Source organism: Bufo gargarizans, chromosome 6 (genome assembly GCF_014858855.1).
Source record: "Bufo gargarizans isolate SCDJY-AF-19 chromosome 6, ASM1485885v1, whole genome shotgun sequence".
Taxonomy (NCBI): Eukaryota; Metazoa; Chordata; class Amphibia; order Anura; family Bufonidae; genus Bufo; species Bufo gargarizans.
The window spans coordinates 79,557,723-79,701,901 of NC_058085.1; the positions used below are offsets into that span (position 1 = coordinate 79,557,723).

The 144,179-nt window shown below is 44.8% G+C and overlaps 1 protein-coding gene across 3 annotated transcripts; it reads right to left on the reverse strand.

Moving 5' to 3' along the window:
- Nucleotides 1-20,100: 20,100 nt before the first annotated feature.
- On the reverse strand, nt 20,101-104,029 carry LOC122940262. Of its 3 annotated transcripts, none has more exons than XM_044296809.1 (5): nt 98,982-104,029; nt 98,657-98,864; nt 67,601-67,767; nt 21,910-22,031; nt 20,101-21,368 (listed from the first exon to the last, which is right to left on the reverse strand). In XM_044296809.1, exon 1 carries the CDS (start codon nt 101,814-101,816, stop codon nt 100,455-100,457), a length of 1,362 nt encoding a protein of 453 aa, XP_044152744.1. In that variant the 5' UTR covers nt 101,817-104,029; the 3' UTR covers nt 20,101-21,368; nt 21,910-22,031; nt 67,601-67,767; nt 98,657-98,864; nt 98,982-100,454. The 3 variants fall into 3 exon arrangements, with proteins under 3 accessions (XP_044152744.1, XP_044152745.1, XP_044152743.1); XM_044296810.1 differs by lacking the exon at nt 20,101-21,368 and adding an exon at nt 95,048-95,297 and having other exon boundaries at nt 21,838-22,031; XM_044296808.1 differs by lacking the exon at nt 20,101-21,368 and having other exon boundaries at nt 21,838-22,031.
- Nucleotides 104,030-144,179: the final 40,150 nt, after the last annotated feature.

Genomic DNA, 144,179 nt, shown 5'->3' on the forward strand with positions numbered 1-144,179 from the left:
TGTTACTGCTGCAGCAGCATTATGCATAAAGCAGTCTTTAGTATCTTCACATGCCACTGTTTTCCTTAAGTTTTCACTTAGTTACGGCTGTTTAAATATTTACAATATGAGAATATTCTCAAGACGTCTCCTCTGCCAGTTCTCTGAGGCCAAAACTGCTTTCCCTCTCTTCCCATACACACTTGCTATAGCCAGCAGCTCCCTGCCAGCCAATCAGATTGGATTACTGAGAGACACCCCTCCTCACTCTGAAGCCTAATGTAGGCATGCAGTGTGAAGGACTGGCCCTCTGTCTTCTGTTTATACTAACAGGAAGACAGACAAGCCCTAGCAACGGTCTTTTAAGGGAGCAGTGGACAGGGACGGCGGACATTAATGAAATCTGTTGTTATAAGGTAATTACAGATCTTTTCACAATCATTGACAGACTAACTCAGGTATACATGCCTAGCTCTAATAAACTAGCAAATAAAATAAAAATATGACAGTTAACTTTTAAGACAGAGCTGTAATCCGTGACTACAGTTTTACTCCAGTACCTACAGCGAAATGGAGGTAGTCTAAGATGCATCCTTGTCTCGTGATTGGTTCATGCTGCTGCTTAGTCCCTCCCCCAGCAGCTTTGCCTCCTCAAAAGTCTATCACAGTCTCAGCTGCATAAAGAGCTGATTTCTATTACTTTATAGGCAGAATGATTAGAAAATACAGTGAGAAAAAGAAGATTATGAGGCAATTGATGTACAAATACTGAGGAAAATAAGCCTTGGTAAAGTAGAGCTTGGAGTTCTTGTAGTACATTTTTTTGCTAAGTTTCTAAGCATAGTTATAAGGTATTAAGCTACCCTTGTTTGATTAGTCTAGGGGAAAAAAAATTAAGTTAAAAAAACTGCATATCTTCCATGCTAACATTTCTTATCCATTGCTGCCAGTGTATAGAAACCACTGGGAATATAATCAAGCAGCAGTGTGATAATCATGACTCTGTTACTTCAGCCCTATTTTATATTCCTGGAAAATCCCTTTAAGATCCTTGACGGTTCTTCTTTAATTTATCTGAAAGGCACAGCAGTCCTATAAATAGAGACGGTAAAATAAAGTAAGTGAATCCTGCTGACATGAACATAGTGGTTTTCTGCTAGCGGGTAAACAATCTACTAGCGATAGAATCCAAGAAGATGAAAGAAGCAACAGAGCTACTCATGTCACGGATGTACGAATCTGGCAGTATATATTGTAGGTAAAAGTGACTGTAACCATCTAGGTATGTGTATTTGTGGTATGAAGTTTAAGGGGTTCTATAGCATTATAAAAAAGAAGGGGGGCAGCACGTTTAATGTAAATGATGTATAATCACTGTATCACAAAATGTTGTCGAAATGACTGATATACACAGTTGAGTCCCTTTATTATGAACATTTCCTACTTTTGTTGGCAGCTTGTAACTTATGAATGTCACGTGTGCTGAGCTGGCTTGGTGGGTATATTAGATTTGTGATACTTTGTTTGCACACATATTCCTCATTGTTGTCACGGGTTAAGGGGGCGAATTATCAGAGTAGAAAAAAGATGATTGTTGGCTTTCAGACTGAGGGTGGCCTTATTTATGACACTGTGCAGTGTGAACTGCTCTCTGCTGCTGGGGTGAAAGTGTATGGTGAGTGGACAAATGGCAACATTGTCCCTCTCCTTGACTGGCAGGGCTAGACATCAGCATCCTAGCATGTACATTTCATATACATTACTTACTATAGCCTTACCATGTTGAGAATAGAGATTTTCTATGCTTAGAAAGCTAGTACATATTACTGGTTTATTCACAGGCATTTGCTGATCAGCCATTGTGAATAAGTGACGTGGAGACTGTGGAGCCCACGTGCCATTGATGTAAGAGGTGAATGTCGGCTACGAAGGTGCACGAGGGATGACTGACTGCTACAGTGGAGCAGCTCACCACCAAAATTAACCAGGGGCTACTAGATGTGTATCTAATACAACAATTCAGTGAACCCTACTATGTATGGGGCTCCAAAGCAGACAGATGGTCACTGCACCTGCTAACAAAGTTGCATTGGCAGAAAAGGCTTCAACTTAAAAAATTATCAGAATTGGCCCACCACTGATTGTCAAAAGGTTGTCTTCTCCAATCAGTCACATTTTCTGCTTTATGGAACGGGTGGATGCTGGCGTGTCAGGTGAGAAACATCAGAGAACAAGCACCCTGCAACCAATGTTGAAAGAACACAAGCTGGTAGGGGCAGCGTTATAATCTAGGGAAGGTTTTCAGGGCATTCTCTGGGCTATTCATCCATGTAGAAGGCACTCTTCGTATGAATCCACCTTTCAGATCATGTACACCCATACATGCTGATTGTCTTCCCTGGGGCAGATGGGATCTTTTAGCAAAACAATGTGATCTTTTTACTACAAAATCACAGTGAGAAAAAGTTGTCACTGTGATTTTGTAGCAAAAAGGTCACAGAGAAGCATGGAGCATTATCAATCATCTTAATGCTCCGTGTCTCTACTGTCCGGAGCGGGGCTTGGCTGTCTTTCACGCAGTGGATTCAATGCACGGCATCCGCTTGTGTGAAAGAGCCCCAAGACTTCTAAGTACTACCCTGGTCTCCTAATTCCCCAGACTTGAACTCAATTGAGCATCTGTGGGACCACCTCAATGGTTGTGTTCGCTCTCTCTCACTCCCCCTCCAGCAGCTGTTGGATGCACCTCGGCCTTATGGAGTAAGTCTCCGCCCACCTAGCTGCTGTCAGTGACTCGACTGTGCATTATATGGGTAAATTCAACATTATTTTACCCTTTTTACATTAAGACATCTTCTTACAGTCAGTGAACAGAAATTTCAGCAAACTCAGAGGCGAACATTTCACCTAGGACCTGTCAATTTCTGAGCTTTCACAGGCTGCTGGATTAGTTACATTATTAACGGAGGAAAATAAAATATACTCAGAATTTGTAACCCAGATTCATAGCCAAGCATGTAATATTCAGTTTTTATAACACACTATTATTTTTATATACTATTATTTAACCCCATAAGGACTCGCGCCGTACATGTACGGCGCTGGTGGACGTGACCATGTACGGTGGGCTGATCGGGCGGGTGCAGGAGCTGCACACGCCCGATCAACAGCAGGGGTCCGGCAGTCACTGATAGCCGGACCCCTCTGTATACTCCAACATAGGTGAAAACACAGATGCCGGCAAATTTAACACCCACACTGCCGAGGTCAGTGCTGACTGAGGCATGTGCGGGATCCTTCCTGGTGCGGGCTGGCCATTGGGTACCCACGCTACTGTGACAGGGACCCAATGGCAGGGAAGGCAGCCCGATGCCTTCCTTAGGCATCATGGCTGACTTCCTTGACAGCCTTTGAGATCCAGCCCCCTGGATCTCACAGGCAGGAAGGTTGCAAGTGCATTACAGTGTGTAATACACTTACAGCCAATACATTACAATACAGAAGTATTGTAATGCATTGTAAAGGGGATCAGACCCCCAAAAGTCCCAGAGTGTGACCAAAAATTAAGTGAAAAAAGAAGTTAAAAAAATAAAGTTTTACAAAGATATTAAGTTTCAAGTAAAAAAAAAGCATCCTTTTCTGAAAATAAAGTAACATTTTTTTTTTTAAATAGGGAAAAAAAAGAAAAGTAGACATAATAGGTATCGCAATAATCAAACCGTCATCTCATCCTGCAAGAAATGAGACCCTACCTATGACAACAATTGGTCAAAAAATATAAAAACTATGGCTCTCAGAATATGGAGACACTAAAACATGATTTTTTTTGTTTCAAAAATGCTGTTATTGTGTAAAATTTTAATAATTTAAAAAAGTATAAATTTTAGGAATCCCCGCGTCCGTAAGAGCCTGCTGTATAAAAATATCTCATGACCTAACCCCTCAGATGAACACAGTAAAAAAATAAAAATAAAAAGTGTGTCAAAAAAGCAATTTTTTTGTCACCTTACATCACAAAAAGTGTAATACCAAGCGATCAAAAAGTCAGGTGTACCCTAAAATAGGCCCAATAAAATGAGACTCTACATAAGACAGTCGCCCAAAAAATAAAAACAACTATTGCTTTCAGAATATGGAGACACTAAAAAGTTGTCATATTTGGTATTGTCGCGTTCGTAACAACCTGCTCTATAAAATTACCACATGATCTGTCAGATGAACATTGTAAATAACAAAAAATAAAAACGGTGCCAAAGCTATTTTTTGTAACCTTGCTTCACAAAAGTGCAATATAGAGCAACCAAAAATCATATGTACCCTAAAATAGTATGAACAAAAGTGCCACCTTATCCCATAGTTTCCAAAATGGGGTCACTTTTTTGGAGTTTCTACTCTAGGGGTGCATCAGGGGGTCTTCAAATGTGACGTGGCAACTTAAAATGATCCCAGTGAAATCTGCCTTCCAAAAACCATATGGCGTTCCTTTCCTTCTGCACCCTGCCGTGTGCCCATACAGCACAGTAAAGTACAGAATCAGGGTAATAAATACTGAATTTTGTTTGGCTGTTAACCCTTGCTTTGTTAGCAGAAAAAAAAAGAATTGAAATGGAAAATCTGCCAAAAAGTGAAATTCTGAAATTTCATTTTCCTTTATTTCTTGTGGAACACCTAAAGGGTTACCAAAGTTTTTAAAATCAGTTTTGAATACCTTGAGGGGTGTATTTTCCAAATTTTTTTACTGTAGCGGTGCATCAGGGTGTCTTCAAATGTGACATGGCAACTTAAAATTATCCCAGTGAAATCTGCCTTCCAAAAACCATATAGCGTTCCTTTCCTTCTGCGCCCTGCCGTGTGCCCGTACAGCAATTTACCACCACATATGGGGTGTTTCTGTAAACTACAAAATCAGGGTAATAAATATTGAGTTTTGTTTGGCTGTTAACCCTTGCTTTGTTACTGGATAAAATGTATTAAAATGAAAAAGCTGTCAAAAAAGTGAAATTCAGAAATTTCATCTACATTTTCCTTTAATTCTTGTGGAACACCTAAAGGGTTAAGAAAGTTTGTAATACCTCGTGCGGTGTAGTTTTTGAAATGGGGCCATTTATGGGTGGTTTCTATTATGTAAGCCTCACAAAGTGACTTCAGACCTGAACTGGTCCTTAAAAAGTGGGTTTTGGAAATTTTCGGAAAAATTTCAAGATTTGCTTCTAAACGTCTAAGCCTTCTAACAGCCTAAAAAAAGAAAATGTCATTTAAAAAATGATTCAAACATGAAGTAGACATATGGGAAATGTAAAGTAATAACTATTTTAGGAGGTATCTCTATCTGTTTGAAGCAGGGAAATTGACATTTTGTAAATTTGCAATTTTTCCAATTTTTGGGTAAATTTGGTATTTTTTATAAATAAAAATAAAATATTTGGACTCAAATTTACCATTGTCATGAAGTACAATATGTGACAAGAAAATATTCTCAGAATGGCTTGGATAAGTAAAAGCGTTTTAAAGTTATCACCACATAAAATGACACTGGTCCTGAAGGGGTTAATGTAAATCATATTTATCTTAATTGAGTGTTACTGCTAAATAAGGTTACACTAATTACTTTGCATTCTGTGACACTGAATTAAAATAAGTAGTGTAATTTCTCTGCACTGTGTTTGCAGCATTCTTTTTTTCCATCTGTGACATATTGCATTGTACTCATTTTGGGCTAAAAATTATTTTTTTAATTTGTCTTTATTAAAAATCTGGCGTACTTTTTTTTCTGTACAGAGCTGTGATGCTCTAGTAGCACCCTTTTCAGTCTTTTCTGCTCTCTGACCTCCTAAACACTCATTGTAGTTCACTTCTTATCTTACTGATAAGAATGAAGCTTAAATAAGTGTTTATGACCTCTCTAACCCTTTGTAACAGAACGGCTCAATATTTTTTAATAAGGGCCAATAGAACAATTTTTTTTAGCCATAAATGAATAAAATGCTTATTTCACCTTAAGGACTAGGCAATTTTTTGCAAATCTGACCAGTGTCACTTTGTGTATGAATAACTTTAAAACGCTTTTACTTATCCAGGCCATTCTGAGATTGTTTTTTCGTTACATATTTTACTTCATGACACTGGTAAAATGGAGTAAAAAAACCCCCAATCATTTTTATTTATAAAAAAATACCAAATTTACAAAAAATTGGGAAAAATTTGCAAATTTTAATTTATCTACTTCTATAATACATAGTAATACCTCCAAAAATAGTTATTACTTTACATTCCCCATATGTCTACTTCATGTTTGGATAATTTTGGGAATGTTTTTTTTGGGGGGGGGGGGGGGGGATGTTACAAGGCTTAGAAATTTAGAAGCAAATCTTGAAATTTTTCTGAAATTTTCAAAAACCCACTTTTTAAGGGGTTCAGATCTGAAGTCACTTTGTGAAGCTTACATAATAGAAACTGTGGCAAAACTAACCTCGCCACTGGGTTTTGGAGGGGTCTGTTTGCGAGCCTCTTGCCTCAGGATTATGGCCCATATACTAACTTTGAAGGAGAAGACAGACCGGCCGCACAGCCTAAATCTGTGGAACTGTTTTGGGCAGGAAAGCCATGCTTGCTGTCGGCCAAATGTGACTTCCATGGAATTCGGGAACCCCTGCAGGGATCTGGGTGATTTTTCGATATGTTGTTCGCCCAGATCAGAGCTATCCATGGATGTATACATTATGGGGATATGTGGGATTTTGAGGTGTTTTCTGTGTATCACACCACCGATCGCCATCCTATTCCGGGTTATCGGATCACCAGAGGTCACAGGGCCCCCCTCGGCACTGTCACAGAGTGCCTGCCGAATAATTTCAGCAGGCACTCTGTTCCGATCACCGCACGGCGGTGATCGTAAATACACATGACGTACCGGTACGTCATGTGTCCTTAAGTACCAGGGCATCATGATGTACCGGTTAAAGCACTGTGGCCCAGGGGCTAGCAATGCTGGCTTCAAGCACTAAGGTTTAAAGAGCCTCTATCAGCATGATCAAGCCTATTGAACCAGGCATATTGCCTGGTCGGGTTGATCATGTTTATTAACACCATACCTTTCTTATTTCTGTATGTTAAACATCTGCAGCGATACCTGCATTTTATTCATATGCAAATGAGCACATTGGCGCACCAAGGGGTGGGACTAATTCTTTGGAGTACTGCTTTTATAACACCCCCTCATCCCTCTCCTTGTTTGCAAAGCTAGACATCATCATGTTGAGGTCAGATCTGTGTCTTAGCATGTACATTTCATATACATTACTTACTATAGCCTTACCATGTTGAGAATAGAGGTTTTCTATGCTTAGAAAGCTAGTACATATTACTGGTTTATTCATAGGCACAATATATGATTATATGATTGCTCAGCCTTGCATGTAGGTATTCTAGATTCAAATCCCAGAAGAGACTTCTGAATTTTTAATCCCTTATTTAACACATAATAAAAGGCTAAAAATTGCTGATCAGCCTCCTATTTAGACCTAGTTCACACTTCAGTGATTTGGTCAGTGATTTCCCTCAGTGATTGTGAACCAAAACAAGGAGAGGAGGCTAAAAAATAATGGAAATATTTGCATTTGTTCTGTATTTTGGACCTGTACCTGGTTCTACCTCACAATCATGGGTGGAAATCACTGACCAAATCACTGAAGTGTGAATTAAGTGTTCTGTCTTCATACACGTTCACACAGTGTGCAGTCTGACATTCAGTATAAACCATTCCTGTCTTCCAAATAAAAGGACTGTTTTCTGTAGTCTAACTTGTTTTTTGGTCAACAGGATTGTGAATTGGTAAAACTACAAGAATACAAATGGCTTGTGTAAGTAAAACATACAGAATAGCATGTACAGTAATACATTAACAAAGAAAGCAAAATGGCTGCCTTTACATAGAACTGCATGTCTAGCTAACAGAAATAACTCCCTGAGTGACACTTATACTTAGCTAAACAGCTCTGCATAACATAATGTCCCCTCACTCACCAGATATACTTGCACAAAGATGGTGGAGTTTAAGAAGGAGAACTGCAAGGGACAGCTCTGCTGATGTCCTGTAGTCTGTATGTAGACTGAAGACTGGGCTTCTCCTTCCCATAATGCCTTGCACTACCCACAATGCCTAGCACCTCTCACAAGCAATAATCTTTATTAACAAGAAAACAAGGTGCAATATATTTTTTACCTAACTAATAACCATAGGAATACAGAAATTGCAGCAGAGTTAATTAGAAATAAAATAGACATGAACTGAAATGAATCTCCGTCTGCTGGAGGCAGGACACTAAGCCTTATACTGGGCTGTTGGTTTCACCCATTTACCTGAGCTTTAGGCATTCTAGTGTTTTCTAGTCCAAGTGAAGGTATGTATTTTTCGTCCGTCTACCTGTGTACGAATTCTGACTCTGATCCTGCACTGCCTGCCCTGTCCTTGGATTTGTTTTATGTATATGCACAAAACTCTGCCTGCCCTGATTCTGGCCTGTCTCCTGGCTACGAGTGTTATCTGCTCCTTTTGTATTTTGCACCATTGTCTCTGATCCCTGTGGGTTAGCTGCCAACTACACCTGGACTATTCCAGGAGTTAGCGGACTAGTTGGTTTGCTGCAGCGAAGTCCAGATCCCTGTATAGAGGTTAGAGGGGGAATACCAGGGGACCGCTATGACAATGCCTTTATGTTTATCTCAAAGTCAAACTGATTACTTGGCACAGTGTGTACACATCCCGCCACTGGTTACAGTGCCCATCACCATAAACTACAAAAATAATATAATACACAGTTCCTTAATAATAATGCCACACTATGTCTAAGTAAATACCAGCATCATGTGTTCAAATAATATCAACATACATAGGTGCTGTGTCCCATAGCAAATTTGTGAATGGGCCCCTCTAAGCAACCTCACTGCACAGCCCCCTATCATGGCTAGTCAAGACTGGCCACTCTCACCATACAATCCCAACCCACTTAGGCCTCATGACCACAGCGGTTATGCGGCCATTCCATGCATTAGGGACCGCAATTTGCAGTCCTCAATGCACGGGCAACATCCATGCGGCGGCCGGGATGGATAAAGACTAGAGTTGAGCGAACACCTGGATGTTCGGGTTCGAGAAGTTCGGCCGAACATCCCGGAAATGTTCGGGTTCGGGATCCGAACCCGATCCGAACTTCGTCCCGAACCCGAACCCCATTGAAGTCAATGGGGACCCGAACTTTTCGGCACTAAAACGGCTGTAAAACAGCCCAGGAAAGGGCTAGAGGGCTGCAAAAGGCAGCAACATGTAGGTAAATCCCCTGCAAACAAATGTGGATAGGGAAATTAATTAAAATAAAAATTAAATAAATAAAAATTAACCAAAATCAATTGGAGAGAGGTTCCATAGCAGAGAATCTGGCTTCCCGTCACCCACCACTGGAACAGTCCATTCTCAGATATTTAGGCCCCGGCACCCAGGCAGAGGAGAGAGGTCCCGTAACAGACAATCTGGCTTCATGTCAGCAGAGAATCAGTCTTCATGTCATAGCAGAGAATCAGGCTTCACGTCACCCACCACTGTAAGAGTCCATTTTCATAAATTTAGGCCCAGCACCCAGGCAGAGGAGAGAGGTCCCGTAACAGACAATCTGGCTTCATGTCAGCAGAGAATCAGTCTTCATATCATAGCAGAGAATCTGGCTTCCCGTTACCCACCACTGGAACAGTCCATTCTCAGATATTTAGGCCCCGGCACCCAGGCAGAGGAGAGAGGTCCCGTAACAGACAATCTGGCTTCATGTCAGCAGAGAATCAGTCTTCATATCATAGCAGAGAATCAGGCTTCACGTCAGCCACCACTGCAACAGTCCATTGTCATAAATTCAGGCCCAGCACCCAGGCAGAGGAGAGAGGTCCCGTAACAGACAATCTGGCTTCATGTCAGCAGAGAATCAGTCTGCATGTCATAGCAGAGAATGAGGCTTCACGTCACCCACCACTGCAACAGTCCATTTTCATAAATTTAGGCCCAGCACCCAGGCAGAGGAGAGAGGTCCCGTAACAGAGGATCTGGCTTCATGTCACCAGAGAATCAGTCTGCATGTCATAGCAGAGAATCAGGCTTCACGTCACCCACCACTGCAACAGTCCATTTTCATAAATTTAGGCCCAGCACCCAGGCAGAGGAGAGAGGTCCCGTAACAGAGGATCTGGCTTCATGTCACCAGAGAATCAGTCTGCATGTCATAGCAGAGAATCAGGCTTCACGTCAGCCACCACTGCAACAATCCATTGGCATATATTTAGGCCTAGCACACAGGCAGAGGAGAGAGGTCCCGTAACAGACAATCTGGCTTCATGTCAGCAGAGAATCAGTCTTCATATCATAGCAGAGAATCAGGCTTCACGTCAGCCACCAATGCAACAGTCCATTGTCAGATATTTAGGCCCAGCACCCAGGCAGAGGAGAGAGGTCCCGTAACAGAGGATCTGGCTTCATGTCAGCAGAGAATCAGTCTTCATGTCATAGCAGAGAATCAGGCTTCACGTCACCCACCACTGTAAGAGTCCATTTTCATAAATTTAGGCCCAGCACCCAGGCAGAGGAGAGAGGTCCCGTAACAGACGATCTGGCTTCATGTCAGCAGAGAATCAGTCTGCATGTCATAGCAGAGAATGAGGCTTCACGTCACCCACCACTGCAACAGTCCATTTTCATAAATTTAGGCCCAGCACCCAGGCAGAGGAGAGAGGTCCCGTAACAGAGGATCTGGCTTCATGTCACCAGAGAATCAGTCTGCATGTCATAGCAGAGAATCAGGCTTCACGTCACCCACCACTGCAACAGTCCATTTTCATAAATTTAGGCCCAGCACCCAGGCAGAGGAGAGAGGTCCCGTAACAGAGGATCTGGCTTCATGTCACCAGAGAATCAGTCTGCATGTCATAGCAGAGAATCAGGCTTCACGTCAGCCACCACTGCAACAATCCATTGGCATATATTTAGGCCTAGCACACAGGCAGAGGAGAGAGGTCCCGTAACAGACAATCTGGCTTCATGTCAGCAGAGAATCAGTCTTCATATCATAGCAGAGAATCAGGCTTCACGTCAGCCACCAATGCAACAGTCCATTGTCAGATATTTAGGCCCAGCACCCAGGCAGAGGAGAGAGGTCCCGTAACAGACAATCTGGCTTCATGTCAGCAGAGAATCAGTCTGCATGTCATAGCAGAGAATGAGGCTTCACGTCACCCACCACTGCAACAGTCCATTTTCATAAATTTAGGCCCAGCACCCAGGCAGAGGAGAGAGGTCCCGTAACAGAGGATCTGGCTTCATGTCAGCAGAGAATCAGTCTGCATGTCATAGCAGAGAATCAGGCTTCACGTCAGCCACCACTGCAACAGTCCATTGTCATAAATTCAGGCCCAGCACCCAGGCAGAGGAGAGAGGTCCCGTAACAGACAATCTGGCTTCATGTCACCAGAGAATCAGTCTGCATGTCATAGCAGAGAATGAGGCTTCACGTCAGCCACCACTGCAACAATCCATTGGCATATATTTAGGCCTAGCACACAGGCAGAGGAGAGGTTCATTCAACTTTGGGTAGCCTTGCAATATAATGGTAAAATGAAAATAAAAATAGGATTGAATGAGGAAGTGCCCTGGAGTCCAATAATATATGGTTATGGGGAGGTAGTTAATGTCTAATCTGGACAAGGGACGGACAGGTCCTGTGGGATCCATGCCTGGTTCATTTTTATGAACGTCAGCTTGTCCACATTGGCTGTAGACAGGCGGCTGCGTTTGTCTGTAATGACGCCCCCTGCCGTGCTGAATACACGTTCAGACAAAACGCTGGCTGCCGGGCAGGCCAGCACCTCCAAGGCATAAAAGGCTAGCTCTGGCCACGTGGACAATTTAGAGACCCAGAAGTTGAATGGGGCCGAACCATCAGTCAGTACGTGGAGGGGTGTGCACACGTACTGTTCCACCATGTTAGTGAAATGTTGCCTCCTGCTAACACGTTGCGTATCAGGTGGTGGTGCAGTTAGCTGTGGCGTGTTGACAAAAGTTTTCCACATCTCTGCCATGCTAACCCTGCCCTCAGAGGAGCTGGCCGTGACACAGCTGCCTTGGCGACCTCTTGCTCCTCCTCTGCCTTGGCCTTGGGCTTCCACTTGTTCCCCTGTGACATTTGGGAATGCTCTCAGTAGCGCGTCTACCAACGTGCGCTTGTACTCGCGCATCTTCCTATCACGCTCCAGTGCAGGAAGTAAGGTGGGCACATTGTCTTTGTAGCGTGGATCCAGCAGGGTGGCAACCCAGTAGTCCGCACAGGTTAAAATGTGGGCAACTCTGCTGTCGTTGCGCAGGCACTGCAGCATGTAGTCGCTCATGTGTGCCAGGCTGCCCAGGGGTAAGGACAAGCTGTCCTCTGTGGGAGGCGTATCGTCATCGTCCTGCCTTTCCCCCCAGCCACGCACCAGTGATGGACCCGAGCTGCGTTGGGTGCCACCCCGCTGTGACCATGCTTCATCCTCATCCTCCTCCACCTCCTCCTCATCCTCGTCCTCCTCGTCCTCCAGTAGTGGGCCCTGGCTGGCCACATTTGTACCTGGCCTCTGCTGTTGCCAAAAACCTCCCTCTGAGTCACTTCGAAGAGACTGGCCTGAAAGTGCTAAAAATGACCCCTCTTCCTCCTCCTCCTCCTCCTCCTGGGCCACCTCCTCTTCCATCATCGCCCTAAGTGTTTTCTCAAGGAGACATAGAAGTGGTATTGTAACGCTGATAACGGTGTCATCGCCACTGGCCATGTTGGTGGAGTACTCGAAACAGCGCAACAGGGCACACAGGTCTCGCATGGAGGCCCAGTCATTGGTGGTGAAGTGGTGCTGTTCTGTAGTGCGACTGACCCGTGCGTGCTGCAGCTGAAACTCCACTATGGCCTGCTGCTGCTCGCACAGTCTGTCCAGCATGTGCAAGGTGGAGTTCCACCTGGTGGGCACGTCGCATATGAGGCGGTGAGCGGGAAGGCCGAAGTTACGCTGTAGCGCAGACAGGCGAGCAGCAGCAGGATGTGAACGCCGGAAGCGCGAACAGACGGCCCGCACTTTATGCAGCAGCTCTGACATGTCGGGGTAGTTGTGAATGAACTTCTGCACCACCAAATTCAGCACATGCGCCAAGCAAGGGATGTGCGTCAAATTGGCTAGTCCCAGAGCTGCAACGAGATTTCGCCCATTATCACACACCACCAGGCCGGGCTTGAGGCTCACCGGCAGCAACCACTCGTCGGTCTGTTGTTCAATACCCCGCCACAACTCCTGTGCGGTGTGGGGCCTGTCCCCCAAACATATGAGTTTCAGAATGGCCTGCTGACGTTTACCCCGGGCTGTGCTGAAGTTGGTGGTGAAGGTGTGTGGCTGACTGGATGAGCAGGTGGAAGAAGAGGAGGAGGAAGCCGAGAAGGAGGAGGTGGCAACAGGAGGCAAAGAATGTTGCCCTGCGATCCTTGGCGGCGGAAGGACGTGCGCCAAACAGCTCTCCGCCTGGGGCCCAGCTGCCACTACATTTACCCAGTGTGCAGTTAGGGAGATATAGCGTCCCTGGCCGTGCTTACTGGTCCACGTATCTGTGGTTAGGTGGACCTTGCTACAGATGGCGTTGCGCAGTGCACACTTGATTTTATCGGATACTTGGTTGTGCAGGGAAGGCACGGCTCTCTTGGAGAAGTAGTGCCGGCTGGGAACAACATACTGTGGGACAGCAAGCGACATGAGCTGTTTGAAGCTGTCTGTGTCCACCAGCCTAAATGACAGCATTTCATAGGCCAGTAGTTTAGAAATGCTGGCATTCAGGGCCAGGGATCGAGGGTGGCTAGGTGGGAATTTACGCTTTCTATCAAATGTTTGTGAGATGGAGAGCTGAACGCTGGCGTGTGACATGGTTGAGACGCTTGGTGACGGAGGTGGTGGTGGTGGTGTTGGTGGTACATCCCCTGTTTGCTGGGCGGCAGGTGCCAACGTTCCTCCAGAGGCGGAGGAAGAGGCCGAGGCGGCAGCAGCAGAATAGGCCGAGGCGGCAGCAGCAGAAGAGGTAGCAGGGGGAGCCTGAGTGACTTCCTTGGTTTTAAGGTGTTTACTCCACTGCAGTTCATGCTTTGCATGCAGGTGCCTGGTCATGCAGGTTGTGCTCAGGTTCAGAACGTTAATGCCTCGCTTCAGGCTCTGATGGCACAGCGTGCAAACCACTCGGGTCTTGTCGTCAGCACATTGTTTGAAGAAGTGCCATGCCAGGGAACTCCTTGAAGCTGCCTTTGGGGTGCTCGGTCCCAGATGGCGGCGGTCAGTAGCAGGCGGAGTCTCTTGGCGGCGGGTGTTCTGCTTTTGCCCACTGCTCCCTCTTTTGCTACGCTGTTGGCTCGGTCTCACCACTGCCTCTTCCTCCGAACTGTGAAAGTCAGTGGCACGACCTTCATTCCATGTGGGGTCTAGGACCTCATCGTCCCCTGCATCGTCTTCCACCCAGTCTTGATCCCTGACCTCCTGTTCAGTCTGCACACTGCAGAAAGACGCAGCAGTTGGCACCTGTGTTTCGTCATCATCAGAGACATGCTGAGGTGGTATTCCCATGTCCTCATCATCAGGAAACATAAGTGGTTGTGCGTCAGTGCATTCTATGTCTTTCACCGCTGGGGAAGGGCTAGGTGGATGCCCTTGGGAAACCCTGCCAGCGGAGTCTTCAAACAGCATAAGAGACTGCTGCATAACTTGAGGCTGAGACAGTTTCCCTGGTATGCATGGGGGTGATGTGACAGACTGATGGGGTTGGTTTTCAGGCGCCATCTGTGCGCTTTCTGCAGAAGACTGGGTGGGAGATAATGTGAACGTGCTGGATCCACTGTCGGCCACCCAATTGACTAATGCCTGTACCTGCTCAGGCCTTACCATCCTTAGAACGGCATTGGGCCCCACCATATATCGCTGTAAATTCTGGCGGCTACTGGGACCTGAGGTAGTTGGTACACTAGGACGTGTGGATGTGGCAGAACGGCCACGTCCTCTCCCAGCACCAGAGGGTCCACTAACACCACCACGACCATGTCCACGTCCGCGTCCCTTACTAGATGTTTTTCTCATTGTTATGGTTCACCACAACAACAAATATATTATTTGGCCCAATGTATTGTATTCAAATTCAGCGGGATATAAATTTGAGGCCTAGTATTTAGGCGCTGGGTGACCGGTATGGATTTAGTGACAGAATTAGACTTGGAAATGCACAGAAGCGTGTGTGTGAAGTTATTCTGAATGACCCTATGTGCACCTTGAATATTATATACCCTTTTTGGGATAGATTTCAAATAGCTCTGATATAGCAGGAACCACTAAATTATGAAATTGCTAAATTGGGAATTGTATTTCAACCCAGAACAAAAAATGTGCTTTGACGGACACTAAATATCTTGCCCAGCAACAACAGTACAGCGGTAACGAGAGATTTAGCAGGATATAAATTTGAGGCCTAGTATTTAGGCGCTGGGTGACAGGTATGGGTTTAGTGACAGAATTAGACTTGGAAATACACAGTAGAGGGTGTGTGTGAAGTTATTCTGAATGACCCTATGTGCACCTTGAATATTATATACCCTTTTTGGGATAGATTTCAAATAGCTCTGATATAGCAGGAACCACTAAATTATGAAATTGCTAAATTGGGAATTGTATTTCAACCCAGAACAAAAAATGTGCTTTGACGGACACTAAATATCTTTCCAAGCAACAACAGTACAGCGGTAACGAGAGATTTAGCAGGATATAAATTTGAGGCCTAGTATTTAGGCGCTGGGTGACAGGTATGGGTTTAGTGACAGAATTAGACTTGGAAATACACAGTAGCGGGTGTGTGTGAAGTTATTCTGAATGACCCAATGTGCACCTTGAATATTATATACCCTTTTAGGGATAGATTTCAAATAGCTCTGATATAGCAGAAACCACTAAATTATGAAATTGCTAAATTGGGAATTGTATTTCAACCCAGAACAAAAAATGTGCTTTGACGGACACTAAATAACTTTCCCAGCTACAACAGGACAGCGGTAACGAGAGATTTAGCAGGATATAAATTTGAGGCCTAGTATTTAGGCGCTGGGTGACAGGTATGGGTTTAGTGACAGAATTAGACTTGGAAATACACAGTAGCGGGTGTGTGTGAAGTTATTCTGAATGACCCAATGTGCACCTTGAATATTATATACCCTTTTAGGGATAGATTTCAAATAGCTCTGATATAGCAGAAACCACTAAATTATGAAATTGCTAAATTGGGAATTGTACTTCAACCCAGAACAAAAAATGTGCTTTGACGGACACTAAATAACTTTCCCAGCTACAACAGGACAGCGGTAACGAGAGATTTAGCAGGATATAAATTTGAGGCCTAGTATTTAGGCGCTGGGTGACAGGTATGGGTTTAGTGACAGAATTAGACTTGGAAATACACAGTAGCGGGTGTGTGTGAAGTTATTCTGAATGACCCAATGTGCACCTTGAATATTATATACCCTTTTAGGGATAGATTTCAAATAGCTCTGATATAGCAGAAACCACTAAATTATGAAATTGCTAAATTGGGAATTGTACTTCAACCCAGAACAAAAAATGTGCTTTGACGGACACTAAATAACTTTCCCAGCTACAACAGGACAGCGGTAACGAGAGATTTAGCGGGATATAAATTTGAGGCCTAGTATTTAGGCGCTGGGTGACAGGTATGGGTTTAGTGACAGAATTAGACTTGGAAATACACAGTAGCGGGTGTGTGTGAAGTTATTCTGAATGACCCTATGTGCACCTTCAATATGATCTACCCTTTTAGGGATAGATTTCAAATAGCTCTGATATAGCAGAAACCACTAAATTATGAAATTGCTAAATTGGGAATTGTATTTCAACCCAGAACAAAAAATGTGCTTTGACGGACACTAAATAACTTTCCCAGCTACAACAGGACAGCGGTAACGAGAGATTTAGCAGGATATAAATTTGAGGCCTAGTATTTAGGCGCTGGGTGACAGGTATGGGTTTAGTGACAGAATTAGACTTGGAAATACACAGTAGCGGGTGTGTGTGAAGTTATTCTGAATGACCCAATGTGCACCTTGAATATTATATACCCTTTTAGGGATAGATTTCAAATAGCTCTGATATAGCAGAAACCACTAAATTATGAAATTGCTAAATTGGGAATTGTACTTCAACCCAGAACAAAAAATGTGCTTTGACGGACACTAAATAACTTTCCCAGCTACAACAGGACAGCGGTAACGAGAGATTTAGCGGGATATAAATTTGAGGCCTAGTATTTAGGCGCTGGGTGACCGGTATGGATTTAGTGACAGAATTAGACTGGGATATGGCCAAAAAATAACCACACTATTGCTGGTTAAATGCACTTGGTGACGGGCGCAGCTTGCCCCTGATGTAGTATATGGCCAAAAAATGAACAGACTATTGCTGGTTAAATGCACTTGGTGTCACAGCTTGACCAACCACACTACTGAGGGTTAAATGCACTTGGTGACGGGCGCAGCTTGCCCCTGATGTAGTATATGGCCAAAAAATGAACAGACTATTGCTGGTTAAATGCACTTGGTGTGACAGCTTCACCCTGATGTAGGCTTTAGCCAAAAAACAACCACACCATTGAGGGTTAAATGCACTTGGTGACAGGCGCAGCTTGCCCCTGATTTTGTATATGGCCAAAAAATGAACAGACTATTGCTGGTTAAATGCACTTGGTGTGACAGCTTCACCCTGATGTAGGCTTTAGCCAAAAAACAACCACACCATTGAGGGTTAAATGCACTTGGTGACAGGCGCAGCTTGCCCCTGATTTTGTATATGGCCAAAAAATGAACAGACTATTGCTGGTTAAATGCACTTGGTGTGACAGCTTCACCCTGATGTAGGCTTTAGCCAAAAAACAACCACACCATTGAGGGTTAAATGCACTTGGTGACAGGCGCAGCTTGCCCCTGATTTTGTATATGGCCAAAAAATGAACAGACTATTGCTGGTTAAATGCACTTGGTGTGACAGCTTCACCCTGATGTAGGCTTTAGCCAAAAAACAACCACACCATTGAGGGTTAAATGCACTTGGTGACAGGCGCAGCTTGCCCCTGATTTTGTATATGGCCAAAAAATGAACAGACTATTGCTGGTTAAATGCACTTGGTGTGACAGCTTCACCCTGATGTAGGCTTTAGCCAAAAAACAACCACACCATTGAGGGTTAAATGCACTTGGTGACAGGCGCAGCTTGCCCCTGATTTTGTATATGGCCAAAAAATGAACAGACTATTGCTGGTTAAATGCACTTGGTGTGACAGCTTCACCCTGATGTAGGCTTTAGCCAAAAAACAACCACACCATTGAGGGTTAAATGCACTTGGTCGCAGCTTGTGCTGGCGCACCACAAGACACAAAATGGCCGCCGATCACCCCAGAAAAATGTGACTGACAAACGGTCTGGGCAGCCTAAAAACAGTGAGCAATTGAGGATCAGCAGCTCAATGATCCACAGCTGCAGATCGATCAGTTAATCAAGTCCTTTGGAGGAGTTAATCTGCCTAATCTCGCCCTACTGTCGCAGCCGCAACCTCTCCCTACGCTAATCAGAGCAGAGTGACGGGCGGCGCTATGTGACTCCAGCTTAAATAGAGGCTGGGTCACATGGTGCTCTGGCCAATCACAGCCATGCCAATAGTAGGCATGGCTGTGATGGCCTCTTGGGGCAAGTAGTATGACGCTTGTTGATTGGCTGCTTTGCAGCCTTTCAAAAAGCGCCAAGAAAGCGTCACAAAAGCGCCAAGAAAGCGACGAACACCGAACCCGAACCCGGACTTTTACGAAAATGTCCGGGTTCGGGTCCGTGTCACGGACACCCCAAAATTCGGTACGAACCCGAACTATACAGTTCGAGTTCGCTCATCCCTAATAAAGACCCATTAAACTTGAATGGCTCCGTGATCCATCTGCACCGCAGGAGTGCGGTGCGGAGGCACGGACATAAACACCACGGAAGCACTCCGTAGTGCTTCCGTGGGGTTCCGTGCTTCCGTTCCGCACTGCAGCTCCGCATTGCGGAACCATTCAAGTGACCCACATATTGCTGACCAGCCATGGTGCATGAGGCCTTAGTCATGTAAAAAATATGAAAATAAAAGACTTACTAGTGCTGGACTGGAGGAGAAATAAAGAGTTTACTTGATAGTATGCCACCTGGTCCATGTATATCCTTTAGTGCCCCCTTCACATTAGAATACTCCCTTAGAGCATGACACAGCAGTTATGTTCCCTTAGTGGCCCCCTTACTATAGTGAATATAAAAAAAGCTTAACAAGGGTTTGGAGCTGGACTTTCTCTCTACAGCTAGACTGACTGGAAACTCCAAGAACTAGGGGGTGGAGCCAGCCCACACCCTGAGCTCCAGAGAGGTAGAGTTAGAAGTCAATAATTGAACACAACAACCCACATGACTCCTAAGCACAGAAAGAGCAGAGATGTAGATAAATAAATAACACATTTTACTACATCTATTTCCCTAAATAACTATATTTTAATCTGCTCAGCTCCTTGTGCTCTATAATATGCTGCCTGCTGATTGCACTACATCTTCATGGGGAGAGGTTCCTTTAACTGGATTCTTATGAAACTACTCATGGTGTGTGCTTGGGTTAATAAATGGCAAGCTTGATTAGAACAAAGAGCTGAGGTGAGTGAATTCCCTATACATCACTATATAAATTTACCCATAAGGTGAAATTTATCTGTAGAGCGCCTCAGAATATACTTGGGTAATGAATATTTACTGCTATTAGAGTCACAGAAAAAAATAATTTAATTGAAGGCTGATTGGAAAATTGCGTATAAAGATTATAGAAAGCCCCAGGTCCCACAGCAGTCTCAGTAGTTCCATAGTAAAGAAGGTAGAAATGAGCACATAGTTCTCTTTCTGCCCAGTCCTTTTGCAGCCTCGTACAGTCTTTTTCTGTAGCAGTCTTCTGATGTTACACAGTCTTAGGTCCTTACTTAAGGTCAGTAAACAGTAGCTCTTCCTACCTTACTTTTCTTTGTGGAACAGCATTAAATTGTATGACAATGGTTAATCAATTTATGCTATAAAATATTCTTTAATGAGAGATGACATTCAACAAAAAAAATAAAAATGAGATGCCTAAAATGATTAATGTGCAGATGTCCTCTAAAGTAAATCAGGTGTGGGTGGCAGAGGTTGTGGATGGGACAAGAGCATGGTGGAATGAAGGTATTCATAGCCTACCTCAGCCTAGCACCAGTCACTTTGCATTTTTGCCTAAATGAGAGGCAATATTTTTGTAATGCCATAATGAATTGGAGTGGTCAAAAAAAAAATCATTCAAATTCACTTTTTGAATCTGGTGTTCAAGGCAAGGAAACATTTTGTGGACATGTTGATTGTTTAGCCTTTATTTGTCCAGTCCTTATGTCATTTTTATTGCTGGGAATAGTGTACGCTATATATATTTCTTTCCAGATTTTTGGCATCTTGTTGTAGTCTAATGTGTTATCTGTGTATTCCGGGATCTGTAGTCCTATGAGCTTTCACTGTTGTGCTTTGAATTTTGTTGCTGAGCTGTTGACTTGTCTTGGCTATGCTCCTTGATGGTATTCAGAGCATGGTCAGTTCAGAATGGCTTCATTTCTGTTCACGGTCATTCATCCACAATCAAGCTGTATACCATTACCATCTTCTGTCAGCTCCAATCTCCTTCCTCTGTGGATATCATTATTCAGTTCTTGCCATCTATCGATGAGTTTATTTCAGTACTTTGTTGTCTTCCAGTGTTGATACTTGCTTCATATATGTTATGTTCAATTCAGCTCTACTAGACGTCTAGGGGTTTCTAGTATCACGCAACACTGTCAGAACATGGAAAGGTGACTGCTATGGGTTAAGTCCAATTCTTCATTGTTACAGTGGAGATGTGTTGGGACAGCTGACAATGTTCAGTAAGTATCATGCAATACCTGCTTCACGTTGAACTGGCTTCTTGGCTATGTCTGATCTGGCAGTTAGCAGTGCCTCTTTCTATCTGATGTCAGATTGGGTAGGAGAAAGGGGCTGGAAAACCACTTTAAATTCTACCTGTGAACCTGGTCATAAAACAGTTAAAAGTGTTTTGTGGTAAAACATTACTGCTTAGACAACATAAACCATCAATCTGCTCATTGTCCATAATGAGGCTCCCACCATAGTCATTAATTCAGTGTTTTCCTGCAGAACTACACAATGTCTTCTCCTCGTAAGAAGCTGTCAGGTCCCTTAATACAAATTTAAGAATGAATGAGAAGTAATTATAACAAATACGCAAAGCTATTCATACAGCTGAGATATGATCCTCCTCCCCTCCTTGTGCCGTGTGCTTGTATGGGGACAACAAAAATGCTAATATAACTGTTTAGATAATGCACAACAATTGGGGCCCCCCTTATCAATCTCCACTACTAAAAGGAGGATATGAAGCCAAGGACTCAAATTATCCACACTGCTCCAAACGTTTTTCTTTGATTTCCTAAATCTCAAAAAATCTCAGAACATCTGGTGTTTTTGTTCTCTCCACAAAGTGCTCTGCATCTTTTGGAGATGAAGCGGTTCTAGCTCAATATATATTTATGACCTTCTGTATACACACACTTTCTATCTGCATTTATCATCCATCTATCCACGGATGTCACCCTATGAAAAAACCTGACTTTTAGAGCACTTTTGGAAAATGAAACAGACCAATAATTTATTTGCTATGCTATTTTTATTTGTGTGCTTTAGTGCCTTCGCAGCAGAAATTAAGGTCATCTCCTGTACCTTTTCTCGAAATCTGAAACAGAAATCCACATAACTGTTGCTGGTAGCGGGTTGTATTTTCAACATTTCCATCATCATTCGCAGTGGATTCATCTGGTTTGAAGGGTCAACTATTATTCTCCCTGTAACATGGTCACATATAAAATGAAAAAAATCTGGTTAATGATGCAAATAAAATTCAAAAGGCTCAAGAACATAGAAAGTAAAAAAGTTGTAACTCAAAAAGAGTTTAATTCAAAATTTTCATGGAGACGTTTTTCACCTTATACGAGCATATACATTCAATTCACATCAATATTTTTGAAGCTGTTTCTGCAGACCCAGAACTGGTTTTCAGCAGAATGTGACCTGGGCAAAATTAAAAGTGGGTCTTGAAATGTTAAAATGGTGGGTCAGCCCAAATTGAGCTGGTGTAAGGTATAGAAAGAAGTCTAATTTCTAGGAAGATGCACCAAATCTATCACATAGCATGCACCTCTGTGATAAATTTGGCACATCAGACCTCCTCCTTTAAAGAGAATCTGTAATCATGATCATCCCTATTAAACCAGGCATACTGTCTGTTAGGGTTGATCATGTTGAGATAAATGATCCCCCTGTATTTGAAAATAGCGGACAAGTTGTAGAGTAATATACTGTTTATGCTAGTGTAGTGTTTAGAGCACTGAGGGGTGGGCCTAGTGGCCCTTGGATCACCGCTTCACCACTGCATTCCCATTTAGGAAATCCCTCCTCCCCTTCAGTGACAGGTTCAGGCATCCTCATTGTCTTCCTGCCTAGCCCTGTAATCCTGTGCACGAGCCAGTGAATATTGAACTAGTGCATGCACAGTCTGGATTCAGTGCATGCACTGAACATTAACCGACGCATTCATGTGATCACTGTGCAGGGAAGGAAGACATTCAGGCATGCCTGGCCCAGTCACTTAAGGGGATGGGGCTGTGGCTAAAGGGGGAAGACAGTGGTAAAATAATGCTCCGAGAGGCTAGGCCCACCCTTTGGTGCTCCAAATTCTTCACTAGCATATATTTCTCCATGACATGGACACCAATTTTAAATACAGAGGGATTGTTTGCCTCAGCATGATCAGCCCTAGCTTGCAGTATGCCTGGAACATTGACAATAAATCTCCATACTATTTAGTACTTCTAGTAAGTCTCTATACAAGACTTGTCTCTTTAAAGAGATTCAACACCCTGCCTAAGCTACTTCCAAGGCATTGTACTGAGCAATCCAGAATTCTACTCAGTCCTGATGAAGGACAAGCACCCTGAAACATACAACTACTGATGGATAACTCGCATTGCTTGAGAAAGACCATGACGGTCGAAACGTTGCATTTTGTTGGTGAATAAATCCTGCATAATTGAAGACAAGTGAGTGCTGCGTTTTTTTCATATGTGACGCATCCAACGGGGATCTTCAGACTGGCTCCCAACACGGCTGGCACCACCACAAAAAAGGTTTAATTTTTTCGTTGTGCTGCCATTAACATTTTTTCTATACTGATGGATAACTGACTTGGTTATATTTCCTTGTCAAATCCCAAGGCTTGTTGGAAAGTCGGATCTTGACATACAGGGAGCCACATCCAATAAGTGGCATTGGTGAGTTGGCTTCTTGAGAGATACCTCTTTGCATATTCATTTGCCATGGAGTATTGCCATTAAGTCTCCATACCATGGAGTACTTCCAGTACGTCTCCATACAGGACTGGTCTCTGTAAGTAGATTCGGCACCCTGCCTAAGCTGCTTCCAAGGTATCGCACTGAGCCAGCCAAAATCCTACTCTGTACTAATGAGGGGCAGGCACTCCAAAACAGCTGTTTACGGATGGATATCTGGCCTGGCTATATTCCCTAATCAAATCCCAAGGTTGCTGGAAAGTCGGATCTTGACTCATAGGGGACCACTTCCAATAGGTGGCGCTAGAGAGATTCTCTTTCTTGGGAGATAACTCTTTGCATATTTGTTTTCCATAGAACTTTGCCAGTAAATCTCCATATAGGACTGGTCTCTTTTAGGAAATTCAGCATCCTGTCTAAGCCTTAATTGTTAATGGTAAAGACAGCACATGTGGTTCCAATACATGATGTTCTCTATGCTATAGTGCTAGACAGCTTCACTATGGTGAGGTCATGTGCCAGCGGCAACTTTGTCCAGTTTCATAGTTATCTGTTTCAGTTAAAGAGAATGTCAGGCATTAATGATTGAGAAGGCTGGTGAGTACACTTGTCTCCCAGGCTCGGTCTTCCTATGTACGGAGTAAACAGATGGATCATCATTCTGTATTATTTATACTGCTGGGAAATAGGGCCAGGAGCTGGATCTGTACAATACACATGAAAATCATTGTTGAGACAGAAGGACAAAAGAAAATAGACTGTATTTTCTTCCAGTGGTGATGAACTTCATTTCAGGTTACTTAATAAGTACATTACGTTTTTCCATCAAAGGAAAGTCAACATGTACACTTGTGGGCCACGCACAGTATAAAATGAGGAACAAAGGTGAAGGAAGAAAGAGAAAGGATAAATGTCATATTTTTTTATTTGCTAGTTTATTAGAGCTAGGCATGTATACCTGAGTTAGTCTGTCAATGATTGTCAAAAGATCTGTAATTAACTTATAATAACAGCTTTCATTACTGTCCACTGCTCCCTTAAAAGACCATTACTAGGGCTTGTCTGTCTCCCAAATTAATGTAAACAGAAGAAAGAGGGGCGGTCCTTCACACTGCATGCTTGCATTAGGCTTCAGAGTGAGGAGGCGTGTCTCTCAGTAATCCAATCTAATTGGCTGGCAGGGAGCTGCTGGCTACAGCAAGTGAGTATGGGAAGTGAGGGAAAGCAGTTTTGGCCTCAGAGAACTGGCAGAGGAGCCATGTTGAGAAGGTCCTCATATTGTAAATGTTTAAACAGCCGTAAGTAAGGGAAAAACTCAAGGAAAACAGTGGTATGTGAAGAAACTCAAGATTGCTTTATGCATAATGCTGCTGCAGCAGTAACATATGCTAAAATAGATTTTTTGATGAAAACATGACTGCTACCCTTTAAGGATGGATACTATATGTCATGCTGGAAACTTTCCAGGAAAATATGTAAGATTTGTTTTGGAAAGAGTAAGTAAGAGTCATATGAATTAGACTATTGAAGGCAAAACCTATTGACAGGCTGACAGTCTAACGTGTATGGGGAGCTCCCTACTCTTCCATGACAAATAATGTTGGGGAAGAGAAGGATCTGGTGTGTTGAACTACACCTGGGACTTAACCTCCCCCCAGATGTATCTATTAGCGGCTTTCTACTTTCTCCCTATAGAAAGCGCATATCAAAGATTATATATAGTGGAGTCAGGAGATAGCTGTCAGCCAAATGAATAGCTTTTGAAGATATTATATTGGTTATAGTAGGGGAAGAACAAAATTCTCTGAAAGTAAAATTGCATACTTATACTCTTATATCATAGAATCAGTAAAGACAGAGTGCATCTATTGTGGTTCTCCAGACGTTTGGTTTAGCAACCAAAGGGCTCCACTTTTAAAAGCTTACCGGGTTACCCAGATTTAGACTTTGAGTAGGATTATCCTGTAGCACATGATACTTGTCTTTGTACACTCCTGTAGAAGCCCAATAGCTAATAGGGTGTTATATACTTACCCATCTGCACTCATTTGGTGAGTCTAGCGTCATTAATGCAGCACCACCTGCGCCACTCCATTACAGTGACAGCCAGCCCAGCTGACAGTCGGGCTGATCGGACTATCAGGGAGCAGTGACGCCAGGCCAATAAAATTAGACGCCAGTGTCATGTGCTTCCTGCGGGGTATTTAAACAGGCAACTGCTGGTCTTTTTGGCTCACAAGCTTAGTTTATGTTTCATGTGGATTCCTGGATTTCTGATCTTCCTGTTGTGACTTCGCTCTGACTGCTGATTTTGGCTCTGATGTTATTCTATGGTTTTGACTTGGGTCTGTCTGACTTCCCCTTAGTCAAATCAGCGACCTTCACCCAGTTGGGGGCTGCTTTTAGGGTGGATCATCCAAGTAGGTAGAGACAGTGGTGTGGTTGGAGGTAAGGCTTGCACTGTTGCCTACCTAACATGACAGAGGAGTAGAGGAGTAGCCCATTTTCCCAACAGTACCATGGTATGTTTAAATGGTATGTAAGCTGTTGGTTATTGGGCCAATATCCAAAGGATGAGATACCATAGGGATAGAACATGCAGCCGCTGAAGAGCCTTTGAAGGGAGGAGACCCAGCTCTGATCGATCCCATCCCCTTTGCTCCTTGCTGGTAAGAACCTATGCAGGAGTCCTCTATTCTGCTTGCAAACAAGACAGTTCAGAGGGGAAAAAAACACAAGACACTTACATACTAGGAAGCAAAACCTGATATAACAAAGGGGAAGCCTTGTACACTGTTATTTACCTCACCCGGATCCTGCATTTATGCCTCCTTCTTTGGTCCTTACATCAGGCAAGGCCTTGCTGATCTGACCATGTCTCTCCTCTTCAACATGTCTAAGAGGAGAAGGTTGCTGGGAATCTGGGCATCTGCTGATGACTTAAAGGGGTTGTCTGAGTTATTTTTTTTAATTCTTTGTATGTTTCTAACTAGGCAAATATAAGGACTTTGCAATTCACTTACTTTATCTCCAGCTGCTGTTTTCTCAGATTTCACTGATGACCTGTGATGTCAGCTTCTCTCCCTGCTCTGATAAAGTTTCGTGCACAAGCCTGAGAGATCAGATATGTGCCTGTACATGAGACGTCACTGAGCTTGCGATGCCGCCCTGCACTGCCGTCTGCTGCTGTCTGCTCTTTCACTGGATACTTCAGGAAAAACTTTAACCCCTTAGTAGCACAGACTCAGGGCTGAAGGCTTTTACTGAGTAGCTGCAGGCAGTGAGGAGACAAATGCTGGGCACAGGAGCTGACAGACTAGAGGAGTTCTGCAGGACATTGCACAAGAACAGGTAGGGGGAAGATCCTGTGTGTATCAGCAGTGTCATTGTACAGCTGGGACTTGTAGTCCTACACATACAACATGCTGCTGAGTATCCCAGCAGGCATACATGTCACTTAGGGCAGGACTTGTATTCACTCCCTTTGCAGAGCAGGGAGAGGGGCAGAGATTGTTGTTATTACAGCTAAACAAAGGGCCAGAAGAGAACCAGGGAAATGAGGAAATATATTTTTTTTTTGCCTAAAACTTGCTTAGCTTAGTATAAATTGCTGCCTATCAGATTTACAGTACTATATATATTTTTTTCATAACTCGGGCAACCCCTTTAAGACCTGGTGGCTTATTTAAAGGGGTATCAGCCTTCCATGCTTTGCTGTAATAAACGTACCTGTCTGGGCTCCAGCTGTGCGATCCTCAGCACACCTGCGTCGAGAGAAATACGCAGCTGAACCACGCCCCCTGGTGGCATGACTACATCCTTAGTAACAGGATGCAATGCTCTGTTTCTTCCTGCAGCAGGCATGTGCTGGGGGAGATTAGCAGTGGGCTGAGTAGCTCAGCTGCTCTATTACTGTGTACTAGTGCTTCTGAATAATGGAGCATCGAGTCATGGACCTATCAGGTTCTGATAGGTCCACACTATTTAAATCCCTTTCTTGCCTTACACCATTGCCAGATATAGTCTTGTTTTGCTTACTAGCTAAGTTCCTTGTTCCTGCATTTGCGTACTGATTTCTCTGTGCTTCTGACCCCGGCTTGTCTTCTGACCACTCTCTGTCTCACATGTTTGGTACTGTGCAGCCCATCTGGTTCTGATCTCTGCTTGTCAAATGACCACTCTCTGTATCTCGTTTGGTACTGCATAGCCCATCTGGTTCTGACCCATTTCCGTACAACTCTGCTTTTGTGTTTTTTATCTGTTGGTGTTTGTTTGTCCCTGCACTTGTTTAAAGTAGGGACTGTCATCCAGTTGCGGTTCTGATTATACTGCACGTAGGTAGGGAAACAGGCTGGGTTCTAGTTTAGGGCTTACTGTCCTTGTCTGTCCCTACCTACAGGCTTTCCACTTGCCTTCAGATTGAAGTTCATATCTTGCTTGGCTCTCGTGTTTTACAGATTATGACCTTGGCTACTGATTGACCCTACCATTGACATTATTTCAGAATATTGCTCCTGCCTCACCATTGTTTTTGGTCGCCTGGAGCCTGTTTTTCTGGCCCTTGCTTCTTGAACCTAGGCTTCATCCCTAAACATGCTCCTATTTCATCCAATGGCTCCGTGGAAGCTTACTGTTTTCCTGGTTACAACTCTTGGCTCCATTCATGACTATGATACTAATTCAGTAGAGTTACTGACACAATTTAGTCACTCTTGGGGAATACAACTTAGGAATCCAACCAGGAAAGTCAATGTCACATTGTGGGGGTAATTTGTGGACATAGGGAAGATTCCTTAGACTCTGCATCCCTGTTTAGCCAGCGTCAGAAGCACTGTGGCTTAGAGCATTTCCAGTGTGAAACATGGCATACTGACACCATTGTCAATAAACCTTTCAAATCTCTTATTCCATGGATGGACAGTTATTTCTACAAGTTGGGGCGAACAATCCGAGTTTTACCTGAACAACAGTAAACAGAGGGAATTCTTTAGTATTATTGAACTTGATTCCTAAACTCTGATCTTGGTGACAGTAGTGATTGCACCTCTGTAGACTGAAAATTGGTGGGATCTTCAAAAAATAAACAAATTTGATTGGCAAAAAATAAAGAAGAAAAGTAGAGGTGGAGAGGAGGGGGATGCAGCTGCAGTTTCTTACTATGAAAATGCTTCAATGAGAATGAGTGAAGGGCAGAGAGGTTGGGGATCAGCAGAGGAGGACGAGACACTGTGCATTTGCAGGAAAGGAAAGCACTAACCATATGCAGCTTATTCCCATTTCTAATTCATAGCAATTACTAATCTAATCTAATATATATACTAATATAATACTTACTCTAATACACATCAACTGCTGCCTAAGAATGGATGCAGAGAGTTTAAGAGTACGAGATGTAAAAATAAAGGTTATTTTTAACATGAATTCATGTCAAACCATGTCAAAATCTGCATCAATCAACCTTGTGTGACCTTTTAAAAGATGTCATTTAAAATAAGAACAGGAACCTATCAGGAAAAGCTCATCTGCTCTTTTGAAATATAACATTTTCCTTGCCTGCTGATCACACCCTAGGCCACAATGAAAGGTAAAAACATCCTCTTTTTAACACGCCGGCCTGCCATTTTCATGCGAATATTGCGGACTATGTTTCACGAATGCTGGCTCTGACAAATGACACCTTAGACACAGATTAATAGGCGCTAATCGCATATAAAAAAAATGCTGATGCCAATCTCCGCACTCGGCAGGATCTTCAGTTTCAAGGCAGAGCATTTGTAAATCAATCTCCAAATCCTTTCCATAAAAGTCTATTTTTAATCACAGTCGGTGGAAACCACGCTATGATTTTTTTAAGTCCTGTTCTATGCGCAATGTCAATCAATGACATTCATGGTAATGTTGGCATCCTGCAATTCCCCTAATCCTTTCATGCCGCTGTGCAGCTGGACTTATTGTATTGTAATGTCATTTGAATTTTAAATGATTAGAACTGAGAGACTGAGGTAAAATGAGTGGATATGTTCTCTTACTTTGTATTCTCTATTAATTGTGGGTCGGCAACTCATCGATCACGATCGACAGATGGATCGCCGATGGGTCAGGTGTAGATCGGAGGCTAAGTGCCACTCTTGAATTCATCCTCATCCTCAGGATGTTGATGATATTGAATGATGAGACACAGCTTGAGAGCCTGTACCCTATGAGAGGGGGGGGGGATGCAGAGAGTGCCTGGCCTTCACCTGTGCCCACCTCCACAATGCAACCCCTGAGTCGCTCGTCTCCCACTGCTACTGACTACAGTCTACAGTCTGCAACTCCCTGAGCTCTGCTGCCATTTCTTTCAAGAAATGAAACAATTCATACACAGTTTGGATTTTTAAATAAAATGCATGCCAAACAAGAGCTTCTTGATAACACTTCTTTTGATAAATGTATTTAAAAGTAATGTTAATTATGTCTGTTCCTTCCTGAGAAAGGGCAGTTCTTTTGTTATAACCCCTGAAACGTCGAAAATAATTAAATAAGCTACAGTACTTAGAATCTATCAGTTGATGCTTGGTTTTAATTACAGATGGCTTATTGATTGATGAGTGTAATGATCAGTGGGTTTGGACAAATATGTCAACTGACCAGTTTGACCTTGGGCTAAAGCTAAGGATGTTATCCTGGAAGTCCACTGGTATTCACCCTTTAACCCCTAAATATGGATCAGTACTTTGCTGCTAGGGAGCTTCCAGGCTGATACCTCCTGGAATAGTCTAGGTGTGGATGACAGCTGATCCACGGTAGTCAGGGACACCAGTGCAGGTCACCGAAGGATCATACTGAGTAACAGGCCAAGCTCAGGACAGGCAGATTTCATGTAAATCTGTGAAACAAGGACGAAGGTCAGGGCAGGCAGCTCAAGTTCAATATGGTGATCAGGCATAGGTCAGGTCAGGTGGCAGAGGGTTGGAATCTGGGAATCAAGTAGAAGTTGTAATACGGGCAGACAAGCAGATTATTCCACCTTTAGAGGATCTAGCAAGCTAGTAAACCTTATGCTCAGGCACTAAGATAAACAGCACAGAATATATAGCAGAGCTAAATAACACATTAGAAACAGCTACACCCAGAACCAAAGGGGAGGGTAAACCCTTACAGTACGGCAGAATGAGGGGAGATTCAATGAAGAATAATCCAATAGATACACAAGACACAGGTGCACAGTCCTGCTGCCGGAGCACAGTAACTGCGAAAGACAAAGCGTGAGTGGCCTGCCCGAAGTAACGGGACAGTGGCAGCCATGGGCCACTGATATAACAATGAGTTAATGGGGAATAGATAAGTAACATGTCTACTCCATAGCATGCTTTTACTTTACAGTAGAGAATTAACAAATTTCCCACATTTTTTGGGGGGTATATTTGGTGCAATCGGCCATCTGATTAGATTTGGTCCAAATGAATTTGATCTGAGATCAAAAGGCCCTTTTTGCTCTGAAAAGTTGCATATGACATTCTCAGGTCTCTCAGGTCTGTACCAAACCCCTTTCAAGCCTCAGGCTAATGGCAAAGTAGAATGGTTCAAGCAATCGATGAACAAAACTCTTAGGGTTTCCTCCATGGAACCCAAGGATTTAAAAAAAAGTGTTATACAGACTCCTTAGACAATACAGAGCCATGCCGCACTCCACTACAGGAACTGCGCTAACAACTGTGCTTTTCAACAGGCTTTTGTGCATCAAGCACCCGAACATCCCAGTAGTCTCTGTCCAGACTCTATTTGTTGTCAATGATTCCATCTCAAACGAAAAGATGAAGAGATAAGCAGATAACGGCAGTCATCGTGGGTCAAGTGGGATATTTGATCCCTGTTAAAAGGTTGAGACCTAGTGACAAATTATCATCACTATACCACCCTGAACCCTTTCAAGTTACGCAAGTCAAGGTACCATGGTTACTGCTCTTCAGGTCACTAGAAATGTGTCCCATTTTACAAAGCTTTGTGGCTATGATGCAGGAACAACCGGTACAGATGAGTTAGATGATGATTAAATCCTGCCAGATACAACTGGTTCAGCAACGCCACCAAAGGATACCTCAGAGAATTCACAGACCTTATCTGGTAAAGAGATATCTCAGCGCTTTCTGACAAGGACAAGTTGAAGGCCACCAGCTCACCTCATGAATTACCGGTATGTTCTACAGTAACATTTTCCTATTTACAGTATGTGGACTTTTGAGTTGTTGTCCATTTATAATGGTTGAACTTATGGTTGAGTTTTGAGAGATGTGATGTAGTTATAACTGTTCTGTAAGTTACATTGTTCACTCATTTGCTTTGTCTTCCTAGCAACAGTGATGTATCATGGAGGAGAAGATGAGTTAGCTGAGGGCATGTGCTAGACACAGAGAAAGCATTGAATAAAGTGTTCTGACCCTCCTAGGGTGGACTTTCCAAGTGATCTGCATCCTCACAACTACACTACAGAAAGTCAAGTCTGATGTAGTTAATGTTTAGGTAGTCTAGTGAAGGTCCCATCTGCTGGAAGCCACTTTTTCACCCAACACAAATTTTCACAAAGAACTTCTAATTTTCATATAACAACTATGGCAATATTGCAATTTGGCTTTTTCCATGTTTCCAGCGTTTGCATGCGTCTTTGTGCATGAAGCAGGGTGCTGCTGCATACAGTGTTTGTTTTAAAGATGAGCAGACCAGTTTTTTTGCATTTTTTCGGATGACCTTTTCAGGTTAGTTTCAGACAAATCCAGTAAAACAAAATGTAGTGCCATTTTACTGCACATGTTGGCGGGAAGAAAAAGAACAATAGGGAGGAAGAAAAAGGGCGCTGATATTACCCTGAGAGGAAGGGAGGTCTTGCCCTGATTGGCTCCCAGGCCGACAGACAGCCTCGATGGGCCAATCAGTGCTGCAGCAGGAAGGGAGGTGCCCTAGCAGAATGAGCAAAACATCATTACGTGCTGGGCTGTGAATGACGGTGGTTGGGTGTTACAATGTCTGCCAGAAAAATGATCTTATGGAGTCAGGGAAAGTGAAAAAAACTATCAGGGAGAGTCAGGAATCAATTAAGCTTGTATTCTACTGCCAGGGAGAGTGAAGGGAAAGACTAGAATGACAAAGAAGTAGAATTGTGTGTGTGAAATAGGGACAGGCAGGGGAGAAGAAGTGAGGAGCTGATGCTGGTTGTGCCTCCTACCACAGCTGCTGCAAAACTAAAAAGCAACTTCCTGCAAGGAGAATTACTGTCATTATTCATGAAAATAAATGAAGAGATAACAAGTTTTCAAAAAAGTGATGTGTCCTTGAAGACTAGAGGGTGTTAATTACCAATTTTCAGGCAATTGGTGCCACTTTGGTTCAGTCCGATTCGATTCGGGTCCAAACCAAACTTTCATATTGTTTGGAGGTGCTCGTCTAACTTTGTTTTTTGCATTGTACAGATAGGTATACGATAGACAGATATAGATAAGGATTACGGATAGATAATCATTTAATTATAATACTTTTCTTTTTTAAAATCAGGTCTATTCTATTTTTTGCATTTGTTGTCCATGTATATAGATTTGGATTACTGTCTTCATTCACACAAGGTATTAAGCGGCAGAAACCCCATCACATTTAGACTCTGTCACTTGTTTTCATCGGAGGCCTGATAAACATTTCACAAAATCCTATTACATCCCTGAATAAGAATTTCCGCAGCATGTTCCACTAATAGAAATTGTGAATGCAAGCGTTCCAGTCTTATCCCTTCAGTTTAATACCGCCAATTACCAAGGTGGCTTAATTCAGCACATGCAGCCCCTGTGGCTTTATGCACCATACGATCCATTAGTGGTTTTTATGCCTGCCCAATCTTAATGGATCAAATCTTTCACAAAAATTAAAATAAAATTGTGCTTGGCAGGCTTTGGGAAAATTAATGTGACCATAAGACCATAATACCTAGGTAAGACTGTGCAAGTATAGTAATACCGTAACTGCACCGCTCATTAATGAAAGTCAATCAAAAGTGCAAAGATGCCTGCAAGAGTACATATGTGTAGTATTATAGAAGCATCCATATACCCATCACTGTCATTCCATGACCCTATCACAAAAAACTAAAGGTGACCATACATGTAAAGCCAAGTTAGTTGGGTCCGGATAATTATGAGGCTGTATAGATTGGCTATGATTATGAACCTACCAGGTATCTCTATCTCTAGTGTTGAGCGAATCGAAGTTCATGAAGTGGACCTCCATAAGAAGTTTAGGAAGTTCTCATGTTTTGTGGTAAATGAATTGATTTTCCCTGAAATCGCGGTAAAATAAAAAAATATATACTTACCTCATCCATTTGAATTCAAATAGGCCACCGTGGCCATCTTGCTTGAAGATCCTACGCAAAATCTCATGTGCTGTGACGTATGACATCACCACGACGTCATCATGAGCTGCACAAGATTTCTTGCTAGATCTTCAAGCAAGATGGCCGCGGCGGCCTCTTCGCACTCAAATGGATGAGGTTAGTATCATTTAATTTTTTGTTGTTGTTGATCAACTGCTGAAAGGCCTTAATATTCAACTTGGGCGATCGAGGCTCCCTGTAATTTCATCCGCTATTTACGCTTTGTGACGAAGTAATTAGTCACAAAGCAAATTATTTTGTACAATTCAGCGAAGCAGCCAAATCAAATTTTTGAGAACTTTGCTCATCTCTAGTCATTTCGCCTGACCCTATCAATCAAGAAGGAGAGGGAGGGGCTGGCAGAGGAAGCAGGATGAGCAAGGGTGCACACAATGGCTTGGGCCTGCCTTAAGTGCACCCAACTCCTAATTTGCATATGGATTAAAAGTACTATTTCTCCAGAGTAAGGCAACAGATCGTTAAGTGAAAAGTATCCTTACATTCAGCTAAGCTAGACCTACAAGACATTGTACTTGGTGTAACAGGGAATTTCCTGGTGAAACGCTCCCTTTAAAGTCCTCATAGACATCTGCTGACCATTACCCAGCAGCCTTTATTGCTCTGAATACTTTGCTTAATGCACCTAGCATCACATAGAAATGAGATCCCAGCATCACCATCGGCACTTTAGCACATACTTGCTTGCAGAACTCTCGCTCCCACAAAGCCTGGAAAAGCTAAGGACTGTAGACAGCAACTCAATGACCCCTGCCTCACAGTGTGATGTGAAATTACTTCCCCGTCACCACATCTTTAAGATGTGTCATTGTAAGGAAAATCATTAAAAACTTGTGAGAGCGTTAAGAGGGGATAACATTGAGAACATTTGAGTAATAGACTAAGGAGAGACAGTGAGAAATGACTGCCAGTGAGTTCTGCCGTGAGAGGAGCTTTGTATGAGCTCAGAAGAGCATCACTTGGAAAATCTTCTAAGATAGCAATAATCATATAACATACAGTATTTACTATAGCATTAGATCTCCAAACTTTACAGAATCTATTGAAAATGTACATGATCTCTCTATATAATTATATGTAAAAAGGTTCAGTTTTTAGTGTGTAGGCTTTGGCCATGATGTGGTACCCCACCGGAAGATAGCAAAGCTGGAATGGCAGAGAACTTTACTCCAGTTGGGTCTACAAACATAATGGTTTGCAAACAAGGGCTGAGCTTGGCTGTTGCAGTCCCAATTTGGTTACAGTCACTGATGGGCACACAGTTAGGAGGTTACACATTCTTATGGGCACTCTCTGCTTGTTTAGCATAGTCAAAACTGCTGACAGTTAAAAGCAATCTGTCAGCAGTTTTGAATATGCTAAACTGCTGACTGTGTAGGGGCTGGGCAAAGCAGTACAAACGTACTTTATGTGTAGCTTTTATTATCAGGAGAGGTGTGAATATGGACCTTTATTTTTGCCAAGTTCTGCTCCTGTCAGTGTCCTGGGGGTGGAGCTTCACTGTAAAGTACTCTCTGCACTGAGCTGCTTCAAAGTCCCTCCTCTATGATCTGAGTGATTGCTGTAGTGTTATCTTATCCTCCATTTGTTAGCAGCTCTCCAGTCTAGCTTGAAGAGGCTCCTTTAAGATGTCCAAATGGGACACAAATTAATTAAAGTGTTTGTCTTTAGATTTATACTAATCATTTTGGTCTGACTGCTGGGATCCCCACCAATCATATTTTTTTTACACACAGTTCTGGGAGTTTCAGGCACACCCCACCCAGGGCCGGTGCAAGGATTTTTGCCAACACAAGCAAAGCTACATTTTGGTGCTGGTTTGAGGACCATATTTTTCGCCCTATAAGACGCACTGGCCCATAAGATGCACCTAGGTTTTAGAGGAGGATAATAAGAAAATAATATTTTCCATTACACCTCAGGTCAGACCAGCAATCAGACCTCCAATGGTTATCAGACCTCAGATCAGACCCCCAATGCCTCACATCAGCCCCCCATGTCAGCCATCACCCCCCATGTCAGCCATCAGCCCCCCCATGCCAGCCATTATGCCCCCATGTCAGCCATCATGCCCCCATGTCAACCATCATGCCCCCATTTGAGCCATCATGCCCCCATGTCACATTTCTCCCCCTCAATGTCACATTTCTCACCTCTCCATCTCAAATCACCTATGTCACATCAGCCCTCACATTTCTCCCCCTCCATCCATGTTGTCACATTTCTCCCCCCTCCATCCATGTTGTCACATTTCTCCCCCCTCCATCCATGTTGTTACATTTCTCCCCCCCTCCATCCATGTTGTCACATTTTTTCCCCTCAATCCATGTTGTCACATTTCTCCCCCCTCCATCAATGTTGCCATATTTCTCTCCCCCTCCATCCATGTTGCCACATTTCTCCCCCCTCCATCCATGTTGTCACATTTCTACCCCTCCATCCATGTTGTTACATTTCTACCCCCTCCATCCATGTTGTCACATTTCTCCCGCTTCCATCCATGTTGTCACATTTCTACCCCTCCATCCATGTTGTCACATTACTCTCCCCCCCTTTCCTAAGGAAAGGTCATCAATATCTGTAGCCTGGAGATCCTCATAAAAGGGACTGTCCAGCTGCCTATCCATTTGTAAAACCCACTGTCACGAGGGTGTCAAGAACCACGCCTGACTCCATTATACCCGGGGTCAGGAAGTCACAGCGGTTGGCTGCACGCTCTATGTAAGATAGGGCTGTTTCTTTATGGTAGCTTTCTGGGTTTGCTTTGCAACCCTTTTTGGCTCACTCAGGGATCCGTAGCTCCTTATCCTCAGCTGTTCCTTGTCCAGCACTCCCAACCTCCTTATATTCCCCTTTCACACTTCTCTGGTTGCCAGATATAGAGCTTTCTGCCTGGACTTCTATACTGACCCACTGGAGCTGTGTTTCTGCGTTCTCTGGTTGTTGGTCCAGAACGTTTCCCTCCGGATCCCTGTTGGACCTTTGTGGTCTGCTGTGGTCGCCCACCTGGGTTTATGCGTTTGTCTGTATTGTCTGTCCTCTCCCTGGTGTTTCCCTCTTAGTGCGGACTAGCGATCCTACCGGCCCGTTCACTATCGAGGGCTCATTTTAGGGAAAGCCAGGGTTTAGGTACGTGATCGCTGCACGGGTGAGGAACCCTGTCTAGAGACGTCAGGGCAGTCAGGTGCCAGCCGCAAGGTGAGTCAGGGGTCACCACCTTTCCCTCTCCCTTGGGCAGGGCTTTCCCTTTTCCCTCCCTGTGCGTGTCGCTGGTCATTACATTATATCTGGCCCTTATTTTGTGTAGGTAAAAAAAAAAAAAAAAAAAAAAAATTTTTTTTACCTACTTAGAATCCAGTATGGATCCAATTGCTGCTCTGTCCAAACAATTTCATGGCCTGTCTTTGGAGGTGGCAGGATTGAAGGCGTCGGTCCTCCAGCAACAGCAGCAATTACAACTGACCGCAAGCCCAGCGGTTGCTACTGGTAACTAGGTTGTTGCGGAACCCAAGGTCCCTCTCCCTGACAGATTTTCTGGGGGAAGGGACAAGTTTTTGACATTCCATGAGGCCTGTAAATTATATTTTAAACTGCACCCTTACTCCTCTGGTAATGAAGAACAGTGTGTGGGGGTTGTTATTTCCCTGCTGCAGGGGGACCCGCAGTCCTGGGCGTTATCTTTACCCACTGATTCCCAGGCATTTCGGTCAGTGGATGAGTTTTTCGGGGCCTTGGGTCTCATATATGACGACCCTCACCGAGTCGCACTGGCTGAATCAAGATTACGGAGACTCCTACAAGGAGAGCGGCCGGTAGAGGAGTATTGCTCTGACTTCCGTAGGTGGGCAACGGATACCCAATGGAACGACCCGGCTCTCAGGAGTCAGTTCTGCTCTGGGTTATCCGAAAGGGTTAAGGATGCGCTTGCATTATATGAGACCCCCTTTTCCCTTGATGCGGTTATGTCCCTTTTGTATCCGAATAGATAGACGCCTCAGGGACAGGTTGAAAAAACCGGAGCAATTGGTAACCCCTCCCAAGCAGCAGTTAGTCTGTACGGACTTAGACGAGCCTATGCAGCTAGGAGGAACCACTTGTCAGGTCCGTCCTCCTGAGGTTCGCCGTAGGCGTGGGGTTTGTTTTTTTTGTGGGGAGAGGGGTAATTTCGTTAATGTCTGTCCTTCTTTCCTCAGAAACAAAAGACCGTCGGAAAACTACTAACCCCAGGCTGTGTGGAGGATGTCAGCCGGGGGGTATATGTTTCCTCCATACGTACATCGCAATTTGTGTTGCCAGCGGTTATTGTTTTTGGTGTTAAGACGGAGACTATTTCTTTCTTTCTAGACAGTGGAGCAGGGGTAAATTTGATAGATGCCCATTTTGCCCGCACTATGGGTTTGTCTCTCTGTACGCTACAGAGACCTATTCCCATATTCTGTCTCAGAGAAACCTCACCCACATTGTTCATAATTTACACCTTCGGGTAGGGGACCACCATAACGAGCTTTCATGTTATGTTCTGGAGAGGGCTTCCCACTCCGGTAGTGCTGGGCCTTCCCTGGTTGGTAGCGCACAATCCAGTGGTGGATTGACAGGCCAGGGAGATATCGGAGTGGAGTGAGCATTGCAGAGAAAATTGCTTAAATAGCAATTGCTTAGTCGCCTCCATAACTACCCTACCTACATTTATTTCGGATTTTGAGGACGTTTTTTCTGAAAAGGGTTGTCAGAAGTTACCACCTCACCGTCCTTATAATTGCCCGGTTAACCTTATTCCCGGCGCAAAATTACCCAAGACCAGGTTATATAATCTTTCGGGTCCAGAAAGACAAGCCATGAAAGATTATATCTCCGAGAGCTTGGCTAAGGGACACATCAGACTCTCTTCTTCACCCGTGGCTGCAGGGTTTTTCTTCGTTAAAAAGAAAGATGGGGGTCTGCGTCCTTGCCTAGATTTTCGCGAATTAAATCGGATAACCATCCGAGACCCATACCCTCTTCCTCTCATTCCTGACCTGTTTAACCAGATTGCGGGTGCTAGGTGGTTCTCCAAACTTGATCTTAGGGGGGCCTACAATCTGATTCGTATCAAGGAGGGGGATGAGTGGAAGACAGCTTTTAACACCCCTGAGGGGCATTATGAATATCTAGTTATGCCTTTCGGTCTGACCAATGCTCCTGCCGTCTTTCAACATTTCGTTAATGACATTTTTAGTCATCTAATCGGCAGGTTTGTGGTAATATACCTAGATGATATTTTAATTTATTCGTCTGATCTGAGAACACATGAGGTGCATGTCAGACAAGTACTGCAGGTCCTACAGACGAATAAATTATATGCTAAAATTGAAAAATGTGTCTTTGCCGTTCAGGAGATATAATTCCTAGGTTATTTTTTATCTGCTTCAGGTTTCCGTATGGATCCTAGGAAGGTCCAGGCAATTTTAGATTGGGATCTTCCTGAGAACCTCAAAGCACTGCAACGGTTCTTGGGCTTTGCGAATTTCTATAGGAAATTCATTAAAAATTATTCAGTTATTGTAAAACCCCTTACTGACATGACTAGGAAGGGGACTGATTTTTCTAAATGGTCTGACGCCGCTAAAGTTGCTTTTTCCTCTCTAAAAGAGAGGTTTACCTCGGCACCTGTACTAGTCCAACCTAATGTCTCTCAGCCTTTTATTGTTGAAGTCGATGCGTCAGAGGTGGGAGTGGGGGCGGTGCTGTCTCAGGGTCCGTCTCCTGGAAAATGGCGTCCTTGTGCTTTCTTTTCTAAAAAACTATCTGCAGCAGAAAAGAACTACGATATTGGCAATAGGGAACTATTAGCTATTAAACTAGCGTTTTTTGGACTTTTTAGAGGGGGTAGTCCACCCTGTCACTGTGATTACGGACCACAAAAATCTTCTGTACCTCGAATCAGCTAAGCGTCTCACTCCTAGACAAGCTAGGTGGTCGCTATTTTTTACCAGGTTTAACTTTGTTATTACCTATCGTCCTGGGGCAAAGAATACCAAGGCTGATGCACTATCTCGTTGTTTCCCTGGAGGGGGTAATGTGAGTGATCCGGTACCCATTCTTCAAAGAGGAGTGGTTGTTTCTGCGGTACACTCTGTTCTAGAGGAGAAGGTGTTAGAGGCCCAGGGGGACGCCCCGGTCTCTTGCCCCTCAGAGAAATTGTTTGTACCGTTGAACCTGCGTTTCGAATTATTAAAGGAACATCATAATTCGGCACTTGCTGGGCACCCGGGTAGTAAAGCAACCTTGGAGCTATTGTCTCGTCGTTTTTGGTGGCCAAGGTTGCGTCAGGATGTATTGGATTTTGTGTCTTCTTGTTCTACCTGTGCACGCGCAAAAGTTACGTATACACGTCCTGCAGGGTCTCTATTACCACTCGTCATTCCCAATAGACCATGGACACATCTGTCAATGGATTTTATCACTGACTTACCTTTGTCTGCGGGTAAAACTGTTATTTTGGTAGTAGTGGACAGGTTTAGCAAAATGGTACACTTTATTGCGTTACCCGCACTACCTAATGCTAAGACTCTTGCTCAGGTATTCATCAGTGAAATCGTGAAGCTTCACGGGGTCCCTTCCGATGTTGTTTTGGATCGGGGTACCCAGTTTATTTCTAAATTTTGGAAAGCTTTTTGTTCCCGCTTGGGGGGTACACTTATCGTTTTCCTCAGCTTTCTATCCTCAGTCGAATGGACAGACTGAGCGTACCAACCAAAACCTTGAGACATATCTAAGATGTTTTGTGTCTGAAAACCAAGAGTTGTGGTCATCATATTTACCGTTAGCTGAGTTTGCCATAAATAATCGTCGTCAGGAATCCACTGGCAAGTCACCATTTCTTGGTGCATATGGTTTTCATCCCCAATTCTGTACTTTCAAAGAGGGGGGGTCTTCTGGGGTTCCCGAAGAGGAACGGTTTTCGTCATCTCTTTCATCAGTTTGGCAAAAGGTGCAAGCTAACTTGAAAAATATGGGAGGTAAATACAAATGCATGGCTGATAAGAGACGGTCGCCAGGTCCGGACCTAGGAGTGAATGACTATGTGTGGTTGTCTACTAGGAATATTAAATTAAAGGTTCCCTCTTGGAAACTGGGTCCTAGGTTCATTGGCCCTTACAAAATTGTAGCAATCATCAACCCCGTGGCTTTTCGCCTGGAGCTACCTCAGACTTTTAAAATCCATAACGTTTTTCATTTGTCGTTACTCAAAAATATGTTCCACCTCTAGAACCGTCACCGCTGCCACCCCCTCCTGTTGTTGTGGATGGTAATCTAGAGTTTCAGATATCCAAAATTGTTAATTCTCGTCGGGTCCGCCGCTCCCTTCAATATCTGGTGCATTGGAGAGGTTACGGTCCCGAGGAAAGAATGTGGGTTCCTGTGTCTGAGGTAAACGCCGACAGGCTAGTTCGGGCTTTTCATGCCTCTCATCCTGAGAGACCTGGTCCTGAGTGTCCGGAGGCCCCTCGTAGAGAGGGGGTACTGTCACGAGGGTGTCAAGAACCACGCCTGACTCCGTTATACCCGGAGTCAGGGAGTCGCAGCGGTTGGCTGCGCGCTCTATGTAAGATAGGGCTGTTTCTTTATGGTAGCTTTCTGGATTTGCTTTGCAACCCTTTTTGGCTCACTCAGGGATCCGTAGCTCCTTCTCCTCAGCTGTTCCTTGTCCAGCACTCCCAACCTCCTTATATTCCCCTCTCACACTTCTCTGGTTGCCAGATATAGAGCTTTCTGCCTGGACTTCTATACTGACCCACTGGAGCTGTGTTTCTGCGTTCTCTGGTTGTTGGTCCAGAACGTTTCCCTCCGGATCCCTGTTGGACCTTTGTGGTCTGCTGTGGTTGCCCACCTGGGTTTATGTGTTTGTCTGTATTGTCTGTCCTCTCCCTGGTGTTTCCCTCTCAGTGTCAGTGGTGTGGACTAGCGATCCCACCGGCCCGTTCACTATCTAGGGCTCATTTTAGGGAAAGCCAGGGTTTAGGCACGTGATCACCGCACGGGTGAGGAACCTGTCTAGGGACGTCAGGGCAGTCAGGTGAGAGGCGCAAGGTGAGTCAGGGGTCACCACCTTTCCCTCTCCCTTGGGCAGGGCTTTCCCTTTTCCCTCCCTGTGCGTGTCGCCGGTCATTACACCCACCTGGCATGCTATAAAATAATACAATTCTCATAATCCTCACTTTGCTGATCCTCCTTATCCCATTCTCATTCTTCCCACTGACCTCTGTTCTTATTGCTCCAGCAATAACATGCCAATCCATACATACCATATTTTTCGCCCCATAAGACGCACCCCCCCAAAGTGAGGGGGAAAATGACCCTGCGTCTTATGGGACGAATACTAATGAGCACTATCATTATGGATGCGCTAATTAGTACTGGAGGACCAGGAAGGAGGAGGAGCGGCAGCGTCCAGGAGCAGGAGAGGTAAGTGTTTTTTATTTTATTTTGCGATCTGGGGCTGAATTATGGCTGGGGGCTGCTCACATAAGGCTGGGGGCTGAGTACATATGGCTGGGGGCTGGGTACATATGGCTGGGGGCTGAGTACATATAATGTGGCTGGGGGCTGAGTACATATGGCTGGGGGCTGATTATATGACTGGGGGCTAATCACTTATGGCTGGAGGCTGATATGAGGCATGGGGTCTCATCTGAGGCCTGATTGGGAGTCTTCTTTATATTGGGCTCTGATCTGAGGTCTGATTGGGGGTCATTCACATTGGGGATTTGATTTCTCTGATCTGAGATCTTATTAACATTGGGGATCTGATTCGGGATGTGAGCTGAGGTCTGATTAACATTGGGGGTCTGATTGCTGATCTGAGGCCTAATGAAAAATGTTTTTTTCTTATTGACCTCCTTTAAAACCTAGGTGCGTCTTATGGGCCGGTGCGTCTTATAGGGGCAAAAAATACTGTACACTACTCACAAAAAATTAGGGATATTTTGCTTTCAGGTGAAATTTATGGAAAACATCAAAAGTTCACTATACAGTAATATATCATGAAAGAAGGGCATTTAACTAGAAACATGCAACAATTTATTGAAACAAAAGCCAACACCAGTGGTGGGTATACCCCCACAAAAAATGTCAATATCTCCATAAGGCCTCTTTCACACGGGCGTCACGTTTTGGCTCCGGATGCGTCCTGGGTGCAATGCGCAAACCCGCGTGAGTATGTACCCAATTGCAGTCAGTTTTGACTGCAATTGCTTTCCGTTGTTCAGTTTTTATCGCGCGGGTGCAATGTGTTTTGCACGCGGGTGATAAAAAAACTGAATGTGGTACCCAGACCCAAACTTCTTCACAGAAGTTCAGGTTTGGGTTCAAGGTTGTGTAGATTGTATTATTTTCCCTTATAACATGGTTATAAGGGAAAATAATAGCATTCTTAATACAGAATGCATAGTACAATAGGGGTGGAGGGGTTAAAAAAAAGATACATTTTTTTTAAACTCACCTTAATCCACTTGTTCGCGCAGTCCGGCTTCTTTTCTGTCTTCTTCTTTGAGTAATAGGACCTTTGATGACGTCACTGCGCTCACCACATGGTCACATGATCTTTTACCATGGTGATGGATCATGTGACTGACCATGTGATGAGCGTAGTGACGTCACCACAGGTCCTTTTTCTGTGCACAGCAAAGATCAAGACAGAAGAGAATAAGGTGGAATAAGGTGGAATAAGTGGAATAAGGTGAGTCCAATTTTTTGAATTTTTTTTAAACCCTCCAGTCCTATTGTACTAAGCATTCTGTTTTAAGACTGCTATTATTTTCCCTTATAACCATGTTATAAGGGAAAATAATAATGATCGGGTCTCCATCTCGATCGTCTCCTAGAAACCCTGCGTGAAAATCGCACCGCATCCGCTTGCGGATGCTTGCGATTTTCACGCAGCCCCATTCACTTCTATGGGGCCTGCGTTGCGTGGAAAAAGCACAAAGAGGAGCATGCTGCGATTTTCACGCAACGCACAAGTGATGCGTGAAAATCACCGCTCATGTGCACAGCCCCATAGAAATGAATGGGTCCGGATTCAGTGCGGGTGCAATGCGTTCACCTCACGCATTGCACCTGCGTGGAAAACTCGTCCGTGTGAAAGGGGCCTAACTCATGTGGCTTTGAGCATCAGTTACAGCTTAAAGGGGTTATCCCATCTTAGATAATGGGGGCATATCTCTAGGATATGCCCCCATTGTCTGATAGGTGTGAGTCCCACCTCTAGGAGCGGAGCGGAGAAAGTTGAGGAGGGCACACTGTGCAGCTGCCCTCCATTAATTTCTATGGAGCCGCCGAAAATAGCTGAGCGCTGGCTCGGCTATCTCCGCTGGCTACATAGAAATGAATAGGAGCGGTGGCTGCGCATGCTCTGTGTGCTCCTGTTCACTTCAATGGGAGAGGCGGGAGCTGCTCCTGGTGGTGGATGGACCCCGGGGGTCCTCCAGCCACAACTCTCCCCGGCTCCGTTCTCCTTGTAGATGCGGGTCCCAGAGGTAGGACCGCAACCTATCAGACAATGGGGGCATATCCTAGCAATATTCCCCCATTGTCTAAGATGGGATAACCCCTTTAACAACGACATCTCATGCTGTTCACAAGTCGACTTATTGTCTGCTGAGGCATGGCATCCCACTGTTCTTGAAGGGTGGCCCTCAGGTAATTGAGGTTCTAGGGTACAGAGTTACGAGCCTCTACATGGCGACTAAGCTGATCTAATAGGTTTTCAATGGAATTCATGTCTGGAGAAAGTGCAAGCCACTCCATTTAAGGTACCCCAGTCTCCAGCAGCCGTTCCTTAATAATGTGACCTCGATCAGCTGGCACATTGTCATCCATGAAGATGAAATTAGGCCTGTGTTGTTCATGCACAGACACAATGACTGGATTAAAGATGTTATTCAAGTAGTATGGGCTTGTAACAGTATCATTCACAAAACATAGGGCAGTTCTGTATTGACCAGACACACCTGCCCACACTGTAACACCACCACCAGCAAAGGATCGTCTGGTTACAACAGTGGCTGATGCATAGTACTCTCCTTGACATCTTCAACATCATTGGGGGCTATAATTTCTGATCAACGTGAATCGACTTTCATCAGTGAACAGCACTGAGGCCCACTGGTCCCTCGTCAAGCGTAGATGCTCCCTGGCCCATGCAAGACGATGACGCCTGTACCTGGTGGTGTGGGCAGGTACCCTTAAAGGTCGGCTAGCACACATACCACACTGATGTAAACAGTTTCAAATGGTCTGACGTCTCACCTCCCTTAAATAAGCCTGGAGTTGTGTGGCATTCATCATCCGGTTCTTCGGGATATCGTTCACAATGAAGTGGTCATCAGTGTGGGATGTGGCCAAAGTAAGTCCACTTCTATGCCTCTCTGTGACTCTTCCTGTCTCTCTGTATCTCTGTTGCAACCTGCTGTTGACACTCTGTGACACTCTAAACTCAGTAGCCATTTCTCTCTGAGAACATCCTGCTTGAAGCCTCACAATGGCGAGGTACTGTTGATCAATTTTTAGGTGTCATCTTGGTCTCATGATGTCAAAATGTGAACAGCATGATGAGGAGGACTGTTTAAATACCAATTCTAATTGAACCAGGAAATGTATTCATGGATCAAACACCTGTTGTGAATTTTGCCATTAAGCTCCTTGTTAGAGAACAGCAAGTTGTGCACAATGTACTGATACATTGAACAGTGGGACATGTGCATTCAAAATTTTAGAGAAGGTCACATTAAGTTCACCTGTAAAGGTTAAAGTGCATTTTAGGTTTATCCTGGAATTTGACCCACAAGCCAAATATCCCTAACTTTTTGTGAGTAGTGTATAATGGGAGCTATGGAGGATTAGTAAATAGTATAATTGTTTTTTATATTTTTTGTAATATCCTAAGGGTTTTTATTTTATTTTATTTAGGTGGCTGAACAATCCATTTAACTGGCAGCTGTGCTCACGTGGCATGACGTCTCCTCATAGCCCCAGAACTTTCTCGTTTTTCCTTATTGAGGTTTTTATAGTAACCAACAGTTTGCACAATCTCCCTTTTGTTTTATATACAAAGAAAATAAAAAATATATGTCTTGGAAAACAACACTCAGCTGCACTTTGTATTGAAATCACTTGACATTCATTTGTACCGAGGGTTTTCTTAATGCAAAATGGACAATAACACAGCTCCAACTGTGAATTAATAATATAACAATTGCACCAGAGGGTTTGGTAAAAATTGAAACACTCTGATTTATTGGTTTCTAGCCTCAGCGGGACCTCACGGTGCAGCAGCACACTATATTAATTCCCAGCAGAGGATATAACACGGACTTAAATAAAATAAAATAAAGTCATAATAAAACTAGATTTGCAGTTGAACTGCTTGGTCCTGGCAATAAAAAAAGTTATCCCTGAAGTGGCTTAGCACTCAATGGCTTGGTGATCTCAAGAGGGTTTAGGCTTTAAAAGGTTTCCTGTCCACAGATTACAAACCGGTAGGAAAAGAAAATATAACAAGACAGGTTTTTGGTACAATTACATTGAGAAAGGCCATGGTACAATCTGTAGGTCGGTAATTTTTTTGAATATGACAATGTATATTGCTTAAAATGAGAATTTAAATATAAAAATAGGCAAATAATATGAGATAGTTTCATATCTGCATAAACAGAGTCTGGTGCACAGTGGTATTAACCAGTGCCAATCAAATAGTAGATCACTACTGCTAGACCCTTAAAGTGGGAATCAGTAGAAAAATGGGCAGGTATATGAATCTGAGTAACTTTGAAAAGGGCCAAATTATGATGGCAATAGGACTGGGTCAAAGTATCTCCAAATGGTCGGTCTTTGGTGCCTACGAAAGCTGCTCCAAGAAAGAGCAATTTGGTGTGAACTGTTAACTAGTGATGCACGAACATCGGCTGGGACGGTTCACGAACGCGATCAAATGTTCACGAACCGCACGTTTGCGGCGGGCCCTATTCACTTTAATGGCAGGCGAACTTTCAGCTAATATTTGCAGCCACCAAATACTTAGTAGAAATGCACAAATAGTCCCACAACATGGACAGTGACATACTAGAGGGTGATCAATGACAAAAATTCCAACAAAAAATATGTATCTTAATCAGGGGACATTTGTATGCATCTTAAAGGGAAATTCTCTGAAATGTGCCCTGTTGGAGCCTAGAAAATGTTTATTTTAGGCCACAGGAGTACGGGCCTTAAAAATTAGGCATTCACCTGACATAAAAGAAATTCTGATTATGTGGCTCGAGGTACATTATGCGGTCAATGGATAAAATTTTACTGTAGGCCACTGGACTACAGGCCCCAAACATTAGGCCTTCACCGGACATAAAAGATCAAAAGATTATGTGGCCGGAGGTATATTCCACAGTCAATGGATATAAATTTTACTGTAGGCCAGTACAAATACAGGTCAAATACATATGTTTAAAATAACTAAAAATATAAAATAGGATTAAAAACATGGCTAACGAAATACCCCCTTGAAAAAAACCCTAATGATAATAGTTGAATTTCAATAACATGTGGTCGTCACTGGTGTTGAATTCCTCCGAGGCCCTGACTATTAGGCATTAGAGATGGCCTTGTGGTTCGCCCGGCGGTCGTTTCGCGGCTAACTTTGCGTGTTCGCGATTTGCTGAACATGTGAACATATGGAGAAATTTGCGCCCGCCATATTCTTTTACATTGTGAAGAACTTTGACCCATGACACATCCATCAGATGGTACAGGACAGCCAATTGAGACATTTCAGCACATAGACATACACCCTACCTTATTTATAAACCTGATCTGGCCGCCATTTTACATTCAGTGTTTTGCCAGTGTAGGGAGAGGTTGCTGTGTGGAGCAGGGACAGGCTGTTAGGGACACCAAACGCTAGCTAATAGGGGCACAAAAGTCATTTTAAGCACTAGTATAGGTGTGCTATCGATATGTGTGATACACAGAGGGGTGCAATATACTTATAATATACTTTTATAATGAGTCATAAACACATAGATCTATACAGTGATCACCTGGAAGCCAGGGGCATGGGGGCTAGGGGCTTACTAGGGCCAGTTTTATATAGGGTAAGGTTCCGGACGGGGTCGCTCTTATCAGGGCGGGTGGTCTGTGGTTAGGCTATCAGGGCCAGAATAGCACCCCCCTGTAGGGCAATATCAGGGACAGTTCTTTGCCCACCCTTTCCTTCAATACCACATCATCATCTAGCCCAGGGATAGATGGTGTTTGCTTTCCCTCCTGGATTCATCGATGTGCACTGGAACCCCACAGATTGTGGTAGGACATATGGTTTCTGATTTGGTGCCGCCGAGCACCTGATTTAGTGCCGCCGAGCACTTGTTATTGCCTACCACATCTATGCTTTTTGCTTAACTTTAATAATTTTATTTATTTTCATTTTGAGGGATATCTTTTCCATTCACACGTCTGCAAAATGGGTCTGCATCAGTTCTGCAATATTGCGGAACGGGTGCAGACCCATTCATTTTCAATGGGGCCGGAATGTACTGTCCGCATCCGCATTTGCAGATCCACACTTCCGCATCTGTGCTTCCATTTCCGCAAAAAAAAAAGAACATGTCCTATTCTTGTCCGCAATTGCAGACAAAATTAGGCATTTTCTATTATAGTGCCGGCGATGTGCGGTCCACAAATTGCGGAATGCACATTGCTGGTGTCCGTGTTTTGCGGATCCTCAAAACACTTACGGACGTGTAAATGGACCCTCATAGTAACATTATTAAAGGTTGCGTTTTATCTTTATGTATATTCTAATAAATTGCCTTCCTTGTACAATGTTATAATATACTTTCTATGTTAGAAAGTATATTATAGTGCATTTGTATTGTGCGGCAGTTGTGTGCGGTTCTGCTGCAATACTGCAGGTATATAGAGGGACAAGCGTTATTGGAACAAATAATTTCTACTGGCGTGATCTACCAGTCGTTCCCCCCAAAAACTGATTGAAGCAGGGTGTTATATACCAATATACTTTCTTTATAGTGCATTCGGGTACTGTATAGTGCATTTGCGCATGCGCAGAAATTATATTGCCGATATTTTGCATTGAAAAAAATTTAATGAATGGAGATCACAAATTCGAATAATTCATCTGGTATGTCACTGTCCATGTTGTGGGACTATTTGTGCACTTCTAGTAATTATTTCTTGGCTGCAAATATGAGCTGAAGGTTTTTCAGGTTCGCCTGCCATTAAAATGAATGGGACCCGCTTCGAACTTGCGGTTCGTGAACATTTGATCGCGTTCGAGAACCGTCCCGGCAGTAAGTATGTGGCTGGAGGTAGATTACACGGTCATTGGATATCAATTTTACAGCAGCAAAACCGCAAACAAATGCTGCACACACCTATATAGAAAGTATATAATTGGTATATAACACCCCTGCTACAATCAGTTTTTTTGGGAGGCAACTGGTATATTACACCAGTAGAAATTATTGTTTCAATAGCGTTTGTCACTCTATGTAGATGCGGTAACGCAGTAAAACTGCAAACAAATGCTGCACTACCCAAATGCACTATATAGAAAGTATATTATTGGTATATAACACCCCTGCTTCAATCAGTTTTTTTGTAGTACAACTGGTATATCACACCAGTAGAAATTATTTGTTCCAATGGTGTTTGTCACTCTGTGAAGATGCGGTAATGCAGCAAAACCACAAACCAATGCTGCACTACTTAAATGCACTATATAGAAAGTTTATTATTGGTATACAACACCCCTGCTTCTATTTGTTTTTTGGGGGGCAACTGGTAAATCACACCATAAGAAATTATTTGTTCCAATAGCGTTTGTCACTCTGTGTAGCTGAGGTAACGCAGCAAAACTGCAAACAAATGCTGCACTACCTAAATGCACTATATAGAAAGTATATTATTGGTATATCACACCCCTGCCTCAATCAGTTTTTTTGGGGGGCAACTAGTTTATCACACTAGTAGAAATTATTGGTTCCAATAGCGTTTGGCACTCTGTGTGGCTGCAGTATCGCAGCAGAACCGCACACAAATGCTGCACTACCTAAATGCACTACATAGAAAGTATATAATTGGTATATAACACCCCTGCTTCAACCAGTTTTTTGTGGGGGGCAACTAGTATATCACACCAGTTGCAATTCGTTATTCCAATAGCGTTTGTCCCTCTGTATAGCTGCAGTTTCTCAGCAGAAGTGCACACAACTGCTGCACAATACAATTGCACTATAATATACTTTATATGTCACACTTATCGATAGCACACCTATACCAGTCCTTAAAAGGACTTTTGTGGACTTTTGTTAGCTAGCATTTTGTGTCCCTAACAGTCTGTCCCTGCTTCACACAGCAGCCTTTCCCTACATTGGCAAAAGACTGAATGTAAAATGTCTGCCAGTTTTTAGTTTTTTTCAGAGGGTGGGGGTATGTCCATGTGCTGAAATGTCTCAATTGGCTGTCCTGTACCACCTGATGGATGACTGTTGGTAATTTAGGGAGGGGAAATGGAGAAAGAAACCTAAGCTCCAAAGGGGGCCCCTATTGTAACCAGGACTTGCACAGAAAGAACACTCGGACAACAGAGTTAACTTTTAGCTGGGTGATGATCGGCCACAGCTTGTTTATTTGAACGTCAAAATCAAGAACTGCAAACTTGGAGCAGTGTGCCAACCACTGGGTTTGCCACCCGGCGGGCAAGTACGCCGACAGCTATCACCAACTCTCTGTTGTAACAAATGCCTCTAGCTGTGACTTCCATAGCTTGAATCAGACCACGATTCTTAAGAAAAGAAAAATAACGTGAACAAGTATTCCACCATAAAATCTTACACCAAACGCCTATTACCGGAAATAAGTCACATAAGGGAGGGAGGGCAGGAAACTTGGCTTCCACGGACAAGAGGAAGCTCTGAGCTGGGGGAAGGGATTAACACCCTTTCCCCACCCCTAGAGCATGACACCATCAACCAGGAACAATTCAGCATTAACCCCTTGCTGACCAGCACCATTATAGGGGCCCGACGACCCACATGACCATGGGGATTGGGAAGGGGGACCACCAGTCCCTAAGCACCCTCCCTAATCCGCCGGGCACTTGCCAGACTGTTGGTAATTCATGGAGGGGAAAGGGAGAAAGAAACCTCTGCTCCAAAGGGGTCCCCTATTGTAACCAGGACTTGCACAGAAAGAACACTCGGACAACAGAGTTAACTTTTAGCTGTGCGATGATTGGCCACAGCTTGTTTATTTGAACTGCAAAAATCAAGAACTGCAATCTTGGAGCGGTATGCCAACCGCTGGACTGCCGGCGGCCAAGTACGCCAACAGCTATCACCAACTCTCCGTTGTAACAAATGCCGCCACAGAGGAGAACCCGTTACCTTAAACGGGGCTCAGACCACCACCCAGCAAAAACATAGCCTGTTCAATACCGTCCTGCAAGCCGGAAATAAAGATGTCAATGCCAATCTCCGTGAGATGGACACCATCTGGCCTCATTAGAGACCTATTATCCCCTTCAAGTTGGCGATGACGCACTACGATACCACCACGGGATCGCACAAAACGGGACATGCGGGAATTGACTGTCCTCCTGCACTTCTCAGCAGCTTCAGCATCCCTGGCCCCATGCCATACCACTCGGGGGATGATTTCCGACCACACAAACACCATCTCAGCGAAAAAGGACTTGAATCTTTCAGTATCCGAGTGCATGAGTGTCATAAGCTACGCTAATCGTGAGAGGCATAGGTCGTTACCCCCGGCATGAATCACGAGTATAACAGGGCCCCTAGTGTGAAAACTAATGTCTACCACCTCTGTGAGAATTTGAGACCACTTAAGACCTCGCATCCCTCTTCAAGAGACATCCACTTCCCGAAATCCCAGCGTTCGACCTCCAGGCCTGCACCCTGCTCTCTGAGCTGCCCAAAAGATGTACGAGTGGCCAACCAACCATACCGCAGGGTGCACCACACCTAAAAGAAAAATAGTCATCACAAGCCCAATATTGAAATTAAGGCCACAACCATGACCATACACCACATACATAGTCTACACATAAAGATACATAACTAAATATAGTTTTACATAATTTTCATTTGTATTCCATTTTTTTTCATAGCAAAAGATCTGGCCTAATGTACCTGGTATAACAAACAGATTGCCACATGCCAATACGCATGACCTTAGCTTCTGGCAGGCCCACCCTGGCTGCCTCCGTAGCAGCCCCAATACGAAACAAATGAGTTCCGAACTCCATCGATAGACCCCCACTCGCTCCAAGCAAGTGCAAAAAACAGATGTGAACTGGAATTTAGTCAGGGGGGAACCATCCTGATGAGTGAAGAAATTAGACCCCCCAGATTGCAGAGCGCTGTATTCTGTAACCAGGCGAACCGGACAAGCCAATCTGAAAACTTGGTGGAGGGGAATCCACACCCCTTTACCAAACAGATCCGTCTTAGATCTGCGAACCAAAACTCTAATTGCTCCATTACCAAAAACTACATCCTTAAATAGCAAACCCCCCGGTCTACTACCAGAGGGAGGGAGCAACTCACCCACAAGCGGGGAGCAATGCGGCCTCAAAACTTGAAACGCACACACCCGGACAAACCTCGACCAGCCTGCATAACAAGCTGAACGAGATGGGACACCTGCAGTCCCTAACAACATACTCCTTTCTCCAACCCTTTAAAGCCTGCCTAACAATGAAATGTTTTGTGACATCAGGCCAACCACACAGCTGGAAGTGGAAGGCTACCACTTCGCCGACACACACCCATAGATCTCAACTTGAGCAACCACTCAACCGTCACTTCTAAGCGGAGACCGTTATATGCAGGCACATCCCTCAAACCAACCACAGACAACCAGTCAGCCCAGGCCTTACCGTGAGCCTGCCAAGTCGCCGGAGCCACCGACGAACTGATAAGGGACATCAGCTGTTGACCACCAAACTCCATAGGTGCTGTGGACATTCCTCCCCGACTTGCACCGCCTCTGGAAGCAGCTCCCGAAAAACCTGCCAATGAAAACAGGATAGGACGTCAGCAATTCTGTTATCAACACCTGGAACATGGTGGGCCCTGAAATTAATATTATGCTCCAAACAGCGCAAAACTAAATGTCGCGAAAGCGCAATATCCTGTCAAGAAGAGGAAGACAAACGGTTAATACAGTGAACTACCCCCAGGTTGTCAGACCAAAAAGACACATGGTGGTCCCAAGTTTTCGCCCCCAAAACTCAACCGCTACCACAAATCAGGAATAATTCCAGTAACGTCAAATTTTTACACAAACCCAGGGAGCACCATGAATCCGGCCAAGGAGAAGAACACCATTCCTTACTTAAAATGGTGCCAAAACCACAAGAACCAGATGCATCCGAAAAAAGTGACAGAACTGAGTTTGGCACCTCCGTTATAGGAATGGAGAAAAGCCTGCCAAACACCCAAGGTCAGCTTGGAGCAACCTCGTGAGGCGAATACAGTGATGTGGGGACTTAGCCCCATGGGTAGCTAGTGACAGGCGCCTGGAAAAAACACAGCCCGTGGGCATCACTCTACACACGAAACAAAGCAGACCCAACAAAGACTGTAACTGTTGAAGGGTAACCTTCCGGGCTGCAAGAAAACCTTCAATTAAATATTGCAGCTTACGGATCTTCTCGCGGGGCAATCGGAAAACCATCTCAACGGAATCAATTTTAATCCCCCAAAAAGACAATCGCGTGACCAGGAACCTCCGTTTTGTCGACTGATATGGGAACCCCAAACCTAGCCATACACGCTAAGAATATGTTCAGGAGAGTAAGGCAAACATCCCCCGATCCCGGGGAAACAACGAGGAAACGGCCTCATACCTAACCACCCACTCCAAGAAACAACCAAACATTTCAAAATAGTGACAGGAAATGGAACACCCCATGGGGAGACATGTGTCATAATAAAACCGGCCCTCAAAAGAACATCCCAGAAGGTGATGACAATCCGGGTGGACCAAGGAGAAGTCTAAAGGCTGATTCAATGTCTGACTTTGCCAGGAGAGCGCCTTTTCCCGCCTCCCTAACCAACGCTACCGCCCAATCGAAAGAGACATAAGACACAGAAGCATCCTCAGGAAGAATGGCATCATTCACCGACTAACCCTTAGGGTAGGAAGGGTGGTGTATGAGGCGAAACTTACCCGGCTCCTTCTTGGGTACCACCCCCAAAGGCTATACTATTAAGTTAGGAAAAGGTATAGGTATAGAAATGGCTCTTTAATTCTACCCAAGGAAACTTCCTTACCCAACTTCTCCCGGAGGACTTCAGGACTTCAGAGAACACTGGGAACCTGCTCAACATAAATGGTATAAAGAAACCAAATGTGAAACCAAAACGAAGCTGGGAGGCAGCCAGCTTATTGAGGTAGATGTCTAGCCAAGGGGACATCTCAACTACGCTCCCTGGGGTCCTTGGGGTCATCTGCGCTGGGCTGCTTAAAGTGTTTAACTTGGGGGTGAGTGCATCGGTTAGCAGCTTGATTGCCACCGCAGGCCGAGCATTCATGCTTGTATTTGTACAACCCTGCATACTTACAATGTCCCTCATTAAAGATACAGCACTCCCCTGGGTGGCGAACGGCCACTGATCCCTGCGTGGAAGATGCTGCGGGACCAGTGGCCACACCTGGAAAGGGAGTCTGCCTCTGTGAGATCATGAGGCGAAGCCAAACATCAGTGGCCTTAACCCCCCAACCCACCTCAGGGTGTAACGCTAAGCGCCGACGGAATTCCTCATCATATCTCCACCAAGCGCTACCGCCATGGGCTCTGCAAGCGCTATAAATCGTGTCCGGATAGACGAACAATTCCGAGCAGCGGTCAGGGTGGCGCTGACCCATGATACTACCTAAGACCGAGAAAGCTTGCAACCAGTTATTCATGGTCTTGGCGACCCTTGGTTTACGTTCAAACGGCTTATCAGAAAAAAGCCTCTCCTTGTCTATTGTATGCTGGTCCACAGATATCAATGACCAAATATCAATGTATTGGTTGGAATAGATTTTGTCTTTCACTGTATTGTCCACATGGTATCCCAGAGGGCTAACACCACAAAAGAAGGAGTCCTTATGGACCCCCGCCAAAACTGGAGTCGGTTTCTGAGAAGGAGGAGGGGTTGGAGGAGAAGGAGAGAACTTGTCTAACAATGCTTTCAGCGTCGATTCCAAATCAACACTAACCCCACCCGCCCCCCATGCACCGGTATATTGGTACTTACCAGGTGCTGCAGTTGATGATGCCGAGGAAGGACCGGGTTCCGGGACCTCAAGCCGGGGTTCTGCTGTTGGTGCCAGGCTGGGAGCCCTGGATGTATGACTAGGCACCTGCCTCTTGCACTTTGAACATGATGTCCGGCTAGACTCCTCAGATACGCCCGCTGAATCATCCCAAGATGATGGAGAGCGCCACCTAGAGGACATGGAATGCCTACTTCTTCTGGAAACCCTGGAATGGTGACAGGACCGGCGCCTGCGGGAATTACGACGGTAGCGCCTCCTGCTCTCCCGGAAGGAGGTAGAAGACATGGAAATCTCCCTGCGCCTGCGCGACCTAGCAGTGGAAAAGGGGGGTGGGGTGGTGGGGGGAGGTTGACTACAATAGGGGGCTCCAGCTGTATACTAGCTGCCCCAACTAGCTGCCCCAACCTGGCCCTGGCCACCATCTATAGCCATGGGGGCAACATCTAGTCCCCTCTGGCTATCGCCCAAAACAACTGCCGGCCCTATGGGCTGGGAAGGAGGGGGGTCAGGGGGGATTAATGGGCCGCTGAACTCCCATGCGCACCCATTTCATTAGCAAAACTCGACTGCCCCGCGCTGCCTAGTTCCGGAGCGCCAGGAGAAGACGACGGCGGAAGGGGAGGGCTAAAAGCGCACTGAAGCGCATCGCGAACCTGCCGACCAAACGGAGCAGCGCATGCGCCGACTGGGAAGCTAAGGTGAGTGCGGGCATCGCCGGCAGGCTGTGACCTAAACGGGCGGGAGGGTGGGAATGCCGTGCGGACCGCCAGCCCCCTTTTGAAGCAACGGAGATGCCTGTGGGCTGCGGCAGCACCGTCTCGCTCAAAAAAGCAGGAGCAGAGGAGGAGGGCTGAGGGGAGCTGAGGCTGCTCAAAAATGAATGCAGCCAGCCCTCGCCCCCTCAGAGTATCTCGCCAGAAGGGCATCGCTAAGGGAAGCGTCCCTTGTGGTCATCTTGGAGTGGACAGAGCCAGTCAGTACCTACCAAACTTGGCTTCCACGGACAAGAGGAAGCTCTGAGCTGGGGGAAGAACTATATAACCTCCTGAGAGGGAGGGATTAACACCCCGTCCCCACCCCCTAGAGCATGACACCATCAACCAGGAACATTTCAGCATTAACCCCGTTGCTGACCAGCTCCATTATAGGGGCTAGACGACCCACATGGGTATTGGGAAGGGGGACCACCAGTCCCTAAGGACCCTCCCTAATCCGTTGGGCGCTTACCAGTGTCATGGGTCAAAGTTCTTCACAATGTAAAAGATCATGACGGGCGCCAATATCACCATATGTTCACATGTTCGGCGAATCGCGAACGAGCAAAGTTCGCCGTGAAATGACTGCCGAGTGAACCGCAAGGCCATCTCTACTGGTAACATGGTCAGGGGCACTAAAGACATTGATGCATCATAGCCCGTCTGAACCAATCCCACTAAAAAACAACTGTAGCACTGTTGTGGAAATTTTATTAGGATGTGTTTCTAATATATTGTGTATTGTCATCATGTCTCTCAGTGTCAGGGTAAAGCATTGGGGTGGATATCTTCCCGTGTATGTCCTGTCACAGCTGCTGGGCGCAGGTCCATGTGCTAAGCACTGGGCTGTGGGCTGGGGGAGACTGATGTGTTCAGCAGAGCAGTGTTTTGTTGGCTGATGAATGGACGCCGGCTAGGGCCCCCTCGCAAGACGTGGATTTATTGGTTTGGCGTGGATGCATTAGTTAAGAGAACAATATATGAAAGGAACGTGCGTTTGTTGTCTCTAGTGCGCCTGATCAGCCGCATGTTTGTTGTCTCTAGTGCGCATTGATCACTGAGCAAGGCTGGATAAAGTTTGCTCCAGTGGTAATGGTAGGTTATAGTATACATGTGTTTGTTATCTGGCTAGATTATTGTAAATGATGGTGTCTTGTCTTCCCATGTCATCACTTCCTGTATGTCATCACTTCCTGCATCCTTGTTACATGAAGTAAGTGGTCGGGTGATGGGCCAACCCCTTTTCTATTGTTACACCTTTTGTGAGTAAATAAAAGAAACAGACTGGGCAGGGGGAGGGGCAGTTGCTCAGTAAAGTTTGATGAGAGCGGATTTCAACTATTAATATTTCTACAACAAGCACAAATTGCTGAAAAAACTACTGCTGGCTATGATTCGAAAGCGCCTGAATACACAGGACATCACAGTTTGCTGCATATGGAGCTGTGTTGCTGCAGACTGGTTAGGATGCCCATGTTGACCCATGTCCACCAGTGAAAATGTCTACAATGGGCATGTGAGTATCACTTTTGGCCATGAAGCAATAGAGAAGATGGCCTAGTCTGATGAATGTCATCATGTAGACAATGACACCGGGATGCACCATGGGTAGAAAAACGGCTGAGGCAGTGTGATGCTCTGGGCAATGTGCTTCTGGGAAACCTTGGGTCCTGGAAACATGAGGATATTACTTTGACACGTTCCACTGAATACACCCCTTCAAGGCATCAGTATTCTCTAATGGCAGTGGCCTCTATCAGCAGGATAAATACATTTCAGGAATGGTTAGAAGATCATGGAAAAGAACCTAAGCTGTTGACTTGGCCTCCAAGTCAATTTTTCAGTACAAATATGGCTGCTTTGGATTTTTTTACTAAGCATTTTCAAAATGTTTGACAGCCATGGATATATACCTAGCTATAATACTCTTAAGGGCCCCTTTACACGGGCTGATAATTCGCAAAATAATTGCTAACGAGCATACCTATGACCTGGTGGTAAAAAAGTGCTGCCCATGAACGAGCAAAACGCTAATAGATCATTCATGTGGACACAAATATTGTCATTTCCCGGCAGCAGATTGTGCTGTGTAAACAGCTTCTGCTACCTGCAAACAATGATTCTGTATAGGGACAAGCGATGGCATTAGTGATTACTCCTCCCCATACTGTGGAGGAGATTGCTGCATGTAAATGCTGTGGTCTCCAACATAGATGAGCAGGTGATTGCCAGGAAGCAATGCTTCTTCCCGACAATCGCTTGCTGTATCGTCCCATGTAAAGGGACCTTTAGCAACTTGTGTTCATTGACATTATCTACTTTATCACTATATATATGTTCAGCGGTGGCTCAATGATTGTCAGAGCAGACATCTTTAGACATTTCTTGCTTGTCCAGATGGGACCAAAAAGTGGAGAACAGAGGGGAAGCCACTTAAGAAAAATGTAATCCCACTGGACAACCTCTTTAATGATAAGTCGTGTGATTACAATATCATCAGTTTTGTGGTGTACAAAATTTTGGAGCAAGTCACGGTTTGTGCTAAAAATTGTGACTTTTTATGAAACTTGCTATTTTTGTAAAAAGGGGGCTAGGTGTGAGCGAGTCTCTCACAAAATCTTGACTCCCCAACACCTTTAAAGGGAACCTGTCACCTCAAAAAAGTATCTACACCCGCCAGCAGTACCTCATAGTAGGTCATGTTTCATCCTGTTGTCCGATGCTGCATAAGTTAAAAAAAACACCGCGCTATAGTGCCGGCCAGCTTGGAGTCAAGGTAACCACGCCCTCTAACTGTCCCCTCTTGCCAGAGAGTGACAGCCTGCAGTGAGGCCGCAATTCCCCAGGTCTCGCGCATGCGCATTGCGCCGCTGAAACTCGGCTATCAGCGGCAGCAGGAGATGGGATAGCGCATTACTACAGAGCGCACCTCGCATGCGCGAGACTTGAGGAATCACGGCCGCACTGCAGGCTCTCACTCTCAGGCAAGAGGGGACGGTTAGGGGGCGTTGTTACCTTGACTTGAAGCAAGGAGGCCGCTGCCCCCTTGACTCCAAGCTGGCCGGCATTATAGCGCTGATGGAGAATAAAACTGCGTTTTTTTTAACTTATGCAGCATCGGACAACAGGATGAAACAAATGATTATAACAGGCTGCGGTCTACTATGAGGTACTGCTGGCGGGTGTGGATGCATTTTTGAGCTGACAGGTTTCCTTTAACAATATCTGTGCCAAAGAACTGGAGAACATGACACCTGAAATCTATTCCAGCCCATAGCTAGAGTAGATTTCAGTTCTTGTAGCATGCACCTCTTAAACTAAGACTGACGTACACAAAGGAGATCTTAATAAATCTCCCCCCGAACTTTTTTTTCCAGAAGAACGAGTGTGTTGACAGAGGAGACTTGAGCAAGATAGCCAAGGCTGGGGAGAAAAGGCATCATGCCCCAGTGACATTAAACAGGTAAGTATGTGCAACATATCATGTACTGCCGGAGGTCCCCTAAAGTGAAGAGGGACCCGCTCGTGATGACACTTTGTTGCAGCGGACAGGTGTAGTACCCAGGTCTGGGTGTATCCATTACCCTTTAAGAGGTTTTTACGATATATGTCCCTCTGACAGAGCAAGTTGCCGTGACACCAGCTGCATTTCAGTAACGAGGACATGGAGTCCCCTAAGTAGATGGTGATAGTGGAACACAGTGTAGGAATGCCTGAGAGGTGTAAGGGTCGCCTATAGTGCCCTCAGGTGTGGCTTTAGCACTTGTCACGGTGCTTCTACCTGGATATCCTTGGATCCCAGACGTGGTGGTCCGAAGCAGTGCAAATAGGGTAATGGATGAAGTGGGGGAATAAAGGAATTGAGTCCAGACTTGTATTAACATTGAACACAGTTTTACTTGGCATAAACTTTTATCAGGGAACAATCTTCCAACTTTATCTTGATTACCTGCAAGCTTTGGCATGAAGATCTGGCAGGCAAACAAAGAAAGCAACAAATTCCTCTTTGCTGAATCTGTACTGTGACAGCCCTCCTATGTCAACAATATTAAATAGGAATCTTTTCCTTTTGCTTGCTTTCTGCTGCAACTTCTCTCTTTGTCTGACTCTATCTCTTTGTCTTTATCTTGTCCAAGGAATATTTCCCCTTGGCTTGCGAAGCTTTCAGCTTAGACCTCTGGGCCCAGCAGAGCAGACAGTGCTCTGCTGGCCGACACACAGCCTTCTCCTGGAAAGGGGTAGACTAGACTCTACACAACCTGTCCCCAAGGAGGGGAAGAGGCTAGACTGACCTTGAACAAACTCAGCAGATGGCGACACTTCTGGCAGAGCTGTGTTAGATAGAATGGAACATTTATTCCATTCTATTCCCCTCTCTAGAGAGGGAGGAGTTGAGTGAGTTAGTTGAGTTAGTTAGTTCAAGGTCAGTCTAACGAACTCAACTAACTAACTCAACTAACTCACTCAACTCCTCCCTCTCTAGAGAGGGGAATAGAATGGAATAAATGTTCCATTCTATCTCACACAGCTCTGCCAGAAGTGTCGCCATCTGCTGGTGAACCAGGCACATTAGATGTTAAACCATTACAGAATAATAAATGTACATATTGTGCAGGACCTAGGATAAATACACATGATGATACAGTTTACACCATTAAGGATAGTGGAGGGGTAAAAAGAGTGGTAATGCCCCATTGCGGGGCGTTACATTTGCTTTCCTCTGCAGGTCTGTCCAGGAGGAGAAAGGGTGGATGCCAAAAGCCCCCTCAAGCGGTGACCAAACCCTTTAAGGCTTCCATACAGACTATAGCTGGCTGAACCTGAAGACCAGCAGAAGATCTAATGTGTATGGGGAGCTTCAGACTCTCTGCCATTAATGATGTGGGGGAAGAGACGGATGGGGCACATTGAATTTCAACACCTGATCCTTTAGTTCTCCTGCCAGATTAACCACCACCAGATGTGTCTGGCGAAAGCTATCTCTACTCTCCCCATTGAAAACACATTTATTCTAGGTCAAGCCGAAATTGTACATATAGGGGGGAATTGGCAGAGACAGCTGTAGGCGTATGTTGTTCCAAATAATTGTGGTAAATCATTTATCTATCAGTTTAGCAGGGCTACGGCATCTCATTGCATGCATTGTAAATGGGAAAATGCAACAAGAACGATTACATGACCCAGGAAACTAATCTAGTATAAAACACTCAGCAAAATGCCTCTAGGAAATGTGCCCTAAATTGACACAATTTACATATTTGTTGGCACATTGCAGCTCTAATAGCAGGGATGTAGAATGTTTTGGTTTTTTTCCCCCCCATGAAGAATGCTTAAATAAAACATTATTTTAATGGGATTTTCACAAGAAAATGTTTTATTTATACCAGCATGACCAGCATGGTGATTAATGGGCACCATTTACCTGCACCGTTATTGTGCCTGTTTAAATCTTTAAAATTACGTCTTTTATGGTTATTTTAATACGCCAAAGTACATACCAGATTATTTTACTTTAGTCCCTGACAGTATTCTTCTATGAGAAAGAACTTATTTTTACATTGTTACTCATATATAAAATAGTGCAGATTGTGTTGTTAAAGAAGACCTGCTATGCTCCCCTTCAGAATGAAATATCACAGGGGAAGAGGAGAGGTAAGGCTGGGATATTTTATTACATAAACTGGAATATGTTACATTTGGGAGTTTGGAAAATTGTTAGGAGATGTGATGATTTTTGTAATTATTTTTTTTTTCATTGGTTTAACATCCTTAGTGGTCTAGGGCAGTGATAGGGAGTGGTCTAGGGCAGTGATAGGGAGTGGTTTAGGGCAGTGATAGGGTAAATTTTGAATTCCTTGTTTATCTAAGGATCCTATAACGAATGCTAGTCCACAGTATAGCAAGTCAATTGGTGCTTGTACAGCTCCACTTATTGTGTGTCCTTAGTTCGGACACATGCTATGTGACCCACTTAGGAGGTCATGGGCATATTAGTTAATAGCTTTATTTTCATATAGTCAGAACAGACTAAAGATTGCCCTATTTTTCACCTACTATTAAATATAAAACATAAACTTTATTATAGTTCATGTATTAACATACTCGAAGAAAATATTGGTAATGTTTAAAAACACTACAGTGGAACACACAGTGTTAGCGGTGCAGATGCAGGGGTTAAATATGTCTACTGCTTGGCTTCTCAGCAGTGACAATAGATTTTTCAGTTAGTAACTGGGCTGGTGTGTTGCGCGCACACACCAGCTCATCTCATCAATACTTGTAGGCACGTCCTAACTATTTCCTACCTAAGGCTACTTTCACACCAGCGGCACGGACCTCCGGCAGCCTTTTCCGACGGGTGAACAGCCTGCCGGATCCGTCATGCCTCTAGTGACCGCGTGCCTCCGGACTGCTGCTACGTCCCCAATGACGGCAGAGCACGGCGAGTGGCTGTCGGAATAAATGACGGACATGTCATAGTTTTATTCCATCAGCCTCTCGCCGTGTGCTGCCGTGCCTCGCCAGAACTCCGCCACCGCCCCATTATAGTCAATGGGGATGGAGCGGCAGTCCGGAGGCATTGCCATTATCCCCAGACATATTTCAAGGCCGTCAAGACAGTTTCTTCCTTCTCTCACCCATGACCACATCTTGCAATCCCTACTTTGGGGAATCAATCTTACATACTCTTGCTACCTTAGTCACTTTTTGATTCCACAATGCTAGAAAACCCGATGCTCGGGTGAGGAGGTGCCCTCAGGCATCTCTTAGTTTCTCCAGGTCTTCTTTGTCCATGTAGGTCTCTCTCCTGTGATTTATCCATTCGATTTGATGAGGAAATGCTTGACTTCTAGAAGATTTTTGATTCTTTTAGATGCTAAGGGTGTCAACTACCGGTAATACACGGGAACCTCTTAAAATCTCCATATCAGCTGATGGTTTTACCATCAGTCCTAATTAAGAAGGAATTTGAAGGGCTCATTTTTTTGCCCAGTGTCACACTTTTAACCGTTATATGTGAGAGGACATTTCTTTTACATTTTTAGATTCTTTTTTTTTTGTATAAAAGCAGCTTTTAGTTTTTGCAGGTGAACATCCTCGGCAGTGCTCCTCACTTGTGTATATGTGTGTTCTGTGGAAGCTGCTTTAAAGTTACAGTTCAGGCAATTACGGAATAGCAAAGTGTACACATGCTGAGACTACAGAAAGGAGCTTCGCTCTTAGCTGGAAACCAGCTTTGCTACTAATTGACACATAAAAGAAGGAAGGACATTGTGTGTTGGTAGGAGGCTAACCCAGCAGAGGCGAAAGTAGCTGGAACACACGGTACCCTCTGGAGAGTCGGAGAGATAGTGAAGGAGCCCTGCCGTAATTGTTTGGCACTCCTGTCTCCTTCCGACTGACAACTGCACAGAATTTTATGCCTTAAATCGCTTTTAGAAATCAAATGTTCTCCAAAAGCTAAACAACCATAGACGGCACGGACTCTCATTAATTAAATCTTGACTTCTCCTGCCCCATGGTGCAATGTATATACCGCATCGTCATAATCCAGTGAAATAAAATAGTAACAATTGTTTAGGGTCCTCCAGTACATCCCAGCATGCTCGGCCAGTGGGTAAATTAACGTCGATAAATGTTATCTTTTAGCGAGGCGATATCAGAAGCTCTATGCTCACAATTCAATCCTCTTGCATGCGGCTCCATTGCCCTGAGTTTTCAGAATTACGCAGTTTTATCCTCATTTTGGCTTTGGGAAAGAAAAGTAAATTGTTTGTCTAATGACCCCAGCGACTTGGAACTCCATATTAGCAGGGAAAACAGCAAAGTAGGTAGTTTTGTTGGCAAAATAAAAAACTTTTGATTGTGGTTTACAGCAGCCATAAAGCAGACCACGTATTGAGCTTGGACAGGCCGATGTTTGTTAGTCTTATTCTGCAGCACTGAATTGACGTGAAGTCGTAGGATTGCTATTATGTGGATGAATATAGTGACGTGCCCATTTTGCCACCAGTTTAATAAGTATGTTGAAAAATTGCATAAGTAGCTATTCTCAAATGTGACGTTTTTGTTGCAATTGCAGTCTTTAGCCGCAGGAGCTATTTACCGTAAATCCATTGAGCAGACCTCCCAAACGTCCCAGATCTGGTGGGACAGTCCTGGATTGCAGTCGCTGTCCCAGTACGGGGAAGGTATGTCCCGCTTTCTGCAAGCTGCCCCTGCTTCCAGCTCTCTGCTCCATCATTTCTCCCCCCTGCTGGCTCTCCACACCTCTGGTCTGTGGGGGTGGGGGGGTGGTGGCGGCTGACAGACCAGCCGCCAATGTCCTGCTGCTGCTAGGAACAGGGTAAGCATGTGGTGTTTATTTTTTTTAACTTTCTGTGAGGGGTACGCAGCTGGGCATATTACTGGAGGCACATAATAGGCATATTACTGGGGGCACATAACTAGGCATATTACTTGGGGCACATAACTGGGTATATTACTCGGAGGCACATAACAGGGTATATTACTGGGGGGCACATAACAGGGCATATTACTGGGGGCACAGCTGGGCATATTACTAGGGGCACAGGTAGGCATAATTCCATGAGGGGGCACATAACATGGCATATTACTGGGGGCACATAACAGGGCATATTACCGGGGGCAAATCTGGGCATAATTCTGTGAGCGGGAACATAACTGGGCATATTACTGGGGGCACAGCTGGGCATAATTCTGTGAAGGGAACAATGTGGGCATAAATACTGTGGTGGCATAAAGAGGAATAACTACTATGTGGGGGAATTAAGGGGATTGGTTGGGATTAGGTGCATAGTTATGTTTTGGGCGGAGTTAGAGGCGTGGCCTAGTGCTGAAAAAATTTACAGCCGCGCAAAGCGATGTGTCCCTCTTTGTTCATTTACAAAGTTGGGAGGTATGATTGAACGTCACTTGGTAGGCTTCATGGACTGCAGATCTACAGGTCTAAGGCCTCATGCAAACGACCATATGTTTGTTTTGCACCCGATTCAAATTTTTTGTGGATCAGATGTGGACCTATTCATTTCAATAGGGCAGCAAAAGATGTGGACAGCACACCGTGTGCTGTCTACATCCGCATGTCCACTCCATGCAAAAAACCTAGAAAATGTCCTATTCTTATCCGTTTTGCGGACAAGGATAGGACATTTCTATTGAAGTGAAAGAGAAAATGGCATTATGCACACAGCTAAAATCCGTGTTTCACGGATCCGCGATTTGCAGACAGCAAAACACAGGCGGTCGTGTGTATGAGCCCTATAGAGCCCATTTCTAATCAGGTATGAGATGACTATGGATGGTGAAAAGGAGGTATGAAAAATTATGGCCCCAGTCTACATCTTAGGGTGTATTCACATTAGCTTTATGAATGCCATTATAGGGTTCTGTTATAACAGAATATACGGAATTCTAGGACAGGAATGCAAAATGGAAGCCTTTAAGGGGCATTCTGCTTTGCTCCAGTCCTAATACATGTCTATGGGGGCCACATAACGGTTCCATTATACATGACAGGAAAAAATAGTCCTGTCGACAGGACTATTTAAAATGAATTTTCATTTGTGCCTATAGGACATGTACAAAGAAGGAGCAAAACGGAATGCCTCTTAAAGGAAGGCTGACCATGCTGAAAAGCAAGCTGACCTGTGGTGAGATTACAAGTTTTGATTCGCAAGCGGCATGTCACTGCTAGCGGGATTCATTGGCTGTAGCAGGAATATGTGAACATGCCCATGCTGAGCCAGAAGAAAACAAGATTGGAACCTGGAAAATGGACACACTGAAACCATTGTGGTGGATCGACATGGCTGGTAAGATGGTAAGTATGAGTCTTTCAGCTGCAAGCGCTAGGTAATAACTACTTATTCCTGGACAACTCCTTTTATACTGTACAAGACTTTCTCTGTCGAGTGACAGTCAAGCCATTGATATAGGAAAAATTACCTTTTCCATTGCAATACAGGAGCCCAGCTGTGCTCTCATGGATGTGTCTGTGGACATGCTGTTGACTGCTTGCCATAATAGACCTCAGAACTGAGAACACAGCTTTTGGCTATAATACAGACAGGATCAATGTAAGTCAAAGGTTAAAGTCCTAACAAGCTTAGAGAGCAGCTTCTTCCCTCCCGCCTCCTCTCTTAAACTGGTTTTATAGACTAGTCAACTAAATTTGAAAGTTTCCACAGGATTAGATGACTAATGTTTATGGGGCACCCACTGGGTATCCTAGCATGCTTTATTCCTTCAGGGATCTGGCATTGGCTTATTCCTCTCTCCCTGTTGAAATAAACATACATGTCGAGTATGCATATTAATAGTGGAGTAAGAACTGTTGGCAGAAGATGCATTCAGCTGACAGTTCCCGTATTTTATATCTGGAAGAAGTCAATGGCACTGATTAAAATGTATTTTGCATAGTAAAAAGGCAATACACTGCTTTTACTTACACATGCCTTGTTCCCCAGTAGCAGGAGGCAAACTTAAATGGCCCCAAACCTTTCAATTATTTTTAAATAAAACAATAGTGTAGGTGAATATAAGAAATTTTGTAATATATCATATCAGTGAAAAATGTCTCTTTCTTCATCTAGCAGCTCGTTCCCCTCCCTCTTTTACAAATATTGTGTTTCTCTCTCTCTCAGCACCTCCTCCTCCCCCTTCCATCTCTTTAGACTTCTACGGGACACTTGTAATTTGATCATTTAGCGAGCTTCCAGTCCCTCTAATCTTTCGAGATGGTTTTAGCAGAGAATGTTAGTTTGGGGGGAGACATTTTTCTATGAAACATTTTTATATTCACCAGTACTATTGATTTATGCAAGTTTTTGAAAGGTCAGCGACCATTTAACCATACCAATAAATACTCAATGGAGTAGAACAATCAGCTCAAGAGAAGGTACCTCCCAAGAATAGCAAGTTTGTATTCGGTCCCATTGGCAATAAATTGCATCGAGCACAACCTAAAAATATATTTTGTATCTTTTTACCTCTTATTTAAGAGCTGGCAAGATGTCAATCTGCCTCACTTACATGAGAATCAATAAAAAGAACCCAAAAAGCCATTGGGAACAGCGTCACTTAGTGAACCAATCGAGACATGTCAATTTTTTTTACTGATTTCATGGTGACCCTTGGGACTCCAGCGTTACTATATCATATCAGTCTTTCAGCATGCATAGTAATTTCTGGAGTACTTGTGCAGCCTTAAATTGCTCTCAGAAAAAGAGCTGGTAGTCTTCTGCAACACTTGTCGTTCCAGCCCAGATCCTTTTTAGATTTTACTATTCTATTGAAGTCAATTTCTTTCTTTCCCTGAACAAGCTTGACGAGATTAAGTGTATAGTTCGTTATGTATTTTGCCTTAACCTTCATGACCAGTTAAACTTTCAGTTGTGCTTTTATTTTTTTTTAAAACCCATTCTAGCCACTGGCATCTTAACAAGTGTTTCATTAAATCGGCACCGACTCTAGCTGTCAGTCTGGGAAAATCCTCTGTAGATTGCGAGGATTAGAGAAATACAAACCTTGTTTGCAATTTCATCTAGGGGCTCAATTATTTTGTTCTTAGTTTTCGGCATCGCTGCAGAAGCAAACCTTGTATAATATGGATTGTTCTTCTGGTGCACTTTAACCACTTCTTCCACAGTGCTCGTGCTCAGAAGTGCTCATTTGCCGATGGTTTTCTGTCTGCCTGGAATATAAAAGAGTTCATCAAGGATGATTTTATGCTAATGCATGGAAAGCAAGAAATTGAGAATGAGTGTTTCAGTACATTCTACATTTATCTACTCTTTCATTACATGCCTTTCATCCAGCCAACCAGTACCCTGCTATTTACTAAGACGGACAAGAACCCCAAAACAGGGGTGACTGTGTAGTTGGAGTGAATAGATTTTACCGGTTTGATATTAATCCCGAATTTCCCCAAAAATTCAGATTTTAAAGAACCAGAATTTTTTTGTGAGAGCGAGAGCCCAGTAGCGCACACTCTACACTACAGCAATATATAAATGCGTTATCTTGGAGGTACTCATTATGGAGAGCACCTAGTATGTGCAGTACATGTACGGAGTATTGTAGCCCAAGCAATGTCCCTCTGGGTTTCTGGGAAAGATATTCAAATTAGTTTTCCTAAGCCTATCTCATGTCAACAGATGTAAAGTGTGCGAATTTTCATATATTCTGACCTTTTTTTCCTTAAGTTGGACCTCTATCAGTGGAGGAAATTTAAAAAAATCTCCACCACCCAGTATCAATGGAACACCACTTCAATCATTATTAATAGGTCATAGAGGTCTCCCATCTGACAATTTACTAGTATTGGATGTAGAAACTAACAGCACCAATTGTGGTTGAATAGGGTGGAGGCTAGAAAAAAAATTGTGGCAACTAGAACCAGTGAAGAGCTGGCTGTAAAGGTCCGCAGCCAGATTTAATATCTGAGGATGTGACAGATCCCTTTAATAGGTCAAACATTGTAGACACAGAAGTTGAAGGGGGCAGACCCATCAGTCAGTACGTGTAGGTGTGTGCACACATATTGCTCCACCATGTCGCATGTCCCTGTGATGTCCACGATCCAATTGGATATCTTCTCTATCAACTTTCGATGTTCTTTTATGCACCTTCCTTGGTAATCACGGGTAGCGGGGAATCAGGGATCCACGCCGGAGAGGGAGCGTGAGAAAGGTATACCACATCCAAGGGAGGTCAATGGATGAAATTAAATGTAATCGAGCGGAAATGTGGGACAAAGTATTGAAGCAGAAGCTAAGGAGGGGGCGCGCGACGATTGCCCACTCCCGACTCGGGAAGGTAGTAACGATAAATAACAATAAAGGACTCTTAAGATGCACTGTTATTGGAATGATTATTAAAAAATTATAGGGAATGTAGATGGCATCAGAAACAGTTATCTTCCTTCTGGTGGAGAGCTAATTTGCATACCTTTTCCTGTGGCATGCCGGAGGGGGATCCATGGCAAAACACCCATGGAAAATTACGTAGTTGACGCAGAGTGTGGTAAGTTGAAATCGCAATGCGATTTATAGAACTTGAATTAATCGCATTGCGATTTCAACTTTCTCAAATCCGACAGTACATTCTAGCATGGAGTCGTTCCCATGGTGATAGGGGCGCTCCATGAGCACGGAAGTCAGCAGAAGTTCTGTTGAAATCGCAATGCGATTTATAGAACTTGAATTAATCGCATTGCGATTTCAACTTAGAGCTTCTGCCGACTTCCGTGCTCATGGAGCGTCCCCATCACCATGGGAACGGCTCCATGCTAGAATGTACTGTCGGATTTAAGAAAGTTGTAATCGCAATGCGATTAATGCAGGTTATATTAATCGCATTGCGAATTCAACTTAGAGCTGCTGGGTTCCTAATGGTTGTATTGCTAGTATATAACGAAGATTGAGAATATAGTGCTATATTCGTTATATTCGTCAATTCTAGCAATACAACCATTAGGAACTTAGCTTGCATTCACTAGCTTGCATTCGCAATGCGATTAATATAACCTGCATTATTCGCATTGCGATTACAACTTAGATCTGAGTTCCTAATGGTTGTATTGCTAGAATTGACAACGAATATAGCACTATATTCTCAATCTTCGTTATATTCTATCAATACAACCATTAGGAACCCAGCTCTAAGTTGTAATCGCAATGCGATTAATATAACCTGTATTAATCGCATTGCGATTACAACTTTGTGACACTGCAGCTTCAGAATTAATCGAAGATGGATGCTGTCCTTGCTTTTTGATAGGCGGTGGGAGGGTCTGGGAGGGAGGGTCTGCTGCTGATTGGCTGGAATGTGTCTGCTGACTGTGAGGTACAGGGTCAAAGTTTGCTCAATGATGACGTATAGGAGGCGAACCGAACATCGCATATGTTCGCCCACAGCGGCGAATGCGAACAAGCTATGTTTGCCGGGAACTATTTGCCTGCGAATAGTTCGGGACATCTCTAACCACCGCCTCTTCCTCCGAACTAGACAGGTCACTCGCATGACCTTGATTCCATGTAGGGTCTAGTATCTCATCATCAGCCACATCATCTTCCACCCACTCTTTACCCCCTGCCCTCCTTGTTGGTCTGCATACTACATACTGTCCTAAATGCAATGTAGGCCGCAAATGTGCTTTCTAGAGCAAAAGATGAGCATTTGTCACCCAACAATGTAACAGACGAATAAGTGAAATGTATTTCCTTGTCCACTATGTAGAGCAGGGGTATATCACAGCCAAAAATTGGTGAATGTCGGTCTGCATGCTGCATAAATCCGCAGCAGTTGGCATCTGTGTTTTGTCATCATCAGAGACGTGCTGCGGTGGTCTTCCAATGTCCTCATCCTGAAACATAAGTGGTTGGGCATCAGTGCACTCAATCTCTTCCACTTCTGGTGCAGGGCTATGTGTATGGCCCATGGAAACCCTGCCAGCAGTCTTAAAAAAGCATAACAGACTTCTGCATGACTTGGGGCTCAGACTGCTTGCCTGATTTGCAAGGGGGTGAGTTGAAAGACAGATGGCCATGGGCTGTAGGTGCCAACTCTGATCTTTCAGCAGGGACCTGGGTGGTAGACAATGCCATTGAACTGTAGGCACTGTCAGCCTCCCAATCTACTATAGTCTGTACTTGTTCTGGCCTCACCATTCTTACTGTCCTAAATGCAATGTAGGCCGCAAATGTACTTTCTAGCGCAAAAGATGAGCATTTGTCACCCAACAATGTAACAGATGAATTAGTGAAATGTATTTCCTTGTCCACTATGTAGAGCAGGGGTATATCACAGCCAAAAATTGGGGATTTTCACCCGACAATGTAACTGACAAATTAGTGAAATGTATTTACCTATCTACTAGGTAGAGCAGGGGTATATCACAGCCAAAAATTTGTGAATTTCACCCGAGAATGTAACAGACAAATTAGTGAAATTTATTTGCCTTTTTTGCTAGGTAGAGCAGGGGAATATCACAGTCAAAAATTGGTGAATTTCACTCGAGAATGTAACAGAGAAATTAGTGAAATTTATTTACCTGTCTACTAGGTAAAGCAGGGGTATATCACAGCCAAAAATTTGTGAATTTCACCCGAAAATGTAACAGACAAATTAGTGAAATTTGTTTACCTGTCTACTAGGTAGAGCAGGGGTATATCACAGCCAAAAATTGGTGAATTTCAACAGAAAATGTAACAGACAAATTAGTAAAATGACAAAATAAAATACGTACAAATTAAAAATAATAATCTTGATGTATGAGGTGGAGGTCCATATGGAGTAGGAGGGTGAGGAAGCGCTGGACGTAGCGGTGTCGGTGGTAGCCGTGATGGAGGCGGACGAGGTAGTCAACACAGTTTTTTTTTAAATTAGGGTACACCCCAAAAGAGTGGGAAATATTAAAAATACAACAATGAGCAATTGCGCTGTAGTATAACAATGGCTGGGTAAGGCCGGTAGACATGTCTATTCTGCACAAGGTACGGACAAGTCCTGTGGGATCCATGCCTGGTTCATTTTAATGAACGTGAGCTTGTCCACATTGGCTGTGGACAGGCGGCTGTGCTTGTCTGTGATAACGTCTCCTGCCGCGCTAAACACACGTTCAGACAATACACTGGCTGCAGGGCAGGCCAGCACCTCCAAGGTGTAAAGGGCAAGCTCAGGCCTTGTGCCTAATTTGGAGACCCAGAAGTTGAAGGGGGAAGATCCATCATTCAGTACGTGTAGGCGTGTGCACACATACTGCTCCACCATGTTGCTGAAATGCTGCCTCCTGCTAATACGTTCCATATCAGCTGGTGGTGCTGGTTGTTGTGGCGTGCTGACAAAGCTTTTCCACATTTCGGCTAACCCTGCCTTCTGAGGTGCTGGTGGTGCCCCAGCTGCGTTGGCGACCTCTTCCTCTGCCTTCGCCTTATGGTTCCACTGTGCCCCCACTGTCAGGTGGGAATGGCAACAGCAGCGCGTCTACCAGCGTGCGCTTGTACTCGCGCATCTTACGATCACGCTCCAGTGACGGAATTAAGGACGGTACGTTGTCCTTGAATGGGGATCCAGCAGCATGGCCATCCAGTAATCAGCACAAGTTAGAATGTGGACAACTCGATGGTCGTTGCGGAGACCCTGCAGCATGTAATCGCTCATGTGTGCCAGGCTGCCCAGAGGCAACGATAAGCTGTCCTCTGTGAGAGGTGTATCGTCTGTGTCCTCTGTATCCGCCCAGCCATGCACCATTAATGGCCATGAGCTGGTCTGGGTGCCCCCCTGCTGTGAACACGGTTCCTCCTCCATCTCCTCATCCTCCACCCGTCATCCTCCAGAACTGTTCCTTGGCTTGACAATTGTGTACATGGCGTTTGTGGGTGCAGGAACACACCCTCGGAGCTACTTGTGAATGCCTGGCCTGAAACCCTATGAAATGATCCCTCTTCCTCCTCCTCCTCCTCCTCCTGTGCCACTTCCTCTTCCATCATCGCCCGAAGTGTAGAGGTGGGATAATAACGCTGAGAATGGCGTCATCGGCACTGGCCATGTTAGTGGAGTACTCGAAACAGCATAACAAGGCACACAGGTCTCGCATGGAGGCCCAGTCATTGGTGGTGAAGTGGTGCTGTTCCGCAGAGCGACTCACCCGTGCATGCTGCAGCTGAAACTCCACTATCGCCTGCTGCTGGAATTCCACCTTGTGGGCACGTCGCATATGAGGCGGTGAGCTGGAAGGCCGAAGTTACGCTGCAGCACTGACAGACAAGCAGCAGCAGGGTGAGAATGCCAAAAGTGCGCACAGATGGCCCGCACTTTCTGCAGCAGCTCTGACATATCGGGGTAATTTTTAAGGAACCTCTGCACCACCAAATTCAGCACATGTGCCAGGCAAGGGATGTGCGTCAAACCAGCTAGTCCCAGAGCTACTACGAGATTTCGCCCATTATTGCACACCACCAGGCCGGGCTTGAGGCTCACTGGCACCAACCACTCATCGGTCTGTTGTTTCATGTCCGTCCACAGCTCCTGCGCCCTGTGGGGCTTGTCCCCCAAACAGATAAGTTTTAACACTGCCTGCTGTCGTTTACCCCTGGCTGTGCTGAAGTTGGTGGTGAAGTTGTTACGCTGACCAGATAAGGAGGCAGTAGAAGATGAGGAAGCGGAGTAGGAGGAGGAAGCAACAGGAGGCAAACTGAAGCGCCCTGCAATCCTCGGTGGTGGAAGGACATGCGCCAAACTGCTATCCACCTCAGGCCCAGCCGCCACTGCATTTACCCAGTGTGCTGTTAGGGAGATATAACGTCCCTGACCGTGCTTACTGGTCCACGTATCTGTAGTTAGGTGGACCTTGCCACAGATGGCGTTGCGCAGTGCAAACCTGATTTTGTCCCCCACTTGGTTGTGCAGGGAAGGAATGGCTCGCCTAGAAAAGTAGTGGCGGCTGGGCATGACGTACTGTTGGACATCCACTGCTATAAGGCTTTTAAAACTCTCCGTCTCCACCAGACGGAATGAGAGATTTTCAAAGGCCAGTAATTTTGAAATGCTGGCATTCAGGGCCAGGGATCGCGGGTGGGTAGGGGGGTACTTCCTGTTCCGCTCCAGTGTTTGGGAGATAGAGAGCTGAACACTTTAATGGGACATTGTGGAGATGATTGGTGACCCAGGTGGTGGTGTGGCTGGCCGATCCTCTGTTTGCGGGGTGGCAGGTGCCACTGTCACTCCAGAGGTGGATGAAGAGGCTGAGACTGCACCAGAAGAGGAAGCAGGAGGAGCCAGAGACCTTTCTTGGTTTTTGAGGTGTCTACTCCACTGCAGCTCGTGCTTTGCACTTAGATGCCTGGTCATGCAGATTGTGCTCAGGTTGAGAAAGTTTATGCCTCGCTTCAGGCTCTGATTGCACAGCGTGCAAACCACTCGTGTCTTGTCGTCAGCACATTGTCTGAAGAACTGCCACGCCAGGGAACTCCTTGGAACTGGCTTTGGTGTGCTCGATCCCTTGCTGCGTTTGGGCAGTAGCAGGCGTACTGTCTAGGGGACTGACGCTCTGCTTTTGCACCCTGCTCCCTCTTCTACTGTGCTGGTGGCTTTGTGCGACCACCGCCTCTTCATCTGAGCTACACAGGTCACTTGCATGACCTTGATTCCATGTGGGATCGAGGACCTCATCGTCCTCCACATCATCTTCCACCCAGTCTTCACCCCTGCCCTCCTTGTCGGTCTGCACACTGCAGAAAGCCACAGCAGTTGGCACCTGTGTTTCATCATCATCCGAGACGTGCTGCGGTGGTCCTCCCATGTACTCATCTTGAAACATAAGTGGTTGGGCATCGGTGCACTCAATCTCTTCCACTTCTGGGGCAGGGCTATGTGGATGGCCCTGGGAAACCCTGCTAGCAGAATCATCAAAAAGCAGAAGAGACTGCTGCATGACTTGGGGCTCAGACTGCTTGGCTGATTTGCAAGGGGGTAAGGTGAAAGACTGATGGACATCGGCTGCAGGTGCCAACTGTGGTCTTTCAGCAGGAGACTGGGTGGAGACAATGTGAAGGAACTGGAGTAACTGTCAGCAACCCAATCTACTATCGCCTGTACTTGTTCTGGCCTCACCATTCGTAGAGCCGCATTAGGCCTGACCAAATAACGCTGAAGGTTCTGTCGCCTACTCGCACCTGAGGAAGGCGTTTCATTTGTGTGTGTAGCTGGCATAGATCGACCACGTCCTCTCCCTGCACCAGGAGCTCCACCAAAAGCACCACGATTGGGGCTGTGTCCCTTATTTGACGCTCTCCTCATTCTCTGCAAATTTAGGATCTTGCCCAAAATTGATTTTTTTAATAACAGAATATAACAGCAGTATCTAACACTTGTATTTCACACTGACAGATGCAGCAAAGGCCCCAGATGTAGGGTATTGCCAAAAATGGGTGATTTTTTTAAACCCAGAATATAATTGCAGTATTTCAAGCTTCTATTTCACACAAAAAAAATGCAGCAAAGGCCCCAGATGTAGGGTATTGCCAAAAATGTGTGATTTTTTTAAACCCAGAATATAATTGCAGTATTTCAAGCTTGTATTTGACTGTCACAAAAGCACATATGCTGTGCTGGTGCACTGAACTTGCATAAAATGGCAGCCAACGCCCACCTAACTAACAGACGGATAAAAGTTCTTTTTCAGTGTCACTGGGCTCAGGGCAGGGTAAAAATATTTTGCACTGCACCCACAAAACAAAATCGTTGTAGATCGCTGAGTTAAACAAGCACTTCTGATAAAAGATTCTTTCTCATTCTTTCCCTCACAGCAGCAGCATCCTATCCCTACACTAATCAGAGCAGAGTGACGTGCAGAGTTACGTGACTCCAGCTTATATAGAGGCTGGGTCACATGCTGCACTGGCCAATCACAGCCATACCATTAGTAGGCATGGCTGTGATGGCTTCTAAGGGCACACAAGTTAAATGATTGTTAATTGGTAGCTCTGCAGCCTATCAAAAAGCGCCATTAACTCGCCGAACACCGAACCCGAACCATTTAACTGCAAATTTCTGGTTCGGGGTCCAAAAATCCTAAAGTTCGGTACAAACCCGAACTTTACAGTTCGCGTTCGCTCAACCCTATTAATCACCATTCAGGTGGTTGGCCCAGGTTTAGCTTTTGTATTACAATTAAAGTACATGAAACCAGGTACTCCAGAAGTTGTATCCCATTAGCTATGTCATGCTATGGGCACCTTATTATGAATCTATCTACATGAGCCTTTAGCCTGGGCATGTGACAAATATAAGAACCTACAAACAAAGCCTGCTACCATCTAATTGTTGAATTCTGAGACTACAATGAAGTGTAATGCCCCTTGTTTCTAATTTCTCCATCTTGTTCTAGGGTAGTCAATAATTATTCTCAAATTGTTGCTAAAAGAAGGACCTTTTCTATGCACTGTTCCCTAACTGCTGACTGGTCCCATTATATAAAGTTTCTAGCTGAACCAGAACCTTATAGAGGGAAGGGGGGAGTGGAGAAACACAACCCAAACAGATAAAATGTGATAATTTGTGTCTATCATAGACTTGCATTAGAACTTCAATAATAGTCAATGGGAAAAGTCTTCAGACATAATAAGATAGCTAAACCAGGCATACAAAAGGTCAATCTGTCTGGCTGTGGTGGGGTTTTATGGGGCTGAGCTGCTCCTAGGCCACTTAACCAATGAAGTAACATCACTGGCCTAGGGAAAGCTGTGAGAAGGCCGCAGTGCTCACAAAGGCGCCTCTGTCTTATCAAACAGCTGATCGATGGGTGTCCCAGGTGTGAGACCCCCACCTATCAAATAGGTCATCAGTATTAAAATGTTGGGAGACCACTTTAAGCATAAACAAAACTCAAACTTGACTTGAAAGTGCAGGAGCACACATGCAGGGCTGGAAGGTGACTTGGAGTACAGCAGGAATATAGGCAGGAAATAACACATGATAAATGCAGGTAAATCGCAATAGCACGAGACTATCAAATCATCTTTGCTGGTCACTGGGGAACCCAAAGCTCAGGCACCCGCTACTTGCCCTCTAACTGCCTTAAATACCCAGGGGACCATCAGCCATTGGTTGGGGAAGGTTTAGTGAGGGCACTGACTGGTCCTTTTAATGGTCAGACAAGAGCCTGTGAGTGCCCTAGGGGCACACTAGGCAGAATGATGGAGGCTGCGAAATGGAGAGGACACTGACGACCAGGATGCCAGATGGTATGGCCAGTGACACGGCGTCTGCACCAGATGCAAACAGCAGGAGTAGTCTTCACCAATTTAACAAATTATTTAAACGGGGAATACCTATACAAATCAAAACTTGTATACATCTGGTATCATCATTGCCTATATTCTCACATCTATGAGACTAGTTATTAGTTTACAGAAAGCTAGGGCTGCAATGCCTGTTTGGCATGGGCAAAGATCTCAGTGTATCATTGACTGCATCACATCTAATGAAAGTGAATGCATTGCATCTCTCAAGTGGCCGTGACATGACAGTCTAAGGAAACCAGCAAGTTTGGACTTATTCCTGTCATTACACAATCTCGAGAACTTGTGGGTCCCAACTCAAGCTCATTCACTTTTGTTAGTTAAGATGTAGACTTACACTAAGATCTTTGGCTCTGCGATGTGTGTCATGGACAAGTCTCCATGTAGCCCTTGTCTGTAAAACATAGGCTTGTTAACATTGTAACATTCCCACTTAGAAGTCACTATTATTGGCACAGATACATTTCTATCCATTTATATATAGGAGCAACCTCAAGTGAGAAGCTCTCAATCCATCATTATTAGGTAAACCAAGATTGATTTATGGATATTGATCTGCAAGTGAACAAGATGTGGTTGTCAGCAATTGTTGCTTTAGGCGAGGAACTGGGATGAGCTTTCAAAGATGCTGCCTTAAAGCTGAGGTGCCCCCAGGCAGCATTCAGAATATTATATAACTCCATTCCTATTTTCATGTAATAATCTCTAACTGATGTTTTATTTAGCGTCTGTCACACCCAAGACAGATCCTACAATATTGCTGGTTTCCATGATGTGCACTCCACTCAGCACAGGCAAAGATCTACAGAACGATGACTTGTTTTGTGTCTGCACCATTTCTTCTATCAAGAGATCTGTTACCTATGTGTAATAGTACTGGTTCCAACTAATTACAGGTGATGTATTGCCCATGGCTCCCAAAGTCATCAAATTTATAACACAGCTTTCTTTGTGATGACATTTTAACTTCCTTCACACCTTACTTTTGGTGGCATACTATTTTTTTTTTTTTGCTTGTAAAAAGTGCTATAAGTATTGTTTAGGTGGTGCTTTTTGTTCATTCGCTTTTTAAATATGTTTTTTTCCATGGGTTTTTCAAACCTATAGAAAAGGCTAAAAGGAAATGCAATGAATAAAGTTAATATCTGGGGTATGCAGTTTTGAAAAAATAAAAAAAAGCACAAAAAATTCACCAAAAGTGAAAAAAATGCCACAAAAAATGCAGTTTGCAGTGTGTTTTATATCACCATATGGTGGACTGGCTACAGCCTTTTTGAAAGAAAAGGAGTCAGGAAAACTTCAGAAAAATGCCGCAAAATTAATCCCGCTACATGTGAAACATCTCTACTATATCTATTTGTATATAGAGCAGAATCCTTAAGTTTATGGGAAAATTTTGTATGAAGTCAGACCAGACACTTAAATTATATCCCAAACTGAACTGTTAAAAGTACAACAAATCATAAAAATGGCTGGGTTATAGTGACATAATTCTATAAAAAAAAATACTATAACATATAATAAAAAAAAGATATAATCTTTTACAGGGTCAGCTCACCAGCAGGCCCCCACATATGTTTTACAGGGTCAGCTCACCTGCAGGCCCTCGCATATCATTTTTTAGAGGGTCAGCTCACCAGCAGGCCTGTACCTAAAATCTTTTACAGGGTCAGCTCACCAGCAGCCCCTCGCATATAATGTTTTACAGGGTCAGCTCACCAGCAGGCCCACACCTAAAATCTTTTACAGGGTCAGCTCACCAGCAGGCCCCCACATATGTTTTACAGGGTCAGCTCACCTGCAGGCCCTCGCATATCATTTTTTAGAGGGTCAGCTCACCAGCAGGCCTGTACCTAAAATCTTTTACAGGGTCAGCTCACCAGCAGCCCCTCGCATATAATGTTTTACAGGGTCAGCTCACCAGCAGGCCCACACCTAAAATCTTTTACAGGGTCAGCTCACCAGCAGGCCCGCACCTAAAATCTTTTACAGGGTCAGCTCACCAGCAGGCCCTCACCTACAATATTTTACAAGGTCAGCTCACCTGCAGGCCCACACCTAAAATCTTTTACAGGGTTAGCTCACCAGCAGGCCCGCACCTAAAATCTTTTACAGGGTCAGCTCACCAGCAGGCCCACTTATATAATGTTTTACAGGGTCAGCTCACCTGCAAGCACTCGCATTTAATATTTTAGAGGGTCAGCTCACTAGCAGACCCTCACCTACAAGTCCAGTCTCACTATCCAAGAGCCTGGTCAACACAATCCTCGCTGCCGGGGGTCGCATAACTAGTTATCATGGAGGAATCTCGTTCGTTATCGGAATTAACCAGACAAATTGTTCCACCAACTAAGAACGTTCATGCACCACCACCCACAGAATCGAGAACGATCTATCAATCTGTCAATCCTTTCCGTGTCCGGGCCGGGTGAGGTTTTCCGTGTTGAGTCAAATTAAGCCGCAGGCTCCACTCCTGGTGGTGCCCTTCCGTCAATTCCTTTAAGTTTAAGACTTTGGTTTCCCGGAAGCTGCTCAGTGGGTCATGGGAGTGAAGCTGCTGGATCACCGATCGTCATCGTTTATGGTCGGAACCACGATGGTATCTAATCGTCTTTAAACCTCCGACTTTCGTTTTTGATTAATGAAAACATTCTTGGCAAATGCTTTCGCTTTCGTTCAAGAATTTCACCTCTAGCGCCGCAATACGGATGCCCCCGGCCGTCCCTCTTAATCATGGCCCCAGAGTCCTATTGCATTATTCCTAGCCGAAGTATTCAGGCTACCAGGCCTGCTTTGAACACTGTATATTTTTTCAATGGTCAGCTAAGCAGCAGGCACTCTCCTATAATTTTTTAAATGGTCAGCTCAGCAGCAGGCCCTTAACCATAATGTTTTAGAGAGTCAGCTCAGCAGCAGGCCCTCGCATGTCATTTTTTAGAGGGTCAGATCACCTGCAGGCCTTCGCATATAATGTTTTAGAGGGTCAGCTCACCTGCAGGCCCTCAACTACAATCTTTTAGAGGGTCAGCTCACCAGCAGGCCCTCACCTACAATCTTTTACAGGATAAGCTCACCAGCAGTCCCTCACCTAAATATACCTAATAGGTAATTTGCGCGCATGCTGCCTTGCTTGGAAGTTGTAGCCGTAGCCGTTTCTCAGGCTCAAACCCTGATTCCCTGTTACCCATAATCACCGCGGTTCGCACTGAAAATAACATCGAAAGTTGATAGGGCAGACATCCAAATAGATCGGGATGTGTGATCAGGCCCAGGTTATCTAGAGTCACCAAAACGGCAGCAGGCCCTCGCCCATAATGTTTTTGATAGTCAGATCAGCAGGCCTTTGCTCCAAATGTTTTTGAGGGTCACCAGTAGGCCATCAATCATAATTTTTCAAGGCTGTGTATGATGCCCTCCTTTATGTGTAACAAAGGGTGTATTGTAGTGCCGGTTCCTTGTCATTTTTGGCAGCCCTTTCACTTAGTGCATAGGCTTTATGAGTGTAGGAGTCCCACTACCTGAACAATTGTATGACAATGTGAATGAGGCCCTCCTTTATGTGATATACAGGTTGTATCGGAGTGTCTCTTCCTTGCAATTTTTGGCAGCACTTGCACTTTATATACAAGTACATTTTTCCTCTAAAATCGATTTTTATCTTTGGTTTTGTGCGTATTATTGTCAGACTGTAAAAGTGGCGTACTACTCGGACAACATCGTTCCCAGCAGCGACCTGTGAGTCCAAGATGCATCCAGACATCCTCCCCATGCTGTTCCCGGACCATTTTGGTGGTGTTTCCATCAATTTCTGACATTTTCCTATGAACCAGGCACCCTCCCCTCTTCAGAGAAGGGGTGCCTGGTTTAATGCTCGGGTTCTCCCATTGACTTCCATTATACTCGGGTGCTCGGTAGAGCACCCGAGCATCCCGATGTGTTTGGCCCGAGCACCCGAGCATTATGGTGCTCGATCAACACTAGTCACGTCTTGTGTTATACACTGTACAGTTCAGTAACAATATTCCAGGTTGTGATAACATCCACTGTTATATGAGTAGAGTTAATTCACTCTTACAAAACTCTGATGTCTTCCAGCGCTTGTAGCGCTTGCTATGTTGGCCGGGATATCTTTGCTCATGCGCTTTGAGATCTTACCCACGCCGGACTTCAGAGAGCTTTAAGCACATCGTTCATACGCTTACAGTGTACCAGAAGGGTTTTTCAAATGTGTAGGATTACTGTTCCTGTCCTCGCCAGGCACATTTCAGAACCCTTGTTCCTTCCTCAGTGGCATAAAGATTATGATTACATCAGGACCTTCATTTTATATATACCTTCATTGGGTCTATACAAAAACATGGACCGGATAGTTAATTACTATTCTGGTATACACACCTTGCATTTTTTTCTAGCAGATAATTATGCAATGTCCCACACCGTGCTAGAAGTGGGCCCCTAAACCTTATGCATGTCATCTTATGCCATTGTCTATTTCCTATGTATTAAGCTGCAAATTCCCAACAGCAGGCTGGTAACTGCATTACATCTAGTCACCACTAGATAGTGCTATAAACATCACATATATAGAACAGGTCAGTCACAGGAAGTTAGACGAGAACTTAGTGAAGGAGAGTATGTAGCTTCTGCTGTAGGGTAAGATATATAGGAAACCAAGCCCAAGTGTTACTGGATTCCTTTTTGTAGTGCCACTGTCCAGAAGACATAGACGAAGTGGACTTATTATATTGAAGCAACCTGTGCAAATAATGGACAGAAGGCTGATGCCTGCTGTTAAGGAGACCGCCCTGTTGGTTGACAAATTCTAGTCATAGATCCAAGTATCAAAAGGCTGGGTTATCAGAGCGAGACCAGAACCAAGGAAAGTATCACTCTCTCACTCAAGTCAAGCTGGAACCTGTCTAAAACTGCCCCACCAAGCCTGTTGTCTGGAGTTGCAGCTCAGCATTCTTTTGTGAACCTCAGCACTACCCTTTCCACCAAGGGCACCTCAACCACCATCTGGCGGGAATCCCTGGACAATAGAGTGTGCCCTGAAGGAACTGGTGCTGTCCTTCCATTTACTGCACGCCGGCCCAAGGAGCGCTACAGAACAGTGAGTAAACTACTACTACCCCCATCGGCCCACCATAATTACATTTAGTCTATATTAAAATTTACTTATCCATACCAACTACCATATGTTCTGACTAATTTATATTGCTTACTTTATGCTTCATATATACATAAATATACATTATTTAGAACACGTTAGACATCCTCATTCATAAAATACAACAATAATATGTGGTCATAATCATGGAGTACAAATCTGAACAATATATATAAATAAATAAAAAAATTAAAAAATAAAAACATTTTTAAATTATATGTTATTGTAATTTATTAAATAGAATTATTTTACTGTGAGCCAGCCATTTTTATGATTTGTTGTACTTTTATATAATGTCCTTGGGTCGAAGGCAGGCAGTGCTCTACATGTCTGATTGTGCTAGTACCGGGGTTACCCAGTCGTATAAAATGTCCCCCCATATGCCGGGCCCCCCAAACTGAATATACTTACCTGGGTCCCCTTTCCCTGTGCCGCTCCTGGTCCCTGCACTGCCGCTTATCCTCGTGCGCAGATGAAAACATCCGTTGTCGGGGAAGGGGAAGAGGGGGGGGGGGGGGTGTCAGCCAACTTTTTTCTTTATCATCAGTAAGAACATGAAGTTTTATCCTGCTAAATTCTGCTCACTCAAATGTCAAGCATGGGGCTTCACTCTGCTCTCTGCATTGAACTGTTTCACAGTCTCTTCCCTCTGAGTGACAGCATTTGTGGTCTCCTGGTTGAATGCTACAGCTGTCACAAAGAGCATATGGAAGGGGCTATGAAATAGTTCAATGCAGAAAGCTGAGTGAAGCCCAATTCTGGGTGCTTGAATGTGCAAAATTTAGTAGACTAAAACCTTATATTCATACTACTCCTGATGATAAAAGCTTGACAAAAGGTATGTTAGGTCATTAGTATCTGATCAGTGAAGGTCCAACAATTGGGATTCCTGCCTTCCGTGCTCCTGTGCAGCGCCAACATTGAGCGGCGCCTGCAAGCGGGTGGTTGTTACTGTGTAACAGCCCCTGTGTGACCACCTCTTCTGCCATGGTCTGAACTTGTAACACTTCAACAAAAGGAGAAGAACACTGTTTAATGCAAAGCCGCAAAAAATCCACGGCTCACATTCAATAAGAGGCTTTGGAATTTTCATGGAGCTTTAGCACACAATACTGTGCATGCTAATTAATGTTTTATTCATCAAAGCAAATAATGTTGTATTAACCTATTTTCACTGCTAGAATGTGGTGCCCATTTTTTTTTCTAATTGCTATGCAAAGTGTGGAAGTCGAAATGAACTATCGAGTGTCTCTGGCTTAGCGATATTCATTAGGTGAATTAAAACTTCATTTACCAATTATAGAGTGTTTTTTTTAAGGGAGGGTACTATAGTAACTATATTACAAGTAATATATATATAACCAAAATTATAGGACGAAGGTCGACTGTCTATTCGACAAGAATGTGTGTATTCTACGGAGGCTTAAAGGGTAGTTATTGTGGGACCTCTCAGTGCTCTCCAAACCCCTCTTTTTTTTTTTCCAAATGAGAAGAACCTCACCAAAGCTTATGACATCTCTATTCTACAATCCCCTAGGGATACTTATCGTTATCCACTTTAGAGCCCAACTGGATTGCACAACACCCTTGTAGGACACCCTTTTTTCTGTGACCACAATTTCTACCTTGTTACATTGCTGACCTTCAGTGCAATCTAGTTCTTAAAATGCATACTGTATTAGGTAAAATGGTTACCCAAGAATAGGGTGGTTTTGACAAATGCTCCCCCCCCCCCACACCGTCACCTGCTTGGCCAGACCTGTAAAGGAAAGCTTCCTTACCTGCTTCCCAGCGCTGGCTTCCTCAATGTCAACATCATGTTTGAATTTGCTGCAGCCAGTCACTGGCCACGGCAGGGACTAGCTGAGCTTAGGTCATGACAAATGGTCAAATGACACAAGGGTCTCCCCCATGGCTAGTGATTGGATGTGATGTTGTCATACCAGATGTTGACATTAAGGGAGTCCATCCGAGCAGTGCAGACCAGGAGAAGAAGAAGCAGGAAGCCAGTGTTGGGAAGCAGGTAAGTAAACTTTCCTTTAAAGGGGTTATCCGAGAGTATAAAAAGCTCCCCCATATGCCGGGACCTTCACAATGAATATACTTACCCCCCTCCCTGCTCCCTTTGCTGCTCCTGGTCCCCGCACCGCCACTGCAGCTTTTCCCCATGCGCAGATAAAAACATCCAGTGTTGGGGGATGAGGAGCAGCCAATGGCAGGCGGGGACTGGGACGAGCCTCCTTGGCGTCACCCGCGATGCTAGGGAGGCTTGTCTCTGTCCCCTATTGGCTGCTCCCCCCTGACACCGGATGTTTTCATCCGAGCACGGGGAGAAGCAGCAGTGGCAGTGCGGGTACCTGAGTGGCATAGGGAGCGGGGAGCCAGGTACTGTAAGTGTATTCATTGTGAGGGGCCCGGCATATGGGGGAGCATTTTATACTCTTGGATAACCCCTTTAGAGGTCTGGTCAAGTGGGCGAACTCCCCCTTCCCTTGCACATTCTAGCACAGCCTCTTTATAGCAGTAACACTTTTCAGGCCAGGATATCTGAAAATAAAAGTTTTACAAATGGTAGAAATAAGTAGTAACAATCTAAAACAGGCATCAAACAGCTTCCAGAAAGTGAGATTATGCCTTCTGCATTGAGATTTCAGCTCTGAATCCCGCTGAATTATGAATCCTGCTCTAAACTATAATGTAAGCTGCAATTCAAGATCAGTATAATTAAAACAATTTGTTTGGGATGTAGCAGATATTTTATGATGAGTGCTTGCTGCCCGTCACCCCTGATGAAGCCAGACTAACTGGCAAAACATGTTGGGGGGGGGGGGGGCGCAGAAAGAGATTTTAGTTGTCTAGCAGTGTTCCTTATCAAATGTAGCAGGGTCAGTGAAGTTAACGGACCTTACAGAAAGCAAATCACAGTAGACACGTTATTGGGGTGACAGGTAGTGCACACTTGTCATTCCTTGCTGTAGCTGAGAGTTGCTATTCAAGGACTTGCTTGCTACTTTTAATCACTAGCTTTTTTTCTCTACTATTAACAGACAATCGATTATTTTTAACTGTACCCAGTAAAGGTTATGTTTTAACACATTTATTAGGTATCTGGGGCAAGCAGGGCATTGTGGCCTAATGCGTCTGTTTTGTAATCACTGGGTCACGTGATATGTGGGTGACACAGCTAGACCTGGGACCTGCAGCACCTGAGGGGAAGGGAAAGAGCCAGATCCCAGAGGTGGGGCTCAGGTAAATATGCTCACCACCATGGGTATGGCCATTCTGGGGGGTCTGAAAGCAGCACAGCACAGGCGAACAACCCCTTTAAGCCAAAATCTGTTTTGACCTATCGTCCCCATCTCAAATGGTGCTAAATAGCAATACCACACACGGCTGGTTGACAAGAGTGGTGCTGTTTTTGGCAAGGAAATTGACTATTTTTTACACAGCTCTTTTAATCTTTGTACGTTTTATAATATGAAAAATCACATTGTAACAAAATTCTGCCTATTTTATTTTATGCCGTTGATGTTCACATTACACTACTTTCAGATTCAAGCAGTCTGCCAGCACTAATTAATCTAAAATAAAAAAGGAAGTTAATGAGGGGACAGTTAACTCGTGGCAGCTGTCACAGCAAATGCCACGGAAAAAGAGGACAGACCGCGTGATGCTTCGGTATAGCCAGACCCTGTCCACAGCACTTTCTTTTTTTATTACTTTGCAAAGTATGGTAATTCATGGACATATAAGAGCAATTGCCTTGTCACCCCGGCAGAATGTAATTATGCATGTCTCCACTGTGAAAAATGGACATTTGCAAAATTAACAGGTTGCTATCTTTCTTTTTTTCCCTCTCTCACAGTAGGCATTAATAATTCTTGTGAAATTAAACATTCATTTAACAATAAATTAGATACTTAGAACATGAATAGTTCATCTGTGGGATGGGAAGTTTTTACCCGTCGGGTTGTTTTATTTTCTGTGTTTGGAGAATTCGAAAAGCTTTTGACGTAGACGACTGAGTCTTCTATTTCTCGGAGTCGTCTTAATTCATATTCACTACAGAACGTCAGAAACTTGATAAATATAATTAATCCAAACTGTGAGAAGCAATTACGCTGTATGACTTGTTTTATTAGATTTTTACGTTTCGAACGCAAATCCGAGAGGCTGGGGCTTTAAAACTTTTGCAGGTAGAATTTTTATAGGTACTGTATAAATTATTCGAGTTAATCAGGAGTTTGCGAAGTGTGTGGAATTAGAGGAACTTTGGAGGTGCTGGAGCAAATTATTTATGTCCGGTTATATAATAGATTTTTTTTAAATGTCACAGCGGCAATAAATGCTATAATTGTAAGTGAAGTAAATTATTCCCAGGTTTTACCTGAGAGACACTTTGAATGTTATATAAGAATTGTGGAATGCATTACATGGGCAAAAGAGGACAAATATCACAGAAATAAATGCTCGTGGAACATCTTATTCCAGTCCATGTGTAGGCTAGGGCAAGTTGCATGATATCAATGCTCAGACTAGTGTGACTATAAGTTGTGCGATTTGTCTGCAACTTCCTGTCATGTGACTGTAATGGCAGTGGGTGTAAAACCACTGTGCCAACCAATTAATTTGACTTAGGTTTATCCCAAAGAGCATTATCTTACCAGTTCCCTGGTATTCACCCTTTAAACCCTACACAGGGATCTGGACTTCGCTGCAGGGAATGCACCAGATCGCTACATCTTGGAGTAGTCTCTGTGTGGTTGGCTGCTGACCACCGGAGGATGGGCATGGGGTCCTTTTGCTGACAGCCACAAGAACCCCATGTATCTCTAAACGCACTCGACGCGCATGGCTCGCCCATGTTCTTTAAATCTAAATATGGCATCGGTACCCACTTACAAAATTTTGTAGATACATTCCAATGTTCAATCACTCTCAAGGGAATTTGTAAAAAAGAGCAATGGCGGGTTCATAGATTTAGTTTTTTCCTTATGTACCAATGCACCATAAGTTTTTTTGATGTAGTTAAAGTAAGGGCTGCGTCTATGGGAAAATCAGTGAATTGTTTTTAATGGATTCTGGATTGATATACAAGGTTGTTGCCATTGAAAACAGCAAAGTGTCTTCCCTGCTCTCTTTGGACATTATATTACTGTGTGCTTGATTTTTATGCACCCTAGGAAACATGGTAGGCAAGCTAACTATTGTGGTTGTGTTCACGTACCCTACTTTTGCCAATGTCCTGTATTTCTTGAAACATTTGGGGGAATCTTCAGAACCTACAGTAGGTTCCATTTATACCTCTACAAGATTTCTTCCCGGGAAGTAACTCCTGTAGGTCCTAGTTCAGTTTTGTAACCTGGGCACCCTATAACTTCTACTGTCATTCTGTGATGTCATAGTACTGCCACACAACCACAGAATACCACCACAAATAGTGCCTAATAATACCAAGCTCTGTGTATCTATGTGTAAACCCTTTTACATGCCGTGTTTTATGGCACAAAAATTTAGAAAACTGAGATGATCTGTCGCCAAAACAGATACTATACTGAGATGACCATCTACCCTGACAGCTGATGCCAGTAGAAAGAAGGATCAGGCAGTTGGATTTCAATAGGCTTGATCATTTTTTACTCAAGGAAGATAAGCTGCCACAGTGGAGACTGGTAGCGGCTTATTCTCTTCTGCATACTGAGAACACAAGCATACATCGGAGGGGTGATACCTGTCAGCTGGACAAATACATGGCTGACACCTATCTATTGTGTATGGCCAGACTAATAAGGCATCAATACTAGAAGCATTTTGTTATGGATAGGGAATAGGCTTCTAGCTATCCCTCTGTATTAGTGAGTGGTCATACAGATGACATGTGTTCATGACAATGGTGATACATTTTTGCTGTTTTTCTTACCAAAAATTGGAATGCAACTCCAATTAGATCTGTTTCAAATTGATTAACTCATCTCTAAACAGGCTTAATGAACAAACTATATACAGTATTTATATGAAAGAAAAATATTATTCTTCACATCATTACGACCATTTATTATGATCTTACAGTCAGATTATTCTATCCTCCACAACAAAATAATTTTCTTCCAGCAGTTTATGCCATTTCGGCGCTATCGATTCCAAGATCAATGTACAGGTAGATGGAAACAAAACTTTTGCCAGTTTTATCTGTTGAGCGAATGTTGAATTGTGGCGGACATAAAATGAAATTCTTCTGCAGATAAATGGATTTTGGCAGATTCGGATAATTCTTTATAGATATTTATACATAAGAGGATTAAAACGTAAAGAACAATTTCCTAACCATTCTCTATTTTCAAAGAAATCACTCACTGCATTTGCAAACAATGGCATTTGGCTAATAGAGCCGAGTTTTATGACTATATCTTCCACTGTATAGACAGGCTATATACTCAATACTCAACCATTGAAATGAATGGTTCAGTATATGTTCCGCATACTGAACTAAAAAAACGTCCAGTATACTGAACGCAAAATACTGTCGTGTGCATGAGCCCTTAGGGAGGTCCAGTCCACAGCCTAGGTTGGAATCATGGTAAATGATGTAACATCAGCGAAAGCTGGCTTTTTAGAAGACTTTGAGCATTTCAGAATGTGGCTTTCAGGGTGATCATCTGTGGGGATTTGCTCTGGTAGACAGTATAGAGGCAACGACAACGTCTTTAACTTAAACAGTTAAGTGTTTTATTCACACATAAGTAAAGTGACAACAAAAGGTCAGTTTCAAGGAAAAAACAGTCACCTTGAGTCTGGTGTTTGTTCACACCAGGCAGCAACACATAAGTCCTTGGGTGAAACAGAAGTCCACGTGCTTTCATCCAAACACGATAGCAGACCTTAATCCCGGCCCAAACTATCAGGCTCCAACACTGGCTGGCAAAGCTCCACTGTCAGATGGAGGATAATCCACACCAGCTGAGACAGATCTGGAAGATAGGTCTATATCAGGCAACAAGGGAAGCAGAAAGGGAGAATATATAGTAGCTGGGAGTGGCTGACAGAGAACGGCTGAAAGGAAAAGCTACAGTTTCCTAAATGGGACAAAAGGGATCGCAAACCTAAGCAGGAAAACCTGGACCGGAGTCCATTCGCACCACTAGGTCTTGAAGCCCAGTGAGTAGCCACCCGCTGCGACCTTCTGACCTCAGGCACAACATGGTCAGCGATAGGTCGTGACACCCGTGTGACAGGCAGTAGCTGTTTAAGGATGATTAAAACTTTACTGGAGTGAGAGAACATTACTAATACACTCTTCACACTCTGACACGGTCCTGGCCCACCATATCTTAATCCTGTAGCCCTCAGCCTGGGAATTATTTGCTGCCCAAATCCCCTGAAGAAGCCAGTTATCTGGTGAAACATGTTGGGGGCAGATTTAGCTTTTAAATCAGCGATCCACTCCACTGTCAGTTAGTTAGCAGTAGTCCGGCGGCCTACTTATCAAAGCTAGAGTAGTTTAGCAGTGTGATACGGTATTTAAACCGTGAATGTTATGTACACAGTGTGCACCACCAAAGGGATAGAAAGAGGTCAGCTGACATATGGTATCATCCATGTGCTGTATTAGAAGTGGGAAGAGTGAGTTCAGCTCCTACAACTTAGCCTAGATCAGGGGTCTCAAACTCGCGTCCCTCCAGCTGTTGTAAAACTACAACTCCCACAATGCCCTGCTGTAGGCTGATACCTGTAGGCTGTCCGGGCATGCTGGGAGTTGTAGTTTTGCAACCGCTGGAGGGCCGCAGTTTGAGATGCCTGGCCTAGATGAAGGTGTCACTGCAAGCGACATGAAGTGACAGGGGTGAGAGATAGTGCACGTGCTCTCCCTCCTGACTCACTGAGCATCATTTGACCACGCAGTGGACTGTTTACTGTATTTTTAATCTTTCTCTATTATTTGGTTCATTAAGTAAAATTCAATAAAGGTATAAAGCACGTCTTTTAACCCAAATAATAATAAAAGTAAAATATAAAATTTTCACCTGGGACAAGATAGGTTCAACGCCTGCATAGGCATCTGTAAATAAACAGCCTGGGAATTACAGACAAATTTGCAAGAAGCTTATTACGAGCCTTAGATTCTGCACAGAGGGACTCTGGAAAGATATAGAGAAAGAGTACTACAACCCCCATAATTTCTTATATCCATACATGGCTATTGGGAAATATTTGCACTGTGAATCCCTCAGTACTGTGTTTTGATACTGTTTGATGTACTACAATTCTCATTCTGCACTTTAGTAAATAGAGACTTGTCTGTTTACTACAACTGGCTTGGTTACTGACTCCTGCACCATTCGCCGGCCACAGCACCTACATCTCCTGCCCTACACCCGTACCACACCCATAACACCAAGTACACCCAACTATCATCAGGCAGGAACCCCATCACCAGGCTGTTCCCCGAGGAAAGAAAGGGTACACCCTCCTGTCACTGCCTGGTCCTAGGAAGCATCAGTGTGAGGATGTGCATCCAGAGCCACTACCACTCCAATCCTCCTCTCCACTCCTCCTGGGCTTGCAGCACTTGTGGAGTAAACCTTAGCCACCATGCTAGTTCTCCTCTGGAGTAAAGCACGCATCATTCCTAATGACTGTCTGATTATTACCAATGCCTTTACCATACCTGCTGTGTGTAACTACTTCCTACAAATGTACAGAAGACATTCACCACCCTTTATAACTAACGATTTATCAGACAAAATCGAAAAGTCTTGATCGTATTTGGCAGAATAACATTTCAAGCCCTAATGCTGAAAAACGTGGCGATATGTTTAATTCATACGGACGGTTTTGCATGAGCAAGAACACAGCTAATTGTGTCAATGTCAAAGCAAAGAAATGCGTTAAATCTGTGAAATGAGATGCTTATTGCTATGTTTGTCAGTTTAAAATTGACAGGTTCCTTTTCACTAGAAAGGAAAAAAAAAAACTCTCCACCGAAGATAAAAAAAAATGAAAGGTTTTACTTCTGAGAATATTTTTTGGAATATACTGTTTGTCAAATATAAAAGATTCTAAAATATGTGCACGATTATCCTGTTTTGACAAGTTTGGACACTACAATGGGAATTTTGTAGCATATTAACCCTAAGTTCACACCTGAGCGTTTTACAGCGCGTTCAAACGCGCTGTAAAACGCTCAACACATGAAAAGCAATGCTTCCCTATGGGAATGGTTCTCACCTGGGCGTTTTACAGCGCGTACGATCACGCTGTAAAACGCCCGACGCATAATCAAGTACTTGAGCTTCTTTGGGGCGTTTTGATGCGCGTTTGTGGCCATAGGACACTGCAGTCAATGACACAAACGCGCGTTTACTATTACAAAAAACGCGCGTCAGAAATGCGCGTCAAAAACGCGCGTTTGATGCGCGTTTAAGAAACGCTCAGGTGTGAAAGCAGGGTAAAAGGGGTTATCCAGGAATTGATAATAATGACGTATCCCCAGTATAAGGTCATCATTAGGCTTGAGCGAATCGAGCTTCGGATGAGAGATCATTAGTTGTTTCATTCAGACACTTCGATTTTAATGCTGTCTGAGACCTGTCTCCATACAGCATTATAATTCCTGGTGGTACTAGCCGGTACCAAACTCAACTTTGGATTCCTAATTTTAAATGTTGCTAAAAATGTAGAAATTAATAGCAAAATAATTCCCCGTTGTCTTGCGCGGCTTCGGGTAAAACTAATTTTGCCTACACGGAGGCAATACATTTTAATGCTGTACGAAGACAGGTCTTAGAAGTGATTGACCGAATCGACTTCTGATCGATGACCCAAAGCTCGATTCGCTCAACACTAGTCATCGTTATCACATAGGTAGGGGATCTGATCAGCTGTTTCAGGAAGCTGCCGTACTCACCGGAGTTCTGGTAAATGGCAGCTATACATTGTATAGTAGCTGTGCTTGGTATTTACTTCAATGGGGCTGTGCTGCAATTAGGTCATGTGAACCCCTGCCGATCTGATATTGATTACCTATCCAGAGGATACCTAACCTAATCAATATAGATTCCTGGAGAACCCCTTTAACGTGCTCTAGTAGTCACATTCTGACAACTTAGAGCGCTCATAACGCAATACATGGATGGAGAAAATCTGATTGTGGCTTCCACAGTGATTGTGGTTTATGCCATTTTCCTTTTTGCTACACTGCGGTAACCTGCTCATTGTTTGCTTTGGGGTTGATTTATATAGTTTAACTATGCTATTAGTTCCCCGTAACTCTTCTGCATACGAAGATAGGAATAGGCCGCTGCAAGACTATTTTCCCTGAGAAAATAAAGGATGAGGCATGTCAAATTCTGTATGCCCACCCTCCCTTTGCCCTGATGTCTTTTGGGGGAGAGTTGGGACACCCTGTACACATCAGGCAGTGAATAGGCCCCAATTAAATTGATGGGTTTGGCCAATGTTAATCTAACGTGTATAAGTTTAAAGGGGTTTTCCGAGACTTTTTAACTGATGTCCTATCCTCAGGATAGGTCATCAGTATCTAATCAGTGGGGGTCAGATACTGGGGACCACATCGGATCAGCTGTTTGAGTAGGCACTGGTGCTCTCAGTAGTCCCGCGGCCTTCTCCAGCTTAGCCTAGGCTGTGTGATGTCACGTTCATTGGTTATGTGGCCTAGGCGCAGCTCAGCCCCATAGAAGTGAATGGGGCTCGGCTGTGATACCAAGCACAGCCGCTATACAATATATGGTGCTGTGGTCGGTGAGGTTAGAGAAAGCCGCAACGCTACAGCGAGCGCCAGTTCTTTCTGAAACAGCTGATCAGTGGAAGTCCCGGGTATTGGAGCCCCACCAATCAGATACTGAAAACCTATCCAGAAGATCATCAGTTAAAAAATCTCAGAGGTTTACGTTTAAAACCTTTTCCGAGCTTGTAATGTGACAAATATAATAAAGGCAGACCATGCAGCTGATATGGGGCCCCCAGAGTGAAAGGTCCAGACCTCGTTGTCCCATGCACTTTGCTATTGCCACTGAGCAGGACTCCAGACACTGTCCTAACTGTGACTTCCAATTCATATCCTTTACTTCTAATGAGCACGTCCCCTCCAATGTCCAATTAGTGTTGAGCGAAGAGAGCTTCAGATGCTTCATCCGAAGTCGGTTCGTTTAAAACTTTGGAATAATATTGTACGGATATTCGAAAAGTGGCGCGTGACTTAGTTGAATAACTTCGGTAGTTGATTTTTAAAGTGGAAAACCACTTTAAAACTTGAAGCAGAACTTAGCTTCGGTTCCGACTAGTACCTCGGAACCACGCGCGACTTCGTGAATAACTAACTTTGGCTCATCAAAGCCTATACATTCTAATACTGCGTACAGTATTATTCCGGTGTTTGGAATAAAGCGACTTTGGATGAAGCATCTGAAGCTTGCTTTGCTCAACACTAATCACAATAAATTCCTCAGAATGAGAAAAAAATTTACTTTTTGGTTTTACGTATATTCCATGACAATACCTTTCTAACAAAGCTAAAATCAGCCCTGCACCTCACATGGGTCCAGAGATCTCCCCAAGTGTCTTTTCCATTGCAGCTCAGGAGGCGTGTCTCAGCTCTGCCTATCATAGCTCAGGAGGCGTGTCTCAGCTCTCCCTATCACAGCTCAGGAGGCAGTTGAAAGATGAAACTGAGCATGTGCGGCCTTCTCAGTGAGCAGGTCAAAGAAAAAAGAAATTAAGTGGCTCTATAAAGATAAGTTTTACTGAATAACTCAGTAGCTATACAACATTTTTAATTACATGCAATTACAAAAGTATTTAGATCTAGGTGCTGGTTTGAAAACTGTGGAATATTTTTCGCGGGACAACCCCTTAAATGAAACGCTCAAATTAACTTTCTAAGAATTTGGTCTCATCTATGCACATTTGTTTTTCAGCTCCCCGGGTGATATTTTAAGTGGTTCCCGTGGTTCCCATGAAGAAAACACCAATTTAGTGTTGAAATGCATAACCAAAAGACTCGAGAATGTCTACCACAAACATCTGGCCTTGCCTATTGATGTCAACTTGCTTTCTAACCCTCTTTGACTCATTTTCTCTTCACAGGTGCTCCAGTCTTAGCTATAACGGGGCAAGGAATTGGCCTAAGAGTCACTGAAAAGGAGCGAAGGGGAAAACTATTGTTTTAGAATTTCATCATTGCTTAGGAGTCAGCCTGATTACTTAATGTCCTCCACTGATAGATAAATTAATAGATCAATAATGGTCACTTTAGAAAGTACCACAATCGTGACATGCAGATTTCTGCTCATAAACAGCAGCACAAAGGATGTGCAGATCGACGGGAAATCTTTCATTCAGAAGGTGACTCTAGAGTAGACATTTCGAAAACTTCACAAAGAGACGGAACCCTGATGTACTACTGTACTTCACAATTCACTGCAGCAGAAAGGAAGGGGCACACACAAGGGCCAGGAAGGTACAGACAGGGGCTGGGGGGGGGGGGGGCACAGGCCAGGACCAGGGGGGCACAAACAATGGCCAGGGGCACAAACAGGGTCCAGGGGTGCAGACAAGGGCCAGGGGTGCAGACAAGGGCCAGGGGTGCAGACAAGGGCCAGGGGGGCATAGACAAGGAACCAGGGGGCCACAGACAAGGGCAGGGGGGTGCATACAGGGGCCAGAAGGGCACAGGCCAGGGCCAGAGGGGCACCGGCCACGGACAGGGGGTTCAGATAAGGGCCAGCGGGGCACAAACAAGGGCCAGGGAGGTGCAGACAGGTGCCGGGGGGGGGGGGGGGTGCATATAAGGGCCAGAGGGGGCACAGGCAAGTACCAGGGAGATGCAGACAGGGGCCAGGGGAGGGGGCACATACAGGGGCCAGGGGGGGCACAGGCCAGGGCCAGCGAGGTGCAGACAGGGCCAGGGGGGGGCACATGCCAGGGGGGCGCAGATAAGGGGCTGCACTGAAAGGGCCAGGGGGGCACAGGCAGCGCGCACATACCTTAATAGCCGAGGAGTGAGTGATATGCGCTCGCTGCTGTGCCACTGTCGTGCTTATCCTCTTGCCTGCCACGCTTCCTCTCTCTCCTGCCACACTCTCCAGTCAGAACAAGAACTTTGTAGACAGGATTAATTAGCATAGCGCGGTAGTGGACGGCGCCGTGCACTACGCTGGTAGAGACAGGCAGTAAGTAAACTCAGCGGGGGGAATTGGTTGTCGGTGGTCAGGGACTGATGGTGATGTGACCGCACTGTAAGTGAAGAGATAATCCTGAGATTATCCTCATGTTGTCTAACACTGAGACACTGAGACGCTGCTCCTGGGTGAACAGGCCCCTTGTCAGCCCGGGCCCCAAAGCAGCCGCTTCCCCGGTAGTTACGCCACTGGTTCAAGACAAATACAGTACACCAAAAAAATACATGAAAAATAAGTACTGTCCTTTGTGTATGTCTTATTCTACACTTGGGTATTTGTGGCTGAAATTTTTTTTTTAGAGTTGGGCTTTATTCAGATTTTTTCAAAAGTTTGCATGTCTTCTTACATTGCAGGCTGCTCAGTTCCATCCAGTGTGAAATCTGCTAGCCAGACTCTAGCTCAGTCAGTTGCTCCTCTCTCTGTTTTCCAGAATGCTTATAATTACATCTCTTTTAATCTGTTTATTTTATTTGGTTGTAAAGATGTCACCTTAGATTTATATCCAGCAGAGCACAGATTGGGGCAACAGACCGAGCCGTCGAGCTGTCAGGAACCTTGTCTGATGGATTTCACACTGAATGGGACTGAACAGCCTACAATGTATGAAAATATGTACAAACGTCAATTTTTTTTTATAAAACCGATTTTTTTGCAAAAATACATACATTTCATTAACACCATGGCGGTCAATTACCAACTGATATACGCCAGTTTTTGGGCGTATATATTTTGCAGGTAACCTTTTTGCCACAATCTGTGACTTTTCCCCGCTTACACAAGGTTTAACAAAAGGGGGGGGGGGGGGGGCAGATGGGGAAGGGAGCGGATAGCCAGGCTTGTCTCATTTATCATTTTCTATTCCTGTTTTAGGTGTAGAAAATGTTCTAAATCTACACCAGCAAACAATAAAACTCAGAAATGGAGCTCATTCTAAATTAAAATGGTATTATACCTACTATAAATGAAAAAATAGAAGCTCTTTGCACAAATTGTTGATCAAACGTGTGTCGGGTCCATCTACCAGGTGGCAAGGTGGCTTCTGCAGATGGGTACCTAACAATAATATACCAGCTACATTTAGCAGTTTATCTGCTTTTCATTAAGGTCCAAGGCTGAAATCTGATTGGCTGTTGTTGCCCTGCCCCTTTTTTTCCTAATTGTGAACCACAGTCACCCAGTGACTAACACTTTAAGGTTTCGGAATTATGGCATTTAATGTGTAAAAATGGCAGCAGTTTTAATGTTTTCTATTGAAAATCAATAAGTGAAATTTGATTGGTTGTTGTTGGCTCTGCCTACTTTTTGCCTACTTGCAAACACCCAATGACCACATTTGTGATACTTGAGGTCCATGACATCAATAATGTGAGAATGGCAGCATTTTTTGTTTTTCCCATTTAAATCAATCAAATAAATCTGCTTGGTTGTTTTTGGCCCTGCCCACTTTTCAGAATTTTTATCTCAGTCCTCCAGTGACCAACTCTGTCAAGTTTGAGGACCCTGCCATTAACAGTCTAAGAGCAGCGGCAGTTTTACATTTTCCCATTTCAACAAATGGCTGAAATTTGATTAGCCATTGTAGACTCCGCCCAATTTTTATAAATTTTGACTCCAGTCACCCAGTGACCCATGGTGCCAAATTTGGGTATTATGGCTTAAATACTGTGAGAATGACAGGAATTTAAATTTTCTCATTAAAGTCAATAGGGAAAATCTGATTGGCTGTTTGTGGCTCCGCCCACTTTTTAGAGTCCCCAAAATGTGACAGAAATTTTCAGGTTGACCCCATGACTAAGTGACCCAAGTTTGGTGAGTTTAACTTCAAAGCTGTACGAGTGGCAAAAGTTTGCAATTTTTCAATGAAAGTCTACGACAAAAAGTGGGGTCTTTGGGGGGCCGCCCCAGGGGCTCTGAGGGTGGGATCAGTTAACAAAGCACTAGAAACCTATTCGGGTATGTGCCGAACAAGTGTGAAAAGTTTGGTAATTGTTCTTCTAAAACTGTAGGAGGAGCAGCGTATAGAAAATAGCTAAATTTGCATTGGCCGTTGCTAGCTCTGCCCACTTTGGGGTGTCACCTCAAAATTTACCCTTTTATTCGGGTTGACACCAACAATATGTGGTCCGAGTTTGGGGAGTGTAGCTTCAAAACTGTGCGAGTGGGAGCACAGTCTTCGGTGGTCTGCCGCAGGGGCCCAGAGGGTGGGATCGCTTATTGAAGCACAAGCAACTTACCTCACTATATGTCGAAGAAGTGTGGAAAGTTTGGCATATGCACCCCCAAAACTGTAGGAGGAGTAGCGTATAGAAAAAGGGGGGTGGAGAAGAATATTAAAACGGAATAATAAGCTGAAACAATCTAATAACAGGATGTTACAGTAGAACAGGATGTTACAGAATAACATGAATGTATAGAAGAACAGGATGCTATAGAAGAACAGGATGCTACAGAAGAACAGGATGGTAGAGAAGAACAGGATGGTAGAGAAGAACAGGATGGTAGAGAAGAACAGCATGGTACAGAATAACAGGATGTTATAGAAGAACTGGATGGTACAGAAGAACAGGATGTTACAGAAGAACAGGATGTTACAGAAGAACAGGATGCTACAGAAGAATAGGATGGTAGAGAAGAACAGGATGGTACAGAAGAACAGGATGGTACAGGTTTTTTGAAGCCAACATAATTAAAATGGTATTATACCTACTATACAGTAAATGAAAAAATAGAAGCTCTTTGCGCACATTTTTGATCAAACGTGTATTGGGCCCATCTACCAGGCACAAAGGTGGCTTTCGCAGATGGGTACCTAACACTAACAGGACTGTCTCTCTTGGACTTACCTAAGCCTACAATATTCAGGGCAGTGTAGGAACCAGCTACATATGTACTCTGTGCAGAAGCCCCAGGCAGATGGGCGTTGCTTAGTCTAAAAGAGGCGCTACCCTCAATATACACTACAAGAAAATTTAGACTAACACATTCATGGTCATAGGTGCATATCCATATTTTTTCATTTATAGTAGGTATAATACCAGTTTTATTGTTTGCATGTGAAATTATATTAGTTCTCTATATGCTTGCTTTATGGATATGCACCTGTGACCATGAATGTGCTAGTCTAAATTTTCTTGTACTGAATCTACGCCAGAAAGGAAGCTGGTGTAGATTGAGACCGGCGGTGGATGCGCCAAAGCTATGTAGAGGCCGGCGCCTCTACATAACTTCGGCAGATCCACCACCAGTGCAAAGGGTTATTGAGACCTGCGTCTAAAACGACGGTCTTAATAAATGACCCCCAATGTCCTCAAAGGAGTACATAGGCGTTAAATGTGGCCCCATTTTTGGAACTGAGCCCAAATATCTTTTTGTTGACAGCATCTGCTGATTAGGTTGTATAGAAGTGTTACTTACGCAGAGTTAGGGAAGCAGTAAGGTTATGTCCATGTCATTTACAATACGGATTTGCCTTGGAATCCGTGGCAAAAATCCAAGCCTGACACCATGGATTTGTAGCTTGGGTAATTATAGCAGCCTACACTGAGTTGGGTTAATCTGCATGTGACTACCCAGGAGTGGTTTCCTCACAGAGACAGATCGCTTCTTGATGTGGATTTCAAATCTGCACAGAAAAAAATAGCAGCTGTTGTATGGAAGGCAAATGGTGTCACATCAGATTCTCTTTGCATTTTGTTAATTCCTAAAAAATAAACTATTAAACAAACATATATACACTCACCTAAAGAATTGTCCTGTCCTCGTTACCACGTGTACCCCTGGGGTGTGTATGGACTTGGCAGGCAGATAAACACCCTCCTACTACTCAGTAAATTGAGACCAGGTAATGATCTGTAGCTTTAATGAGCCGAAGTAAGTTGGTGTGAAACTGTGAACCAGTAACATAAAGAATGCAATAAGTACATGAACTGCAAATATACATATCATAGAATAGCATACAACATGTCTGATACATATCATAGAAGAGCATACAACATGTCTGCAAGGGGTAGCTGACTAGGCCCTTACTTTACATCTGAACTGCTAACTAGCTGCCTACACAGAAATACACATAATGCATGTCTATAGCTAGTAGTAATCACATAGGTATGAAAGAACAGCAAGAAATAATGCCTTACCGGCTATGCAGCCTATAGTAGAAGTTTAGATAATCTTGTACAGCAGAGCATGTGAAGAAAGATGGCAACTTCTAGAAGACTACTCCCCTTCTTGTAGATAAGTGAGGTCACAAAGGGGAGGAGTAACAAAAGAGGCTGAACATACACAGAGAACAATATGGAAGTGGTCAGAAGATGGCGCTAATTGACAATGTTTTAATACAGGACAAACCCTATATGAATTAGCACACATTTATGAGAAGCTGTATGGAGACATGACACTCCCCGTCTGGTATTGATTAATACCACTATCAGTCATCAGGAGATAACAGGAGAATGAGTTCACACACTGGTCTAAGGAACAGCTTGGTCTCTTGTGATCTGCAGACCTTTACTTCCACTTTACGGACATTCCCATCCTCGCTTGGAAATGTCTTTGTGACAAGTCCCAGGGGCCACTCATTTCTTTGCAACTGACTGTCCTTTAGAAGAACAACATCCCCAAGTTTCAGGTTGGGCCTGACAGTTTGCCATTTGTTCCGTGGTTGTAAAGTGGATATGTACTGTTTCTTCCACCTGTCCCAAAATGTATTGGCAAGGCACTGTACTTGTCTCCATTGACGTTTATAAAGATCTTTGGTGCTGAACTCACCAGGAGGAGTACTCACTTTCCCAATCTTCTGGGTAAGGAGGGTTGCAGGAGTGAGAAGGAATGGTTCCTCTGGATTGCTCAGAACTGGAGTCAAAGGTCTAGCATTGATGATGGCTGTGACTTCAGCCATGAAGGTTACAAGGCTCTCATGAGTGAGTCTAGCAGTTCCTACTTGTAAGAAGATGGAATCCAGGATTCTGCGGGCTATACCAATCATCCTCTCCCAAGCTCCACCCATATGAGAGGAGTGAGGTGGGTTAAAAGTCCAAGTGCAATCCTGGTCTCTCAGGTATCTCTCCACACTCTTGCCACCAATATTGGAGGAGATCTGTAGTTCTTTAGCTGCTCCAACAAAATTGGAACCTCTGTCAGAGCGAATGTGCTTTACAGGACCCCTGATTGCAATAAAACGTCTAAGAGCGTTGATAAAGCTTGAGGTATCCATCTATTCGATGACTTCAATGTGAACAGCTCTGATGGTCATACACGTGAATAAGACTGCCCAGCGTTTGCTGTTTGCTTGGCCTCCTCTAGTTTGACGTGTTGTGACCGACCAGGGTCCAAATACATCCAATCCAACGTTGGTGAAAGGAGGATCCATACTGAGTCTATCAACAGGTAGATTTGCCATCTTCTGTGTCTGTAACATACCACGAAGTTTAAGACACATGACGCATTTGAAGATAATGCTACTCACACGTCTCTTTGCCCCAACTATCCACAATCCAGCAGTATGTAGAGCTCCTTCCGTAAACAGTCTTCCTTGGTGCTTCACTTGGTTGTGATAGTATTGTACAATCAAAGTAGTAACGTGATGATTCCCAGGAATTATCAGAGGGTTTCTTTCCTTGAGCTCGAGACTTGCTTGCTTAAGACGACCTCCGACTCTCAGTAGACCGTCCTCGTCCAGGAATGGGTCAAGCTTTTTTAAAGAGCTACTTTTAGGGATAGACTTATGGTTGGTGATGCAGTCAATCTCTTTGGCAAAGACTTCATGTTGTATGGTGTGAATGATGATTTTCTTTGACTGCTGGAATTCTGTCACAGTGTAAACCTCTTGGCAGTGGTGCCAGCCTTTACACTGCCTAACATCATTACAATTGGTCTCTTTAAAGGCACGAGCTATGTGGGCTAGACAAGTAATGGCTCGTACAAGCGATTTCCAAGTAGAGAATCTTTTAAAGCGATGAGAACCAAGGGAGTCGAATGATGTCACTGTGTGAAGTGCAGACACTTTGGGACGGATCTCAATGTCCGAGTCTTCGTCCACTAGTTCGCATATGTTGTTCTGGTGAACAGCTGAACCTGGATTACGTAAGAATGCAGGACCAGTGAGCCAGGTTGTGTTTTTGAGACGGCTTGCTGCAACAGCTCTTGTAGCATGGTCTGCAGGATTATTGTCGGTAGGCACATAATGCCATTGTTCTGGACAGGTGGATTTCCTAATCCGAAGCACCCTGTTATTGACATAAACATAGAATCGTCTGGATTCATTATAGATATAACCCAAGACCACCTTGCTGTCTGTGTAGAATTCAACCTTTTTAAGATCAATGTCTATCTCAGACGTGATTAGCTCGGCCATCTCGACGGCCAAGACTGCAGCACAAAGTTCAAGTCTGGGTATAGTGTGTTCAGGTTGTGGTGCGAGTTTTGCCTTGCCCATGATAAACCCAACGTGGTATTGTCCGTTAGTGTCCATGGTTCTGAGATAAGCTACAGCAGATATAGCTTTAACAGAAGCATCGGAAAATACGCAGAGTGTATGGTCTTGGACATCAGTAGATGGCACTGTACTTGTCTCCATTGACGTTTATAAAGATCTTTGGTGCTGAACTCACCAGGAGGAGTACTCACTTTCCCAATCTTCTGGGTAAGGACATCAGTAGATGGCACTGTACTTGTCTCCATTGACGTTTATAAAGATCTTTGGTGCTGAACTCACCAGGAGGAGTACTCACTTTCCCAATCTTCTGGGCGTGAGACATTAAGGCTAGACAGAGCTGTCAGGGAGTTTCTCCATTCTACCCACATATTCTTCTTTTCAGGGGATAATGGAACATCCCAGTCAGTAGTTTCACGGATTAAATCTCTAAGCAAGGCCTTACCTTGGATAGTGACAGGAGCTACAAAACCCAAAGGATCATACAGGCTGTTGATTGCAGACAGGACGCCTCTGCGGGTGAAAGGCTTTTCTTCCTTGCTAACTTGAAAGGTGAAGGTATCAGATTTCAAGTCCCATAGAAGTCCAAGGCTGCGTTGGACAGGTAAAGTATCTGACCCCAGGTCCAAATCTCTTAGGTCATTGGAATGGTCTTCAGTAGGGAAGGCTTCCATAACCTCTTTGCTGTTTGAAGCAATCTTGTGGAGTCTCAAATTGGAACAGGCGAGCATGTCTTGGGCTCTTTTGAGGAGACTGATTGCAGAATCACTGGAAGGTAAAGATTTCAAACAGTCATCTACATAGAAGTCTTTTTCTACAAACTGTCTTGTATCGGACCCATATTCTCTTTCTCCTTCCTGAGCAGAACGTCTGAGTCCGTAAATAGCAACAGCAGGTGAGGGGCTGTTCCCGAAAATGTGTACTCTCATGCGGTACTCTATGACATCTTTTAAAGGGTCATTGTCTTTAAACCAGAAGAATCTGAGGAAGTTTCTATCCTTCTCTCTAACAAGGAAGCAGTGAAACATCTGTTGGATATCGGCAATCAGACCGACAGAATCCTTGCGGAAACGGAGGAGTACCCCTAGCAGTTTGTTATTTAGGTCAGGGCCAGTCAGGAGTACATCGTTTAAGGAGATGCCTTCATATTTAGCACTAGAGTCAAACACGACTCTGATCTGACCTGGTTTTTTGGGATGATATACTCCGAAAATTGGGAGGTGCCAGCATTCTTCATGAGCTTCAAGGGGTGGTGCAATCTCTGCATGATTGTTCTCAAATATTCTCTGCATGAAAGAAAAGAAGTGTTCTCTCATCTCCGGCCTTCTTTGGAAGTTACGTCTAAGAGAAGAGAAACGTTTAAGTACTTGTACCTTGTTGTTAGGTAGGCGTGGCCTTGGAGTTCTGAAGGGAAGAGGCGCAACCCAACAGTGCTGTCCTTCACAAAATCTTGTTCCATTATTTCCAAGAACAGCTTGTCTTCGATAGATAGTGCCACCTGATTGTCATCTTTTGTCCTTTGGAAGACAGTGCATCCTAAGTGGTCTTGGTCGCTGTCACTAGAGACATCTGTAAAGGAACAAGGTAGATGGGAAGCACACGGTAGCTCCTTTATGAGGAAGTTGTTGACACATGGTTGGAAAAGTGAGGGGCGTTCACTGGCTAGTGTGCTTGTAAACATATTATGAACTGACTCTGGCTTGTGCACACTCCCAAGGCAGACTTCTCCTATTAAGACCCATCCTAGATCCAGCCTTTGAGCATAAGGAGCGTTGCCAGGACCATTTATGTGCTGTCTCACTTTATGGACTCGTAGAATGTCTCTCCCGAGTAGCAATATTATCTTAGCCTGTGGGTCAAGTTCTGGGATCAGGTGGGCTATATGCTTTAGGTGTGCATGATGCATTGCGACATCTGGAGTAGGAATTTCAAATCTGTGATCAGGGATTTGATTGCACTCTATTAGAGTTGGTAAGGGCAAGCTGATCTCGCCGTTCATCGCTTCAACTTGGAAACCGGATGCTCTTCTCCCCGCCGTCTCCACAAATCCTGCACAAGTCCTTAGTGAGTATGGGAAGCTGGGGCTTTTAATGTTGAATATGTCAAAATAGGTTGAGGTGGCTAGAGACCTATTGCTCTGGTCATCTAGAATGGCATACATTTTGACTGCTTTGTCTCTTTGTCCTGTTGGATAGACTCGGACTAGACATATTTTGGAACAGGATCTTCCACTTATGGATCCTTTGCAGATCTCAGTGCACTGTGGAGTGACCTCCAGGGTAGCGACAGCAGTGTTACCCTCCTCTCCACCATGCTGAACAGTATTGTAAGCGTGTTGTAAAGTCCATGGAGCTGGTCCAGGATGTAATGCTGTACTATGGTCTGTGCTATCACATTCTTTACACTTTTCACTAACCTTGCAGTCTTTGGCTAAATGAGTGGTTGAAGAACAGCATGTTGTAGCAGATGTTATTTTCTCTAAGGAAGGCTTTACGCTCCTCGATGGGTTTTTCTCTAAAGCCCCTACATGTCAGGAGAGAATGTGGTTTTCGGTGTATAGGACACTGCTTACCAGGGTTTCTAACTTTGTTTGTAGCATGGTAGGAACCAGCAGACCTGTGGAGAGAGTCTGAAGGGAACAGTTCAGTCTTGTGAACCGCCACTGAAGCTCTACGTGAAGGAAGACCTGAAACAGAAGTACATGCCAGTGTAAAATCAAAACTAGGATCATTTCTTATCTTAGCCTGGTCACGTATGAAGTCTACAAACACAGAACAATGAGGAAATGAAACATTGTGTTTTTTCTTATAGTTAGAACCACATTTGACCCACTCATTTTGTAAGCCGGGGGTTAACACCCCTGGCAGTGTCAAAGAATGTGAGTCCCGACAGATCACCTTCAGATTTGGCTACTTGTAGTTCCATTAATAAGTCACTAAGTTCCCTAAGTTTCTGGAAGCCTTTAGGAGCTATTCTAGGGAAATCTTCTATCCTTTTAAAGAAAGAGTTTTCTATTGCCTCTGCTGAACCATAACATTCGTCAAGTCTGTCCCAAACCATTTTTAGTCCGATATCTGGGTTTCTTATATTAATGGACTTGATTCTTTTTACATGCTCAGCAGATGCAGTCCCTAGCCACTTAGCTAAGAGGTCTATCTCTTCGCTGTGGGATAGTCCAACGTCTTTGATTGTGTTCTTAAAGGAAGAACGCCAGGCCCTATAACTCTCAGGGTGATCATCAAACTTCCCAAGTCCCTTGGCAACCAGCTCACGCCTTGTGAGGAACTTAACAATGTCCATGCTGGTTTGATCAGGAGGAGAGTAAGCTGGCAGTGTGTTGCGATAGTGAGAAAATGGTGTATAATCATACCTGTCAGTAGTCTCTCTTTTAGGTTGGACTGTATCATACCTTCTAGGCACGAAAAAGGATGTTTCTGGAACATTATGCGCAGGCTGGAACTCCTGATGAGAAGGCGAGGTGGTCCCTACTTAGTTCATTTCCTGGATTGTCCTCTGGCCTGCGGGTTAGAGACTTATCCTGGACTTCCGGGGTTGCTGTGAGGCGAGTTCGATGAAATCCAGTCGATGAGGTCTTGTTGAAGATCTTCTGTCGGCTGGAGAGTGTCGATCATTCTGGAATGTCGATGGACATACTCTGAAGTGCGCTGCAGGGAATCTTGATGGATGAGATCTAGGTTGGCTGGACCGCTGCATCTTTCGTCGTCTGGGTAAAAGAGTGCTTCCAGGGCCTCTGCTTTGGCAATGGCTGCGGCAGCTTCCTTCTGCGCTGAGAGCTTCTCCAGTGCCTGCTTGCTGACTTGCCTTCTCAGCTTCAAATGTCGCTTGACGTAGCTTTAGTTGCATCTCTTGCTCTGCAAAGGCAGCGCGTGCTTTTGCTGCCTCCAGCTTCTGCACGTGCAATGGCGGTGGCATTGCTGACTGCTGAGGATCTTGCAGAGCGACTGGCCTTAGACCTTGTCTTGTAAGAAGTTTGGCTTTGTGACATGATGCTGCTGTTCAGGATCTTGACTGTGAAGAGACTGCTGTGTTCTCATATGCAGGTAGCTGCGTGGTGGGATAGCGGCCTCTGAAGTCTGTATGTTATTTTCCACTCGCCAGGTCGCAGCCGTTTCACTGGCTAGGTCGCAGCCGTTTCACTGGCTAGGTCGCAGCCGTTTCACTGTCCTGTCCTCGTTACCACGTGTACCCCTGGGGTGTGTATGGACTTGGCAGGCAGATAAACACCCTCCTACTACTCAGTAAATTGAGACCAGGTAATGATCTGTAGCTTTAATGAGCCGAAGTAAGTTGGTGTGAAACTGTGAACCAGTAACATAAAGAATGCAATAAGTACATGAACTGCAAATATACATATCATAGAATAGCATACAACATGTCTGATACATATCATAGAAGAGCATACAACATGTCTGCAAGGGGTAGCTGACTAGGCCCTTACTTTACATCTGAACTGCTAACTAGCTGCCTACACAGAAATACACATAATGCATGTCTATAGCTAGTAGTAATCACATAGGTATGAAAGAACAGCAAGAAATAATGCCTTACCGGCTATGCAGCCTATAGTAGAAGTTTAGATAATCTTGTACAGCAGAGCATGTGAAGGAAACATGGCAACTTCTAGAAACTACACCCCTTCTTGCAGATAAGTGAGGTCACAAAGGGGAGGAGTAACAAAAGAGGCTGAACATACACAGAGAACAATATGGAAGTGGTCAGAAGATGGCGCTAATTGACCATGTTTTAATACAGGACAAACCCTATATGAATTAATTAGCACACATTTATGAGAAGCTGTATGGAGACATGACATATGCACACGTGGTACGCCACGATTACATACTCCGCCACCTGATATATTCAGTATACGTCCGCAATACAAGGATAAGGAGATAAGAAAATTACCGTACACGATTACGATTATATTTATGGATCGCCACTCTCACTATTCATAAAGAGATGACATCCAACCATGAGTAATACAAATATTGATGCAATATTTGGATCAAAGTGACAATTGAATACAAGATTCACAATATACTGTTTTAATCTGTGGATACTGTTTTAATCTTTGGATACCTTAAAGATAACAACGGAACCAGTACGCTAACTACAGCCTAAAGGATATAACGTTACGACTGTTTTGAGTTACCATAGTGGAACCACCAAACTTTGTATTTTGTTACTGCCACATACACTCGCCTAAAGAATTTTTAGGAACACCATACTAATACGGTGTTGGACCCCCTTTTGCCTTCAGAACTGCCTTAATTCTACTTGGCATTGATTCAACAAGGTGCTGATAGCATTCTTTAGAAATGTTGGCCCATATTGATAGGATAGCATCTTGCAGTTGATGGAGATTTGAGGGATGCACATCCAGGGCATGAAGCTCCCGTTCCACCACATCCCAAAGATGCTCTATTGGGTTGAGATCTGGTGACTGTGGGGGCCATTTTAGTACAATGAACTCATTGTAATGTTCAAGAAACCAATTTGAAATTATTTGAACTTTGTGACATGGTGCATTATCCTGTATCCTGCTGGAAGTAACCATCAGAGGATGGGTACATGGTGGTCATGAAGGGATGGACATGGTCAGAAACAATGCTCAGGTAGCCCGTGGCATTTAAACAATGGCCAATTGGCACTAGGGGGCCTAAAGTGTGCCCAGAAAACATCCCCCACACCATTACACCACCACCACCAGCCTGCACAGTGGTAACAAGGCATGATGGATACATGTTCTCATTCTGTTTACGCCAAATTCGGACTCTACCATTTGAATGTCTCAACAGAAATTGAGACTCCTCAGACCAGGCAACATTTTTCCAGTTTTCAACAGTCCGATTTTGGTGAGCTTGTGCAAATTGTAGCCTGTTTTTCCTATTTGTAGTGGAGATGAGTGGTACCCGGTGGAGTCTTCTGCTGTTGTAGCCCATCCGCCTCAAGGTTGTGCGTGTTGTGGCTTCACAAATGCTTTGCTGCATACCTCGGTTGTAATGAGTGGTTATTTCAGTCAACATTGCTCTTCTATCAGCTTGAATCAGTCGGCCCATTCTCCTCTGACCTCTAGCATCAACAAAGCATTTTCGCCCACAGGACTGCCGCATAGTGGATGTTTTTTCCTTTTCACACCATTCTTTGTAAACCCTAGAAATGGTTGTGCGTGAAAATCCCAGTAACTGAGCAGATTGTGAAATACTCAGACCGGCCCATCTGGCACCAACAACCATGTCACGCTCAAAATTGCTTAAATCACCTTTCTTTCCCATTCTGACATTCAGTTTGGAGTTCAGGAGATTGTCTTGACCAAGACCACAACCCTACATGCATTGAAGCAACTGCCATGTGATTGGTTGACTAGATAATCGCAATAATGAGAAATAGAACAGGTGTTCCTAATAATTCTTTAGGTGAGTGTATTTCAGCAATATACGCTGTTGTGCACTCACCATATCTATGCAATAAGCTCAGTTCTGCTACCATATCTATGCAGTATGCTTGGTTCTCTTACTGTAAATCTGAAGTAATCTTGGTTCTGATTTTGTATCTAAATTGTAATTAGTCTTTAATAATCTTGGCTTTGTGAGCATATCTATACAGTGTTAGAAGGTTGGGTGTATGTGTGGGGGGGACACACTAATCACACAGCCCAGGGACCATGGTAGTCTTAACCAGTGATGGTCAGTTCGCATGCGGGCTGCCATCTTTAGTAAGGTAGACTCACCCGTCCGGCGATGCACAGGTAAGCCCTTACCTGTCCTTGTGCCACGAGCCGGTCTGAAATCAAATGCGGTCACCAGGATCAGGCAGTTCTGAGAAAAGCCCGATGAAGGCCCCCGGCGGCTGTTCTCGGAACTGCCTGCTCCTCATGACCGCATTTGATTTAAGACTGAATCGCGGCACAGGCGCTGGAAGCTCCCTAATGTGTTCCCCTATTGTGAAGGCCATTGTATTGATTACTATTTATTCTGTATGTGAATTGTCTGTTTTACCTTACATATATGCATTATTTTAATCACATGTAATAAATATTTGTATCACTTAGCCTAGTTAAACCTTTTTATTCTTAAATCTTCTTATTCATGTTAAACCAACACAAGAGTTTTATCTGTCATAGTACTTTCTATGGAGAAGTCTATTATGATAGAGGTATCAGCTATAGCTCACCATACCACTAGATCTATCATTCTAAATTAATCTCCCTCCAGTGTAATTAAAGGATGGTGTTTAAAGAAATCCAATATGTTCATGTTAATGCACCCTGGTTATTCAAAGGTGTGAATCTGTGACTAAGTCGATATAAGTATAAATATTCTTCATTCATTCCTATCAGACGTCAGTTTAATGAAACCCACTCCCTGCAAGAGTCTGCCTGTTTCTCTGCATGCAAATGATTCTTCAACATGCTCTCCTGAAATTCCGCATGTCAACAGCAACAGTGATGCTGGCTAATGACTTTTCCACATCAGGATCTGCTCAAATTGTGCTGTCTGTCTGTAGTATATCCGCCATGCCTATCTCTGCTATGCCAGCCCTGCTTGAAACATTTACTTTAATTAATTAGCATATTTATAAGCAGAGCAGTCTGGGAAGAGCAGATAGCAATATATACCAACGCTGCAGAGTACTATTAATATATAACCAGGCCGGATTCATTTCTTCTGCAGTAATGAGTTCCCTTTTGATTTTCTGCCTCTGCTGTAATATCCATACAGTCTGAATTAATGATAAAGAATGGAATGGATATATGCGGTATAGATATACTGTGGATTTAACATGCAAGCTAACTATCCATCATCCACTTATTAATCTAGCAATTGATCTAATATTTATCTATCAAACTGTCTAATATGTCTATCAATCAATCAATCAATCAATCCATCCATCATCAAACTATCTATCTCTTATTGCCCTATGTGTGGCTGCAATATTTCAGCTTAACATTAGAGCTTGAGAAATTAGCTGAAATTTAGTAACCACGTGTGTCTGGGAGAGTGCTGCCAGTTTTTGCATTTTCCATTGATCTATCTATCTATCATCTACGGGATCTATCTATGAGATCTATTTCTCTATGAGATCTATTTATGAGATCTATCTACGAGATCTATCTATCTATCTCTTATTTCTCTATGTGTGGCTGCAATGTTTCAGCTTAACATTAGAGCTTGAGAAATTAGCTGAAATTTAGCAACCATGTGTAGGTGAATAAAATACCTTTTTAAATTATTTTTTGGGGAGAGTGCTGCCAGTTTTTGCATTTTCCATTGATTCTATCGATGGGATCTATCTATCTATCTATCATCTACGGGATCTATCTATCTACAAGATCTATCTATCTATGAGATCTATCTATCTACCATTTATCTATCTCATATCTATCTAAATCTATCTATCTTTCTATCTGTTGTGATAAGATGGACAGTGCGGGAAGAGGTGCATATCCCACTCAGATATCTCAGCTGGGTGGGATAGATAATGTCCGGGATGTAATAGTCTCAGCAGCATGTAGGTTGTTGCGACAAGGTTCTTGTTGGTGTAGTCTGGGCCGGATTTGATTGGGATTGGCAGATAGGATTGGAAGTGGGAGATGCCAATCCACACCCTTCCAGCGCGGATGTTCACTTGAACCAGAGAGGATCGCAGGTGAGGTCTGCGATAATCAGGCAGATCCCACTTCCAATCATATCTGCATATCCCAATAAAATCCGGCCCAGACTACACCAACAAGAACCTTGTCTCAACAACCTACATGCTGCTGAGACTATTACATCCTAGACTTTAGCTATCCCACCTAGCTGAGGTATCTGAGTGGGATATACACCTCTTCCGGCACTGTCCACCTTATCACATATCCCCCCTATGTTCACACCTGTGGGGGTGAACACATATAATACCCGGATGCTCATGAGAGGGCATCTGCCGCACCTGTTTCCCTTTATTTTTTCAGACCTATGCCAACAGAGCTTGGTTTATCACCAAAACCAACGTCTTGCCCAATAGAAACTGCCGAAAAGTCCTCCTGTGCCCATCTCATGGCCAGATACTCTTTTTCTTCTATTTCATGGGTGATGATTATGCGCTTTCACCCTCTTTGATCTCCCTCTCATTTTAGATTCTCTGGTTCCCGCACATGCTCCTCATGTCCTTTCTTGGACTGCTTCAGCTCTTGACTGAACTATTCCCACAGTTGTTCCCAGTTATGGTCGTGTCCAGACACTTTCTCCTATGCTCTCCACTGCTCTTTCAGCAGAGCATGCTTGCCCCAGCTCACTTCTCCTTTTGTCTCAACTTTCGTCTTTGCAGCACCTGGGGACTTCACGTCCACCAACACATCGGCCTTAACTTCTTCAGCCTTTGTCTTCTTGGATTCTCCAATTTCTTTGACAGCCTTCTCGGACATGGCATCATATACTTGCCATCTTAACTCCTCCTCTTCTTTCTCATCAAGACAGGAGGCACCGGGGTCTTCAGCAGACTCTTTGTTTTCTGGCATTTTCTCCAGAGGCCCACCCAGGACATTGTTTTCCTTTTGGGGAGGAGTCAGGAGAGCCAGACCATCGTAATAGCCAGGATCCGAAAACTGATCGTTCACCTCCTCGTACTTCTTCCCCAGCAGGCTGCTGGCTATTTGGAAGGCCTTGTAGGCACAGGGGATGTCTTCCAGGCCCTAGCTACACTCTACCACGGGTCTTTGGGCTTTGGCCTTCGCATCAGCCCCATCAACTAGTTCAGCAGAAGCATCATCCATCTTCTGTGCCTCGGCTCATAGACGTTCCTTCCGACGTCATCCTTTGAGCTCACGAGATCCTCTATCTCTGCTCTGAGTTGCTTGTTCAGCCTCTCAAATTCACCTCGCTTCTCAAGCGCTTCTTCAAGGGCTCTAGCCAAGCAGAGGGCCTTGGTCTCCTTCTCCCGAGCATCAGTCTCTGCTCGGTCACGTTATTCGGCATGTCGAGCCGAGATGTATTTCTCTTCAGCCAGGAGCCGCTCAAACTTCTTATGTTTCTTTTCTAGGTTAGACATAATTTGCTTCTGGTGGTCCAGGTCTACCATCAGATCATCCAATTCTTGCTGAAGTTTGTTCTTGCTTTTCTCCAACTTTTCATATGTCAGACCCTTTTTCTCCAGGTGCTGAACCATCAACTCCATGTTTTTCAACAGTTTCTTTTCGCACAAGCTTGTGGGAAGAGCCCCGCTTTTGTGCCTCCGGTTACAGCTGCTCCTCGCTTGGCTCTGCTGCAGCAGATGTAGAAGTTTTAGCACTCTATTTCTGGTTCTCCTCCTTTGACCCTTCTAAAGCCTTCTTCAGTTGCTCTGTAAAGACAGCTAGTCCCTTCTCTAACGTTTCTAGGGACCGTGTGTAGAGAGAGAGAGATCATCCTCCTGTTTGCAGCTGTACTGTCCTGTCAGGTCATCTACAACTGTCTGGATATGGGCTTCAGACACTAGACTGACGTCACCCGACTTAACTCTCATCTCATCAGATATAACTGTCATCTGGTCGCTACTAGCAACCACCTCAGTTTCGCAGGACCTTGACATGGTAGATTCACTCTCTGAGTTGCTATTGGTCACAGCACATACGTCACATATACCACTCTTGTCATTATTAATTCTGGACTCTAGTGGCACTGATGAGCTAATCCCCACCTGGGACACTTCCTTAGTAACCATAAAACACTGTGGAGACTGCATATTCACCTCTGGTACGTGCGGTGCACCCTCTAGCCCTACCATATTTTCCTGCACATTCACCAAACACTGAGTTGGAGCTGTGCTTCTCTCCACACTACTTATATGCAATTCTTCAAATCTCTTGATCAAGTCATATAGCTCTTCATGAAAAATAGCAGATGAAGAAAATAAAGGTTCATCATGATTGACATTTTTACCACCAGGGGGCGCTTCTCCCCTGACCACAGCCTGCAACGGAAAAGGCATGTTATTATCATCACATATTTCACATGACATCCCACTTTCATTATGCATTTCCGCTAACTTGGCACAATCACTTTGCACCATTGTTTCTAATGGTCACTTCACTTAAAGGGTCAGGTACCAGTTCTGCAGGAGTTTTGTCACTGACTGCAGAAGTGTTTCCACTTCCCCACAAGTCACGGAACAATGGGAAATCACTGCCCAACATTCTCTCATGTATGAGCGTATTTCTACCAACAAGTCCATAAGTCCCAGTTCTCACCGCAGTCTCACACTCAGTGAGAACCACCGGACAGTCCTTATTATGCGCATGACTGTCCCGCACATCTATCATTTGCGGCCCAGTCTCGAGTCCTGGTGTCTCAACACCTCCCGGCTCGGCAGATAGCAACTGCTGCCGGTTCACACCAGAGTTCACGGCTTCTGAAGCCCCAGGGAACTGGTCAGCTACCTGCCCAGTCTCCAGAGCCGTGCTCAATGTCACTTTGTCTTTTACACAAGAAAAAAAACTGAACAGTCTTACCCACAGACGTCACTGGTTTTGCAGTCCCAGGCGATGAGGGAGTGCCCCGAGGTCATTGTCCTTCTCCTGGACATTATGAACCTCCTGCCTTTGATTCCTGGTTACCTGACTCCTGATCATAGGACAATCAGGTGCACACTTTGTGACTTGACGGCATTTCCAGCAGCGCGCTCTTTGTTGCAGGACTGCTGCCTGCCATTGTGGTTGGTTGCACTTAGCAACCGCAACACGGATCCACCGCACATCCTTTCTAGGACTCTGTACACCCGAGCCATAAACACTTGAACTATAGAGAGCCGCATAGCTCTCCACCTCCTTTTCTTCCCGACGGTTGCCCTTGGCAACGACACACATCACCTTTTCGTCTGGTTTTCCAGCCGCATCACCAACACTTTGGAGTTTTACAAATTGTCCACTCAGCTTTGCAGGCTTTTTCTCAAGGGCCCACTGCAATTTCACCCTCAAAGCATCAGCACAGCTGTTACCCTGGGAAACACTTTGGCTTAGGAGTCCTCTTTGTCTTTCATACTCCTCGATGAGTTTTTCATGCTCCTGCTGCCACTTCAGGTTCCTTTGGTTAGCCTCCAGATTGGCCTTCCTCAGCTCCTCGGTAAGATTCTCCATCCACCCCATAGCAACAGACAACCCAGGCACCAGAAAAAATAAATAAATCGGCAACAAGTCCACTTTAGAACAGAGACACCGGCCTCCAGGTATCTCACTCTCTAGAGACAATTTCAGCATTACATAGAATGTGTTGGCAGATAAGAACCATTTGGCCCATCTAGTCTGCCCAATATATCTGAATCCTATGAATAGCCCCGACCCTATCTTATATGAAGGATGGCCTTATGCCTATCCCATGCATGCTTAAACTCCTTCACTGTATTTGCAGCTACCACTTCTGCAGGAAGGCTATTCCATGCATCCACTACCCTCTCAGTAAAGTAATACTTCCTTATATTACTTTTAAACCTTTGCCCCTCTAATTTAAAACTGTGTCCTCTTGTGGTAGTTTTTCTTCTTTTAAATATGCTCTCCTCCGTTACCGAGTTGATTCCCTTTATGTATTTAAAAGTTTCTATCATATCCCCTCGGTCTCTTCTTTCTTTCAAGCTATACATATTAAGGTCTTTTAACCTTTCCTGGTAAGTTTTATCCTGCAATCCATGTACTAGCATTCACAGTCTCTTTTGCTTAGCAGATATCACAGTTTCTTTCATAGATCTGCTGGCCCTTTAAATCCACACAGCTTTTGCTTGCAGCACAGCAGTATTCAGCAGCACCTGCTCTTGCCTTTGCCCCTAGCAACACTTAGCTTTTTACGTTCTGTGGTATTCTTTCAGAATGGACGCTGCACGCATCCTCTAGCTCCGGGGTCTCACATAATTCTCACTGACAACCATGTCGATTGTCCAAACAATGCATTTATTTTGACACCAGCACCAACAAACACAGTACAAAATGAAAACCTGCTTGTCTGGGCTCTACCTAAACATATAACATAATTCCCTGACTCACCTATACAGAGCGCAGTTCAAACACTCTCTGTGGTGTGGATTTCTCAGCCAGTAGTCCAACAGCCCCCAGGCTGTAGCACGGTCAGTCCAGACTATCTCCCAGCCTCGTGGTCTCTCAGCCTTGCCCAGCTGAGACCACACTCACAGAGCCTCACCAGGCCTCTGTTTGCACACTCCCCCTAACTGACACCCTGGGAGGATCTTTATCCCAGTCTGATTATCGCAGACCTAACCTGCGATCCTCTCTGGTTCAAGGGAACACCCGTGCTAGAAGGGTGTGGATTGGCAGATCCCACTTCCAATCCTATCTGCCAATCTCAATAAAATCCGGCCCAGACTACACCAACAAGAACCTTGTCTCAACAACCTACATGCTGTTGAGGCTATTACATCCCGGACTTTAGCTATCCCACCCAGCTGAGGTATCTGAGTGGGATATACATCTCTTCCCGCACTGTCCACCTTATCACACTGTCTATCTATCTATCTACTATCTATCTCTCTCATATCTATCTACAGTATCTATCTATCTGATTTATCTATCCTATATATTACAATGAGGATACAGATCTTTCCGAGGACATTAGTAGGGTGTCTATTTCTCAGCTGCTTGTGGCAGATGGCCGCTCCTCTTTTGTGTGTTGAGCCCATTGTATGCAGACAGTCTTCTGTATAGTCAATGGAAACAGATTTTAATGTGCTCAGTACAAAACCTATCCCATCTGGAGGCAAAAAGGCAAGAATGATAGTAATACATTGTACGGTATATTAACTGCAGGCTCAGAATGCAGCACAGCTGGCAGAGGAATACATAAAGGTGTACAGCAGGAGGAGGTGTGATGGGTGGAATCAGAGGTGCACCTAGCCTTTCTGCTGCCTCAGGTGAAAATTGAAAAAGCGCCCCTCCCCTATACCAATTTCTCAACCTAACCCCTTTCCTCCTAACATTACGTATATCACTACATAACATATAGGGTAATACAGCTCCCCATACCCCTTACATACAGTGACGTCTCCTTTGATGTAGACGTTCTCTTTCCTCATCTTCTCCTCTCAGACCATTTTTCAGCCATTTCTCATCTCTGCAGTTTGACAAAAAAATAAAAATTGTTTACTACTTTTCCATCATCCTCCCATCTTCTGGACAAATCATCCTACCATCCCCAATACTGTGCCGCTGTGCTCCCTAATATTATACTGCAGAAACAGATAAATCCCCTGTTAATATTAGTACCATGCAGATAGTGCCCTTCAATAATTATTGGCTTGCATTGTTCTAAAATAACTGCCCAGCAAATAGTGTCCCTGACACTAATAATGTAAAAATAACGTCCCCAAAAAATAATTGTGGTAAGCTGATACTGTGCCAAGGTGCCCCCACGGTAATAGTGCTCCCCAAAGTCCCACCAACAGTAATAATTCTCTGCTAGAGCACACATGGTAGTAATCATGTTCCCCATAGACCCCCCTTATAATGTGTGCCAGTGCAAAAGATACCCCCTTTTTTTGCCCACAGTTGAGCTAATGTCCCCTTAGTGCCCCCATAATGTGCCAGTATAAAATACCCCTATATAGTGCCCCCAGTAAATGCCCCATAGTGCTCCTCTCCCCCCTTCCTCCTAGAGCCTCCATAATGTACCACTATAAAATACCCCTATATAGTGCCACAGTAGGTGTCCTCAGTGTCCCCCATAATTTGCAAGTGTAAAATACCCCTTCTTAGTGCCCCCGTAGATGACCCCAAAGTACTCCTCTCCCCCTTCCTCATAGTACCCACCATAATGTGCCCCAGTACAAAATTCCCCTATACAGAGCCCCCATATATAATACCTCTTTGTAGCCTCAGTAGATGACCCCATAGTGTCCCTCTCCCCCCTTCCCCCATAGTGCCCCCCATATAAAATACCCCTTTTTTGTGGCCTCAGTATATGCCCCCATAGTGGCACCCGGTAATGTGCCAGTAAAAACTGCCCCCATAGTGCCCCCCAATAATATGCCAGTAAGAATTTCCCCCATAGATACCCCCATAGTGCCCCCCAAGAATGTGCCAGTAAGAAGTGCCCCCATAGATTCCACCAATGTGTCAGTAAGAAGTGCCCCATAGATGCTCCCACAGTGCCCCCCACCATGGAATAAATGTGGAACTTATAAGAAACTTCACCCTGATGATAGAGCCGGATGCAACCAGCACATAATTACAGGCGGCAGGGGGGACGATGAAACATAACTTTAATTAAAGACATTCTGAATACATGAGGACCACCAGACATGCATCAAGAACAAAGTGTCAGGGAGATTGTACACTCAGTAGACCGGATACTGCATGTAAAGGCCGATTTATTGGCCTGCATTTGTGGGAGGGGTGTAGCTGCCTTTATATCCGGCATATGCCCCTCCCTCAATGAACGCCTCGTCTCGTTTCCCCCTCATATTACTACTCTTAAGGGGATGCCCTCTATTCAGGCGTCCCTACATCGCCGCGGTTACAGCATAATTCTAGCCGCTTTAGAGTTGAGGGGGTAGAGTTGGGGTCAGTTCCTTCTCGCCATCATTAACCACGACCACAAACATAGATATCATAGTATAACAATCTTTGGGGTCATTTATCATTGGTGTAAAATAGAACTGGCTTAGATGCCCATAGCATCCTTTGGAAAATGAAAGGAGGAATATGATTGGTTGCTATGGGCAACTAAGCCAGTTGTACTTTACATCAGTTTGATAAATGACCCTACTTGTGTTGTTTTCCCAGCAGGAATGCTATGGGATAGCAGTACTTGTGCTCCACAAGGACAGGGCGATCCGTTCCTTTTGTGCTGATTAATTTCTTAATATATCTTTATAGCAGTCAACGCTCCTCTTTCTGATACAGTGCTACAAATCCCCTCCACAGACCAAGATTTGAAAAGACTCTGTCAGCGATTTTTACGATGCTAAACTGCTGACAGCATTAGGTAGGGCCTGGGAAAAGCAGTACAAGTATACCTTTTATGGCGTTTTTATTACCAGGAATAGAGATGAGCGAATTTCTCACAAATTCGATTCGGCCGGTTCGGCAAATGTTTCTAAAAAATTTGTTTACATCTAAATTTATTTGTGGTGAATCGCGTTAAAAAACTGCTATTTCCTGGCTGCAGAGAGTCTGTATAGTGGTGTAGAACACTGTGCCTTGCAGTAACACGCATAGGGAGTTTGCTGTGGTAGTGAAACAATACTGTGAGTCAGTATGACATGCACATGACAGGTGTCGCTCTTAGAATCACTGCACACTTCACTTATTTGGGCAGTTACGGGGTCAAAACTGACCAAATAACTCAAGTGTGAACTCAGCCTTACAGGTCAATGTTATCGTTAAGAAGAAGCGCACTCCTTTTACACCATTGTCAGCTGAATCCACATAGATGTCTACAGAACCTGTTCTATTAAACACTTATACAAGTAGAGCCCCCCGGACAGAGTGGAGAGGGTGTCAGCAATAAATTTGCATCTGATCTGTCAGAAAAATAAGCCCCAAAAAACGGATCCTGTCTGTGGAGCATCCACCTTCACTCGGTCAGCATTTGGTCAGTAATCCATCAGTATTGCTAAAGCCAAAAAAACAGGAGTGGATCCAATACAGAGATGACATGTAAATGGAAAATTTGTATGTCTTCTGTGTTTTTTACCCACTTCTGTTTTTGGCTACCAAATCATAAGCCAATTCTGATGCAAAATAGGGACCATCTCATGCAGGCCTTAGAGCTGTTACATAGACAGGATCCTTTGTGCGTCTCATTTTTCTTCCTTCTGAGAGATCAGAAGAAGGGTCAAATGAATGATGATGTCAGCATGAGGAGACCACAGAGTGGCCCAATGACAGAGTCTCGAAGTGGCAGCAGCATCAGGAGGAGGCCACAGGGTGACACAATGACATCTTGACAAAAGTAAGTCTCTCCACATTTTGGGTGGACAGGCAAGTTCTTCTTGGGGTAGCTATGGCCCCCGCCGCACTAAACATCCGCTCTGATGCCCCACTACTGGCCGGGCATGACAGCTTTTCCAGGTCAAACTCTGCCAGTTGCGGCTACAAATCCAGTTTGGCTGCCCAGTAGTCCAACGAATCTTCAATGTGGAGTGGCAGGGGACTGTCCAAGTATGCCACCACCTGCTGGTTCAGGTCCTGCTCCAGGTCTAGCTGCTGCTGGTGAGTAGTTTCTTCACTAGATGGGTGAAGAAAGCTGCTCATCAGCGACTCTAGACTCAAGTTGCTGCAGATGGAGCTGGAACTGCTCCTACCACACCACCCTGCCACAGCATCGATGGAAGAGGCACATGAGTGCAGAGGCCCCCCCCCCCCCCGTCAGACCTGCAAGAGAATGGACGATGGCGCAGATAGGCAGCGGCCAATTGACTACATAGGATGTCTCTACAGTAGTTCAGTTTGTCCTCCCTCTCAGCGGGTGTAAAAAAGGCCCCCATATTGGACCGGTAACAAGGGTCCAACAAGGTTGAGAGCCAGAAGTCATCCCTCTGCCAAATGGTGACAATTCGTCTGTCACTACCCAAGCAAGTAAGCATGCATCTGGCCATTTATGCAAGTGACTCGGAGGGAATCCAAGCCTCCTTTATACTGCCACGGTGTGTTTGGGCCCTCTCCCTCATCTTCCTCATCACCCTGTAGCTCCACTTGCTGCTCCTGATCCTCCTCTCCTGTCACCTGTGTAGCAAAACAACCCATTTCGCTACACATTGCTTGTGCTCCAATGTCCTCCTCCTCCAGTTCAGGCCCACAGGGTTCATGTGGCCATGAGATCTAGATGCCACGTCTCCACTCCAGTCCCCTGACCAGCCAGATTTACCAGCATCTGTTCCAGGACATGAAGCAGTGGAATGACGTTGTTCATCCCGTAGTCCTGGCAACTGACAAATAACATCGCCTCCTCAAAGGGCACAAGCAAACGGCAGGTGTCACGCATAAGCTGTCACTGGCTGACATCGAAGTTATACAGGGGAGTACTTCCGTCTGCTTGGATCATCAAGAAATTGTTTATGGCCTTTCTCTGTTTGTATAGTCGGTCAAACATATGACATATGGAGGGTGGAATTCCAATGGGTCGAAACGTCGCTAATCCACCTATGTTGGGGGATGCTGTTCTGCTGCTGCAGATCAAGGAGGGTGTGCTTTGCGGTGTACAAGTGGCTGAAGTGCATGCAACGTTTCCTGGCCATTTTTAGGGTGTTTTGCAGAAGGGTGGAAGACTTTAGGAACCGCTTGACATCCAGATTGAACACGTATGCCAGGCAGGGCGCATCACTCAGCCCTCCTTGACGCAGCGTCGACACCATGTTCTTCCCATTGTCGGTCACCATGGTTCCGATTTTAAGTTGTCGCTGAGAAAGCCAGCATTTGGTTTCTTGATGAAGGACACAAAGCAGTTTCTCTACTGTGTGACTCCGTTCGCCCAGGCAAACGAGGTGCAGAACAGCGTGACACCGCCATGCCCTGCACATGTGGTATGCTGGAGGGGCACTGTGAATTGTCCCTGCAGTGGAGGCTGAGGACATAGTGGATGATGAGGAGGAGGACATTGTCACAGGACCAACGGCGTGAGAACATGGAGGCGGAAGTGTCGTCACCTGGCTAAGTTGCTGGTGTGGCTGTGCAGGAAACACATTCACCCAGTGGGCCGTAAAGGACATGTATTGTCCCTGACCGTAGTTACAGCTCCACAAGTCGGTGCTGCCATGCACTTTGGCACACACCGACAGGCTTGAAGACTGTCCCACCCTTTGTTCTACATACGTGTGCAGGGCTGGTACTGTCTGTTTGGCAAAGAAATGATGGCTTGGGACTCTCCACCTCGGCTCAGCACAATCCATCAATTCTCTGAAAGGTGCAAAGTCCACCACTTGGAAAGGGAGGGACTGCAGCACCAGCAACTTGGCCAGGAGCACATTTAGCTTCTGCGCCATTGGATGAGTGCACGCATACTGTTGTCTCTTGGCAATCGCTTCGGTGATCGATTGCTGACAGAATGACTGACGAGGAGTAGGAGGAAAAGCAGGAGCATCAGGACCAGCAGATGATGGGAAGGACAGACAGCTCCCTACGGCTGAGGTGGTGGAGCCTTGACTGCCTAAAATCGTGTGTGTGCCACTCGGTGATGCAGCGGTTGCTGCGGCAGGCTGGACCACCACATATGAGCCACGGTTCTCCCAGGCCACTTTATGGTGACGCTGCATATGTTGATGCAGGGCTGTGGTGCCAACATTGGCACCCTGGCCATGCTTCACCTTCTGCTCACAGATTCTACAAATGGCCATGTTCACCTCCTCCGGTGGCTTAGCAAAAAACTGCCACACCGCCGAGTAGGTGATTTTACCAACACTCCACGTTGACTGACTGCTACTGCCACTGCTTCCGTGAACCCCTGCACCACTACTTTCCAGGCAGATAGGCTCCTGTGAAGCGGGTGGTCTACCCCGGGCACATTTGGCTCCTGAACTCCCACTGCCGTCACCCTGCTGACTCCCGGCCACACTAGTGACTTGCTGGCTCCACCGCTGCCTCACGGGCAAGCTGCCACCCTCTTCTCCCGATGATGAGGAAGCCCCTAATTCACGCGGCTCCCAAGTGCGATCAGCTACATCATCATCATTGAGTCCTGTGTGCATGTCACTGATGTCCTGGCACTTCACTGATGTCCTCCTCAATGGGTCAGGAGCCTGACTGCTAGCAACACCAGCTCCCACGCCACTTTACTCATCACTACTTGCCCGCCTACCGGAGGAAGCGGTGGATGTCTCCTCCACATCTTGGCTGGCCAGTAGCTGCTGACTGTCCTCTAGTAGCTCGTCCTTGCTGTATAGTAGAGCTGAGCCCACAGCATATAATACTAGTCTGGCTGAGGGAACAGAAAAGGACAGAGGCAGGTTGAGGACAGGTGAGGGCACAGGGCCTGCTCCCGGGCCATACCCACTAAGGGTTGTGTCAGACAAACCAACCGACCTTTGGCTGGGAGTGTCTGATGTCACTTGGGATGAAGTGGATAACCGAGTCAACCATTCAAGAACCGCTGGGTTGCTGGTCAAGACACGACCACTAGATGAGACTTGGAGCTCAGGCCTCTCGCTTCGACTCCTGCTGCCCCGCCCCCTTACTCTGCTGCGACCTGTGCCAGAAAGATTTAGGCCTCTGCCACTCCCCTGTGCAGGCCTGGCACTTCTCTGGCCCTCTGACTGCCCAAATAAGGGAAGTGTGCAGTGATTCTGTCATCTGCATGTCATACTGATTCACAGTATTATTTCACTTAAGACAGCAGACTCCGTATGCGAGTTACTGCAAGGCACAGTGTTCTACACCACTATAAAGGCTCTCTGCAGCCAGCAAATAGCTGCTTCTATTTTAAAAAAAGGGCACATCAGGGGGCGTATACTGTATAGGAGGTATATGAGGGTCATCATATTGCATTGGAGGTACATAATGGGGTATTTCACTGTGTGGGGACACATATGGGTGTGACAGGTCAGAGCTTAGCTGTGCTACAGGGCAAAGCTTAGTGATGCAACATGGCCCCAGACTGCAGACAAAACTTTGTTTGGGGGGCCCTGGAAATGCCAAATCCACCCAAGACTTCTCTGAAGTGATCACATAACTTGGGTGTTGCTTTTATGGACCCTAAATCCAAACCTAATTTCCCCTCTCTTGCTACCTCCAAAGCCATCCTTTTGTTGGCCTTCCCAATCAGTCCTGGAACATCAAACCTCTCTAATCCCGAGGTGAATTCAGTGACAGGACAATTCTCATAAATATATGGATGTCTTCACATTTTTATCACACACTACCTGCTCTTCCTCTCATGAAACATATATGTTGTCAGACGAAAACGTCCAACTGATAAAGCACCTCTTCAGTGGAGACCATCGATGCAGAGCATTAGTCTACCATTTCTGCATGATCGAGAGCTATTCACAGAATAACCATCAATCCTTCCTGACACTGTCACAGACAGTCACAGAACTGGAAATCCCTGGGAACTACCAAGATAGACAATTTTCTCTTGTGACATGCTAATGGTTGCATAGTAGCTATGGCTCTGTGCGTGTCTCATATGAAAGTTGAATGTTAAAATCCTAAACAGAGGCAAGACTTTACCTGGGTGACTTTCAAAGTCCCAAATCTTATTACACAAGATAAAATGAAGCAACATACAAAAACAGAACTTATGGGTATACAGCTCTGTTCACATCTATGTACAGTAAGCCTTTGCATTTTTCTGTTCTGTCATAAGAAAAAAATACTGTATTAAAAGGAGTCTATCACCAGAAAATTCACAGTTAAACCACATGCAATGCTTTGTAGGATTAGCTCAACTGAATTTAATGACACCTTTCACTTAGTGCTTCATTCTGGAGAAAAAGTACATTTAATCCATATGCAAAAGAGCAGTTAAATGCCGAGGGCGGTCCCAAGCTACTCTGTGCACCCTTGCTCCTCATGTTTTCTCTGCCTGCTCCTCCCTCTCCTTCTTGATTGACAGGTCTGGTGAGATGACTACGCAGGAACCTGGTAGGGAACAGTGTCAAATAGTGAACAAACCTGACGCCCACCCACACCAATGCCCCTAACTACATGGGTGATCCGCCCTAAACAAAGCCCTCAACTGGGTGACGGTCCCTGATCTGACTAAGTGCCAGGACCTACTTAGAGGAGATAAAAGGGGAAGTCAGACAGACCAAGTCAAATCCAGAGAATACCATCAGAACCAAGGAAGAAAACAAAATGCAGTAATATACAGTACAGACCAAAAGTTTGGACACACCTTCTCATTCAAAGGGTTTTCTTTATTTTCATGACTATGAAAATTGTTGATTCACACTGAAGGCATCAAAACTATGAATTAACACATGTGGAATTATATACATAACAAAAAAGTGTGAAACAACTGAAAATATGTCATATTCTAGGTTCTTTAACCGCCTCCGGACCGCCTAACGCAGATGTGCGGTGCGGAGGCGGCAGCGCTGCGCACAGTCATGCATATACGCGTCATCTCGCGAGACGCGAGATGACGCGCTATGCCGGCCCGCGAATGCGCAGTTCGGGCCGGCATTTCGTCGAGGAGTAATTCGTCATCAGCTTGCCAGCCAATGATCGCGGCTGGCAAGCTGATGATTTTTAAAAAATCCAATCAGAGCGCCAGATAGCAGATCATATTTGTAAATATGATCTGTTATATGGCTGCCTGCTCCTCTGCTGGTTCTTTTCGTCGGTTGGATCCAGCAGAGGAGCAGGCTACACTGTGAGTACACTAAACACCTCATACTAGCCCCAGATCACCCCCCTGAACCACAATTAACCCTTTGATCACCCCTTTGTCAATCACTAGTGACAGGAAAAAAGTGATCAGTGCAAACTGTCACTTTTTTTTTTCACTGGTATTGACCGTTAGGTTTTAGGTATAGTTTAGGCCCCTTGGTTAGGTAGTTTAGGGATCGGTTAGCGCCCAGCCCACCGCACCGCAGTCACTGATTCGCTGATTAGCGTATCGCTAATCAGCATTTGTACTTTTATAGTATCTGGAAGTGATCAAAACTGATCACGGTCAGATCTATAATTGTATTAGTGTCACTTTAGTTCGCCCTCCACCCAAAACGCAGTGTTTGCCCGATCAGGCCTGATCGGTCGCCCACACGTGCGTTCACCCACGCCCGCCCCACCGCAGTGATCACTGCACAATCACTTTATCACTGCACAATCACAATTTTTGATCACTGCACAATCACTTTACACGCGCTGCGGCGATAAAAAAATCAGTTTTGATATTTTTTATCAACCGCAGCGGCTTCCGGTACTTCGCTAGCCTCCCCTTTGTAAGACAGGCTTGCTTTTTTTTCTTGGGTAGTCTCAGGGAATACACCTAAATTTAGTTGCCCAAAATGTCAAACAGGGGGTATTCTTCTGAAGAGGCTTACAGGCTTCTGACCCAGTCGGATGAGGAATGGGAACCCTCATCTGATGAATCCAGCGGGTCAGAATACGAACCTGTAGAAAGCAGTGGCTCTCTGACCCAAAGTTCGGACGAGGAGGCTGAGGTCCCTGATAGCACCAGGCGTACCCGGCCCCGTGTCGCTAGACCACAGGTTGCGCAGGATCCGCTTCAAGAGCAGCAGAGTGGGGCTGGTTCTGTCGGATTACGTGGTGAGGCATACACCAGCAGCGCAGCCCTCCCTGGACCTAGTACCAGCACTGCCGTAGAACATGGTGAAGTAGCGAGCACCAGAAGGGCAGTTGAAGCTGGTACGGTGGCACGTGCAGTAGTGACCCCGTCGCAGCCACCGCAAAGACGTGCCTGTAGAGCCCCTAGAATCCCTGAGGTGCTGGCAAACCCTGATTGGCAGTCCCCAACTTCAGCCGCACCTGTAGTTTTCCCTTTCACTGCCCAGTCTGGAGGTCGGGTTGAGACAGCTCAGATCGGTTCGGCCCTGGGATTTTTTAAGCTGTTCTTGACTGCGGAGCTTTTAGACATAGTTGTGGCCGAAACAAACAGGTATGCCACACAATTTATAACCGCTAACCCGGGAAGTTTTTATGCCCAGCCTTTCCGGTGGAAACCAGTCCAAGTTTCCGAAATTAAAACTTTTCTGGGCCTCCTCCTCAACATGGGTCTAACTAAAAAGCATGAATTGCAGTCATATTGGTCCACGAACCCAATTCATCACATGCCCATGTTCTCTGCTGCTATGTCCAGGGCACGTTTTGAGGCTATCCTGCGTTTCCTGCACTTTAGCGACAACACCGCCTCCCGTCCCAGAGGCCACCCTGCTTTTGACCGGCTCCACAAAATTCGGCCCCTCATAGACCATTTCAACCTGAAATTTGCAGATTTGTATACCCAAGAGCAAAACATCTACATAGACGAGTCCCTGATACATTTTACCGGGCGCCTTGGCTTCAAACAATACATCCCAAGCAAGCACGCCCGGTATGGGGTCAAATTGTATAAGCTCTGTGAAAGGGCCACAGGCTATACCCACAAATTTCGGATCTATGAGGGAAAAGATCAGACCCTGGAGCCGGTCGGTTGCCCTGACTACCTGGGGAGCAGTGGGAAGACAGTTTGGGACTTGGTGTCACCCTTATTCCGCAAGGGGTACCATCTTTATGTGGACAATTTTTACACAAGTGTGGCCCTCTTTAGGCATTTGTTTCTGGAACGGATTGGCGCCTGTGGCATCGCGCGAACTAGTCGCGCGGGCTTCCCCCAACGGCTCGTTACCACCCGTCTTGTAAGGGGGCAGAGGGCCGCACTGTGTAACGAAGAACTGCTTGCGGTGAAATGGAGATACAAGCGTGACGTTTACATGCTCTCCTCCATTCACGCAGACACGACAATACAAATTGAGCGAGCAACCCGTGTCATTGAAAAGCCCCTCTCAGTCCACGACTATAATTTGCTCATGGGAGGGGTGGACTTCAATGACCAGATGTTGTCTCCGTATTTAGTTTCCCGCAGAACCAGACGCTGGTATAAGAAGGTGTCTGTATATTTAATTCAATTGGCTCTGTATAATAGTTTTGTTCTCTACAGTAAGGCTGGGAGAACTGGATCCTTCCTCAAATTTCAGGAAGAGATCATCGAGAACCTCCTGTACCCAGGAGGTTCCGTGGCCTCATCCACCAGTGTAGTTAGCCGTCTACACGAGCGACATTTCCCCAATGTCGTTCCTGGTACCTCAACCCAACAGTCACCCCGAAAAAGATGTTGTGTCTGTAGCAGGAGTGGAATAAGGCGTGACACCAGCTATTTCTGTCCTGACTGTCCTGACCACCCTGCCCTATGCTTTGGAGAGTGTTTCCGGAAGTACCACTCACAGGTACACTATTAGCATAGGGATCATCTCACCAGGACAGGCACACAGGGCTATTAGGGCCCATTCACTCACACAGCTGCTGCAAACGTCTCCTTTCACCTGGAACAAAGTGCATAACGCACTTCGCCACATCTTTGGGCGATTTGCGCTTTGCACATTGACCCATGGGGAAGGAGAGGTTTGTTCTATAAAGGTAAAAAAAACAAAAAACACCAGTAAGCATAAAGGTTAATGTTCAGTTAAAAAAGTTAAAGTTTATATATTCTGTTCCAATGTTCCAATAAAATTATTGCGTTGCGGCTAGAGTTGAGCGAACACCTGGATGTTCGGGTTCGAGAAGTTCGGCCGAACATCCCGGAAATGTTCGGGTTCGGGATCCGAACCCGATCCGAACTTCGTCCCGAACCCGAACCCCATTGAAGTCAATGGGGACCCGAACTTTTCGGCACTAAAACGGCTGTAAAACAGCCCAGGAAAGGGCTAGAGGGCTGCAAAAGGCAGCAACATGTAGGTAAATCCCCTGCAAACAAATGTGGATAGGGAAATTAATTAAAATAAAAATTAAATAAATAAAAATTAACCAAAATCAATTGGAGAGAGGTTCCATAGCAGAGAATCTGGCTTCCCGTCACCCACCACTGGAACAGTCCATTCTCAGATATTTAGGCCCCGGCACCCAGGCAGAGGAGAGAGGTCCCGTAACAGAGAATCTGTCTTCATGTCAGCAGAGAATTAGTCTGCATGTCATAGCAGAGAATGAGGCTTCACGTCAGCCACCACTGCAACAGTCCATTGGCATATATTTAGGCCTAGCACACAGGCAGAGGAGAGAGGTCCCGTAACAGAGAATCTGGCTTCATGTCAGCAGAGAATCAGTCTGCATGTCATAGCAGAGAATGAGGCTTCACGTCAGCCACCACTGCAACAGTCCATTGGCATATATTTAGGCCCAGCACACACACAGGCAGAGGAGAGAGGTCCCGTAACAGAGAATCTGTCTTCATGTCAGCAGAGAATTAGTCTGCATGTCATAGCAGAGAATGAGGCTTCACGTCACCCACCACTGCAACAGTCCATTGGCATATATTTAGGCCTAGCACACAGGCAGAGCAGAGAGGTCCCGTAACAGACAATCTGGCTTCATGACAGCAGAGAATCAGTCTGCATGTCATAGCAGAGAATGAGGCTTCACGTCACCCACCACTGCAACAGTCCATTGGCATATATTTAGGCCTAGCACACAGGCAGAGGAGAGAGGTCCCGTAACAGAGAATCTGTCTTCATGTCAGCAGAGAATCAGTCTGCATGTCATAGCAGAGAATGAGGCTTCACGTCAGCCACCACTGCAACAGTCCATTGGCATATATTTAGGCCCAGCACCCAGGCAGAGGAGGGAGGTCCCGTAACAGAGAATCTGTCTTCATGTCAGCAGAGAATTAGTCTGCATGTCATAGCAGAGAATGAGGCTTCACGTCAGCCACCACTGCAACAGTCCATTGGCATATATTTAGGCCCAGCACACACACAGGCAGAGGAGAGAGGTCCCGTAACAGAGAATCTGGCTTCATGTCAGCAGAGAATCAGTCTGCATGTCATAGCAGAGAATGAGGCTTCACGTCAGCCACCACTGCAACAGTCCATTGGCATATATTTAGGCCCAGCACACACACAGGCAGAGGAGAGAGGTCCCGTAACAGAGAATCTGGCTTCATGTCAGCAGAGAATCAGTCTGCATGTCATAGCAGAGAATGAGGCTTCACGTCAGCCACCACTGCAACAGTCCATTGGCATATATTTAGGCCCAGCACCCAGGCAGGGGAGGGAGGTCCCGTAACAGAGAATCTGTCTTCATGTCAGCAGAGAATTAGTCTGCATGTCATAGCAGAGAATGAGGCTTCACGTCACCCACCACTGCAACAGTCCATTGGCATATATTTAGGCCTAGCACACAGGCAGAGCAGAGAGGTCCCGTAACAGACAATCTGGCTTCATGTCAGCAGAGAATCAGTCTGCATGTCATAGCAGAGAATGAGGCTTCACGTCACCCACCACTGCAACAGTCCATTGGCATATATTTAGGCCTAGCACACAGGCAGAGCAGAGAGGTCCCGTAACAGACAATCTGGCTTCATGTCAGCAGAGAATCAGTCTGCATGTCATAGCAGAGAATGAGGCTTCACGTCACCCACCACTGCAACAGTCCATTGGCATATATTTAGGCCTAGCACACAGGCAGAGCAGAGAGGTCCCGTAACAGACAATCTGGCTTCATGACAGCAGAGAATCAGTCTGCATGTCATAGCAGAGAATGAGGCTTCACGTCACCCACCACTGCAACAGTCCATTGGCATATATTTAGGCCTAGCACACAGGCAAAGCAGAGAGGTCCCGTAACAGACAATCTGGCTTCATGTCAGCAGAGAATCAGTCTGCATGTCATAGCAGAGAATGAGGCTTCACGTCACCCACCACTGCAACAGTCCATTGGCATATATTTAGGCCTAGCACACAGGCAGAGCAGAGAGGTCCCGTAACAGACAATCTGGCTTCATGACAGCAGAGAATCAGTCTGCATGTCATAGCAGAGAATGAGGCTTCACGTCACCCACCACTGCAACAGTCCATTGGCATATATTTAGGCCTAGCACACAGGCAGAGCAGAGAGGTCCCGTAACAGACAATCTGGCTTCATGTCAGCAGAGAATCAGTCTGCATGTCATAGCAGAGAATGAGGCTTCACGTCACCCACCACTGCAACAGTCCATTGGCATATATTTAGGCCTAGCACACAGGCAGAGCAGAGAGGTCCCGTAACAGACGATCTGGCTTCATGTCAGCAGAGAATCAGTCTGCATGTCATAGCAGAGAATCAGGCTTCACGTCAGCCACCACTGCAACAGTCCATTGTCATAAATTTAGGCCCAGCACCCAGGCAGAGGAGAGAGGTCCCGTAACAGACAATCTGGCTTCATGTCAGCAGAGAATTAGTCTGCATGTCATAGCAGAGAATCAGGCTTCATGTCAGCCACCACTGCAACAGTCCATTGGCATATATTTAGGCCTAGCACACAGGCAGAGGAGAGGTTCATTCAACTTTGGGTAGCATCGCAATATAATGGTAAAATGAAAATAAAAATAGGATTGAATGAGGAAGTGCCCTGGAGTCCAATAATATATGGTTATGGGGAGGTAGTTAATGTCTAATCTGGACAAGGGACGGACAGGTCCTGTGGGATCCATGCCTGGTTCATTTTTATGAACGTCAGCTTGTCCACATTGGCTGTAGACAGGCGGCTGCGTTTGTCTGTAATGACACCCCCTGCCGTGCTGAATACACGTTCAGACAAAACGCTGGCTGCCGGGCAGGCCAGCACCTCCAAGGCATAAAAGGCTAGCTCTGGCCACGTGGACAATTTAGAGACCCAGAAGTTGAATGGGGCCGAACCATCAGTCAGTACGTGGAGGGGTGTGCACACGTACTGTTCCACCATGTTAGTGAAATGTTGCCTCCTGCTAACACGTTGCGTATCAGGTGGTGGTGCAGTTAGCTGTGGCGTGTTGACAAAAGTTTTCCACATCTCTGCCATGCTAACCCTGCCCTCAGAGGAGCTGGCCGTGACACAGCTGCCTTGGCGACCTCTTGCTCCTCCTCTGCCTTGGCCTTGGGCTTCCACTTGTTCCCCTGTGACATTTGGGAATGCTCTCAGTAGCGCGTCTACCAACGTGCGCTTGTACTCGCGCATCTTCCTATCACGCTCCAGTGCAGGAAGTAAGGTGGGCACATTGTCTTTGTAGCGTGGATCCAGCAGGGTGGCAACCCAGTAGTCCGCACAGGTTAAAATGTGGGCAACTCTGCTGTCGTTGCGCAGGCACTGCAGCATGTAGTCGCTCATGTGTGCCAGGCTGCCCAGGGGTAAGGACAAGCTGTCCTCTGTGGGAGGCGTATCGTCATCGTCCTGCCTTTCCCCCCAGCCACGCACCAGTGATGGACCCGAGCTGCGTTGGGTGCCACCCCGCTGTGACCATGCTTCATCCTCATCCTCCTCCACCTCCTCCTCATCCTCGTCCTCCTCGTCCTCCAGTAGTGGGCCCTGGCTGGCCACATTTGTACCTGGCCTCTGCTGTTGCAAAAAACCTCCCTCTGAGTCACTTCGAAGAGACTGGCCTGAAAGTGCTAAAAATGACCCCTCTTCCTCATCCTCCTCCTCCTCCTCCTGGGCCACCTCCTGTTCCATCATCGCCCTAAGTGTTTTCTCAAGGAGACATAGAAGTGGTATTGTAACGCTGATAACGGTGTCATCGCCACTGGCCATGTTGGTGGAGTACTCGAAACAGCGCAACAGGGCACACAGGTCTCGCATGGAGGCCCAGTCATTGGTGGTGAAGTGGTGCTGTTCTGTAGTGCGACTGACCCGTGCGTGCTGCAGCTGAAACTCCACTATGGCCTGCTGCTGCTCGCACAGTCTGTCCAGCATGTGCAAGGTGGAGTTCCACCTGGTGGGCACGTCGCATATGAGGCGGTGAGCGGGAAGGCCGAAGTTACGCTGTAGCGCAGACAGGCGAGCAGCGGCAGGATGTGAACGCCGGAAGCGCGAACAGACGGCCCGCACTTTATGCAGCAGCTCTGACATGTCGGGGTAGTTGTGAATGAACTTCTGCACCACCAAATTCAGCACATGCGCCAAGCAAGGGATGTGCGTCAAATTGGCTAGTCCCAGAGCTGCAACGAGATTTCGCCCATTATCACACACCACCAGGCCGGGCTTGAGGCTCACCGGCAGCAACCACTCGTCGGTCTGTTGTTCAATACCCCGCCACAACTCCTGTGCGGTGTGGGGCCTGTCCCCCAAACATATGAGTTTCAGAATGGCCTGCTGACGTTTACCCCGGGCTGTGCTGAAGTTGGTGGTGAAGGTGTGTGGCTGACTGGATGAGCAGGTGGAAGAAGAGGAGGAGGAAGCCGAGAAGGAGGAGGTGGCAACAGGAGGCAAAGAATGTTGCCCTGCGATCCTTGGCGGCGGCAGGACGTGCGCCAAACAGCTCTCCGCCTGGGGCCCAGCTGCCACTACATTTACCCAGTGTGCAGTTAGGGAGATATAGCGTCCCTGGCCGTGCTTACTGGTCCACGTATCTGTGGTTAGGTGGACCTTGCTACAGATGGCGTTGCGCAGTGCACACTTGATTTTATCGGATACTTGGTTGTGCAGGGAAGGCACGGCTCTCTTGGAGAAGTAGTGCCGGCTGGGAACAACATACTGTGGGACAGCAAGCGACATGAGCTGTTTGAAGCTGTCTGTGTCCACCAGCCTAAATGACAGCATTTCATAGGCCAGTAGTTTAGAAATGCTGGCATTCAGGGCCAGGGATCGAGGGTGGCTAGGTGGGAATTTACGCTTTCTATCAAATGTTTGTGAGATGGAGAGCTGAACGCTGGCGTGTGACATGGTTGAGACGCTTGGTGACGGAGGTGGTGGTGGTGGTGTTGGTGGTACATCCCCTGTTTGCTGGGCGGCAGGTGCCAACGTTCCTCCAGAGGCGGAGGAAGAGGCCGAGGCGGCAGCAGCAGAATAGGCCGAGGCGGCAGCAGCAGAAGAGGTAGCAGGGGGAGCCTGAGTGACTTCCTTGGTTTTAAGGTGTTTACTCCACTGCAGTTCATGCTTTGCATGCAGGTGCCTGGTCATGCAGGTTGTGCTCAGGTTCAGAACGTTAATGCCTCGCTTCAGGCTCTGATGGCACAGCGTGCAAACCACTCGGGTCTTGTCGTCAGCACATTGTTTGAAGAAGTGCCATGCCAGGGAACTCCTTGAAGCTGCCTTTGGGGTGCTCGGTCCCAGATGGCGGCGGTCAGTAGCAGGCGGAGTCTCTTGGCGGCGGGTGTTCTGCTTTTGCCCACTGCTCCCTCTTTTGCTACGCTGTTGGCTCGGTCTCACCACTGCCTCTTCCTCCGAACTGTGAAAGTCAGTGGCACGACCTTCATTCCATGTGGGGTCTAGGACCTCATCGTCCCCTGCATCGTCTTCCACCCAGTCTTGATCCCTGACCTCCTGTTCAGTCTGCACACTGCAGAAAGACGCAGCAGTTGGCACCTGTGTTTCGTCATCATCAGAGACATGCTGAGGTGGTATTCCCATGTCCTCATCATCAGGAAACATAAGTGGTTGTGCGTCAGTGCATTCTATGTCTTTCACCGCTGGGGAAGGGCTAGGTGGATGCCCTTGGGAAACCCTGCCAGCGGAGTCTTCAAACAGCATAAGAGACTGCTGCATAACTTGAGGCTGAGACAGTTTCCCTGGTATGCATGGGGGTGATGTGACAGACTGATGGGGTTGGTTTTCAGGCGCCATCTGTGCGCTTTCTGCAGAAGACTGGGTGGGAGATAATGTGAACGTGCTGGATCCACTGTCGGCCACCCAATTGACTAATGCCTGTACCTGCTCAGGCCTTACCATCCTTAGAACGGCATTGGGCCCCACCATATATCGCTGTAAATTATGGCGGCTACTGGGACCTGAGGTAGTTGGTACACTAGGACGTGTGGATGTGGCAGAACGGCCACGTCCTCTCCCAGCACCAGAGGGTCCACTAACACCACCACGACCATGTCCACGTCCGCGTCCCTTACTAGATGTTTTTCTCATTGTTATGGTTCACCACAACAACAAATATATTATTTGGCCCAATGTATTGTATTCAAATTCAGCGGGATATAAATTTGAGGCCTAGTATTTAGGCGCTGGGTGACCGGTATGGATTTAGTGACAGAATTAGACTTGGAAATGCACAGAAGCGTGTGTGTGAAGTTATTCTGAATGACCCTATGTGCACCTTCAATATTATATACCCTTTTAGGGATAGATTTCAAATAGCTCTGATATAGCAGAAACCACTAAATTATGAAATTGCTAAATTGGGAATTGTACTTCAACCCAGAACAAAAAATGTGCTTTGACGGACACTAAATATCTTGCCCAGCAACAACAGTACAGCGGTGGGTAACGAGAGATTTAGAGGGATTTAAATTTGAGGCCTAGTATTTAGGCGCTGGGTGACAGGTATGGGTTTAGTGACAGAATTAGACTTGGAAATACACAGTAGCGGGTGTGTGTGAAGTTATTCTGAATGACCCAATGTGCACCTTCAATATTATATACCCTTTTTGGGATAGATTTCAAATAGCTCTGATATAGCAGGAACCACTAAATTATGAAATTGCTAAATTGGGAATTGTACTTCAACCCAGAACAAAAAATGTGCTTTGACGGACACTAAATATCTTGCCCAGCAACAACAGTACAGTGGTGGGTAACGAGAGATTTAGAGGGATTTAAATTTGAGGCCTAGTATTTAGGCGCTGGGTCACCGGTATGGATTTAGTGACAGAATTAGACTTGGAAATGCACAGAAGCGTGTGTGTGAAGTTATTCTGAATGACCCTATGTGCACCTTCAATATTATATACCCTTTTAGGGATAGATTTCAAATAGCTCTGATATAGCAGAAACCACTAAATTATGAAATTGCTAAATTGGGAATTGTACTTCAACCCAGAACAAAAAATGTGCTTTGACGGACACTAAATATCTTGCCCAGCAACAACAGTACAGCGGTGGGTAACGAGAGATTTAGAGGGATTTAAATTTGAGGCCTAGTATTTAGGCGCTGGGTCACCGGTATGGATTTAGTGACAGAATTAGACTTGGAAATGCACAGAAGCGTGTGTGTGAAGTTATTCTGAATGACCCTATGTGCACCTTCAATATTATATACCCTTTTAGGGATAGATTTCAAATAGCTCTGATATAGCAGAAACCACTAAATTATGAAATTGCTAAATTGGGAATTGTACTTCAACCCAGAACAAAAAATGTGCTTTGACGGACACTAAATATCTTGCCCAGCAACAACAGTACAGCGGTGGGTAACGAGAGATTTAGAGGGATTTAAATTTGAGGCCTAGTATTTAGGCGCTGGGTCACCGGTATGGATTTAGTGACAGAATTAGACTTGGAAATGCACAGAAGCGTGTGTGTGAAGTTATTCTGAATGACCCTATGTGCACCTTCAATATTATATACCCTTTTAGGGATAGATTTCAAATAGCTCTGATATAGCAGAAACCACTAAATTATGAAATTGCTAAATTGGGAATTGTACTTCAACCCAGAACAAAAAATGTGCTTTGACGGACACTAAATATCTTGCCCAGCAACAACAGTACAGCGGTGGGTAACGAGAGATTTAGAGGGATTTAAATTTGAGGCCTAGTATTTAGGCGCTGGGTCACCGGTATGGATTTAGTGACAGAATTAGACTTGGAAATGCACAGAAGCGTGTGTGTGAAGTTATTCTGAATGACCCTATGTGCACCTTCAATATTATATACCCTTTTAGGGATAGATTTCAAATAGCTCTGATATAGCAGAAACCACTAAATTATGAAATTGCTAAATTGGGAATTGTACTTCAACCCAGAACAAAAAATGTGCTTTGACGGACACTAAATATCTTGCCCAGCAACAACAGTACAGCGGTGGGTAACGAGAGATTTAGAGGGATTTAAATTTGAGGCCTAGTATTTAGGCGCTGGGTGACAGGTATGGGTTTAGTGACAGAATTAGACTTGGAAATGCACAGAAGCGTGTGTGTGAAGTTATTCTGAATGACCCTATGTGCACCTTCAATATTATATACCCTTTTAGGGATAGATTTCAAATAGCTCTGATATAGCAGAAACCACTAAATTATGAAATTGCTAAATTGGGAATTGTACTTCAACCCAGAACAAAAAATGTGCTTTGACGGACACTAAATATCTTGCCCAGCAACAACAGTACAGTGGTGGGTAACGAGAGATTTAGAGGGATTTAAATTTGAGGCCTAGTATTTAGGCGCTGGGTCACCGGTATGGATTTAGTGACAGAATTAGACTTGGAAATGCACAGAAGCGTGTGTGTGAAGTTATTCTGAATGACCCTATGTGCACCTTCAATATTATATACCCTTTTAGGGATAGATTTCAAATAGCTCTGATATAGCAGAAACCACTAAATTATGAAATTGCTAAATTGGGAATTGTACTTCAACCCAGAACAAAAAATGTGCTTTGACGGACACTAAATATCTTGCCCAGCAACAACAGTACAGCGGTGGGTAACGAGAGATTTAGAGGGATTTAAATTTGAGGCCTAGTATTTAGGCGCTGGGTGACAGGTATGGGTTTAGTGACAGAATTAGACTTGGAAATACACAGTAGCGGTGTGTGTGAAGTTATTCTGAATGACCCAATGTGCACCTTCAATATTATATACCCTTTTTGGGATAGATTTCAAATAGCTCTGATATAGCAGGAACCACTAAATTATGAAATTGCTAAATTGGGAATTGTATTTCAACCCAGAACAAGAAATGTGCTTGAACGGACACTAAATAACTCGCCCAGCTACAGCACTAGGGACAGATTTAGCTGGATATAAATTTGAGGCCTAGTATTTAGGCGCTGGGTGACCGGTATGGATTTAGTGACAGAATTAGACTGGGATATGGCCAAAAAATGAACAGACTATTGCTGGTTAAATGCACTTGGTGTGACAGCTTCACCCTGATGTAGGCTTTAGCCAAAAAACAACCACACCATTGAGGGTTAAATGCACTTGGTGACAGGCGCAGCTTGCCCCTGATTTTGTATATGGCCAAAAAATGAACAGACTATTGCTGGTTAAATGCACTTGGTGTGACAGCTTCACCCTGATGTAGGCTTTAGCCAAAAAACAACCACACCATTGAGGGTTAAATGCACTTGGTGACAGGCGCAGCTTGCCCCTGATTTTGTATATGGCCAAAAAATGAACAGACTATTGCTGGTTAAATGCACTTGGTGTGACAGCTTCACCCTGATGTAGGCTTTAGCCAAAAAACAACCACACCATTGAGGGTTAAATGCACTTGGTGACAGGCGCAGCTTGCCCCTGATTTTGTATATGGCCAAAAAATGAACAGACTATTGCTGGTTAAATGCACTTGGTGTGACAGCTTCACCCTGATGTAGGCTTTAGCCAAAAAACAACCACACCATTGAGGGTTAAATGCACTTGGTCGCAGCTTGTGCTGGCGCACCACAAGACACAAAATGGCCGCCGATCACCCCAGAAAAATGAGACTGACAAACGGTCTGTGCAGCCTAAAAACAGTGAGCAATTGAGGATCAGCAGCTCAATGATCCACAGCTGCAGATCGATCAGTTAATCAAGTCCTTTGGAGGAGTTAATCTGCCTAATCTCGCCCTACTGTCGCAGCCGCAACCTCTCCCTACGCTAATCAGAGCAGAGTGACGGGCGGCGCTATGTGACTCCAGCTTAAATAGAGGCTGGGTCACATGGTGCTCTGGCCAATCACAGCCATGCCAATAGTAGGCATGGCTGTGATGGCCTCTTGGGGCAAGTAGTATGACGCTTGTTGATTGGCTGCTTTGCAGCCTTTCAAAAAGCGCCAAGAAAGCGTCACAAAAGCGCGAAGAAAGCGACGAACACCGAACCCGAACCCGGACTTTTACGAAAATGTCCGGGTTCGGGTCCGTGTCACGGACACCCCAAAATTCGGTACGAACCCGAACTATACAGTTCGAGTTCGCTCATCCCTAGTTGCGGCCTGTTTTTTTTTTTTTTTTTTTTTACCTTCCAGGTGAACCAACCGATCGACTAGCTGCAGCACTGATGTGCATTCTGACAGAAGCATTGCGCTGCTGTCAGATTACACGCAAGTCGGTGTATGCGGCGCTGCAAGACGAGATTTCTACTCTGCAGTAACAGATACGTTTGCCAAGGCATACGAGCTGAGGAGGAGGCGGCGTTCCTATGCTTTGGCAAACACTTTGTATATAAAAAAATAAAATAAAAATCCCGGCAATGATTTATTCATCCACATCGATTGATGTGAATGGAGAAATCTGGTTTGCCAGGGCATACGAGCTAAGTGGGTATGGATGTTGGGCGGAGCTCCTATGTCCTGGCAGACGCCTTTCCCCTCCTTTTTTTTTTTTGGCAGAGATTTTTTCATCCGCATTGATCGATGCGAATGAAGAAATCTGTGCCGTTCATTTTTTTCTTTCAGCCCAGAGGCTGAACGGAAAAAAAAATCTCATTACCTGTATGCTCAATATAAGGAGAATAGCAGAAACTCCTAATGCTGGCCATACATGTAATGATTGCGGAGACCCTCAAATGCCAGGGCAGTATAAACACCCCACAACTGACCCCATTTTGGAAAGAAGACACCCCAAGGTATTTGCTGAGGGGCGTATTGAGTCCATGAAAGATTTAAATTTTTGTCCTAAGTTAGCGGAAAGTGAGACTTTGTGAGAAAAAACAAAAAACAAAAAATTTCAGCTAACTTATGCGAATTTTTTTTTTTTTTTATGAACTTGCCAGGCCCCTCATTGGATACCTTGGGGTGTCTTCTTTCCAAAGTGGGGTCACATGTGGGGTATTTATACTGCCCTGGCTTTTTAGGGGCCCTAAAGCGTGAGAAGAAGTCTGGGATCCAAATGTCTAAAAATGCCCTCCTAAAAGGAATTTGGGCGATACCAGATGTGTGACACTTTTTTGCTGCCTAGGTGGGCAAAGGGGCACATATTCCAAAGTGCACCTTTCGGATTTCGCAGGCCATTTTTTACACATTTTGATTGCAAAGTACTTCTCACACATATGGGCCCCTAAATTGCCAGGGCAGTATAACTACGCCACAAGTGACCCCATTTTGGAAAGAAGACACCCCAAGGTATTCCGTGAGGGGCCTGGCGAGTTCCTAGAATTTTTAATTTTTTGTCGCAAGTTAGTGGAATATGAGACTTTGTAAGGAAAAAAGAGGAAAAAAAAAAATCATCATTTTCCGCTAACTTGTGACAAAAAAAATAAAATTCTAGGAACTCGCCGTGCCCCTCACGGAATACCTTGGGGTGTCTTCCTTCCAAAATGGGGTCACTTGTGGGGTAGTTATACTGCCCTGGCAATTTAGGGGCCCATATGTGTGAGAAGTACTTTGCAATCAAAATGTGTAAAAAATGGCCTGCAAAATCCGAAAGGTGCACTTTGGAATATGTGCCCCTTTGCTCACCTTGGCAGCAAAAAAGTGTCACACATATGGTATCGCCATACTCAGGAGAAGTTGGGGAATGTGTTTTGGGGTGTCATTTTACATATACCCATGCTGGGTGAGAGAAATATCTTGGCAAAAGACAACTTTTCCAATTTTTTTATACAAAGTTGGCATTTGACCAAGATATTTATCTCACCCAGCATGGGTATATGTAAAATGACACCCCAAAACACATTGCCCAACTTCTCCTGAGTACGGCGATACCAGATGTGTCACACTTTTTTGCAGCCTAGGTGGGCAAAGGGACCCACATTCCAAAGTGCACCTTTCGGATTTCACCGGTCATTTTTTACACATTTTGATTGCAAAGTACTTCTCACACATATGGGCCCCTAAATTGCCAGGGCAGTATAACTACGCCACAAGTGACCCCATTTTGGAAAGAAGACACCCCAAGGTATTCTGTGAGGGGCATGGTGAGTTCCTATAATTTTTTATTTTTTGTCGCAAGTTAGTGGAATATGAGACTTTGTAAGAAAAAAAAAAAAAAATCATAATTTTCCGCTAACTTGTGACAAAAAATTAAAAGTTCTATGAACTCACTATGCCCATCAGCGAATACCTTAGGGTGTCTACTTTCCGAAATGGGGTCATTTGTGGTTTTTTTTCGACTGTTTGGGCATTGTAGAACCTCAGGAATCATGACAGGTGCTCAGAAAGTCAGAGCTGCTTCAAAAAGCGGAAATTCACATTTTTGTACCATAGTTTGTAAACGCTATAACTTTTACCCAAACCATTTTTATTTTTTTTGCCCAAACATTTTTTTTTATCAAAGACATGTAGAACAATAAATGTGGCAAAAAATTTATATATGGATGTCGTTTTTTTTGCAAAATTTTACAGCTGAAAGTGAAAAATGTCATTTTTTTAGCAAAAAAATCGTTACATTTTGATTAATAACAAAAAAAGTAAAAATGTCAGCAGCAATAAAATACCACCAAATGAAAGCTCTATTAGTGAGAAGAAAAGGAGGTAAAATTCATTTGGGTGGTAAGTTGCATGACCGAGCGATAAACGGTGAAAGTAGTGTAGTGCAGAAGTGTAAAAAGTGGCCTGGTCATGAAGGGGGTTTCAGCTAGCGGGGTTGAAGTGGTTAAAGTAGCCACCTTTTGCTTTGATTACTGCTTTGCCTTATAAATGGGGTTGGGACCATCAGTTGCGTTGTGGAGAAGTCAGGTGGATACACAGCTGATAGTTCTACTGAATAGACTGTTAGAATTTGTATTATGGCAAGAAAAAAAGCAGCTAAGTAAAGAAAAACGACTGGCCATCATTACTTTAAGAAATGAAGGTCGGTCAGTCTGAAAAATTGGGAAAACTTTGAAAGTGTCCCCAAGTGCAGTCACAAAAACCATCAAGCGCTACAAAGAAACTGGCTCACATGCGGACCGCCCCAGGAAAGGAAGACCAAGAGTCACCTCTGCTGCGGAGGATAAGTTAATCTGAGTCACCAGCCTCAGAAATTGCAGGTTAACAGCAGCTTAGATTAGAGACCAGGTCAATGCCACACAGAGTTCTAGCAGCAGACACATCTCTAGAACAACTGTTAAGAGGAGACTGTGTGAATCAGGCCTTCATGGTAGAATATTTTCTAGGAAGCCACTGCTAAGGACAGACAACAAGCAGAAGAAACTTGTTTGGGCTAAAGAACACAAGGAATGGACATTAGACCAGTGGAAATCTGTGCTTTGGTCTGATGAGTCCAAATTTGAGATCTTTGGTTCCAACCACCGTGTCTTTGTGCGACGCAGAAAAGGTGAACGGATGGACTCTACATGCCTGGTTCCCACCGTGAAGCATGGAGGAGGAGGTGTGATGGTGTGGGGGTGCTTTGCTGGTGACACTGTTGGGGACTTATTCAAAATTGAAGGCATACTGAACCAGCATGGCTACCACAGCATCTTGCAGCGGCATGCTATTCCATCTGGTTTGCGTTTAGTTGGACCATCATTTATTTTTCAACAGAACAATGACCCCAAACACAACTCCAGGCTGTGTAAGGGCTATTTGACCATGAAGAAGAGTGATGGGGTGCTGCGCCAGATGACCTGGCCTCCACAGTCACCGGACCTGAACCCAATCAAGATGGTTTGGGGTGAGCTGGACCGCAGAGTGAAGGAAAAAGGGCCAACAAGTGCTAAGCATCTCTGGGAACTCCTTCAAGACTGTTGGAAGACCATTTCAGGTGACTACCTCTTGAAGCTCATCAAGAGAATGCCAAGAGTGTGCAAAGCAGTAATCAAAGCAAAAGGTGGCTACTTTGAAGAACCTAGAATGTGACATATTTTCAGTTGTTTCACACTTTTTTGTTATGTATATAATTCCACATGTGTTAATTCATAGTTTTGATGCCTTCAGTGTGAATCTACAATTTTCATAGTCATGAAAATAAAGAAAACTCTTTGAATGAGAAGGTGTGTCTAAACTTTTGGTCTGTACTGTACATGTATCAAGCAGGGTCAAAACCAGGAAGTAATGTCAGAATCAGAATCAGCAGTCACTAACAGGCAGAAGGTCAGAAGCCCAGGAATCCACAGGAAACACAATCTAAGCTTGCAAGGCAAGAAGACCAAATCACAGACAACTGTGGCCAGCCGTTGCCTGTTTAAATACTCATCATTCAGGAAGCACATGACACTGGTGCTGAAATTTTTTGGGTCCATTGTCCTTCCTCCACAATAGACTGACAAGCCCCTCAGTCAGCAGGGTTGGTTGCCACGGCTGGACTCGGCGCAGGAACGGTAAAGACAACCCTGCAAGGTAATTTCCTGGTGACAGTCTCCCTGTAAATATCTTTTTATGTAAACTGAATTTTGCCATTGTTCCAGAATACAATTTGCAACTTTTTAATCCAGAAAATCTTCTCAGAGTCAAAAAAGTCATAAGTTACATGTAACAGCAGATAGATAGCTCCTCCCATTGATACTTCTATATTTACATAACAATAAGGTCTATTTAAGCAGGGGTGGGGCCAACTACATTCCAATATTGATACTTAGTTTCAATCTTTCTTAACTTTGTCTATTATTCCTTTACAGAATACCTTCCGTTACTCTCGAGTACCACTCCGTCTATAATTCCCGTGCCGTGCACCTCATTGATCACTGTGATGTATGGGAAACATTTGAAATTGATATAGAGCTCTATCTTTACCTCCACAGGCAACATCATTCCCTTCCCTTCAAGTTTAAGCCTCCCGCCCCTGTACGCTGTAATCAAGCAGCTGCACATCTAGAGGTTCATATATCTTTCATTCATTTCCCCCCTGTGACATTGTTCGAGTAATTTTCGAGTTTTCATACCCATTAAATATTTCAGCTGTCACATGGATCTCACACCGGTGAATCGGAATCTATATTGGATTTTATGCAGCAGACTTCATACATTATTAATGGTATGGCTGACATAACGTACATGGATTGCTATAGTAAACCTTACAGAAAAGACTATTCTCTTTAGAAATAGTCTATAGAAATTTGCCTAAAGAATTTGCAACTGACGCATTACAATGAGGCTAACATTTTGAGAAACAAAGCAATGTATAGATAATCTGCAGGTCAGACTCCTTATATGCAAAATTTTAAGGAACAGAGGGGAATCCAGGGCAGAGAACCTAAACATCAAACACTGCCAAGAGAAAGAGTTTAGACTTTGGCTACATGGTGACTTTAGGTGTACTACTCCAGACCAGGGGGTATTACAATGTTGTATATACAGTAGTATTGTCTTAAATTATGTTGTTATGTACTTTGTACATATTGCTGTTACCACCAATAAGGAATAGATGGCAATGTTTGACAAGAACAGGGCTAACCATCCTGTTTCTCTGTCTTGGTAGGAGGTCCTCCTTCCTGCCAGAAGATGGAGTTCCTGTTGAGCTACAGAGGAGGAATGCAGCTCCTTCACCTAAAAAGGATTCGCCAAAGTGAATTGCAGTTCATCAGCATTGGGTCTGTGGCGTCACCGAAGTGTGGCAGCCCGCTGTCTGTACACTGCAGTGCCATGGGTCCGAGCTCTGGCCTTCCTCGCGGGCGGAGCAGGTGCAACGGGCAGCTTCACCCCAGGGCCCTCTCTTTAATGCATCCCAGGTGTAGGAATTCTGAGTGGTATAGTGCTGCCTAAATGTCTCTTAATGTGTGTCACAGTGCTCCTACCCAGATACGACTAGACCCCTGGCTTTGGCTCCAAAGCAATAGATAGGGGGAATAATTGAGGGATTTGAGGAAATAACTTGAATCCAGACCTTAAGATGAAGTTCAATGGCAACTTTAGTTTGAATAAACGTTTCTTCAAACAGTTTACAGGCTTTGACTTGGTTCCAGCAGGCTTTAGTATTAAATTGGCAGGCAAACTCAACTCTGCTCTATCCTTCTCTTACTTTGCAGTACTGAAAAGCTGACTTGGTAATTTGGCTTCTTCTTTATGCTGCACTTCACTTTTTAGTCAGACTTATCTGAAGCCAAGGAATAGGTTAGAATCCTGGCAGCTCAACATGGAGTCTCAACCAGCACACACCAGAACTGCCCCACCTCCTTCTGGTAGCAAGCAGGACTGGCCTTCTTCTGAGCAAAGGGTAGGGGCAGGATGGAATGGTGAGTTCCATCCTATCTAACTATAGCTCTGCCATGTTTTTTACATGAACATTTACATAACATTATTATAAATGTACGGTGTTGAGGGACCTGGAAATAAATATATAGGTGACATACAGGTTAGACCATAAAAGATAGTAGCAAGGTGCAGAAGTGGTAACCGCCGCATCCTCCCTCACTGCCAGGTCTCGTGTTGTGCGCTATAGCGCTCGCGCACCTCTCCTTTAGTTATAGGAGAGGAGAGCACGCTCCCTGATTACTGTTCCAGCCTGGAGGTGGGGTTACTGGTATTTAGGGCGGCTTCACTGACCATTAAGTGCCCAAGCGTGGTTCTTATACCTGTTAACCTCTGCTGAAGCTTGCTGCTCCTCTGCCCTCCTGTGTACTGGACTTTTGCCAGTTATCCCTGACCTTCCCTGCCTGTCTGACTAAGATTCTGCCTGCTATCTTCTACTTGGATTACCTGGACTATTGACCCATGCATTGCCTGACTTCGATTCTGGCTGCCGTCATCTGTAAATTCATCTGGACCTCTGAGCTTGCCTGACTAGGAGTCTGTCTGACCCTGTATACCGTATTAGGGTCCATTCAGATGTCCGTAGTGTTTTGCGGTCCGCATATTGCGGACCGCAAAACACTGAAGCAACACATCGCCGGCACTCTATTTTTTTCTAGAGCCGCGGACCCGAAAGGGCGGATGCGGACAGCATACTGTGTGCTTTCCGCATCTTTTCCGGCCCCTTTGAAAATGAATGTTTCCGCACCCGTTCCGCACAATTGCAGAACGGATCCGGACCCATTCTACGGACGTCTGAATGGACCCTTACTTTGAACATTGTTTTGCTTTTATATCAAGTGACTATTGTCTACCTTCTGCCAGTAAAGAACATCTGTTCCGTTACTC

Excerpts from the sequence above, each read along its gene's own strand:
- LOC122940262 (XM_044296809.1), bottom strand. The coding sequence starts at position 101,816 with ATGGAGACAAGTACAGTGCCATCTACTGATGTCCAAGACCATACACTC.